The sequence below is a fragment of the Choloepus didactylus genome, chromosome 10 (assembly GCF_015220235.1).
Source record: "Choloepus didactylus isolate mChoDid1 chromosome 10, mChoDid1.pri, whole genome shotgun sequence".
Lineage (NCBI taxonomy): Eukaryota > Metazoa > Chordata > Mammalia > Pilosa > Megalonychidae > Choloepus > Choloepus didactylus.
This window is the reverse complement of record NC_051316.1, coordinates 24,459,885-24,604,063: the sequence shown is the minus strand read 5'-3', so window position 1 is coordinate 24,604,063 and position 144,179 is coordinate 24,459,885.

Below are 144,179 nucleotides of genomic sequence, written 5' to 3'. Positions count from 1 at the left end.
TTGGGTCCTCTATTAGCGATTTCATCTCCTTCTTAAAATTTCTTACTTCTGCACTCGTTAATGGGGCATTTACATACCTGACTTCCTTTGGCCCCATAGGCACCTCCCTCAAGGGATAAAGGGATGTAATGGGGTGATGTTCCCTTACTCTCTTTCCTTCAAGAGTTTTTGGAAATGGAAAATTCTGTACATCCTTTTTGCACTGTGTTAATTCTTTCCTCAACCATTGATGGGTCATATCTGGTGGGGCAGTTGGTGCCGATGGGCCTCCTGATTTCCCTGGAACCTGTGCAGACCTTATTAGGTCCTCAGACTCTAACAATCTCTGCCCTGGGGGAGGAGGGGAATAGTAGGGAGGAGGAAGGCTTAATAAGGGGTCCCAGGGTTTAGATTCTACCAACTCATCTTCCAAGTTTGGGTTTTTATCTTTCACAGGGTAAAGGGGAGTTTTTTTGTTCTTTAGCCAGCACATGGCATAATCAGACTCCTCCTTAGAAAAGGGTTTCTTCTCATTAACATAAATTACAAGGTTGGCACAGAGCCAGTCCTCCTCTGACCCATACTTTGGCCAGAATACGTCTGGCGGTGAAATGCTTTCTTCAGTCCAAATGTAACAACAATATTTAATCATTTTCTTTTTGTCCTTTCCCTTGGTCCGATCGCTATCGGTCCAATATTTTAACATCCTACCTAGTGGGCTATCTGGAGGGATGTCCCCGAGGGACTCTATAGGTGCCCCCTTTTCTTCTTCCCTGGCCAGCCAACTGCCTCTATTTCCCATCCTGAGTCTTGTCTGGGCTTCTTTCTCTCAGTTCCTTTCGCTTCGTCTGTCTCTGGCCCTTTCCCTCACGGGAGAAGGGAACCGCAGATTGAGACTCCACACTCGCTTCGTGCAGTATGTCACACCTCTCAGTCACACACAAGCAGCTCAAGACTCATCAGGAATTCCCGACCACCAAGGCAATATATTACTTTCCTTATCTTGGTCCATGCACGGAGTTGCCTGGTCAAACAGAGGCAAGCCTTTTCCCCCTTTTCTCATCCACAACCGGCAGATCCAAGCGCCTGGTCTCGGGCCCTTTAGCTGCCAGAGATGGGCCCCCAATGGCGGAGTCCGAGACCGCTCAATCAGCGGGGCGCGCCTTCCTTTTGTCCACCTCGTGGGTCCCCCTCCGAAGCTTTGGATCCCGGACGAGCCCCCAAGTTGTCGGAAATAAAGTGGTACCTGTAAGGGAATAAATGCTCTCTCGGTTCTGGAGGAGAAAAGAATTTATTTACGATCTTGCAAGATGGGGCGTCCAGCCAAACACATGGAAGGAAGGCTGGCATGCCAGAGGAAGAGAATGGCGATCTTTAAATCTCCTACTCCTAATTCGCAAGTCCCTCCCCTGTTTCCCCATTGACTGGGTACTACAGAAGTTACAGCCTATCCGAGAACACTAACTAATTCATCTTTTGAGATTTTAATTTGTACAGCCAATCCCAGAGAGCCAACTAGCTCATTATTGAGATTTTGAACTGATTAGCCAATCCCCCCCCAAATTTTTATTTTTTTGCTGTGAGTTCCCGCCTCTGATACTACCTCATATCTCTTTACATCAGGCAGATTCTCTCTTCTCTTTGTCTGGGGCTTGTTTAAACTGGTTTTGCCTCCATTTCCCTTATTCCATGCTGTCTCTATGTGAAAACGAAACTTATTCCTTTCTTACACTCACATACCATGCAGTTATGTGCGTTCATCACCAAAATTAAGTTTTGAACATTTTCATTACAACACACACAAAAATAATAAGAATAAAAATTAAAGTGAAAAAGAACAATTAAAGTAAAAAAGAACACTGGGTGCCCTTTTTTTATTTGCCCCCATTTTTCTACTCATCCATCCATAAACTAGACAAAGGGGAGTGTGATCCAAATGGCTTTCCCAATCCCATTGTCACTCCTCATAAGCTACATTTTTATACAATCATCTTCAAGATTCATGGGTTCTGGGTTGTAGTTTGATAGTTTCAGGTATTTACTGCTAGCTATTCCAATTCATTAGAACCTAAAAAGGGTTGTCTATATAGTGTGTAAGAGTGCCCACCAGAGTGACCTCTCGGCTCCTTTTGGAATCTCTCAGCCACTGAAGCTTTATTTCATTTCATTTCACATCCCCCTTTTGGTCAAGAAGATATTCTCCATCCCACAATGCCTGGTCTACATTCCTCCCCGGGAGTCAAACTCCACGTTGCCAGGGAGATTCACTCCCCTGGGTGTCAGATCCCACGTAGGGGATTTCACCTGCCAAGTTGGCTTAGCTAGAGAGAGAGGGCCACATCTGAAAAACAAAGAGGCATTCAGGGGGAGACTCTTAGGCACAATTATAGGCAGGTTTAGCCTCTCCTTTGCAGCAGCAGTCTTCCCAAGGGCAATTGACTAAACTTTAGAACTTCTCCCTGACCTCAGGCCTTCAACGCAGCCCTTACACTGTCCAGGCACCTTTCAGACCCCTAAACAGAAAGTTCCTCTCTTCCCTCTTTCTCTCTCCCCACCCTTCCAAGCTCCAGGTAGCCTCATCACAGCAAAAGAACACCTTCTGAACCAAATGGCCCTAATGCAAACTCAGAAAATCACTCACCCATCCCAGTGATCAACCCCCTTCCCCTCCTCCAGTATTTTCATTGGCCCACCCCAGCTTTGCTGTACTTTGTCTCAACAGAGTCAAATTCAGACTTGGCTTCTGCTCTCTATCTCCCCCTGCAAAAGCAGCCCTTCAATAAAGTCGTCTTGGCCTTCATAACATTGTTCGGCGCAAATTTTTCTTTAACAGTGGTATGGGGTGGCTGTTCACCTGGTCCTAAGATCTTTTCAGGAGGATGTCGAGATCCTGGATTGACTCCCAGTGTTTCTAGCACCACAGTTCAGTCAGCTTAAATGAGAGGCCCATGTTCCAGCATTGCAAGTGCCTCTGCCATTGACAGATCACGAGGCAGATTTACATTGAAGCTAATGGAGCTTCAGTTTGAGGGCCCACTTGCATCAGTCTGGTACCTAATTCTGTACTGTTGGCCTCACAGAGGGCCCCAAATTTGCTTCCACATCAAGCCCTACAAAACCTACACTTGCCCCTCCCCAAATCCAACCTGCAAAATTCACAGTCTAATTGATCACTCCCTCCATCCATTCCATCCCCCAGAACAAATATTCTACTTCACTACTTTCTTCTTGCCTGTTGTTTTCTTTTCACTTCAGTTCAGTAGAACAGACCAATGTCAACTGTCCCTGTACTCTTAGCTCAGGATCCAAAAGATGTGAAAATGTAGGGTTCTGAACTTTCGGTCACATGTATCCTCACTCTCTCAGCAAAATGTATTTAGCATATCTTGGTATGTGTCAAGCATTAAATATGCTAAGGTAAATTAGATGTGGCCACAGGTAGCAAAGAGATGCACTAGCTGGAAAGAGAAACAAGCATATATGTTCTAGGCTCTTCTAAGTGTTCCTTGGAGATAAAAAATCACCCAAATGAGAACATAGGCTATTTATTCAGAGCTTGCTATATAGCAAGGGAGTTAGCCACGCTTACTTGCATTTGGCAGAGACTCAAAGGCAGTAAGGACAGAGGGAAAGCTTTCTATTAGGGAAAAAGTTAAAAGCAGGGGGAGCTCAGGTTGTTGCCATGGGGAAGCTGAAGGTGGAGACAGATTAACCAGAAGCAGGACATATTTGAATTAAGAGCAAGGAATGGGGTGCAGAGGTTGCAAGCCAGAGTTCTATTGTTCTTTATAGTCTGGCCATTGTCTGTTTATAAATTCAGTATTTCAGCCCTAAGGACAATGATAATAATGAATTTTCATTTCATTAATTAGTTCACTTCAATAATTAAACAATTAATGCTAAGTCTTTAATGTTAAGTTTGTTAATAATGTTAAGCTTCTCTCGTGGATTATCTCATTTAAAGGCACAACAATCCTTTGAGAATGATGATTCTGCAATAATATCCATGTTGAACATAGGGAAGTGGGGGCTTAGAGAGAGTAACCAACCTCACAGGTTCGGAGAATCTGCACAGACAATTTCACCTTCACATTATGTGCCAGAGTTAAAAGGATTTTCAGAGTTTGGCAAAGATATCATATTCCAGGTAACCAGACAGGAGATGGTTCATCATTTTCAGTTCATAGCAAACCAAGAGGGTCATTTAGGATCTATAATGGGAACGGGTCTGTGAGATCTTATATTTCAGTAACGCCAATGGAGAGGTAGTAACTGGTTAAAAGATGCAGTTATAATGCAAGCTGTATGAATCAGCATGACCTAATCAAATCAGAGTGACAGTACTTATTTACGTGCTATCCTCATGCTTCTAAATATGCTTTAGTGTGAACTATTTATCTTTAAAATAGATTATTACTGATGTAAAATATTTTCCTCCTGCAAATTTGATCTCTACTCCACCATTTTTCCTAAGGATAAGGTTTATTATTTTTGACAAGTTCTACTAAACAATAATTTTCTATCAATAATGTAGAATTACTAAAAAAATAGAATTGTTAAAGAAAGATATTAAATTTGTAAAGTTTATTGAATGTATATTCCTTTAAAAGAGCAGTTTATATTTGAATCTCTGAGGGGGCTTTGGAAAACACATTTATTTGAGAGATATTTACCTAGGAATTTGAATCTCCTCTTTAAGTAGCCAAAACATGTAATTTGCTTATACTTACATGGTGATTAATAGTTACAAGAGGAAGGTGTCAGAAAAAATTGTAAATGGCTTCTAGTTGGGCAATAAAGATTACTGGATATATACCAGCACATCCCTTGGGGTTCTCTCCGCCTTTCATTGTTTTTGAGCTATTGTATGCTCTGTAAGTTACAGGCAACTAAGCAATGCAAGTGATTTTTGTCCGTAGACATGCAAATGAATTTTGTTCTGTGAAAGTGCAATTGATTTCCCTCCCTCAAAATTCATTTCAGCCTTCTTAATGGCCCTTATATGTGTCTGCTCTTTGGATTTTATTTTTTTATTTTTTTGTAAACTGGTTGTAACATCTTGCTGACTTTCTCATTAATTAATGAACCAAATAAAATCTCTGCTCTTTGGATTTTATTTTACTTTTTTTTGTAAACTGGTTGTAACATCTTGCTGACTTTCTCATTAATTAATGAACCAAATAAAATCTCTGACAGACGTTCATTTGTACTTATATGAAAGCTATGATTTAACCTTTTGAAAATTATCCTTTAACACAGGCAATATCATAAAAAGGGAGATAAAGTACTTCCTTTCAGATGGAAAGTACTGTAACAGTGACTTTTTAACTATAATCTTAACACTGTAAGCAAGCTGGAAATTGTAGAGTAGCCTTAAATTGTAACTTTCAAAGCTGCAAGCAGGCAATAATGAGAGCTCTTAATCTCACAAAGGAGTAATATGTATGTGTAAAGTCTGCACCCAGACCCGAGTAAGCTTTAATCTATTGCACCAAACCTCCCAGATATGAATAAGTCTTTCATCTATTTCCCTAGACTGGGAGGCACCTTTCCCAGGTGTCACAGGATGTAAATCCTGATGGAAGTAGGGTAAACCACTGAAATTCTCCAGATCTCTGCTACCTGTTAAATAAGATGATTATCTCTCTCTGTCTCTGATGGGTATAAAAGGCAATTGAAAAATCACTTCAGGGGGTGGTGGTGGTGGTAAAGGTAGCATTGATTTGGGAAATCTTGCCCTGTTCTCCTGTTGGTGTAAATAAACCCTCTTTTCCTCCTCAGCCTGTTTGGGTATGACTTTTATTGGCCATACTGAGTGAGGAACCCAGATTTTGGAAGTGCCCCCTCTACAGTACTAAGTAGTTGCATTCTCTTGATGCACACATTGCACCTGAGTCTTCACAGTTGTGGGTGAGTGAGAATGGCTATATTCAGCAATCAGTGAATAAAAACATACCTCTGGAGAACCAGAGACAAGAAGGTAAGGTGTATCCCCCACACATTAAAACTTTCTATGTAGTGCATGAATGGGGCAATGACCCATAGAAATCCTATGCAGATGTGTAAATTCCATTTGGCTTTTGAGACCTGAACAACACTATATGCTTGCTGTGTGTAGCACATCCATCTGATATTGAATAAAGTCCTGATTAAGCTTCAGGAGTTCCTTCAAATTTCTAGTATTACTTTTAGAAGGAAAATACATTCTGTTCTTTTTAATTTGTCACATATACACCTTGAAGGATTTTTATTCTCATATGAAGTGACTTGTTTGAGACAGATGCTAAATGCATCTGACTATGCATTGCTCTATGCAGTCAGTATAAGCACTACATATTCTAAATTATGGAATAATGAAGAAAGATGGCATTTTTAGTATTTTGATCAGGAATTTATTAGCAAGCATGTTGCTATGGATGATATAAAAGAAATGTTTATTTATGGGGGTAAGATCTTTTTCTATGTAGACTATTTCAAGTTAAGTAGACTGTCTGAGAATTTATATATTTTAAAATAACATGACAATCATTGAGCATGAACACATTTAAAAATAAATTTCAAATGAACCTACCTAAATGTAACATAGACTTGAACAGGTTTAAGAATTCAGACTAAACTAGGACTTCATTGTATCCTTAAAGAAAAAAAGAATAAAAAGGAGGTACAAAAAATCGTGAAGCAACACTATTGGGTGATTAGGTGGCTGATATGATAAGAGACAGAATCAATTGTGTCATCATATATTACTGGCAGCTTATACTATTAATGTATCAACCATATTTTACAAATATGTAACCAGTTGGTAGTGAAAATGATAACATTGATCTAGAGTTATATTTTTCACAGAAAGCATTGATTTTGACGTGAGTCATTAATTACTTAGCAATTGTGCGATACTGCACACATTGCCTCAGAGGTGACACAATGATAATCTTTAAGAAAGATATGAGGGATGCACAATATCCATTCAATTATTTTTATATGTTTTTAAACATTTTTCAAGACATTTTCACATGCAGTTTAGTTATATCCCGATACAGATAAACAGCACTTGAAAAATTTTCAAGTTGTATGAAGCATCACTGCAAAGAAAACAAAGAAGAGAATATCAAGCTCAATAATTTAAAAATTATGTCTTTGTCTTTTTATGACTACCTATGGGGTAGAAAAGACTTATCTAACTTTCAACTCAGAAGATCATTTGTATGTAAAATTATGTAACATGATTTAATTATCTCTAATTGACAAATGTTTATAGCTTAGATGTGGAAGGAAATAATATAATTGTGAAATTTAATGATGGAATCACCATGAAGAGCCATAATTCATATTCTGCTTTAAAAATCTTTTCTCCTTTTTAGAAGCTTATATTTTGTCATCCTGTGGCATCAGGCCTGAAGAAATGTCATTCAGTTAACTCATGTGACTGCATTTGTCCAATACTGATCTAGTCATCTTAGCCTCCACCACATAAATTAGGCAGAAAAGTCAGAGATAGTAACTTTGGCCAATCCAATCCAAGTTAGTAAGGAAATGGCCAACTGAAGCAATCTCTGGCTTTTAGGTAGTGAAGGGAGAGCTCAGTTTCAAGGTAGTTTCCTCACCCAGAAACATCATATGGGTGGTTGATGGTATGGGTTTGGGTCTTGCATATGATCAGTATTAGGGTTGCAAATGTAAAAATGGGCTTCAGTGTTGTGATACCCTGGGCAATAATAATCAATGGGTACTTTGCCATTTCCCGTCTGGTCTACCATCCTGGTTTCCTATGTTCAGTTTCTGCTATGGGGTGTCTCTCCCAGCCATGACAGTTCTCATGACAACAGGGCTCACCTGCTCATACCCCTGCCAACAGACAAAGCCAGCTTGCTGAGTGGCCAATTTGCTGAATTATTTATTAGCCAAATGCATTTCTTTAAAGTATTTGAGGTTGGTTCTTTTTTTAAATGTTATCTTCATGAGAGCATGTTGAAGAATGTCTAATTTATCTATACCAGCTCCCTGTTGTTGCAGCTAGATGCCAAAGAGAGAAAGGGGCTAGTGGATGGGGCATAAAATAAATACATTCACATTCATATGACTATTTTCTTGAATAAGATTACTTCTCCTTAATATACACTTCCCATGAACATATTTTTCTCACTGATTAATGCTTGTTGTAACTCTCATCACAAAGAATACATATATTAGGAATATATTCTCAAAGAACAAAAACTATGGTTTGTTAATTTCTAGTGGGAATGGTAGGAACATGTTCACAGAAATGTAGTTATCTTAGGTTATCTGTTTTTCTTATTCCTTTCCTGGGTTATAGTCTGTATATTTTCTTGGGGTAGAGTAGGAAACATGTTGGAAGTAATGTAGTTTTTTAGGTTAGTTTTTTCTTATTCCTTTGTTTTGGTTTTGTTTGAAATTCTTTTTTATCATCATTTTTAAGAATTTTTTGATAAAGTTAATTTAAAAAAAAATGAAAAAAAAAATGCAAAGCCCCCCTGAGGAGTCGGGGGAAAATGCAGAGGTGTTGGGCTTCTTCACCTGGATAAAAAAAAAATAATAAAAAAAGAACATATTCTTTTACATATGTATCTGTTCTCAACTATGAAGAATACCATGTGTGTGAATGTATTCTGATGAATATGAATATATTAAGAAAATATAGGCATAAGCATTCTTTCTAGTCAATAATCTTATAAATACATTTCTGTGCTTTCACTTTCTATTTCTGAATTTCCAGAATTAGTGCTGGGGGTTGGGAGGGGGCAGTAACAAATCAAATGTTCCTTAAAATATGGTTAACAAGGTGTGGTGGATTGAAATGTATACCCCTGTTTGGACATTTTCTTGGTCTTGGTCTGCATTCTGGTGAGTATGGGCCCATTATAAATAAGATCTCTTTGAGATGTTAATTCATTTAAGGTGTGGCCCCACTGAATCCAGGTGGGCTTTCACCTAGATTCCTGGGGGCCTTTATATGCAGAGTGAAACTCAGATGGAAGGAGATGTCATGGGGAACAGCCAGAAGCTGGAAGCGAATGGAACACAGAAGAGAAAAGAGACTATTATGCCACACACATCACCTTGTGATGGAAACACCAAGGAACCCCAAGATTGCTGGCCATCCGGAAGATACCTACCCCATGGGAAGCAAGCCTTCTAGGCTCTGACACTGTGAGCCAACACATTCTCATTGTTTAAACCAACCCATTGCAGGGTATTTGCTTTAGCAGCCAGGAAACAAAAACAGAAGAAAAAAAGAAAATGGGCCAATTAAAACCAAAGAGTTAAAAGAAACTAGAGATGTTGGCACATTGCTTATTTGATAAACTGGTCTATAAGACACTGATCACTCAGCTGAGTTTTCCTGTCACTTGGGAACAAGGAGTCCAAGGAATTCTCACTGGATCCTTTCTTTGTATTCCATATGTCAGGAGCCGAATGTATCCCCAAGCTCTCTCTCTGCATCCTTTTGTGACATACCTGATGTCCTGATTCCAAACAGATTAACTTCCCAACCAAACCAGGGTCAAGTTCACATACTCAAAATGAAAAGTGAAGTAATATTTTTTTAAAAACAGGCACTCAACAAACCTAGGTTTATTATAAGCTTGCATATTTAAGAATTCCCATTCTACACAAAAATGCAAACTAATATGTACTTGATGAGCCTTGACTTGAATGTTTACAATGACATCATTAATTTGATTGATGTTATACATACTACATATGGCTTTCTGAGATAAAACAATCACATCATCCTTTTTCTTATTCTTTGAATTTCCTCATATTTCAGAATGTCTACATTATTATTCATTAACATGACATGTGTTGATGTGTGTCACCAACCAAAACCCCTTTTGAATCACTCAGGAGAAATTCCATCCCAAATAACTGAGACAGTGTACCCCATAAAGCTTCAACTATATTAAAAAAATGATGTGCTCTGAATGTTAACTTGAATATATCCAGTTTTGAAAGAACTTGGGTTCCAGCTCTAGAAATGTAGGAACAACCAGAGAATGTATCAGGGCTGTGGTCAAAGATTATTCCAAGAGGAAACCAAGGGTAAAGATGAAGCAGAAATATCAGGAAGACAGAAAATGTGCTTGTTTGGAGAAGGTGACTAGGAGACTAATGGAGGAGTTTCTCAGGAGACTTGTGAAGGTCTCCTCACTAGTGACCCAGAAATTACCAAGTAATCAGAGATGAACATGCTAATGGAACTAAAGAGGCAGGGTAGAAGCCATAAAACCAATGGCATGATTTACACTGAGAAATCAAACCATGAAGGAGATGGAATACCAATATTCTCTCATCAGCATTTTCTCTCTTTATAAGCAAAGCTACAAAAAAGCCACATCATAATCATAGGAAGCTTAGGGAGTCAGGATAGGTAGTGGGTAATTGTAGAGTCAGGTGTCATCAAGCAGTGGTGGTTGATGCATCCAAGTACTCAAGCCACCTAGGAGGAGCATCTGTCTTCTTCGTTCAGGGTGAACTTGCATTGGCAAATTATTTTATTTATTTTTCCGGGCACACACCTAGAAATTGACAATCTCACAATTCAAACCCAGATCCTTTTTTTGTCTCCAAAATCCTTAATCACTTCTGTCATTTATGTGATTGATTCCAGAAGGTAGGTGTGGTTCACAGTCCTAGAGCTCCACATGACCAATCAGAATGTAACGAAGAAATAACAAATATAATTATAACCCACTAAACTTTACTTAGATGTTTATTAATCTTCTGATATATTGTAATGTAGCCAAAAGGCAAATTCTTGTAACTGTTACATCACTGAACTATAGCCTGGATAGCTTGATGCTTTGCTTTGTAACTGTAACTGAATAACCGCATGATAATCTAGTGAGCCTGTATTTAGCTTGTTTTGTAACTTAAAATTTGTGTGGTTTTGTTAATAAACATTGATGAAGAAACCTGAGGCAACTCACCCCAATTCCCACCTTATCGCCCTAGATAGGGCCAGTTCTAACAAAAATTGGCTGCCCTGACAAGGGCACATAACTTTAACCTGTAGTAGCATATACCTCATTGTAATACTAAAAATCATGCCCATAACCATATTGAGCCAATATTTTCCTTATCTGTGTCCTATGACCAAGTATGTAAGCTGTCTGTGCATGCTCCATAATTAAACTATCTCTAACCTCCTCATCTCAAACCACTTACTCATTATCATAAGGTCACCTATTCCAAGATGCTATAAAACTCTCAGAAGCAATTTGGGGAGACAGGGCTGAGGGCTGCAGGCCCCCTGTTCTCCTTGTATCGTACTTTGTAATAAAGCTTTTTCTTTCTTTGAAACTCTGGTGTCATTGATAAGCTGTTATATGCTTTGGGCAGTGAGCCTGGCCTGGCAACAAGAACAAGGAGGATGAGGTTGGTGGGGGAATGTGTGGGTGAGCCGATCCCTGTGCTAAATGATCATGATCTTCATTATACCAGAAGGGTGCTTGCCTGGGATCTCTGTTCCTTAGAAAGATTGTGCATATGAAGCACAAAGACAGAGTATCAGATTGGAAGCCACTGTGAGCCAGAAGAGACCACTAGGTCACGGAGATAGAAGCAAGCTCATAGTTTGCAACTGACATGCAAAGAAACAAAGAAGGAAGAAGCTGAAGGCAAACCTTGGCCTTGCATTCATTCATTCTTGCTTTAGTTTGCTAAAGCTGACTAAATGCAATATAGCACAAATGCATTGGCTTTTACAATGGGGATTTATCAACTTAACAAGCTTACAGTTCTGAGACTGAGAAAATGTCCAAATCGAGGCATCAACAGGCAATGCTTTCTCCCTGAGACTGGCTACCGGTGATCCTCAAGGCACATGGCAACGTCTGCTGGTCTCTGGCTTCTCTCTGTTGCTTCCAGCTTCTGGCTTCAGTGGCTTCCTGTCAATTCCTGTGGTTTCTCTCTGTTTTCTGTGTTTCCTTCTCTCTCAGCTTCTCTGGTCATTAGCTTCTCCATCTTTTCTCTGTCTTACCTTCTGTGTGTGTTTCCTTTTTAGCTTCTCTGTGGCTTTTTTTCTGTGTCTTCTCCCTGCCTTTTATCCACTAATAAAGAACCCCTGAATGAGGTAGCTCACTTCTCAAGTTAAGATCCTGCTCACCCAAAGGTCCTATTTACAATGGGTCTACACAACAGGAATGGATTAGCTTTAAGAACATGATTTTTTTCTGGGGTGCATAACAGCTCAAAAACACCACAAGTCCTTAAACCAGTATTTATTAAATATTCACCAGGCACCAGGATTGAGTAAGGGGCCAAAAAAAAAAAAGGAGAAATTGTCAGAGAGTAAGCAATGAGATAAATCCCAAGGGCCTTGAGGGCTAAGGTAGGGAGTTTGGATTTTATTGTAACTGCCATGGTTAGCCATTGGAGAGTTTTCATCAGAGGAGTGTAACATGCTGTTTTCAATATCTTAAGACAAAAATTGAGAACATGATTTCTCATACTTGTAAGCTAATAATTATAGCTAATTCTTATATGGAGCTTACTAAGTGCTAGGCACAGTTTTAATATATTTATGTGTATATTAACTTATTTAATCAGCACAACAATCTTATATTATCAATATTCCCATTTTGTAGGAAAGACACAAGAAGAACAGAGAGATCTAGAGATTTCTCCAAGACCACTCAGCTGGTGAGGAGGGGAGCCCAGGTCTGCAGTCAGCCAGACTCCAAGAGTCTGTATTTCATACACTAAACATACCCCCGCCCTAAAGGAATGACCAGGGTACGAAATTAAATGTGAATAAATCCTAAAAGTACAACCTTGAGTGACAATATACAATGAATGAGGTTATAGCACAGTGCTTTTATGAAAACACCTGCAAAACTATATTTTCAAAAATAAACTCACAGTTAATAAGCACATGAGTGGGTTTGTTGTGGGGAGGGGAGTCCACACAGGGATGGGAGAGGAGGAAGAAGAAAACTGTGACATAAATACTCTGTTAAGGGTAGTGTGGTGGACACCGAGTTTGGCCCTGATGCGGGCAGAGGCTCAGGACTGGCCTCATGGGCCTAGGTCCTGCAGCCCCAGGGGCACTACCCTTCGTCCTTGTTGTTGTTCATCCCTTTACCATCCTGGGATGTGACCTTCTCCATTGGGAAGGTCCATGATATTCCATCATGAGCAGATGGTAATGGAAGTCGGGGTGAGCCAGTAATACCCGATGTCCTGGAGGCCAGATTTTGGCCATGACCTTGACTGAGACAGTGGATACACCTGCCCTGGTGCACCCAGCGGGAAGGCAAAGCCTGGGTCTTTGAGCACCAGCCCATGTCAGGACTGGGACTATGGGCTGCTTCCCAGCTGGCCAAACACCTGAGCCATGGGACCCAGGAAGTTTGGGTAGATGGAGGACACCTGCTGTGACTATACACCTGGAGGTGTCTCCAGGAGAGAGACTAGAGGGCAGGAAAACAAGGGAATTAGGTCTACTGGAAGAAGACAATACTAAAGCAGTATGTGTCTCCAAGGAGAAGGCTTTGAGGCACTGTGGAAGCTTCATTAAGCCTCTGAGTCATGCTAAGTAGAGGCTCTGCTCTGGAAAGCTTCTCTGGGGACAAGATATGGCTGCTTGCCTGTTTTGTGTTGTTGCTCTGTTGATAGAAGACTGGACAGACCCTGTGCAGGTTTGGATATATTATGTACCCCCAAAAGCCATGGTTTAATCCAAACTTGTGGGATATATGGATCAGGTTGTTTCCACGGAGATGTGACTCACCCAATTGTAAGCGATACTTTTGATTAGATGATTTCCATGGACGTGCAGCCCCACCCATTCAGCGTGGGTCTTGATTAGTTTACTGGAGTCCTTTAAAAGGAGCTGACCCAGATGCTTGCTGACACTTTAGATGCTAGCCCAGAGTTTGTTCCTGATAAGCTAAGAGAGAACAAAATGACCCAAGAGCAGCTAAGAGAGAGTTTTGGAAAGACTCTTGGGAGCTGACAGAGATGGTCAGAAGGACACTTGGAGATGCTAAGCTAAGAAGAGAAAGCCACTTTGAAACACAGCCCGGGAGCAAAGGACCAGCAGACGCCAGCCACTTGCTTTTCCAGCTGACAGAGGTGTTCTGAACACCATCAATCCTTCCTCAGTGAAGGTATCCTCTTGTTGATGCCTTGGTTTGGACACTTTTATGGCCTTAGGACTATAAATTTATAACTTAATAAATCCCTTTTAAAAAGCCAATCCATTTCTGGTATTTTGCATAATGGCAGCGTTAGCAAACTGGAACAGACCCAAAGCCTACAATATCTTGTCAAACATGTCCATTTGGCCTTGGGCTTTTGGTTTTGTGACTCCAAAGGAAGTGACCATGTACATCCAAAGGAAATTGATCTATCTTTATCTCTCTCTAACTATCCACCATCTATTTATCTATTTATGTATCATCGATCATATATTTAATCAACCTGCAGAAATTTCAATGATTCCATATAAAGTAGCATCATGAGGATCACAAAATAAATGAACATTTCTTCATTCCTTAGTGTTCCTTCCTGATCTCTCTAAATTCAACTAGTCAAAAACCCCAAAACTAATAATACTTAAATCAACTCCTTGGAATATAATGAAATTTATGCTTTTTTTTTCCTTCTTGCCATAGCTCTCAATCTTTCATGTGTTTCCAAAGATATTTGTACTATTTTCAAAGATATCAGCCTTTCAATCTATACAAAAGATTTTCCTTGTTCTCCTACCCAGGACTCTTTCTCATTCATTGGAAATGGGGAAAAAATGACTGCTTTCACGATTGTTTAAAATGTTCTGTGTGTACTAAGAAAGCAAACCATGTTAGATATGCTTCTTCCTCTCTAATGAGAGCCCCCTTCAGAATTGCTACTTTATTTATTTTGCTGGGATAATAACTAAAAAGTAATAATTTTTATTGATAAAAGCATTTTTCCCCAATGGGTTCTGATAATTTATTCTGATTCATTCTGAATATAAATCTATGACTAATAATTGATTACTTCTAATTAAGCTTGCATGTTTTAAAAAAGAATCAAAAGACTTCGATAAATGGGAAATTTAGTGCCAGAAAAATAAAAATCTGAAAAATTCAGAAATATTAAATGCCAACTTAACACACATTTCCTTAAATTTATATTGCTGTACCTGGAAACAGACTTTAAATAAAGTCTATTCTTTGTGCTTGTGTATATGATACATTTAATGTCAGGCCTAGCAATTTAGGAGGGGGTGGTTTGGACACCTGATATTAAACTTAAATTCTCACTTTATTTTTATTCAAGAGCTGTTCGAGGAAAGCACCTAGGCTTTCATAGTGGATAAATAGACAACTATTGTGTTCAATTTTAGTTAAATATCTTTAGCATCCTAGAACACACATTTTCGTAAGGAGTGTTTCACCTTTGTGAAAAACAAATATTCTTAAAAAGCTGTTACCATTATGTGCCCAGCATCCCCTGAGGTTGTGCTCTGTTTTTCTAGCCTGGCAATTGTGTCCAAAGGAATTGCATTAACAGAGACCAGGCTGGTTGTGCAGAAAAAAGGATTTAGACTTCACATGGAAAATGGACTTGGCATGATGGACTTTCTGGCTTGATAGGCAAAGCACTGTGAGTACATCTCTATAATATAAAACAGTGATTTGAAATAAGGCAAACATATCACCCAATTTACCAGTGAAATGGTAACACATGCATTTGTTTAAACAGATATTGGAACACTGGCTTGCTGCCTGGTGTTCAGGATTTAGAATATACATCAATTTCTTTTTTGTGTCTAACAAAGCTCTAGCTTTTCATTGGCTAGCACCATAAATAAGACAGATTTCCCCTTTCAGCATCTCTGATGGCCAATGCCCAGGGGAACTCTTGCCTGTTATGAATATCTATACTTCCTCTAACTCAGGGGTACTTGACATGAGCTATTCTTGGCCTAGGGGACCCCGGTTTCATTGTGCTCTCCAGTTGTAGGGCAAGGTTTTGTGCCTCCCCAGATGTTTTGGTTGTATCCCAGGCTCGTGTGTCCTCTTTCAGTTCTTCTGTTACTCCTTGCTCCCTCTTTCCACAACGACTGGGCTCTGCTGGTTATTCTGTTTAAAATTCTCTGCCCCTCCCTCCAACACCCACCCCACCCCTTTATTCTAATTAAAGCCTCCTTGTCCTTCAGATCTTGGCTCAAGAGTCAAATCTCATCCCTAACCCTTCAATCCCGCTCCTTAATAAAACCAACTTTTCCATTAGAATGAGAGTCTCTATTCCTCGGCATGATAAGGCGACTACAGTTGGCCTATACAAATGAAAATGCATAAACACTGTTCAGACAGATTCTCAAGATTTCTCTCAGCCAATAAGAGAAATGTGAAGGCTGAGAGGCTGAATACCAAAATGGACAATGACCACACCTTATGTGAAAACAGAACTCTGCAACAACCAGTCCAGGATGCCAAACCACAATCCCTGTAGCTATTGGCCCCAAATGGCCAGGACGTGATGCATAGCTGATAGTTTCCCTAATTTTTGTCCTGCTTTCATCTTACCAAGCAGAGAAAGCCAACTATGCTCCCCTAACCTATCACATAGGGTGACTTCTAGTCCACCCACCTCCAGCTTCCACATGTCAACAGCCTTCAGTCAAGGCATATATATGGCTGCCCTTTTCTCCACTATAAAGCTTTCCCACTTCTGTGTCTGTCTGAGTCTCTGCCAAACGCTTGCTGACTCCCCTGCTACAGAAAGCTCTGAATAAAGAACTTTTGCTTTTTCTCATTGGGATCATCTTCATTTATTTCTACAAAACCAAGAAAAAGGATTGTTGTGGGGTAAATATAATGCTAATAATATTTACAAATTCTTATATGATGCTTAAAATACCCCAGGCATTGTTCTAAGTGTATTAAATATATTGATTTCACTTAAACCAAATAACAACTCTATGAGGTGGGCTATCATCATTATTCCCATTTTATAAATGAATAAACTGAGGAACAGAGAGACTAAGTATTAAATGGCAGATCTGGGTGTTGATTCCAGGTGATCTGACTTAAGTCCGTGCTCTTAGCCAACTTGCAAGGTTGCTTGCCTTTGATAATCTTTTCTTGTTTAGGGGGTAATGTCATCAAAGCGATTATTCCATAGAAATAACTCTCAATATGAGTGATTCTTCTCCTTTCCTCAGAGAATGCTCTAATTTATGACAAGCGAGCGCAGGGGAAAAAAAGAGATTTTGTAGGTTTTACTAACAATACAGTTAAATGGAGAAATAGAAGAAATGTGATAAATTTATAAATGCTAAATTCAAATTTATGAGCACATTACACAAAAATTTGTTTTAATTAGTCTGTCTTAGTTGATGTGATCAAAATCTTCACTTGGGAAATGCTTAACAAGTTACTGTAAGGAACTGTGCCTTTCAATGCAGTATTTGATGCGTTTTGTCCTTTGACTCAGACTAAACATAGTGGGTACAGAGAGTAAGATGGGGCAGTGAGCAGCTCCTCCAAGGACATTGGGCTGGTTCCTTCTCTTCTCCTGAAGGAGAGGCTGTAAGGACAGGTCTTTGTAGTGGAATCAAGTGTTGGACACCTGTAGCCAATGGTAGGTGTCTTTGGGGAAATATGGACATGAGCTTTTGAAGAATAAAAACCTAGAGCACAAATTTCATGTTTCCATCTTTGTATTCTTACCTGCATTCTCCTTTTTGATTGGTGCTTGGTTCTTTTTTTTATTTTATTTTATTTTTTAAAAACATCCCTCCTTCCTCCTTCCAATTGCGCTTTCCCTGATAACCTCTAATCTGTTTTCTGTCTCTGTGAATTTGCTATTTTGAGTCATCTATCATAAGTGCTACCATACAATTTTTGTCTTTATGTGTCCTGCTTATTTTATTAGCATAATGTTTTCAATGTTCTGCCATATTACAGCCTGTCTTTGTCACATAGCTTCATTTTTCTTGTAGCTGAATAATATTCCACTGTATGTATGTACCACATATTGATTATCCATTCATTTGTTAATAGACACTTAAGTTTTTTACAACTTTTGGCCATTGTAAATAATGTTGCTATAAACATTGGTGCACAAGTATCTGTTTGTGATCCTGTTTTCCCTCTCTTTGGGTAGATACTGAGAAGAAGCCACTGTGGTGGAGAGAACTAAAACCAAGCCCAGAGGATATGCTGTGCCCGCAGAGATCTGCCATACCAGGAAACACCCACATACACACAGAAGGTGGAAAAATAAAAGCATCCAAAGAAGGTACGCAAGCTTTTTATGTCCAGGTGGGTACTGGGGAGAGGCTGGAAGGGCTGCCTCCCAGGGCCAAAACTGAGGCCAACTTCCACGCTGGTCCCTCAGGAATCCCCCAGATTGACCTTGACCTCAACCCCGACTTTTAGAGAAGGAGGTTTCCTCTCCAGCCCTGGCCTGAGCTGGTTGGCTTGGATGCTGCTTTTCTGCAGCCACAGCCATTCCCACAGTCACTGCCACGGGGCTGAGCAATGGGGGCTGGTCCCTGGTTCATGCTTTCACTTACAAAACCTGAACTCTGCAGCCTGCCACTTCCTCTGACACTCCTGCAGTTGTTTTTAATGCCCGTTCTGGTTCCAGGGTTGCCATCTAGTGAATTCCAGTCTCTTTTCCAGCTCTTTCATTTTTCTAGAGGCGAGAGTGATTTGTAAAACTTCCTGTTCCACCATTTTGCCTGCTTGGTTCTTTTGCTATTAGAGGATTTCTGTGTTTTCTGCTTTGAAGGGTTTAGCTACTGGAGGTGGAGTGAGGGGTTGGATATCATTACGGGAGGTGGAAGTATTGTAGAGACTAATTTGAGATTTCATCCCATGTTTTTTTTCAATGTGAATTAAATAGTTCTGCTAGCTTTAAAAGGCACGGTATAAAAAGATTGTCTTTAAAAAGTAAGCTGGCGGGGAGAAGATGGCGGCATAGAGGGGAGTGGAAGCTAGTTAGTCCTCCTGGAACAACTAATAAGCAACCAGGAACAAATAGCAAATAATCTGGAATAACTGCTGTGGGGGGGGGGGGGCATGACTGTCCACTCATCATACCTGAATTGGGAGGAATGCCTGAGATCACAGCATAAAATCTATAAGTAAAAACTGCAGATCTGAGCCGGGAGTCCTCTCCCCCCATGGCCCGAACCGCAAAGCCTTGCTGTGCTAGAGAGCAGCACTCTCTGAGCAAGCAAATATAGTTCAGCTGAGCTCCAATTAGGGTTTTAATTAGCAAACATGGACTGCTCAATACAAGCTATGAATCCCCAAGCAGACAGAGGCTTTTGGGGATGACTGATCTTAGAGAGCTGGAGGATCTCTCTGGGAGGGAGGGGGAGCCCAGAGAACTGGGTCCTGCCTCTGGCCAATGGGTAAAACTAAGGGGGTCCACTGACTGACCTTGAAGGGGGTCTTTCTGTCCCTTTTTCAGCTCAGCGGAGAAAGCCCCAGTCGTTTTCAATTCCCAGTGCTCAGACACAGACAAGGGTGGAAATAGCAGAGTCACAGACTATTCAAATGCAAATGACCTCTCCCCAAGGGGTATATCTTCCCTAAGAGAAAAGATGTGGTGCCAAGCTCTACTACTCGCCTTCCATTCAGAACCAAACCCCAGAGCCTGCCACCGGCCACACTTCCTTACACCAGTCAGTAGTGACAGGCTGACAGGTGCCACCTGCTGGTCATAAAAGGACAGTGACTTGAGGCCTCAAGGGTATACCAATTTTCTAAGGCACACCCACAGGGAGACCTGAAACTATTGCCTCTTTCCAAGACCTGACCCCATTCTGGTTTAGGAAAACCTGATGAGGGTAACCAAGGGGGCCAGATGCCTAGAAAACAGAAAACTACAACCTACATGAGGAGGGGCGAAGTTATGGCCCATTCAAAGGAACAAACTTATTCTTCAACTGAGATACAGGAATTGAAACAGCTAGTGCTGGATCAATTCAGAAAGTTTAGGGAAGATATGGCAAAAGAGATGAAGCTTATAATGAAAATGCTGGGCATACATAAGGTAGAAATTGAAAGTTCAAAAAAACAACTGACAGAATCTATGAAAATGAAGGGCACAACACATGTGATGAAGGGCAGAATGGAGACATACAACAGCATATCTCAAGAGGCAGAGGAAAATATTCAGGAACTGGAGAACAAGACACCTGAAAGCCTACACACAAAGCAACAGATAGAGAAAAGAATGGAAAAATATGAGCAACGTCTCCAGGAACTTAAGGACAAAATGAAATGCAGGAATGTAAGTGTCATGGGTGTCCCAGAAGGAGAAAAGAAGGGAAAAGGGGCAGAAGCAATAATAGAGGAAACAATCAATGAAAATTTACCATCTCTTATGAAAGACATAAAATTACAAATCCAAGAAGCACAGCATACCTCAAACAGAATAGAACCGAATAGGCCTATGCCAAGACACTTAATAATCAGATAAACAAACATCAAACATAAAAAGAGAATCCTGAAAGCAGCAAGAGAAAAGCAATCCAACACATGCAAAGGAAGCTTGATAAGACTATGTGTGGATTTCTCAATAGAAACCATGGAAATAAGAAGGAAGTGGGGTGATATATTTAAGATACTTGAAGAGAAAAACCAGCAACCAAGAATCCTATATCCAGCAAAACTGTCCTTCAAATATGACAGAGAGCTTAAAATATTCTCTGAAAAACAGACAATGACAGAGTTTGTGAACAAGATACCTGTTCTATAGGAAACACTAAAGGGAGCAATGCAGACAGAAAGGAAAAGACAGAAGTGAGAAGTTTGGAACACAGTTTTGTAAGATAGTAGCCCAGCAATGTAAGTATACTGAACAAAGGTGACTGTGAGTATGGTTGAAAGAGGAAGGTTAGGAGCATGTGGGGCACCAGAAAGAAAGAGGAAAGATAAAGACTGGGACTGTGTAACTCAGTGAAAACTAGGGTGCTCAACGATTGTGATAAAAGGTACAAATATGTTTTTACATGAGGTAGAACAAATGAATGTCAACATTGCAAGGTGTTAAAAATGGGGTGGGATTGGGGGAAAAATAAAATCAATGCAAACTAGAGATCATAATTAACAGAACACTGTATTATGCTTCCTTTAATATAGCATAGGCAATATACCAAACTAAATGCATATGGCGGGGGGAGGACATAGGGGAATGGTATGGGACTCTTGGCATTGATGATGTTGTCTCACTCTTTATCCTACTTTAGTTTAATGCTGTCTTTCCTTTTGTGGCTTCCTAGCTGCCATGTTGTGATTTTTATTTTTTTTCTCTCTCTCTTTCTTTTTTTATTTTTCTCCTGTCTCTCTACCTTCTTTGACTCTTCCTCCTCCTTTGTGGAAGAAATGGAGATATCCTCATACAGATAGTGGTGATGTGGGTGAATACATAAATACATGACTATACAGGGAAACATTGATTGTTTACTTAGGATGGAATGTATGGTGTGTGAACAAAACTGTCTTAAAAAAATGGGTTGATGAAGAAATCTTGCGGGCACTATATTGAGTGAAATAAGACAGACACAGAAGGACAAATATTGCAGGGTCTCACTGATATGAACTAATTATAATATGTAACTCATAGACATGAAATGTAAGTTATCAGGGTATAGAACGGGGCTAAAGAATGGGGAGCGATTGTTTATTAAGAGCAGAATGTTCAACTAGGGTGAACTTAAACGTTTGGAAATGGACAGAGGTGATGGAGCACATTGTGAGAATAATTAACAGTGCTTAATGGTCTGTGAAGGTGGTGGAAAGGGTAAGCTCAAAGTCATGTATGTCACCAGAAGGAAAGTTTTAGGTTAAAAGATGGGAATGTGTAAAACAGTGAATCTTGTGGTGGACAACGTCCGTGGTTAACTATACAAATATTAGAAATCTCTCTCATGAAGTAGAAGAAATGTATGACACTATAACTAGAAGTTAATAATAGAGGGGTGTGCCAGTTTGAATGTATTATGTCCCCAAAATGCCATTATCTTTGATGTAATCTTATGTGGGCAGATGTATCAGTGTTGATTAGATTGAGTGTTTCCATGGAGATGGGACCCACCCAAATATGGGTGATGACTCTGGATAGTTTCCACGGAGGTGTGGCCCTGTCCATTCACCATGGGCCTTGATTAGTTTACTAGAGCATTATATGAGCTCAGACAGAAGGAGTGAGCTTGCTACAGCCAAGAGGGACACTTTGAAGAATGCACAGGAGCTGAGAGAGGAGCTTCCACTTACAGAGACATTTTGGAGATGGCCTTTGAAAGCATTCTTTTGCTCCTGAGAAGCTAAGAGAGAACAAACACCCCAAGAGCAACTGAGAATGACATTTTTGAGGAGCTGAAGCCTAGGGAGGAATGACCTGGGAGAAAGCCATTTTGAAACCAGAACTCTGGAGCAGACGCCAGCCACGTGCCTTCACAGCTAACAGAGGTTTTCTGGATGCCATTGGTCATCCTCCAGTGAAGGTACCTGATTGTTGATTTGTTACCTTGGACACTTTGTGGCCTTAAGACTGTAACTGTGTAACCAAATAAACCCCTTTGTAAAAGCCAGTCCATTTCTGGTGTTTTGCATTCTGGCAGCATTAGCAAACTAGAACAAGGGGCATATAAGAAAAAAATATATATACCTATTGCAAACTATATACTACAGTTAGTAGTATTTTAACATTCTTTCATCAACAGTAACAAATGTACTATACCAATACTACGAATCAATAATGGAGGGGGGGTGGTTAGGGGTATGGAAGGATTTGAATTTCCTTTTCTTGTGTGTCTTTATTTCTTTTCTGGAGTAAATGAAAATGTTCTAAAAATTGAAAAAAAAAGTAACTGTGGTGATTGATGCACAGCTGTGTGATGGTACCATGGGCAATTGATTGTACACTTTGGATCTTTGGATAATTGTATGGTATGTGAGCAATCTCAATTAAAAAAATTAAAAAAAGTAAGCTTTTCTACTTCCTCTTTCATCATACTTCATAGATATGCCATCATAGAATTGTGTGATTTTTTAGTTCATTCCTCTTATTTTTGTGATGAGGAAACCAGAATCCAGAAGGGATGGTGACTTAGTAAAGACACACAATCAAAGAGCCCTGCAGCCTAAGGGACCTTGAGTTTGCTGGTTAACTGTATTACTGGTTAACTATTTGATGGGTTTCTACTATGGTGGAGGTTGAAAATGATGGTGCAAGTGCCAAATTCTGCCTGGGGCCATGTTTGGTTTGGCCCAACTAATTTTTCTTACTGGTTGCTCCTTAAAATACTTGGAAACTTGACCTAAAATTGAGACTTCTGGCCTTTCTTGAATAAGTATTGATCTGGAAACACTGAGTCCGATGTCCTCCTCTTAGTCTATGTCCCTGCCTAAAAGTTATGTTATCATTAAGGAATTCCTTAATTATTTTATGAAAAATTTTAGCCACTCTGCTCCCCAGTCCTCACTTCTCCCTGTGTGTCTCACCCTGTGCATATACAGCAGAGAACAATGGACAGATTGTGTATTTCCTTCTGTACTTTCTCATTGCCTGTCTCCCTCCCTTGGAAGTGTATCTCCAAGAGGGCAAGAGCTTTGCTTTATTTGGTGTTTTCCTATCTTGAAAGTGACTGGCTTATAGTATCCATTCAGTAAATGCTTGTTTGATAAATAAATGAACATTCTTCAGTGAAAACAATTTGCTATTGCTGAGTAGCTGCTTCATCCTCAACATGGAAAACAGACTATCCAATTTGTCACTGTCCCTACCAAGCCCCAGTCTTTCCACCATGGAGACCAAGTAGTAGTCGCCTTTTGTCACCACACTTAAATTATTTTTTCTCTTACAGTAGAATTAAAAAGTATTTCTTTTACCCATATCTTTAATATATGTAGGAAAATCACAGACTGAGAGAGAAGGAGTTTGACGAGTCATAGAAAAGAGAGGCCTGCTTGTGGAGTGCAGAATATCGCTACACTTTCAATATGAAAAGAGTATCAGGCTTTTATTTTTTTTAACTTTAATTGTTGCCTCCTCTTCTCTATAATTTTGACATTTGATTCTGCAATTCCATCTTTTGTCTTGAAATTCATCAATTATCTTTTTTTCCTTCTTGTTAATTTATATAGTATCAAATAGTTGCCATTGTATTGGCATCTGTGAGTAAGCAGTCTTCTAAACAATCATCTTGAAAATTAATAATATTTCTTCATGGTTAGGAAAGACCAAGAAAATGTAAATCTCAGTTGGTATTGATCATCAATTTGAAACAGACATAGGTGCAGGCATCTGATGAGGATACATATTTGTGCTCTGAGCCATAGGGTATTCCCAATTTATAAACAAGCTCCCTAACAAAGCTGCATTCATTTCTCTCTTCTTTGGTGACATTTTAGTGCATGGGGAGAGAGAGATGGCTTGTGCTTGAGTGATTTGAAATCAGTTTTTCACCTCAAAGTTCCTGCCATCCACATGGAGTAGAGCATGCATATAACAGGAGCTGTTTTTTTTAATTTAAATTTTATTTTTTAAATTAAATTCAGTTTTATTGAGATATACCCCCATACCATACAGTCATCCATGGTGTACAATCAACTGTGCACAGTACCATCATATAGTTATGCATTCATCACCCCAATCTATTTTTGAACATTTTCCTTACATCAGAAAGTATCAGAATAAGAATAAAAAATAAAAGTAAAAAAGAACACCCAAATCATCCCCCCCATCCCACCCTATCTTTCATGCAGCTTTTGTCCGCATTTTTCTACCCATCCATACATACACTGGACAAAGGGAGTGCAATCCACAAGGTTTTCACAATCACACTGTCACCCCTTGTAATTGTTATACAACTGTCTTCAAGAGTCAAGGATACTGGGTTGGAGTTTGACAATTTCAGGTATTTACTTCTAGCTATTCCTATACATTAAATCCTAAAAAAGGTTATCTATATAGTGCATAAGAATGTCCACCAGAGTGACCTCTTGACTCCATTTGAAATCTCTCAGCCAGTGAAACTTGATTTTGTTACATTTCACATCCCCCTTTTGGTCAAGAAGATGTTCTCAATCCTACGATGCCAGGGCCAGATTCATCCCTGGGAGTCATATCCTGTGTTGCCAGGGAGATTTACACCCCTGGGAGTCAGGTCTCACGTAGAGAGGAGGGCAGTGAGTTCACCTGCCAAAGTGGCTCAGTTAGAGAGAGAGAGAGGGCCACATCTGAGCAACAAAGAGGTACTCAGCAGGAGACCCTTAGGCACCGTTATAAGCAGGTTTAGCCTCTCCTTTGCAGTAACCAGCTTCATAAGGGCAAGCCCCAAGACAGGGCTCGGGATACTTAACCATTAGTCCTCAGTGTTTGTGAGAACATTAGCAACAATCCAGGTGAGGAAGTCCAACACCTCAGCATTTTCACCCAGATCCTCAGGGGGGCCCTGCATATATATTTTTATTCTCTGCCCAAATTACTTTGGGATGTGAACAGGAGCTGTTTTGAAGTAATAAAACATGATGAGAAAGAGCTAGATTAACAAATACTTTATTTTCTAAGTAACTTTAATAATACATTTATTGGGATTATGCTGCTTTTTAAAAATGACTTCAAGCTGCTTACCTTTTGCTTCTGATTTAAAATTTATTTGCAAAATATGTTATGATCTTATTAAATAATAATAAATTATAAAAATTTTATATATCTTACATTATGTGTGAATCCTAGCCAAAAAAGCAATTAGCACCTCCAAATTGGATATTATTTTACAAATATTAAGAATTATTATTAAATATGTCATAAACATTTAAAGACAAATAATGAAATTATTCTCTAAAGCATTTTCTTAGTCCTAAAAATTAGTGTAAAATTGGATATTATAAGAAAACTTGAAGAAGAACCAAGTGAAGAGGCAAACTATACTCTAAGTGGAATAGTATTGTATAAACACAATTTCATGGTTAATTTTTCACAAATCAATAGTGCACTTGTACTTTATTTGCATCTAATACAGGTTTAAACCACAAAAAGGGTAAGGTACTTTGCAAAGGAGGAAGCATTTGAAGGGCAACCATTAGAAAATGCCAACTTTTATGATCTCAAAATATTCTACCTTCAGCATTCATTTGCCAAGTTACTTCATTCACAATTTTTAAGATGTTCTGAAAACTCCACCAGAAGTCCTGTTGGCAAGTGTGAGAGTCTGGGTAAGTGTGACCATGAATAAGTGTGCCATTATTTACACCCAATTCCAATTATATAACCATATCTCAATGAATGGCAAAGAACTCGCTAAATTCTAGGTGAAGTTTTTAAACTGAAGGCCAGAGATGGCTTCAGCGCGTCTATACCCTGGCACAAATACATCGGCTTTTTTCTGCTCTTTGTAAACTGTCTTTAAACTGATATATAACATATAATCAAGGTTTTGCTTTTCTTCAGACAATGGTAGGGTGTCCACTGGGGTCATTGTACAGTGCCCGGAAAAGACCAGGAAACCTAGAATAGTATTATGTTGTAGGGAGGAGAGCACAAGCATGATGGGAGGGGCCACCTAGGACCCTCGCGCCCGTTTGGGTGGGATCCTGGGAGACCGAGCGACCTCCCGGGCAGACGGTGTGCAGGGCGCATTCACTTGCAAGCGCCAATATCACATAAGACCCTAGTGTCTGACTCTGCTCGTCCTCTCGCCAGCATCTGGGAGAAGAGCGTGGCTGTCCCCATTACAGCAATGCTTGATTTTGCCCAACATTTTCGCTTTTGCCAGTCCAGATGGAGAAAACTGAAATCTCATTATTATGATAATGTATATTTCTCTGATTACTAATAAATCTGAGCATCGTTAGATGGATTTATTGGTAATCCAAGCTGCCTGTTTCATAACTGAAAAATACTGCATTCACCCATTTTTTCTCTTCCCTCTCCTTCTTTTCATTTCCCTCCCCTCTTCTCTCCTTCCCTTTCCCTTTTCTTTCTTTTCTCCTCCTTCCTTGCTCCCTTCCTTCCTTCCTTCCTTCCCTCCCTCGCTCCATTTTCTTTTTCTTTTTCTCTTCTTTGAACTTTATGAGGTCTTTATTTGACATCAAATTTTTCCCTTTATGTTGCAAATGTTTTTTCTTCAATTGCTTTTTATATCACTGTTTATTTTATAATAATTATAGCTTCACAGGAAGTTACCAAATAAATACAAGGAGAGCCCATGAAACCATCACCCAGTTTCTCCCAGTGGTAACATCTTACGTAACCGTAGTGCAGTATCACAGCCGCAGTTTGACATTGGTGCAATCTACAAATCTTATTCTGATTTCACCAGTTTCACTTGCGCTCATTTGTGTGTCTGTGTACATATGTCTATGCAACTTTATAGTCAATTACTAAAATTTTATTCTTAGTTTATGTTGCACAAACTCTTTTCTGAAACAAGTTCATCTTTCTCGTTATGATTTGTGACTTTTTGTGACTCATTTAAAAAATCCTTTTTTAACCCCAAAGTCAAGAGGTTATTGTAATTCTCCCTTTTCCTTAATAGTTTTAAAGCTTTCTTTTTAACATTTATTTATGTTGTCTGCCTGAAATTTATTAATCAAGGATGATGTGAAGTTGCAGTCCAATTTTACTTTCTTGTCATATGGAAAACCAGTTTTCTGGCAATATATTTTGTATAGTCCATTCATCTTTTTTCATCTAATTTTCTATGCAACTTGTTTCATGTACTAATTCTTATACAGAAATGCATCTGATTGTAGGCTATATATTTTTTCCATGGGTATATTTTTCTATTTTTGTTGCAAGGTTACAGTCTCTTAATTCTCAGAGCACTTTAATAAATGAATGATAAAATAAATAAATTTATTTTAAAATAAAATATTTAAAAATAAAAAATAATATTAAAAATAAAAACATTTAAATAATAAAATAAATTTTAGTAAAATAAAGTAATAAAATAAATGAATATAGTTGTGTGTGTGGATATGTTTATATATTTGATAGTCACACTTCTTCTCTTATTCTTCTATCTCAGAATTTTCTTAAGTTTTCCTAATCACTTTGTTAACTAAATATTATCTTGGTATTTTGACTGGAATTATATTAGATCTAAAGGTTAATTGGAGTTATTTTAAGTCCTTATAACTTTGAGTTTCCAATTCATAACATGTTATATCACTCCATTTATTCAGGTTTTGTTCAGATTCTTTGTATTTTTGTTTTATTAAAATCTAGCCATAAATATGTGATTTCTATTTTGTTAAGATCTTTTTTCTCATACAGTTTCTAATTGTTATCACTAATTACAATAATACTGTTGATATGTGTGCATTGCTCTTGTAGCTAACAAACTGGGAAAACTCGTATTAGTCCTAATATCATGATTCTTTTGGATTTTACATATAGGAAAATCATATGGCCTGTAATTTTGACAATTGTGACTCTTAAAACTTTTATCACATTTCTTTTTTATGTCTCGCTGCTAAAACTTTTTGTGCAATGTTGAGGAGGAGTGGTGCCAGGCAGTTTTGTCTTATTCCAAGTTTGAAGTTTATAGTGCATTTTGGTAGATTCTATTTATCAGCATAAATTCCATTTAGCACTTGGTAGGTGGCTTTCATTGTTGCTGCTGTTGATTGTTGTTTTCTGTATGAATTAGTACATATTGTACCAAATGTTTTTATCTATATCAATTTGCATGTCATGTTTTGTTTAATCTGTTAATGTTGTTAGGTTTTCTAATTTGGAAAAATCCCGACATTCTTGGGCTAAAACCTACGTAATGGCAATTTATTCTTCTTTTCATACACTGCTGAATCAGATTTGCCAATGTTTTATTGAAAATTTACATATATATGTCTATAAATGTGAAAAGTCTTTAATTTTATTTTCTTGTACCATCCTTATTTAGTTTTGGTATCAAATAAAGGGAGATAGGCACATATAAATCTAACTGGAAATTTATCCAGTCATCAATATTGAGAAAGTGCTTATTGACTACTAAATTTTCAAAGATTTAGGGCAATTATTTTGAATAAATGGATGTTAGCAGCATATATATTATTTTATAGAAGGATATATATACATATAGTAAAATCGGACATTGAAGCCAGCATCCTATTAAACCTTGATCATTCCAGTACAAGTTTATCAATACAAATGTTCCGGTTTGCTAATGCTGCCATTATGCAAAATACCACAAATGGATTGGCTTTTATGAAGGGGGTTTATTTGACTACAAAGTTACAGTCTTAAGGCCATAAAGTGTTCAAGGTAAGGCATCAACAAGGTACCTTCACTGAGGGATGGACAGTGGTGTCTGAAAACCTCCTTTAGATCAGAAGGCATCTCGCTGGCATCTGCTTGCTCCCAGGTTGCATTTCAAAATGTCAGTGACATCTTCCAAAGGCCCTCTTCAAAATGTGTCTCTCAGCTGCAGCTTCTCTAAAATGTCACTCTTAGTTCCTCTGATTTCCTTCTGTTTGTGCTTTTATATAGGGCTCTAGTAAACTAATCAAGGCCCATGCTGAATGGGTGGGGCCACACCTCCATGGAAATTATCTAATCAGAGTTACTACCTACAGTTGGGTGGGTCACATTTCCGTGGAAACAATCAATCAAAGGATTCCAATCTAATCAACACTAATATGTCTGCCTCCACAAGATTGCCTCAAAGATAATGGCTTTTTGGGGGCCATAATACATCCAAACTGGCACGGTAAGTAACTTTGTTTTGATAAAATGCCCCAACTGAATAATATTTACTAGCTTGATACACCATTAAAAATTGATTTATTTACAATTGATATATTGTCCTATCAGCAAATGGTTAATTCAAATCAGGTCAAATTTGTTGTCATTGAATCACTTAACATTAAACCTATAGCCAACTCTAGTGACATTTAGACCTGGTTTAAGTTTATGACTGCTTATTCAGGGCCATGCATGTTCTTACATATATTCTGATTTTTGCCAAACATAACATGGAGCAAGTTGCTACATGGTACATCATGGGAACACAGACTCAGGCGTGAAAGAAACTTTATGCCAATGACAACTTTACTACCTACACAGCACAAAGGGTCCAGAAGAGCAGGGGAAGAGGTTCCATCATGACTGGTCTCCCAGGGAGGCCAGCTGCTCAGGTCAGGGCTGGCAGCTCTGCATACTCCACTTCCTGTCAGAGAGGAGAGACCTTGAGCTGTTCAAGTGTTAGGTATTTATACACCCCAGGAGGAGGGGGCCCTGCCACTGAGAGCTCCTGCCCTGATAAGCAGCTAGGACTGCTTGCTCCAACGTTCCTGGTTTAAGATATGGTCCACCCTTTACATTAGACAAAACTAACATCCCTGGTCTGTGAAGGGAAACACACTGAAACATCTGTACACGATAGAAAAGGAGGCAAGGGCTGGGAGATGGCCTACGTTAGGGTGTGTTCCTAACTTCCCCGGAACACAAGCTAACAACACATGATATCAGGATGATTTCTAAAGCTAAAAGTTCAATTGATGGGCTGTCGCCAGGTTTCTCTGATAATATACTTTTTCTAGATGTTTTAAATGTTCTAGAATAAGAAACTTATTAAAAATATCTGATTCTTCAAATTCAAATTGTCAAAAAAGTGACATTACACATTAGCCTTTTCCCTGATAACAAAGACCCTCTTTGCTAGTATTTTCTTTTTAAATTATCTCTCAAGCAATTTCCACCTTACCCTTTGCTTTACAGACAATTATGAGGTATATCAAGGGAATTGAGTATTTGAGAGATTAATATTCATTGTGGATTTTTTAAAAGACTGCATTATAATTCTTATCCTTTACATTGATAAAATAACTTTTTAATTTTGCTTTGTGCTGCCCATCACAAACTTCATGAAAAGTATGGAAAAACGTTGAATTTATATAAGGGGAATCTTGAAAATGTGTTTTGGTTGAGTCCCTGTGGTGGAGTTGCTCTGTGCTTGCATATTTCGTATTATTTCAGAACAACATCTTCTATTAGAGTTGCGATACTCTCTAAAATCCCCACCAAACTCACCTTTTAGAGTGCAATGAATGATAGTTGTTACAATGCAGATACTCTAGGAGAGAAGTACTTTAAGCTATTACTAACTACTAAGTCATTAATTCCTTTAATTCAGTTTAGTAACTAGCAAGTTAATTTTCTTTTAAGGATCTGAGAAAATGGGACACAAGTTTGGAGATGAGGGGCAGGAGGGGCTCCTGCATCAGAAAGGACCGGGTGGAGCACTCGGGGTGGGCACAGTGCCTGGGCCCTCCTGTCTTTTAGGGGCCCATCCCCCAATAAAAAGGACTTTTAATGTCTTCTAAGATCAGAAGATTTTATTAGTCTCTGTACCAACAATCTTAAATGTAATTTTTAGTATTTTAGTGTTTTTTGTGGAGAAAAGAGCCTGTGCCAGTTTGAATGTATTATGTCCCCCGAAACACCATTATCTTTGATGTAATCTTGTGTGGGCAGACGTATCAGTGTTGATTAGACTGTAATTCTTTGAGTGTTTCCTTGGAGATGCGACCCACCCAACTATGGGTGGTGACTCTGATTGGATATTTTCCATTCAGAGTAGGTCTAAATTAAATCACTGGAGCCATATAAATGAGCTGACAAACAGAAGGAACTCAGTGCAGCTGAGAGTGACATTTTGAAGAGGAGCTACAGCCAAGAGGGACACTTTGAAGAATGCACTGGAACTGAGAGAGGAGCTTCAGCTTACATTTTGGAGATGGCCTTTGAAAGCAGACTTTTTCTCCAGGGAAGCTAAGAGAGGACAAATGCCCCAAAAGCAGCTGAGAGTGACATTTTTGAGAAGCTGAAGCCTAGAGAGGAACATCCTGGGAGAAAGCCATTTTGAAACCAGAACTTGGAGCAGATGCCAGCCATGTGCCTTCCCAGCTAACAGAGGTTTTCCGGACACCATTGGCCATCCTCCAGTGAAGGTACCTGATTGCTAATGTGTTACCTTGGACACTTTATGGCCTTAAGACTGTAACTGTGTACCCAAATAAACCCCCCCTTTATAAAAGCCAATTCATTTCTGGTGTTTTGCATTCCGGGAGCATTAGCAAACTAGAACAGAGCCCCAAAAGCAAAAGTTCCTAGGCCCCACATGATGCAGCCTTATCCGTATTAAAGATTTACAGGTATAAATCACTATATATCAGAAACTGGTAGATATTTGTGCTAAATATTACACAGGCATTAGTTCATGCTGTTTGTTTTTCACCCTCCTTCCATTATATTTTTGCCTTCTGGCATCTAAGCTTATATAAAGTAGACAGCAGCAAACTATTTACCTTTTTTATACCATATAACTCCAGTACCTGGAAAATCTGAGCCCTGTTGTATTGAAAAAAAATGTTTCCTTTGTCAATCTCTTGAGCAGATGGATCAAGGACTCAAATAAAACTACAATAGCAATCTTAAGACTTTTTTAAATTCTGTGCCCATTTGATGGGGTTGTTTATGTCTCTCTCCGTGCTGCATTCCTATTAGATTTTGTTTTAAAATTTCACTTCATGAGTCATGCACATCTAATAGGAGAAAAGACATCTAATTGGAAGTTAGATCTATTATCTCTGGGGGCACACAAGTCTAATAGGAGTGCAGGCATATATAACTAGAGGGTACATATACCTAATTGGAGGGCATGCATAGTTTAATAGGTGGGGCAAAGATATCTAATGGAGGGCACACATATCTATTTGGAGAGTATGTAATTGGTTGGCATACATATCTAATTGTAGGCCATGATATTTAATTGGATTGCAGATATTTCTAATAGGACATAATGGATTAAAAAAGTAACACCTGAGTTTTGGGTATGGAAGCTTCGATGGAAATGAGGATTTTATGGCTTTTATTATGTGGGATAGGGAGAGAGAAAGATAAAATGACTGTCCTCAAGGAGCTTTCTTTCTCACAAAATAATGTGATAATTAAAGCCAGAAAGATTAGGAAGTCATAAAAACTAACCTCTATATTCATTCAATATATTTACTATTTTATGATGTTACAAAAATGAACATTTTTTAACATTTAGTCCCTTTTCTTGTCTTATAATCCTTTATCTGGTTAATGATTCCATAAGTAAAATTATTTTGACTTTAGTAAATGGATTTATCATCTCATCACTTAATCAATAAAAGCAATAAGCAGCTATAGAATTCTTCATGGTCAAGACATTTGTGATCTATCAGTTACATATGCCTGCATCTATATTCTGAATTGGCCTTTTGCTCATATCTTAAAGTATCTATGTTTGAAAAAAAAAATCCCATAGTATCAAGGAACACTTAAAAATAATTGAACTACCAATATACTTTGGAATATTCTTGGTAGTAACTTGAAAATGCAGATAACAACATTATAAATAAGTTTGAAAACTTTGAAATTCGTTGAAGTCACATGTTCAGACATTGAGAACTTCAACATTACTTTGTTTTTGTTTGTTTACTCCCTTGCTAGCTTTTGGGGGGTTTTCTCTTTTGTTTGGTGTTTGTTTTCCTCATTTAAAATCAGGACAACATTTAACATGATGTTGAATTGCCTTGTATGAATTTTCCCATTTGGGCATGGCCAAGCAGCTCTTCAGAAATACCCTGGAGGACATTGTCCCAAGAGCTGAGACATGTATGTCTAGAAGGCTGAAAAGGTCCACAAACCAAAGGAATCTTATTTTGTCACCTTTGGTCAACACTGGTCATCTGGAATCAAAAATTTTGATTTTTCAGGAAAAGTCATTATCACTTGAAGAACTTTTTGTGCATGGATGTGTTCCAAGCATCTGCAAGATAGTCTGGCACACATAAGGCTTAAATAAATACTTTTGTAGGGAAAGAAGGAAGGGAGGCAGGGAGGGAGGGAGGAAAGAAAGAAGGAAAGATGGAAGAAAGGAAAAAAGGGAATAATTTGAAAATATGATTATATATGTTAAACTATTGACGGAAAATCAAGAAAATTAAACTTCATTTGTTCAGAATTATATCATGGGTGGTAAAGTCACTTCTATCTACACATGCCAACAATACACAGCTGCTAGTGTTTTGTTTGCTTAAAAATATTTTAAATATGTTTTAATAATTTTGTATATTGTAGTTTGCATATTTAAATTTGATAGAACATTTTATTGTATATCATACCCTAGAAAACAACTGGATTACCTATCATCAATAGAAAATAAGAAGAATGTTTGTAACTTGCAAAAGCCAATTTCATCTGTCAAGAACCATAACAAGGTGACTAGCCTGAAAGTCACAGTAGAGAACTTTCTGTGATAAAGGAATCTGCAATGTCCAACAGAGTAACTGCTAACCTCATGTGGCCACCAAGCACTTGAAATGTGGTCTGTGTGACCAAATAAATCAACTTTTAACTTAATTGGGTTTCAATGCACTGAGATTTCAGTTGAAATAATGATGTGCAGCTAGTGGCTATTGCATTGGACAAAAGCTCTAGTTATTAGACAGTGTAGCTCTGGATGGTTGGTATGTCTTAAGGATTATTGTGCTTGCCCTTAGAAAAATCTCACTATAAGTTGTGGCAGATGGACTCTGAATATGACTTCCATGATCCCCACCTCCTCGTTTTTATGCCCTTGTGTAATTCTTTCCCCTCCTAAGTGAGGGCAGGACCCATGACTTCCTTCTAAACTACAGAATACGGTGAAGTAGATGGGAGGTGCATGATTGTGTGTATGTGATTCCGTTACAATATGACTGTACCCATCACGCTAAAAGATTCACACACTCTGGCTTTGAGGTAGCCGGTGGCCATGAACATGTTGAGAAGACCTCATGGCAAGGAAAAGGTGGTGATCTCTAAGAATCAAAGATGGGCTCCAACCAATAGCCTGCAAGGATCTCCTGCTGACAGCCAGCAAGAAAAGCAGGCCCTCGGTCCTGCAACTACAGGGAACTGAATTGTGCCAACAATATGTGTGTGTTTGGGATTGGGTCCTTCCCCAGTCCAGCATCCTGATGGATCACATCTGTGGCTGATGCCTTCACTGCAGCCTTGCAGAGGACCCAGCTAAGCTAGCTTGGACACCTGACACTTGGAAACTGTAAGATAATAAAGTATTTGATGTCAAGCTCACCACAAAGGAGTCAAAGCCTCCCCAGCAAACTGTCTCCAATTTTAGCTTGCAAAAGCTGATGAAATGCAATACACCAGAAATGGGTTGGCTTTTAAATGGGCATTTATTAATTTACAAGCTTACAGTTCCTAAGCTGGGAAAATGTCCAAATCAAGGCATCATCAGGATGATACCCTCTTCCTGAAGAAAGGTTGCTGGCATCCTCAGCTCCTCTGTCACATGAGAAGGCACATGATGGCATCTGCTGGTGCTTTCTTCCTGGGTTGCATTGCCTTCAGCTTCTAGCTTCCCTGTCTCTGCCTTTCTTTCTGAGCTTTTCTGTGTTTCTCCCTTTTAGCTTCTCTGGCTTTTCTCTTTCAGCTTCTCTGTGGCTTTTTTCTGTGTCTTCTCTCTGTCTTTTATCCTCTTATAAAGGACTCCAGTAAGAAAATTAAGTCTCACCCTGAATGAGGTGGGTCATCTCTCAACTGAAGTTAAGATCCTACTCATCCAAAGATCCTACTTACAAGGGGTCCACTCCACAGGAATGGATTGGCTTTAAGAATATGCTTTTCTAGGATACATACAGCTTCAGACTACCACACCCCCTGAGAGTTTTCTACCTATTTATGAAATTTGACAGGCTCAGACATTTCTGGTCCATCAAATTGAAGGGAGCTTATCAGACCTTCACCGAACAATTCAAAACCAACCAGCCCTTTGATCCTTTTATATTTCAGCCATCATCAGTTTTCAGGTTTATTTCCTTTTTTTTTTTTTCCTTTTTGAAAGAAATAAGGAGATAGAGCAGCTACTATGGAAAAGTGATATGACATCAACTCGAAAATCAAGTGAGTGAAGAAGGATATTTTAATCAGGAGCCAGGCAGCTGCAAACAGAGAAAGGTATGAGAAGCCTTCGATGGGTTCCTAAACCAGAGAATCATTTGGAGATTAATATGAAGGAGTAATGTAGATTCAAAATCCCAAACAGTGCAGTTTTAGAAATTCAGTGACACTTAGACATAACTACCTGGTTATGAAGCGCTTTATTGTCTTGCTTAAAAGTTTTCAGTTAATTAAAATCATGTCTTGAAATAATGATCTTTGAAATACTGCTAGTATAGATGGCAGACAGCAACTTGATTAATACAGTTACAAACACTTGTTTTGTAAAATACACATGCATTATATATCTTATATTGACAGAAAATGTGGCAGGATTTCAGACAATTAATCAATGGTGCTTCTGCAAAAATCACCATTCTTCTCAATCAAGATTTGTGCTCCCACTTGCTGGAATCCCACAAGATTCGTCTGACCCAAGCTTTTGCCAGTGAACGCTTTTCTCTGGCTCTTTGCAGGAGTAATGTCTGATAAGACTTCAGAGAGCAGTTCCTTGAGTTTTAAAGTATTTTTCTTTGATAGTGTTTATCATAAATTGCGAGTATATATCTGTTTGTGTAAATTACATTTTAATATCTGCATTATAAGCCCCAGGGGATCAGGGAATGTACGTTTTTTTTTTCACCCCTGTATCCGTAGCCTCTTGCACACAATTGGTGCTTGATGATTATTTGGTAAATTAATAATTGACTTGCTCAACAATCAGGTCAACCAGCAAAAATCAACACGAGCTCTGGCACCTGCAGGGCAACTTTAAAGATGAAGAAATTGAGGGATGCTCAGAATCTGGAGAATGTGTTATTTCTCCTCCTATAATTTAGTATTGATTTTGAAATACCAAATAATTTTAAATACTATATAATTTAAAATGCAAATTAAGTTTAAACACAATCAAAGCATTTCAATTATGTTTATTGATTTAGTATAATATGTTTTCAAATCTTCCTCATTGACTGTTGGGAAGAAAAGAAGTACCCAATGTTTAGAAATGAATCTAGTATGTCCATAGCTTGAAGCATGTGAAGTGTTAATCAAGTCACAAAATGTTATAATTATTCAAATTATATGAACAAAACCATAAACTAGATAGAATTGTTACAGCCTGTCAATGAACTTAAGTTCTAGAGGTGATCTCAGGTGCTTGGTAGTCTTTGCAGGGTTCCCTGTACTCTGCTTTTGGGAATACTTTATGAGAAAGGGACCTTTGGAGGCAGTTACAACAATTGAGAGTTGTACAGTATAGCAGAGATTAGTTTCTGACAGCTTTATAGAAATTTAATTGATGTTAATAGATGGCATACATTTAAAGTGTAACACTTGATAAGTTTTGACATACGTATACACACCTGAAATCATAACCACAATCATGATACATGTTCCATTCATATCGGCAATTCCAAATTCCTCCTAGGTTCTCAAAAAGACATAATTTTATTGCATGGTAGTATGTAGTCCAAATTCCAACGTGATCTGTCCAGCTCCATTTTTATGAAGGAGAAGGGCCTTTCTAATGGTGTCCCGTCACCCCACAGGATGGGCCAATGCAGTCTCTGCTCTCTGATCACACAGGCACCCATCACTATTGCATCCTTGGGAGCAGATAAATGCGCCCCTGGTGAGGGGGCACTGGGCAGCCTCCAGGGTTCCCTGTGTGTCCTTTGCAACTGGATGCTCAATAACTGAAGGACCCACCACCGGCTGCTGGAAAGGCAGAACAAGCTCTGGACACTGACAGCTTCCATCGACTCCGGGACTCTGAGAAGGGCCTTGCCCACAGCTCGGCACCTGCAGCCTGGCTGTGGTCAGACTTTCACTATAGGGTTCTTGTTTTCTCCTTAGCCCTCAGACCATTTCCTGATTGTCCTTTCCCCTCTCCATCCCCTACCCACTTTGAAATTAGAGTCCAGTGGGCCTCTGGCTGTACTTCCATCCATTGCTTTGCATTTCTGTATCTTTTGTCATCCTTGGTGGTATTCACATTTTTTTTAACCCAATTATGTCTTTTTTGTTATCTTTTAAAAATGTTATATTATATAAGTCCCCAACACTAAATGCTATACTCAGCACAGAGCAGGTACCTAATAACTAATTGTTTGATTAAAGAATGAATGAGCTGGAGAGTCTTCAAAATATTCAAACCTCTGAGAATACCATGAATTTTTTTCTTCTAGAACATTTCACAATCAGACTTTTGTTGATGTATTATATATGGTAGTGTGAAAATTCACAACCAGCTGGTACTGATTAACCCTTCCTTTCAGCCCAGCTGGGCCATGAGCACTTGAAGTACATTTCTTCGTTTTTAATTTAATCTTCACAAGCACCCTGTAAGAGATCTGTGCTTTTCTCCATTTCTCCCATTTGCAAGATAGAGCATCAACACTCCAATTCAATTTCAGGGCATTTAGCAGTGAATTCACTGTTGTTGTTGTTCTTTGAACAAACTTATGCTTGAGTGAAAAAATAATTGTGAAAGGTGAGTGTGGTGCTTTGAAGCTCTTTGTGCCCCAGCAATACATGTTCTTAAACTTAAAAAGTTCTTGTGGGTGTGAACCCATAGTAAGGGGGACATTTTGATGAAGTTACTCCAGTTAAGGTGTGTGTGGCCCAGTCCAATCAGGACGGGTCTTAATCCTATTCCTGGAGTCCATTGTAAATGGAATGAAATTCAGACAGACAGAGAGAAAGCCAAAGAGGGAGCAGCTAGCAGCTGAACATCAGTGGAACCTGGAAGAAAAGGGAGAGACCAAGAGACACCGCCATGTGCTATTCACCAAACTAAGGACCAAGGATCTATGCAGCCAGTGCCAGAATCCACAGTCTTCAGGGAGAAAGCATCATCTTGATGATGCCTTGATTTGGCCTTTCTTGTAGTCTCAGAATCATAAGAAAATAAATTTCCATTGTTTAAGCCAAACCATTGTGCATTGGTATTTTCTTGAACAGACCAGGAAACTAAAACAGATGGCCTAGAGGAAGTAAAATCCATCCATTTCTCTGGACCCTCTAAATCTCCTTTTCTATTAAGCCAGATGAGGGGGAACTATAGATATGAACCACCTCATTTTGGTCCCATCAGAGAGCTGCATTTTCTGAAATGCACTTTTGTTTCATTGCCAGTGCCTGATTTTGAAGGATGTTTTAAGAAGCAAACCGAGGCAGCACTTTCATTGTTTAAAACATTGTTCAGTATCAGCCTAGGGTTCCGTTATGAGCACAGACCTAGAGAATTGTGTGACATCTGAGGACCCAGTCACAATTGTCTGTGGTTGTGTGGCTGGGGAATCCCTTTTCACCAAATCTCAGAAAATTAACAGACAATTAATTGGCCACTCTGGCAGCTGCTGATGACCAGGTGTCATCTTCTGTTCTGTTTGTTTGTTTTACCTTTGCCAGATTTTCCTTATGTAGGTGTTTTCTTTTTATTTGTTTTTATTTTAAAATCTAAAGTAGGTATCAATCGTTTAGAAGATGGGCATATATTGTCATATAAAGAGTAGGGAATGTAAATAGATAGGAATAAAGTGGCTACAGAGTCTAAGTTAAGTAGAGAGAGGCTTTTAAGGAGTCAAATTTATAAAATCAAGTATTTTCCATAAAGGAAGCAGAATTTTTTAAAAAAATAGTGAGTATTCAGAGAGTGGGAAGTGAGACAAAAAGTACAATCTCTTTTCTTCTACCTTTCTGATTTATGTGATAAGCCATGAATGTTATTAAAGAGAATTATTGCTTCTTTGGGACATGTATTTTTTTAAGCATCAAGAAGGACTTTTCTATTCAAGCCGGGAGTTTCTGAAAACTCCTCCTGAATATTCCACTGCCAAGTAACCCCTGAGAACAGCAGTCTGAGGATGCAATCAGGGTCATTGGGAATCGAGATACTTGCATGACCCTGATCCTCAAGATGTCAAGATGTTCTCAAGATGTTCTCAAGATCAAGTCCAAGATGTCTCAAGGAAATGACTTCTTTATTGAAAAAAAAAAAAAAAGGAAACCAAAGAAGGCACATATCCCTCACTATATGAAATAGAAGACTCTCTTGAGAAATGACTTATTTCCTCAAGGAAAGAAAACAGTTGGGGCTTTGAAGTCCATCTTTTCTTGGAGAAGTACTGCTCAGGGAAATTACCTTCCATGGAAACAGTGATCTGGGGAAATGCCTGCTTTTCCTATGACTATGATCATTTCCACAAGCTGGGCTTCTGCCTATTTCAGGCCTTGATACTCCCAAAATGCAAATTCTTGAAAGTAAAGTTGCTGTGCTTTCCCTGGGAAATCAAGAGCTACTCTTCCATCTTAAAATGTAAATGTAATTTAATATTCTACGGTGGTACGGTAGAAATAATTCTGAGCTCTTATTCTAATTAGTTTCATAGAAGAGTGTCTGCATTTTGCCTTTACTGAAATTGACAGCATGAAGAGATCAAGTGAATTGAATTATTTTACCCTGGTTAGATGCACAGGGGCATCCTTCACACTTAGTTCTTGGAACATATTTAATATGAAATACAGAAATAAGTATATGCAATTTGTGTAGATTTAATAAAATCTTATAAAATACTTGGCTTTATTTTAGTAAAAGTGTCAGTCATGAAAGATTAAAAAAATCTTATGACCAAGGGGGAAAATTACAATTTATGAAAACTTAGCTGGAGCCATAAACTTGAGTCCGCAAACAGAAAGATCAAGACAGCCGAAACTTAATTAATGTGAGTCAGAAGAAGGAAAAATTGAGAACATGTTTTTAGGTCCACTTCTTGGCTATTTAATACAAATAAAATATATTGCTTACAGCAATTGCTATCCTGGAAGTATAGACCCCTTAATTAAATATTGTTTCATTTGTTTTCTCTTGAATCATAACTTTTACAAATAAAGTATGTGATATTGACATAGCACCCATGTTTGAAATAAAAAATTCACTCGAGATTGAATGACCATTGAAGCAATTTTTAACAAACTGATGTTAACCTGTTGTCAATACAATGGTTTTTAGGCACAGTGAGCCGAATTTTTCATGTCAATCTCTTTATCTCAGTGGATTCAATTTGGTCACATGAGTCTCCTTGTATTCCCTAATGTGTTGTAATGCCAGTGTCAACCCTTTCGAGAGGGGACACAGTATGTCCCACCCACATGTCTAAGATTTTCTAGAAGAACAAATAAAACTCTAAGATCGAGTGAAGCAAAGCTTTCTTGACTCTGCTGTGCTGCTCAGGCTGCTGGGATTGCTGAGTTCAAGGAGAAGTTGTTTCCATACATTCACAAACTCTGCATCAGTTAGCTATTGTTGCACAGGAAACCACCCCCAAACTCAATGGCTTAAACAGCATCCCTTTTGGTTCCCCCGAGGGCCGGGCTTGGTGCGCTCAACCTGTGAGGGGTCAGTGGGGAGAGATCCATGGGCAGAGTAGCCTGTTTCACCCTTGTTCTAGTTTGCTAATGCTGCCAGAATGCTAAACACCAGAAATGGATTGGCTTTTATAAAAGGGGGTTTATTTGGTTGCACAATTAACAGTCTTAAGGCCACAAAGTGTCCATCAACAAAGGGTACCTTCACTGGAGGATGGTCAATGGTGTCTGGAAAACCTCCATTAGCTGGGAAGGCACGTGGCTGGCGCCTGATCCAAGTTCTGGTTTCAAAATGGCTTTCTCCCAGGATGTTCCTCTCTAGGCTTCAGTTCCTCCAAAATGTCACTCTTAGTTGCTCTTGGGGCATCTGTCCTCTCTTAGCTTCTCTGGAGCAAAAGTCTGCTTTCAAAGGCCATCTCCAAAATGTCTCTGTAAGCTGAAGCACCTCTTTCAGTTCCAGTGCGTTCTTCAAAGTGTCCCTCTTGGCTGTACTGGCTTGTTCCTTTTGTCTGATCTTATATAGTACTCCAGTAATTTAATTCAGAACCACCATGAATGGGTGGGCCAACACCTCCATGGAAATTACCCAATCAGAGTCATCACCCACAGTTGGGTGGGGCATCTCCATGGAAATACTCAAAAAATTACAATCTAATTAACACTGATAGGTCTGTCCACACAAGATTATATCAAAGATAACGGTGTTTGGGGGGACACAATACATTCAAACTGGCTCACCTTCTTTTGTCCAGGTCTCGATAAAAAAGCTGAATAGCAAAGTCATTTTTCCCATATAAAATTGAGAGGGATCCAATAAAAGACTTGAGAGGAATATACTCAATATTTCACCTGTCATTTTTCCATTAAAAAAGCAATGGCTTTGGTGACGAATGCACAACTATGTAATGGTACTGTGAACAATCGAATGTACGATTTGTTTTGTATGACTGTGTGGTATGTGAATATATCGCAATAAAATGAATTTAAAAAAAAAAAAAAAAAGCAATGGCTGGCAGATTAGAGACAAAGTCCAGAATTCACTTAGGAAAACGTGGGTTGAAACTTGAGATATGCTTCTTGAGGAGAACGCTGCATTAGATGCTCAGGTGGAGAGACTGATGTAATCGTCTGGTTCTCCTTGGAGGGGAGGGGAAGAACCAGGAGCAGGCTGAGCTCACTGACAATTGAGATGAGGTCCTTGGGTTCTCAGTGTTCTGTCCTCTTCTGGAGGGTGAGGCTTTAGACAGAGGAGGGGGTGATCAGAGGCATGTGCTGAGAGTGTGACTGTGGGCCAGCAAACAATACCATGAAGAAAGCAGAGCTGTTCATAGTATCCAGAAGATGTTTTTGATTGTCAGGTGTAAGCCTCAAAAAGCATCACTAGCTCAGAATTCCTTGTTAAAAAGGCAGAGGACAAAATGGAGATGCAATAAAACGAGATATCTAACCAAATATTCTAGTGGAATCTTTGGAAATCTTAGAAAAAAGCATGGATCCAGATCACATATAACACTCATATATTGAAACATAAGTATTATGAATGTTATTCTCACATAAATATTTTTTCTGGAGAAATTTACAAACTGGTGATACACTGAGTACTTTACAAAATTATACAAGAACAATTTATTCAAATATATGAAATATATGAGGTAAATATAAAGAAATACAATTTGCTTATTGAGGAATTCAGAGAAGAAATGACAAACCACATTGACCCAGACAAAGGGGATGCAATTGAACTTTAGATGAACAAGAGCAAATACTATATATGACTAAGAAACAAGCATAAAGGAAAGATGTGTAGTGTCTACTAGAAAAGCAATGGGAAAAAATAGAAATATCAAATGTCAGAGGGATGCATTGTTATCCTAAGCCCAATTAGTTAATTGTCTTTGTGTTAAAATAGCACCCATTGTCCTCTGATTTTAAAAACATATAAAGTTTAATGACATGGACTAAAATCAAGAAGAGCACTATTTGAGGTTCTCAGCAGGATTCTCAGGGTTGATTCCATATAATGACTTAGTTAAAATTAAACAACCTGAATAAATACAGAAAAGGAGGGTGCCATAAAATCAGTCACTGCAGAAACACAGACGTGCCCTAACTTGTGTTTTGTGCAGGTGGCCATGAGTGCAGATAGGGACATGGCAGGGATGTACTGGACTCTGGTTTGCCCCATATGTGTCCACAGCCATGCTTTGGGACCCAAGACACCAAACCACCAAGAGATAAGATGGTTGGAGACCACCCACGAAGATAAGCCAAACCCACACATGTAAGATGGATGCTCAAATCTGGCTGAATAATGCAAGAAATAAAACAAAATAAAGCCCCTTTCCCCCTGATTTTTACATGATTTCATTCACTTGAAGTTTCACGATTGGCATGTGGGATCATCTATGTTCAGGTTTAGTCAGAACATGCCGGTTAATTATAGTTGAACAGCATCAAAAGCCATGCTCTTTTATACTTTTAATCTCTTCCACATTTTATATAAAATTTAGAAGGATAAAAATTTTATTAGCCTTAGAGCCTAAACTTTGCTTGCTAACTTTAAAACATCTTGTACTCAGAATACACTATGAATTGCTTTAATTATGGCAAATGACCAATGTGTAGGAATCATGTTACTCTACTGGAGATGTCCTGACACTGAAACCTCAAGGACATTTCTTAGCATCATGCTGAAAACCAGCTGCGTGAGAGCCTTGAGCTCCAGTAACTTCCCAGCAACTGAACAGTGCTGAGATGAACCAGCTCTGCTGATTGCAAAACCAAACCACTGGGGGCTTCAAAGCTAGCTCTCCCATCATGTTGGCTGGCATCCCTGAAGGTAGAGCAAGAACACGCCAAACTCCAGTCTCATAATGACAGCTCTGGTCAAACGTTTGTCTTTCTTGAATCACAGAAGAAGAAACTGTCAGCAAGAGGAATGTGAGCAATTGGTGGGCTTTTATTTTGCCCTTGGCTTCATATATATATACATCTATTTATCCATATCCATATCCTTCTATCCATACATCAGTGCACCTTTTTTTTGATGCTTGTCAAAGTAAATTGCAGACTTCCCATAAAAAGACCTTAACATGCATATAATTAACTAGATTTCAATATGGGCTTACAATTTTCATCTTGTTATAACTTTTTATTTTGAAATAACTTTAAACATACGGGACAATTGCAAAAATAATACAAACCCCATACAAAGAACTCCAATATCCCCTCATCCCCCCTAGACAATTTTCTTTTATTGCAGAATTTATATTTTGCATTAAATGTTTGTGTCACTTCAGGTCCTCTGAAAAGCAGATGCCACAATTGGATGAGATGTGTGAGAACTTTAGCAGGAGGATGCCTGTAAAAGATAAAAGGGGAGAAAGCAGAGTAGGTAGGGAGCTCCAGCAGACCACCATGAAGGTCTGACACATGGGAAGGGGAGGAGCAAGGAGGGAGAATTGGATAGTAAGAGTCTTATGGTGCAGTGCGGTCCTAGGAAATTTTCAGCCAGTCCAATGGGGAGCCCTCAAACCACAGCTTCATTAGAGAGGTACCACATTGGGCAGGAATGGGCCTGCAGTAGGGGTACCTCCAGTGTGCTCAGTCGTTAGCCAGGAGAAACCTGGGAAGAGTGGACTTGCCGCCATCTTGGTGGTGGATCCCTAGTGGCAGCAGCTGAACCATTGGTCAACTCTGCTTAGCACAGCAGGAAACCTGAGGGGCCATTGCATCCTTCTCTCCAGAGGCAGCCACTGCTCTGATTTCATTTTCCACCATAGATTTGATTTGCTGGTTCTAGACATTTGTGTAAGTGGAATCATCCAGTGTGCATAAGGTACACACTGTTTTTTACTTGGTACACTGTTTTTGAGATTCATCCATGTTGTTGCGGGTATTAGTTCATTCCTTTTGGTTGATGAATGGTTTTCTGTTATTTGGAGACTACAGTTTATTCATTCTGCTGTTGATTGAGATCTGAAACATTTCCCAGATTTATGAGTAAATCCTCCATGACGTGTCAAGGCCTGGATTCCTATTGCTCCAGCTGGTGCTTAACATAAGTGTTTGTTTCAATTCTTTTTTTTTTTTTTAATTTAAGTTTAATTAGAATAACTTTATCCGGTATGTTAGCTTTCTGGATAAAATAAACACAAAGCTTCACTGATAAGTGGCACCAATGCAAATAGAGTTGCCTGAAAGTATAAGTCTTGTTGGAAAGGTTCTGCCAAATTGTGTGAAGACCTCTTGATGTTATGTTTTGTCTACAGAGAGGAAGCCTGATGTTCTTGAAGAATGCAAAACTCACAGAGAAAGAGCAATCAAAACAATAAGACAAGGAGTTAAGCAATATTTTGGGTCCATATCATGCACATGGCACCCTCAGAAGCAAATAAAAAAAGCAGAAGAGCTATTTTGGATCTTTGCTTTGAATGTGTGAAAATCTGAAACTGTCTACTTCATACTTGTTTTTAGGAAAACCATTCTAGTGCTGCCAAACTTTATAGTCCTGATATTATTCCCTTTCTGTAAGAAAAATGTTTCTGGTCACTGATTGTCTCCTGTGCTCACAGGTTTGTGTCAACGTTCACTTCTATATTTTTATCACACAGTATTATGAATGAAATGGAAAAATGTGTCTAAATATCTGGTAGATTGCATATGGCATTTGAAGTGTTTAATTGTGTCAGTAATGGATATGAATACTGTTTCCAGTTTTCTACTACATGTAAGATCTTTTCTACTTACCTGGGCCAAACCAGGCAAGTGGGAGGGGAAGCGGGGGTAGTGGTGTGTGTGGTTCTTCTGTGGGCAGTGCTGCCACTTTGTGATCCTGTCAACCCATTTCCTTAATATGTTCAGTTCTTCCAACCCTTGAGTTGTATCAGCAAGAACGTCTCAAACAATGTTTTATTGCTATCCAGCTCTTTTCTTCCTAACGCCTTTCACAAGCACAATCTAATAATGATTGAGCACTCATTGGTTTGTGCTTATCTCCATGGCTTTACTATGAGTTCCATGTAAGTGGGTCATTTCTTTCTAGTTTATAATTTCATTCTCCAGGACCAAGCCCAAGGCTTGGTACAATATAGGGAGTCAGTATGTAGTTGTAGGACTAATGAATGAAATTGAGAGTTAATTTCCTAATGAGAAAGCTAAAGAGATCAACAAACCACAGAGTGCAGCCATGCAATGACTTCATCAGTCCATCGGTATTTGGAGAAGTTTCTGGGCTAACTATTAAATTCGTAGAATATGGAGGAACAGTAAATAAATCACCTGTGCTGTAACCCTTAGCCACGTAAAACTTGTGGCTGCTCATGGGGTGAACAGATTATTGAAGGGCATTTGTGTGGGGAGAAGGTCAGCAGCAGGGATTGGGAATCAGACAGATATAGACAAGTCGCTGGCTCATTCCCAACCATGTGAGTGACTCCGGCTGGATTCCTTAAACCCTCTAAGCTTGGGTTTACTCATCTGTGAAGTGGAATTACAACAGTTCCTGCATCATAAGGTCTAGTGAGGGCTGAAAAAAAAAAATGATGGTGGTGGAGTGCATACAAAAGGTTTAGTACCCGTGAACCAGGTTTGTGATTGTTTTTGGAAGACGATTCCAGAGATGTTGGAGAGCTGCTGTATCAGGAAAGGGGTTGGAATACTTCCAGTTGTAGGTATACATCAAAATATAGGACTTGATTCATGAAGATTCAATTCCATCACTTGCCCAGCTCTTTTCTAGACATTTCAAAACAGCTTTAATTTTTTTCTCGCAAAAGCTGGAATTGATGATTTCTCATGAATTCTTCTTTCCAAACTAAATTTTTCAAATCATCCCAGAGGACTAACTGATCCCTCAAAAGAAATTTGAACTTTTCAAGTTTTTGAACACACAAACCACTAGAGTGTCCTGTCTCATACTGAGGTAATAATTTATCAAATCATTCTTGAGTGCATTAAAGAATCTTACAACCTAAGCACTACATATACGTAGTTCATTCTAGTTATTTTTCCTCAAAACATGGACTCGACTCAATTTTATGTGTCATATTGTAAGTGTTCCAAATCTTTTTCAGATGGTAATCATGTTTACTCTCAAAAGACAGGTTATAGAAAATGTTTATATTAAAAGCTTTTGTTGGTGAAAAATGTTTTTAAACTTAAAAAACACTTATTTTTTGAATTTCTTTTAAGAAACACTTTCAAAATTCAGTTAACATTGGTAAGCTGAGGTAAATCTTAGCATATACCTAATTCACTAGATATTTTTTATTGCAATAATTTGACACATATTAAAGAGAGAAAAATTTTTTGTCTCTATTGTAGAAACTATTGAGTAAAATAGATTTAAACAAACTTATGGTTTGGCTTATGTATGTATGTGTTTTAAAGATTAGAAGTGAACAATGCAAAGAAAATGCTTTGGAGTAATTCCCAGACACCTGATTTAAATTAAAATTATGACATGAAGAGGTGTGAAACATTACTCAAACAAACTTCTAGAGAATACAGTCTTAACATCCATATATGTGTTATTCTCCAAATCAACTTTGTTTTACTTTTCTAGTTTATTAACATTTCACCTTTGTCCGTGATAAATTAAAGTTGCAGTGTGGCTTTGAATGACCTCATTGCCATTTTTATAAATAACCATTCATATACTTGCAAACGGTCTTCTGGAATTGGCAACCAAGCAATAATTCTGGATAAGACAACGTTAAGGAGAGAAAAATAAAAATGGAATGGCATCATTTCTAAAATTTCTACTCTATGAACATAAGACTTTGGTGAGAACAGCTCATAGAACAGAATGGAGAGTATATTAGTTAGGGGTCTCTAGGGAAACAGAACCAACAAGAGATATCTATAAATCTAAGGTATTATAAAGGTGTTTCATGCAACTGTGGGGATGCACAAGTCCAATTTCCATAGGGCAGGATGCACAAATCCAAATTCTGTAGGGCAGGCAGTGAACTGGCAACCCCGATGAAGGTGTTCGATGAACTTCTCAGGAAATGCTTTGCTGGCTAGCTAAAGAAGAAGTGAAGGTCCTCCCTCTCTTGTCTTCAACTGATTGTATTAAATCCAGCTGGTTGAATTCTCTCATTGTGGAAGATACACCCTTTGTTGATGTAATCAGTCACAGCTGCAGTCAATTGACTGATGATTTAATAAAGCAGCCTTCTGGTTTATTAACCAGCCACAAATGTCCTTGAAGCAACAGTTAGGCCAGTGCTTGCTTGACCAGAGACCTGGACACCATCACCTGGTCAAGCTGACACATGAACCTAACCATCACAGAGAGCTAGAAGAATCCTGAGGAATTTACTCCTTCCCCTCCCACATGCAGTCCATCAAGAGTAAAAGCATATCTAAAGGAAGGCTGTTTCAACTTTGAAAAAGGGCTCAGCTATTTATGCTGAAAATGTGTGTGACTCAAGGGGCATACGATGTCATCTTTCTCCTATCAATGACGATAAAAATGGCAGCCTCTTTCCAACAATTCAAAATAGCACAAAAGAAAATTGGCTGATTCTGCCCACTGTGGTGCAAAAAGGAATAAACCAGGGAGTCAAGAAGCATCTTCAAGTGTGAAAAATGAAGACTACTCAGCCAACATATAAAAAAAAATTGCATGAGACAGAAAAAAACAAAAGAAAACTAGAGGATAAAAGAGAACAGGACCAATATTTAAACCAATAACAAACTATAACACTCCTTACAGTTATTAATAGACTTGCAGGTTCTTCTGGGATGGCAGGTGCCTCAAAGGAAGAAGCTACTATTTAAAAATAGATATGGCAGTTGCCCAGGTTGGTTGCCTTGATGATGAATTTTATATCATTTCTCTCCTTTTATTAACTCTGTAAGAAAGAACCTTTTACATGGTAACCTCAGGGTAAAACAGAGTATCCATTTTATTTTGTTTTGTTTTTTTTCCTCTATTTAATTTCCAGAATAAAAATGAAATTCAACTGTCTGTCCTAGGCCCATACATTCTAGCTCTATCTTGATTTGTAACCTGTCTATATTTTTTTCCTGTGAGTTCTGTTTCTCATTTGTAAGATTGCCTGACTCAATTTTCTACTGATGCTCATATACTAGTTCAAATTCTCCATCTTTGACTATGTATAAAATTTTAGTCTCCTACAAAGCTACTTAATACTAAATGTAGATTCAACCATGATGAAGTGGCATACTATTTGTAAAGCCCAGAGAAAGACCAAGACAGAACTGGCAATTGAGCTTTAATTTCTGTACTACTTGTTTATTTATTGGTGCATAATAAATTACCCCAAAACTTAGCAGTTTAAAATAACAAATATTTATTATCTCATGGTTTCTGTGGGTCAGGAATCTGGGCATGCCTTAGTTGGGTGCCTCTAGCTCAGTGTCTTTTAAGCTGTGGGACTGCCATCTTCTCCAGGCTCAACAAGGGCTGAAGGATCCCTGACCACTCTTGTGATTCCTGGCGCTCCTCAGAATATCCACTTTCAAGATCAATTAGGTGGCCCTTTCCACTGGGCTGTCTCACCACATGGCAGCTTGCTTACCCCAAGTTGAGCAAGCCCAGGGAGCATGAAAGAACATCCAAGGTGGAGCTACTCTTTCAATAATCCAATATCAGAAGTGACATCCATTGCTTCTGCCATGTTCCATTTTAAAACTGACTCAGTCAGTCCAGTTTACACTCAACAGGAGGGGATTAGATAAAGGCATGAGTACTAGGAGGTTGGGTCACCAGAGGCCATCTTAGAGGGTCTTCCTTTCAGGCTTCTAAAGTTCACACTGCTGTGGGGTCAGCTTGCAAAGGAAGATGGTTCAGATATTGCACAGCACAAGCAGCAAAAAATTCTATCTCCTTATCCCATAGCAAAAGGAGAAAACAGGTAGGAGCATTTTATAATTAAAATCCAATAAGTTGTGAAAAAACTATAACCTAATTAATGGTCTTCATTAATTATAATGACTAAATAGAGGGGCATGGTCAGAATGGAACAAAAGGAAGGAGGCCAAGCAGTAAGAATTCTGCAGTTTGTCCATCTCCATCTAGGGAGGGTTCTTGGGGAGGGTCCCCGAGAGCCTTTAGCCTCTTGGACACCACGTTCCTTTCAAGTAGATGGAGGTGTGTCGAGGCCACTGGCTGAAAAACCACTCGAGCTATCCATTTGTCTGTCTCCATGCCCAGCAAGCAAATTCCTATCCATAATGCAGATCCTAGGTAAGATTTGTGCAAGGGGCGAGAATATGCTGATAAAGTAACTTAAGTGTCTGATGACCTTTGTGTTTTGCTTTTCATTATATGCTGTTGAATGGGATTTCTGAGGGTGAGGTGAGCCTATGAGGCCCCCCTGAATATAGTCAAAACCCCAGTGCAAGTTTTAGAATAATTAGAAATGCTGGGAGTAAATCCAGAGAAGCTAGGATTGTATAAACTTGAGAAAACATAGCAGAGAAGAAATGGAATGTTTCCAAAGTGTCAGAAATTAGCTCGTAATAAAAACTTGGTCTCAGGTTCATGCAAATTCAGTAAATGTTAACTTTTTCAAACTTAAGCATATCCCTCTGGTTCCATTTGCAGTCCTGCCACCCTTCCTGCCCCAACACACTCTCCTCCTCTATTCCATCCTTGACTAGAACATTCCAGACATTAAATCAGAGAGAATGGTTTCACCCTTCTTTCCTGGTCAAGATTTTAGTGAGTACTTTCTGGATTGACCCCAAGTCCTATGAATTCATATTGTTTTCTGTGTTTCCTTTGACTCAAAAAGAATCAGGTCAGTGTCTGCCTCCTCAGATGAACTAATGCCTCCTTGGAGGTGTATATGCAGTTCCTGGTCCATTAATAAAAAGTTCAATGAATTAATGAGCAAGTGGTATATACACCTGCTTGACGAGCCATGGTTGTTTCCTGAACTGGCTTCTCCCAGGAGGATGTGGGAGTCGTTTCTCATGGGTGGCACTCAGCTTTAAGGTAGGGATCAACCTCGGGGGAGACTGAATTTCAGGAGCGACCCCTTCCAGGGCCTGAGCAGATGACTAATCTCGGTGGGTCCATTTCATCATCAATGCTGGGGTCATTCTGGCATTCATGAAGCAACTCAGGAGGATGGCTTTTCCCTAGAAAATCTTTTTAGCCCCTCTTTCTATAAAATATATATATATATATAGTCATCAGGGCCAAGGATTGAAAACCAATCTCCCTTTCCAAATCTCAGATTAATACAGTAACTGTAATAGCAGCTAATCAGATTGTTAGAGAAAAATCTAGACAGATAGTCAGGGCCAGATGGCCAGTGAAGCCAGACTCAATTCTTATCCACCCCGCTTTTGACTAAGGCAGAGAAAATATTAAGGAGTCAGATGTGATGGTGAATCCTTCTACAGGGATCCTTCCAATGTAAAATCTTGGGAATTGCACATGGCCTTGGAACAAGAAATAGAAGACTCTGAGGGAAGGGAATGGTGGGAGGTCAAACAAAATGCTCTTAATAGCCACAAAAGGAGAGGAAGATCTTAAATGCTCACTTAGTTATAATAACACTTGTTATTCTCTGTGAAAGTTATTGCAATCTTTAGGTGAAAATTTAATTAAAGAAATGAAATGCAAGATTTATCTTTGGAGAAAAAAGATGTTTTGCCCAAAGATATATTATTACATTATGATTGCACCAGCAGAGAGGTTAGGAGACGCAACATATTTAAGTTGATCCTTTAGGTTGTCAAACTAAAATTTCACTGCAACTCCTGTCTCTTTAGTATGGCCTTTTCTTAATATGTGTGTATCAGAAAAACTTTTGAACCTCACATTCTTCACTTTCATAAGACAATAGTGTTTGCTCTTAATAATTATTTCTAAAATATCAGTGAATTTGGTTTACATGAACTTTATGAGAAATGCATTATGCATTATAACATAACAAAAAAATTTCCTCATAGAGTTTCTATAAAAAATTTATTGGATATTTTGAAGACTTATTTGCAAAAAATTCAAATAAGATGCCTGATGTGTGGTCATATAAAATTTACTTCAAAATTGTTTTAAAAATGTTAGACACTAACTTGAGTAAAACTATATCAGCTGAAAACTATCTGCATCCATTAGAAGCTTTTAACCGCTTATAAATTCTGAAATAGAAATTATATAACTGATTAAGTCAGCAATTCATTCCCAGATACTATCAGAAAGTGGAATGTAATTTTCATCCTCTTTTAGATATGTCATCTATAATATCCTAAGTGTTTGCTCCTAATCATCATTTGCATAAAATTTTATAACTGCATGGTTATCTAACATGCTCAAAATTGGTACATCAAAAAACTAATTCTATTACTCTGTATACTCCTGAAAAAAATATATATTTGACTATTATAAATTAACATTTTTAAAAAATAGGACAACCACGGAGCTGGATTTTCATGGCAAAATCATAGTCTTACATTATTTGTGCCAATCGAAAACCGATAACTTCTCAGCCCAGGTCAGAATAAAAAGAGATATCTTAAATGAGAGTTGATACAACAACTATTTGCCTTTGCAGTGAAAAGCAGCAGAACTTTGGAAATGGCTTTAAAGACATAACTTTAGAACAATTTGCATTCATATAATAGGCTTACTGATACATGCAACAAATGACATTTTCAAAATAATTTTAGTTTAAGGGTATTTTGCTCAGAAGAAAAAGCTGTGGAAGGAAGGAAGGAAGGAAGGAAACAAGCATGAAAGAGAGATTGGAGAGGGAAGGCGAGGGAGGAAGGAAGAATGAAAACCAGCTTTGTACAAAAAACTCTTTCATTAAAGTGAAAAATTATCTCATTCACTCTACGGTTCTTATTCTCCGTAGATAGAGGTAATTATTCATGTTGCTATTATAAATACTCTGAAATGGGCCAATATCTGTTCCTGTTATGTGTCTGTGAAGCAAGAAGAGTGCACCAGTCTACTTGTCTTTCCTGCAAGTAGACCATGCATTCTTTTGTTTTTTGTCTTTTTCTTTTTTAGAGAAGTTGTGGGTTTACAGAACAATCATGCATCAAATACAGTATTCCCATATACCATCCTATTATTAACACCTTGCATTACTGTGCAACATTTGTTACAATTGATGAAAGCACATTTTTTAAAATTGTACTATTAACTATAGTCCATGGTTTAACTTAGGGTTCACTATTTGTGTACTATAGTTCCATGGATTTTTAAAAAAATTATTCTGTTACTATATATACAATCTAACATTTCTGCTTTAATCACATTCAGATATATATTTCAGTGCTGTTAATTGCACTCACAGCATTGTGCTATGATCACCACTATCCATTACCAAAACATTTCCATCACTCCAAATAGGAACCCTGTACATTTTAAGCCATAACTTCCCATCCCCTACCCCCACCCTGTCCCCGTTAACCTATATTCTATATTCAGACTCTATGAGTTTGCTTATTCTAAGAATTTCAAATCAGTGATCATGCTCTCTTCAACAGCAGGAGGAGACAATGTGTTGACTTCTTTTGCAGGCAATAAATTTTATTGAATGCCATTTTTGGTTTCCAACGTTCACTTTCCATGTCAGATAAAAATGATTAATCCTGAAATCCTTATACTTTTGCCACTTTATATCTGAGACAATTAATATTTATTTGACCTCAAACTAGTGACCCAAAAGGGGACTATCTGGCTTCATACACCTCCTCATAGGACACAACATCTCTTCTTTGTTGCTACTTCCAAAATGCAAAACATGAATCTAATCATGAGGAAACATCAGGTGGACTCCAAGTGGGGGACATTCCACAAAAATGGCTGTCCTGTAATCTTTATAAATGTTAAGGTCTACAAAGACAAATAAAGGCTTAATTAAAAGAGAATTAAAAATATAATGGCAATTTGTGATTCTGGATTGGGTCCTGGAGCAGGAAAATAAATAGCTCTGAAGGACAATATTGGGAGTACTGATGGCACTTGACTAGGGACTGGGAATTAGGTGATAATATTGTATCAATGTTCAATATCCTGATTTCAATCATTGCACTATATCAACTGAGAAATAAGAAACTAAGCTGCACGGCAACAAAGGCGTTTATTTGGATCTTGGAACTGCAATTCAGGGAGCACTGACTCAGGTAACAAATCAAATTGTGTCCCATTTTGGGGATCCAGGTAAGGGTTTTAAAATAAAAAAAAGATTATAGAAGTTGTTCATATTTGGTGGATATTTGCAGCACATATCCTTCAGTTTAGATAGTTTACTGAGTTCTTTATCCTGTGGTTGCTTATGGAGTCCAGATGTCCTCAGGGTTTTGAGAAACATTTGTGGTTGTAGTTGTGCTACTTTGCCAGTTTGTGATATCTAGCTGAGATGTGCATAAGACTAACCTCCAGATTGGCCTCCCAACTCCATTTTAAATCTCTTAGCCATAGTAACTCTATATTGCTTTATTTCTTTTCACAAATGTGGTCAGGAAAAAGAATGCCCATGCTCATTGAAAATACAGAATAAAAAATTTAGGGGAGAAGTGAAACCATGGACAGGCCAAAACTGGTTTGTGGGGCTGTCCTCTGATCCTGTAACCTTTTCTTCTGAGCTTGCTTAACCAGAGGTCATATAACCTGAGCATGCACAGTGAACATTGAATCTTGTCCTTTAGACGACCTTCGAGACAGCAGGAACAGAGGTCACCTCCCTCAGAACCAAGAATACAAGGACAAGGAGACATCAAAAGCAAATCAAATGTGACAGGTCCTTCAATAGGGAAGATCCAGCCTAAAATCCACTCTACCACATATATGGACAGCTCTATAGTTAATGAATCGGACCATGCCAAGTCAAACCTCCCCACTTCTGTTTCCACCTCTCATTCCCACAAAATCTCCCTTAACTCTCAAATTGGAGAGACAGATTTGAGCCTCGTCTCCTGTCTCCTTGCTTGTTGTCCTCACAATAAAACTGATTATTTTCTTAAAATCTCTGTGTGCATTGAGCAGTGAGCCCTTGCTCAGTAACAAAATGGGCAACATACAAATTTAGAATCCAGAAAAAAGGCACAGAATAGCTTTGGGCAGGGGGCAAGGAGAGAAAGAGAGTGAGAAGAGGGGGAGAGAGAAAGATGTCAGTTCTTTGTCCTACTCTTAAAATCTTCCATACCTTTGAAATTAAATTAAAATCAAAGTTAACCAAAATACTGTATTGGTTTCTCTTTTTCCAGTGCTGCCTTTCAGTAACTTTCATTGCATGTGATATCTTGGAAGGCCAAGGACACATCTGTGCCCAGCTAACAGAAGATGTTGGAGAGAAGCTGAAAGAAACAGATACTGAAGCCAGGAGTAGCAAAGCAAGTTACACCATGTGATGGAGAGGAAGAAAAGACATTTCATCCCTTTAATCATTTTAAAGGCTGAGGACTTTGCTGGGAGCCAGCACATTTTAGATGTGACACTAAAGTGGTTTGATAAGTCAGTTGTCACTTCTTAAAAACTAAGTTTATTTGTCCATGTGCCTAACTTAGTTTTACTCTTAGATATTAATTTTTAATGACTAAAACTAGCTTAAAATACCAAATAGAATCAGTTTTTCTGAAAAACTACAGGTTAATAGCTTCTCATAAAAATTTGATTTACATCCAAACCATTGGGCTGTATTATGCAATTTCAATTATCAAAGGTAATGTTTTTAACACTGTTAGTTGTGTTAACGGATATTTCTTTTAAAGGGGAAAATCTCCTCTCTCATATAAACACTAAATAAATATGTCAAAGATTTTACTTACCACAAGGGAACCAGCAAAGTGTTACAAGTAGTTAAAAGAGAATTCAAAAAACACACACATTTATAGGCCATCAGGAATGCTAAAATGAATTTACAAAATAGAAGCAAAGTTGCTCAATATCCACATGATAATATACAACTGCATTTCCAGAGACAATTTGCATTTCTAAGGCAAGAATAATTTGCATTACTATCAACATTAGACAACGTAGAGAGTTGTAAAATAGCTCAAAGAGAGTGAAAGGGGGAGATAAAACACAAAATATCCTAGACAGAGCACCCAGCAATCCTTTTTGCCCATTTCAAAGACTTTTCCAATTTTTTTCCTGATGGTTGCTTTAGGAAACTACCAGCATTCTGCAATAAGTATTACATGAATCATTTATAGATCAGCCTTCTACTTGGCTTTGTCATTTAGGGATCTTTGTCTGAAAGAGGCAAAATATTTTTTCGACTCAAAACACCTTACCCTGGGCATCTGTTACACTCAATGGGCAAAGGTGGATTTTCTATAAAAGATGCTGTGTTATTAAAAATTAACCTTGGAGTAGCTATAAAAATTTTATTTTACTTTGATTCATTAAAGTTAAAGCCGGCGGGGCAAGATGGCGGACTGGTGAGCTGTATGTTTTAGTTACTCCTCCAGGAAAGTAGGTAGAAAGCCAGGAACTGCGTGGACTGGACACCACAGAGCAATCTGACTTTAGGCATACTTTATACAACACTCATGAAAACGTGGAACTGCTGAGATCAGCGAAATCTGTAAGTTTTTGTGGCCAGGGGACCCGCGCCCCTCCCTGCCAGGCTCAGTCCCGTGGGAAGAGGGGCTGTCAGCTCTGGGAAGGAGAAGGGAGAACTGCAGTGGCAGCCCTTATCAGAAACTCATTCTACTGATTCAAACTCCAACCATAGATAGACTGAGACCAGACACCAGAGAATCTGAGAGCAGCCAGCCCAGCAGAGAGGAGACAGGCAAAGAAAAAAACACCACGAAAAACTCCAAAATAAAAGCGGAGGATTTTTGGAGTTCTGGTGAACATAGAAAGGGGAAGGACAGAGCTCAGGCCCTGAGGCTCATATGCAAATCCCAAAGAAAAGCTGATCTCTCTGCCCTGTGGACCTTTCCTTAATGGCCCTAATTGCTTTGTCTCTTAGCATTTCAATAGCCCATTAGATCTCTGAGGAGGGCCCTTTTTTTTAATCCTTTTTTCTTTTTCTAAAACAATTACTCTAAGAAGCCCAATACAGAAAGCTTCAAAGACTTGCAATTTGGGCAGATCAAGACAAGAGCAGAACTAAGAGAGCTCTGAGACAAAAGGCAATAATCCAGTGGCTGAGAAAATTCACTAAACACCACAACTTCCCAAGAAAAGGGGGGTGTCTGCTCACAGCCATCATCCTGGTGGACAGGAAACACTCCTGCCCATTGCCAGCCCCATAGCCCAGAGCTGCCCCACACAACCCAGTGTGACAGAAGCACTTCAAATAACAGGCACACACCACAAAACTGGGCGTGGACATTAGCCTTCCCTGCAACCTCAGCTGATTGTCCCAGAGTTGGCAAAGGTGGAGCAGTGTGAATTAACAAAGCCCCATTCAGTCATAATTTCAGCAGACTGGGAGCCTCCCTACACAGCCCAGCAGGCCAGAACTGCCCTGGGGGTACGGCACTCACCTGTGACATAGCACAGTCATCCCTCAACAGAGGACCAGGGGGTGCACAGCCTGGAAGAGGGGCCCACTTGCAAGTCTCAGGAGCCATACGCCAATACCAAGGACTTGTGGGTCAGTGGCAGAGACAAACTGCAGCAGGACTGAACTGAAGGATTAGACTATTGCAGCAGCTTAAAACTCTAGGATCACCAGGGAGATTTGATTGTTAGAGCCACCCCCCCTCCCTGACTGCCCAGAAACATGCCCCATATACAGGGCGGGCAACACCAACTACACACACAAGCTTGGTACACCAATTGGACCCCACAAGACTCACTCCCCCACTCACCAAAAAGGCTAAGCAGGGGAGAACTGGCTTGTGGAGAACAGGTGGCTCGTGGACGCCACCTGCTGATTAGTTAGAGAAAGTGTACTCCACGAAGCTGTAGATCTGATAAATTAGAGATAAGGACTTCAATTGGTCTACAAATCCTAAAAGAACCCTATCAAGTTCAGCAAATGCCAAGAGGCCAAAAACAACAGAAAATTATAAAGCATATGAAAAAACCAGACGATATGGATAACCCAAGCCCAAGCACCCAAATTGAAAGATCAGAAGAGACACAGCACCTAGAGCAGCTACTCAAAGAACTAAAGATGAACAATGAGACCATAGTATGGGATACAAAGGATATCAAGAAGACCCTAGAAGAGCATAAAGAAGACATTGCAAGACTAAATAAAAAAATGGATGATCTTATGGAAATTAAAGAAACTGTTGACCAAATTAAAAAGATTCTGGACACTCATAGTACAAGACTAGAGGAAGTTGAACAACGAATCAGTGACCTGGAAGATGACAGAATGGAAAATGAAAGCATAAAAGGAAGAATGGGGAAAAAAATTGAAAAAATCGAAATGGACCTCAGGGATATGATAGATAATATGAAACGTCCGAATATAAGACTCATTGGTGTCCCAGAAGAGGAAGAAAAGGGTAAAGGTCTAGGAAGAGTATTCAAAGAAATTGTTGGGGAAAACTTCCCAAATCTTCTAAACAACATAAATACGCAAATCATAAATGCTCAGCGAACTCCAAATAGAATAAATCCAAATAAACCCACTCTGAGACATATTCTGATCACACTGTCAAACACGGAAGAGAAGGAGCAAGTTCTGAAAGCAGCAAGAGAAAAGCAATTCACCACATACAAAGGAAACAACATAAGACTAAGTAGTGACTACTCAGCAGCCACCATGGAGGCGAGAAGGTAGTGGCACGATATATTTAAAATTCTGAGTGAGAAAAATTTCCAGCCAAGAATACTTTATCCAGCAAAGCTCTCCTTCAAATTTGAGGGAGAGCTTAAATTTTTCACAGACAAACAAATGCTGAGAGAATTTGCTAACAAGAGACCTGCCCTACTGGAGATACTAAAGGGAGCCCTACAGACAGAGAAACAAAGAAAGGACAGAGAGACTTGGAGAAAGGTTCAGTACTAAAGAGATTCAGTATGGGTACAATAAAGGATATTAATAGAGAGAGGGGAAAAATATGACAAACATAAACCAAAGGATAATATGGCTGATTCAAGAAATGCCTTCACGGTTATAACGTTGAATGTAAATGGATTAAACTCCCCAAATAAAAGATACAGATTCGCAGAATGGATCAAAAAAAAAATGAACCATCAATATGTTGCATACAAGAGACTCATCTTAGACACAGGGACACAAAGAAACTGAAAGTGAAAGGATGGAAAAACATATTTCATGCAAGCTACAGCCAAAAGAAAGCAGGTGTAGCAATATTAATCTCAGATAAAATAGACTTTAAATGCAGGGATGTTTTGAGAGACAAAGAAGGCCACTACATACTAATAAAAGGGGCAATTCAACAAGAAGAAATAACAATCGTAAATGTCTATGCACCCAATCGAGGTGCCACAAAATACATGAGAGAAACACTGGCAAAACTAAAGGAAGCAATTGATGTTTCCACAATAATTGTGGGAGACTTCAACACATCACTCTCTCCTATAGATAGATCAACCAGACAGAAGACCAATAAGAAAATTGAAAACCTAAACAATCTAATAAATGAATTAGATTTAACAGACATATACAGGACATTACATCCCAAATCACCAGGATACACATACTTTTCAAGTGCTCACGGAACTTTCTCCAGAATAGATCATATGCTGGGACATAAAACAAGCCTCAATAAATTTAAAAAGATTGAAATTATTCAAAGCACATTCTCTGAACACAATGGAATACAATTAGAAGTCATTAACCATCAGAGACTTAGAAAATTCACAAATACCTGGAGGTTAAACAACACACTCCTAAACAATCAGTGGGTTAACAAAGAAATAGCAAGAAAAATTGCTAAATATATAGAGACGAATGAAAATGAGAACACAACATACCAAAACCTATGGGATGCAGCAAAAGCAGTGCTAAGAGGAAATTTATAGCACTAAACACATATATTAGAAAGGAAGAAAGAGCCCAAATCAAAGAACTAATGGATCAACTGAAGAAGCTAGAAAATGAACAGCAAACCAATCCTAAACCAAGTACAAGAAAAGAAATAACAAGGATTAAAGCAGAAATAAATGACATAGAGAACAAAAAAACAATAGAGAGGATAAATATCACCAAAAGTTGGTTCTTTGAGAAGATCAACAAGATTGACAAGCCCCTAGCTAGACTGACAAAATCAAAAAGAGAGAAGACCCATATAAACAAAATAATGAATGAAAAAGGTGACATAACTGCAGATCCTGAAGAAATTAAAAAAATTATAAGAGGATATTATGAACAACTGTATGGCAACAAACTGGATAATGTAGAAGAAATGGACAATTTCCTGGAAACATATGAACAACCTAGACTGACCAGAGAAGAAATAGAAGACCTCAACCAACCCATCACAAGCAAAGAGATCCAATCAGTCATCAAAAATCTTCCCAGAAATAAATGCCCAGGGCCAGATGGCTTCACAGGGGAATTCTACCAAACTTTCCAGAAAGAACTGACACCAATCTTACTCAAACTCTTTCAAAACATTGAAGAAAATGGAACACTACCTATCTCATTTTATGAAGCTAACATCAATCTAATACAAAAACCAGGCAAAGATGCTACAAAAAAGGAAAACTACCAGCCAATCTCCCTAATGAATATAGATGCAAAAATCCTCAACAAAATACTTGCAAATCGAATCCAAAGACACATTAAAAAAATCATACACCATGACCAAGTGGGGTTCATTCCAGGCATGCAAGGATGGTTCAACATAAGAAAATCAATCAATGTATTACAACATATAAACAAGTCAAACGGGAAAAATCAATTGATCATCTCAATAGATGCTGAAAAAGCATTTGACAAAATCCAACATCCCTTTTTGATAAAAACACTTCAAAAGGTAGGAATTGAAGGAAACTTCCTCAACATGATAAAGAGCATATATGAAAAACCCACAGCCAGCATAGTACTCAATGGTGAGAGACTGAAAGCCTTCTCTCTAAGATCAGGAACAAGACAAGGATGCCCGCTGTCACCGCTGTTATTCAACATTGTGCTGGAAGTGCTAGCCAGGGCAAGACAAAGAAATAAAAGGCATCCAAATTGGAAAAGAAGAAGTAAAACTGTCATTGTTTGCAGATGATATGATCTTATATCTAGAAAACCCTGAGAAATCGACGATACAGCTACTAGAGCTGATAAACAAATTTAGCAAAGTAGCGGGATACAAGATTAATGCACATAAGTCAGTAATGTTTCTATATGCTAGAAATGAACAAACTGAAGAGACACTCAAGAAAAAGATACCATTTTCAATAGCAACTAAAAAAATCAAGTACCTAGGGATAAACTTAACCAAAGATGTAAAAGACCTATACAAAGAAAACTACATAACTCTACTAAAAGAAATTGAAGGGGACCTTAAAAGATGGAAAAATATTCCATGTTCATGGATAGGAAGACTAAATGTCACTGAGATGTCAATTCTACCCAAACTCATCTACAGATTCAATGCAATCCCAATCAAAATTCCAACAACCTACTTTGCAGACTTGGAAAAGCTAGTTATCAAATTTATTTGGAAAGGGAAGATACCTCGAATTGCTAAAGACACTGTAAAAAAGAAAAACGAAGTGGGAGGACTTACACTCCCTGACTTTGAAGCTTATTATAAAGCCACAGTTGCCAAAACAGCATGGCAGTGGCACAAAGATGCACATATAGATCAATGGAATCGAATTGAGAATTCAGAGATAGACCCTCAGATCTATGGCCGACTGATCTTTGATAAGGCCCCCAAAGTCACTGAACTGAGTCATAATGGTCTTTTCAACAAATGGGGCTGGGAGAGTTGGATATCCATATCCAAAAGAATGAAAGAGGACCCCTACCTCACCCCCTACACAAAAATTATCTCAAAATGGACCAAAGATCTCAATATAAAAGAAAGTACCATAAAACTCCTAGAAGATAATGTAGGAAAACATCTTCAAGACCTTGTATTAGGCGGCCACTTCCTAGACTTTACACCCAAAGCACAAGCAACAAAAGAAAAAATAGATAAATGGGAACTCCTCAAGCTTAGAAGTTTCTGCACCTCAAAGGAATTTCTCAAAAAGGTAAAGAGGCAGCCAACTCAATGGGAAAAAATTTTTGGAAACCATGTATCTGACAAAAGACTGATATCTTGCATATATAAAGAAATCCTACAACTTAGTGACAATAGTAGAGACAGCCCAATTATAAAATGGGCAAAAGATATGAAAAGACAGTTCTCTGAAGAGGAAATACAAATGGCCAAGAAACACATGAAAAAATGTTCAGCTTCACTAGCTATTAGAGAGATGCAAATTAAGACCACAATGAGATACCATCTAACACCGATTAGAATGGCTGCCATTAAACAAACAGGAAACTACAAATGCTGGAGGGGATGTGGAGAAATTGGAACTCTCATTCATTGTTGGTGGGACTGTATAATGGTTCAGCCACTCTGGAAGTCAGTCTGGCAGTTCCTTAGAAAACTAGATATAGAGTTACCATTCGATCCAGCGATTGCACTTCTCGGTATATACCCGGAAGATCGGAAAGCAGTGACACGAACAGATATCTGCATGCCAATGTTCATAGCAGCATTATTCACAATTGCCAAGAGATGGAAACAACCCAAATGTCCTTCAACAGATGAGTGGATAAATAAAATGTGGTATATACACACGATGGAATACTACGCGGCAGTAAGAAGGAACGATCTCGTGAAACATATGACAACGTGGATGAACCTTGAAGACATAATGCTGAGCGAAATAAGCCAGGCACAAAAAGAGAAATATTATATGCTACCACTAATGTGAACTTTGAAAAATGTAAAACAAATGGTTTATAATGTAGAATGTAGGGGAACTAGCAATAGAGCGCAATTAAGGAAGGGGGAACAATAATCCAAGAAGAACAGATAAGCTATTTGACGTTCTGGGGATGCCCAGGAATGACTATGGTCTGTTAATTTCTGATAGATATAGTAGGAACAAGTTCACAGAAATGTTGCTATATTAGGTAACTTTCTTGGGGTAAAGTAGGAACATGTTGGAAGTTAAGCAGTTATCTTAGGTTAGTTGTCTTTTTCTTACTCCCTTGTTATGGTCTCTTTGAAATGTTCTTTTATTGTATGTTTGTTTTCTTTTTAACTTTTTTTTTCATACAGTTGATTTAAAAAAGAAGGGAAAGTTAAAGAAAAAAAAATAAAGAAAAACAAGGGAAAAAAAAAGATGTAGTGCCCCCTTGAGGAGCCTGTGGAGAATGCAGGGGTATTCGCCTACCCCACCTCCATGGTTGCTAACATGACCACAGACATAGGGGACTGGTGATTTGATGGGTTGAGCCCTCTACCACAGGTTTTACCCTTGGGAAGACGGTTGCTGCAAAGGAGAGGCTAGGCCTCCCTATGGTTGTGCCTAAGAGCCTCCTCCCGAATGCCTCTTTGTTGCTCAGATGTGGCCCTCTCTCTCTGGCTAAGCCAACTTGAAAGGTGAAATCACTGCCCTCCCCCCAACGTGGGATCAGACACCCAGGGGAGTGAATCTCCCTGGCAACGTGGAATATGACTCCCGGGGAGGAATGTAGACCCAGCATCGTGGGACGGAGAACATCTTCTTGACCAAAAGGGGGATGTGAAAGGAAATGAAATAAGCTTCAGAGGCAGAGAGATTCCAAAAGGAGCCGAGAGGTCACTCTGGTGGGCACTCTTACGCACACTTTAGACAACCCTTTTTAGATTCTAAAGAATCGGGGTAGCTGGTGGTGGATACCTGAAACTATCAAACTACAACCCAGAACCCATGAATCTTGAAGACAGTTGTATAAAAATGTAGCTTATGAGGGGTGACAATGGGATTGGGAAAGCCATAAGGACCACACTCCACTTTGTCTAGTTTATGGATGGATGAGTAGAAAAATAGGGGAAGGAAACAAACAGACAAAGGTACCCAGTGTTCTTTTTTACTTCAATTGCTCTTTTTCACTCTAATTATTATTCTTGTTATTTTTGTGTGTGTGCTAATGAAGGTGTCAGGGATTGATTTAGGTGATGAATGTACAGCTATGTAATGGTACTGTGAACAATCGAAAGTACGATTTGTTTTGTATGACTGCGTGGTATGTGAATATATCTCAATAAAATGAAGATAAAAAGAAAAAAGTTAAAGCCATATATGCACCTATGATAAAATTTAGTAAGTGATTTAATTATATCAAATAAAAATGTTGGAATTAAATAATGGAGAAAAGTATTTTGCCAAAATCACCATTATCACTAGTGTGGGTAAGAGCCTTAGTGTTGCAGCCGGACATGTTTCAGCTCTGCTACTTCTAGCTATGTGAGTTTTGTTAAAACTCCTTCCCTTCTCAGGAGCTCAGCTTCCTCATCTATAAATTAGGCATTAGAGTAGGAGCTACTGTAACTGACAAGTTAGGATTTAACAAATGATTTTGTTTACTGAATCATTATATAGACATTTCTTTCTACTTTCTAGTGTATTAGAATAGACAGAGGGAAATATCTGAATTAGTGATCTGTAATCCAGCTGCCTTGATCTCTGATAATGATTGTATAACTATGTTGCCTTTATCTTGTGATTGTAAGAACCTTATGACTGACCCCTACGTGTACCTCCTTATCCTATTTTTCAACTTTAGAGTTTTATGATCGCTAAAGAAAGCTCCTAATGTTTATTAATGAAGGGCCTTGAGTCAGCCCAGGACTAACCCAGCCCAATTCCAAAACTATCTTGCTAGGTGGAGCTGGATCTAACCAAAATTGGCCCTTTTGACATGCACAGTAGCTTAGACTTTAACCTATAAGTCACCTGTACTCGTTATAATACTAAAAACCACACCCATCATCATATTATGGCTGCCAGTTTTTTTTGCATACAGTCTGTGACTAAGCATGTAATCAATCTGTGCATGCTCAATAATTAGATCACCTCTAATTACATCATTTGGAGCCATTGTGCCCATTATCCAAAAACCTGCCCATCTTTCGAGACTATAAAACTATCAGAGTTACTGGAGTTCAGGGAGACAGATACTGACATCTGATCTTCTGCTTCGTGCCTAGCAATAAACTCTTTCCCTCTCTGAAACCCTGGTGTCTCAAGAATTGGTCATTTGAGTGCTTTGGGCAAAGAACCCATATCTTTAATCATTATTATTATCTCATAGAAGTATTAGAAGCATTGAATTAGGTAATATGCACATGTGGTGTAAGGTCTAAAATTAATATTAAGTGCTTCCTGTACATCTGAAACCAGGAGAACCTCAAAAGGCCTCATTACCAGTTCCAACCTCACTCTGCTCCTGAGGATAAGATCCCCTAGCCAGCAACCCTCCTCATCAAATGCACCAAATCTATCCCTGGGTAGTGCAAGGAATTATTCAAAGGACTCAACCACACCCTCCCAGGGGAACCAGTGGCCATTCTCACTCTTTTTGCTACAAAGCCTGCCTCCCACAGCCCCTGCTGGTTCACTCTGCTTGCAAGTGCAGCCCCCACATGGCCCCATGTGGGACAGACAGTGTCCTCTTCCCCCAGGCTGAGTATACACGCGACTGGTTAACTTCTGGCAATCTCCTCTGTCCAGAGTTGTGTTGGCTGTTTTGTGTTGGACTGTCCCATAACCCTAGGGTGGGAATCCCTCCCTCCCAAAGGGGTGAAGAGGAGATGATTAAAACAGCAGGGCACACTATAATTTCTCAGTAAATGATAGTTATTACTCTTATCTTCATCATTCGTGGTGCTGTGCAGTGTAGGTTTTACCAGTAAATAAATTCAGTTTGAAATAACAGTGGAATGTCATTTTAATCTTTTAATCCTAGCTGCAGCTGACTGCTGCAAAATCTTCTGATTTTTTTTCTTTCTTTTTTTTTTTGAGACATGGGAAGTCTGGATTTCAGGTGCATTCTCCTGATATTTAAATTTTGGCAGCAAATTTAAAAATAAATATAATCCCCTTGTTTGGGACAAACAAGAAACACCTGGGGGCTTTACATGGCCTGGAAGCCTCCACTTCTTGCTGAAGTAAATCCTCAGGTGGCAATTTAAATGCTGTAAAGGCAAACATAAATGAAAACAAACAAAATTCTCCCTGGTACTAAAAAGAGAAAGAGAGCCCTCCCCTCTCTTAAAGTATTTACTTCAGAAAACTTGTAAATTCTTTCTGGGCTCCTTTGAGATGTATGCCACTTTTATAAGCCAAGAATGTTTTCCTCAGGAACTGAGGAGCCATTTCTCTGAAACACAATCATCAAAGAAGGTAGCACCCCTACCTCCCAGTCTAGGTGGGAGGGTAGGAGCTTAACTTTGGAGACTAGCTCCAAGTTTTAAAACTCCCTCTTTTCATAAAGATCTGAGAAGTTTAATTTTCCTGTGGTAAAGGCAATTAGTTAATACAGAGAGCCACCCTGATAACCAGGTGAATTTAAGATATGTGACAAATGGTGCTGTAAATTCGTCTTCCTTGGAGACTGGTTATTGTTTATCTTGAAAACATGTATGCAAATGGTTTGTATCTGTCTGGCTAGATAAAAGGGTGAGATTTCTTTCTGTCTTTGAAATCTCTTTAGGTGACTGCCTCTGATGCATTTTGCAGCCTGGTTCAATGCTTATTCAAGAGTGAAACTGTTTACTTTCTCTTTTACTTTTCTGGATAGACTTTCCAGGTTGGCAGGAGACTTTGTTTCTAATCATTTCACTAGCAGTGTGTCCTTCTCGCATGGTTTTCAAATGATCATGGGAAGCAAGACTTTATAAAGTAAAGTCAGCTACCCTCAGTGGTATTTATCACTTAGCACTTACCTTCCTTAACTCTGGCTGTAAAATGAGGTATCTCCCTGAGATGTGTATTCCTGTGCCTGTCACAATGCTTACACACTTTTTGTTTTGCATTTGGTGATTTGTGTGTGTCCCTAAGCCTTTCTGGAGTGTGGACAGACCAGGTGAGGAGGACATAGATTTTAAGTCCAAAGTCCTTTTGCCTTGGAAGTGGTAGTCACACAATTTATCATGGACAGAAAACCCTTCTTAGTAACAGTCTCCTCTATCCCACAGAAATTCTCCTTACCGCTTCCTCTATTCCCCTCCTTCAAATAAGCAAGGGAGACCCCTTTGCACATCACTTCTTTCTAAACATTGACAATTTTATCTTTTTCTCTTCCTTGTTTCAACTGAATTTGCCTTTCATCCCTGATGCTGACTTTTAAGCTCTAAATTACAAAGATCTCTTCTCTCCTAATGACTTTGCTATATTCCAGAAGCTCTAAGAACTCTCCCTTTAAATATGCCAACATCTGTCATAAAATATTTTAAACATGTGAAAGGGGTAACTTTATACAACTGCATGTCCTAACTATATTAGTTGGTTCTTCCGGTGAAGCAATCTGCACCTCACAAATGTAAAATCAAATAGCTTCACAGCATTTTTTGGTATTTTCCCCCATATCTGTTCTTCTGGTTAGAGCTACTAGGCTTCCTTTTTCCCCACTTTCATCCCCCAACTGTCCTTTTCAACTTTAAATTTCACATTCATGGATACTGTATTCTTATTTTCCCCACTCACCCCCAACAATACTGTTTTTTTTTTTTTTTAATTCGGGAAAAGGTGTTAGTTCTCCACATTTTCTAGATTTGAAAATGCCATCTAACATAACTCACAACATAGAATAAATAACTTTTTAGTAAAAAGAAGAAAGTAGGCAATGCTCTGCTAAAATGTATCATCTGAAAGACTAAACACTGAATTATGAATATATATTTTTGTCATCGAGAAAATAAAATATATTCTTTTACCAATACATCAGTAGACGGCAGTCTACAACGTTGAGTGTATTTTCTTTTCAGGACCTATAAAAAGCAAAACAGGCTGTAAAAAGCTTCCTACATTAGGAATCTTAGAAAAAAATATGGTAATTACTTATTCAGAGGGGAAGAAGGAAACCAGGTCTGTGAAGTCCAGTCCTCATGTACCTAATTCATCAGTGTCCCCTGGACTGTGGGTGGTTCAAGGGCAAAAATAACTCCTTATTCTATACTGTACATTCCTATCTCAGATAGTGTCAGAACAATAACTTCAACTCACATGCTTGCTTGCTGCAGAATTAAGAGTGTACCTAGTAAATATTCTTTTGGGGTGGCTGGGATGGACCAGGAGCTGTCTGCTGACATGCAGGGTGGAGAAGGCTTGTGGGAGAGATTGGCCCGAAGACTTGACTTGCCTGGTTTTCTTCTTCCTCCTGAAGATGTGACTATGATCTTTTTCTTTGATTTCAAAGTCAATTAGAAACAGCACAGCTTCAAAATAATGTGCTAAAGAAAACTGAATGATCACAGCATTAGGTTAGCTTGTATCAAAATGGGAGTTCTTAGCACTGGTTCTAGTAAGTTCCATTAAGGGCCTCCATTAATTCATTTTTCACTTTAGGATCCTACCTACCATTTGCCATGACCGACTAACGGGCATGCTAAGGCTGTATCTCAAGCCATCGTTGGACTTTCTGCATTTAAATTATGCAGGTGACCTCTCAAGGTGCTCCAGCTGGGACAGCTAGGACCATGGTGGGGGTGGGTGGGAGGGGTAGTGGATGGGAGAAGTGCTTTGGTCCCTGCCCCCTGGGCAGGTGCTGACCCACTACAGTGCCTTCTCTCTCCTCTTAGCCTTCCACCTCCCCTCACCCTCTTCCTTTCTCCCACCCTGTTGTCTTCCTATTTCTCTTTCATTTTTCCCTTCTCCTCCTTGAAATAGTTCACAGACCCTCAGAAGGAAAGCATCACTCCTTTAACATTAGGTAATTCTGACTCCACTCAAAATTCTTCTGTGAGTATGTGCATCATACCACTGATGAAATAACAACCCCACGGCATCTCTTTCCTTGTTTCTGTTTAAAAATTTTGCCAGCTATATTGAAAGCTATAGTTGGGTTTTTGTTGAATAAGTTCTGCTAGAGAAGCGTGCTCTTCAAAACTAAGCATTATTTGTTTTAGGTTATAGTTAATTGTAATTGGAGAACCCACATCTTAGCACCCATCTTCTAGATTTGTGGGCTCTACAAGAAGGAACTAGAAGAGTCATAGTGAAGAAAGGATGAGTCTTCAGCTCTCACTCTGATGTGAGGTCTAGTCAACTAAGCCACCCCAGGCCAATGAGCTCCATGACTGTGGAATTTGGCCTTTTGCTCAGCTGATCTCAGAACCACTTCAGATATTAGGAGTAGAAGGTCCAGCCCTTATATTTGCACCATTTGTCCTAACTTCAACTCATGCCATGGCCCCAAAGTCTACTAAGCAATGCAGTGAGAACTCTTCCATAATGTAGTTTCTTGACTGTCCAACCATGGTATTAAGTAGTATGTTTTCCTATGCTTGTCTGAGTATCTCTCTCTACTCAAACACATATGTGCACACATGCACACATGCACAATTTTTTCTACAATTTATTGCTAACTAATTTTGAGTGCTGGTTCAATAAGGCACATTTCCATATTTTAAAAAAGTTAACTTCTTAACAATTACCTATCTGAGAACAGACCCATTAACATCTATTTATTGCGAATGATAGAACTCTGAAGTTTGTTGTTGACCCATTTAAGCAAAGCATTTATCTGATGAACACAAAAATGAATATTTATGAAGGTACATTGCTTAAAATATATGAAAGAAGTACACTATTGCAGAAAATAGTGATATGGTTTGAATTCTTATAGGTGAGAAGTAGATTATTTGAAAAGTGTATACATGCAGTCAGAGTTCTGCAATGGCTTTTTAAGATGTGGTCCTCCTGAATTTATAGATTGTACGATACAAAAGACTTTTCATCCATCGTGTTTTTCTTTCCTCACAGAAGATATTGTCTTCTTAAAACAAAACTATAAAATGCTCACTAGATGAAATCGAATTCAGTCAACTAATCAGCTCAGTGCAATGATACTTGCCATTGCAGGAGACTGCCAAGTGAAAATAATTAAACGATGCCAAAGTGACAAGCAAATCTGAGGCCAAGCAGCATTTGTAAAACCTTGAACTTTTATCTGTATCTCTTAAATAGAGCTGTTCAGGAATCTGCAAGTCAATCCATTGATCTGAGAGGAGGAAATCAGTCAGGTGAGTAACTCCTGATACTGCAAGTTTTCGTAACATCTTCATTTTTTGCATGAATGCATTTTTCTATTATTTTCTCCTGTCTCCCTCTCTGACAAGGTTCTGAAAACTACATTTTACATTTTTTTCTTTTCTAAGGCTGATTTCACCTTATTCTTACTAAAGATGTTTTTTGTTTTTTTTTTCCTCACATAGATGCTCCCTTAGGAAGGCGATGCTGATAGAGGTTGGCAGCTTCCCCAATGGTCCTCAGTGGTGCTGCCTCCTGGTGTTCATGCCCTTGGGTGATTTTGTAATATCCCCTCCTTGACAGCAGGCTGGACAAATAGAAACTGGCAAAAGTGATGCCGTGGCAATTCTGAGCTTAGGTAAACCCAAACTCTGTGCTGCAGGACTGATTCACCTGCCTTTGGAGAGACGTTGGTCATCGTCGGTTCCTAATTTCTGGCAAGTTCCAAAATCCGGCATATGTTGGTATGTCTCAGGATTCCCATCTGCCAGAATGGGATTGCTTTTTTGTCTGCTTTCTAACTTCCAGAATTGTGTTTCTGTTCTCTTCTTTATTTTATTATGGTCTTGTGGGTATATGTCTTTCTTAAAATCCATTTACTGTCATTTTAGAAGGATTTGGTGAAGGAGTAGAGGTAAATGCTGTCTTCTATTGAATTGAACTGGAAGCCTTGCTATTTCTACCCTCTCCCCCTCCTTTTCCCTTTTGTGCAGATGGAGGGAATTGCACACACTTCTAATAGAAACACAAGATTCAGGTACAGGTGCACTTCGCGAGGAGTCTACCGGGAAAGCAAAATGTAAAGTTAATATATTTCTAGAGTTTCTCATTAAATTTTTTCACATCCCTTATGTCTAGGTTTCCTGCTGAATTGTACATTCAGAAGATGCCTCTTCTGAACTTTCCCACATTTTTTTGGTGGTTTAGATTATTCTTTATTCAGGAAAGTTCTTCTCAGATGAGGCGATCTCTTGAGTGTGCAGTTTAGATTAAATACAAGTTTTACTTCTATTTCACAAAACTTTGATTTTTGGCATACAGGTCCAATTTAAAGAAGACATTCTGCAAACTTCAGAGTTTATTAAGTAACTGAATAATCAACCAAATAGAACTGTCTTCATTTCTCTTTTAAAATGTGTTTAGCAATCTTGCAAAAATGTACATATTTATGTTCATTGGAAATGCTTGCATAAATTTTATTTTGGCATTAATTCTAGTTTTTTGTGAATATTACCCAAACTTATGAATAAGTGAAAAGCCTAAATGGAATGGTTTCACCCCTCTGTGGGTGTGAAATGTGACAATAAGCATTATTCCATTTATATATCTTACAAATATTTAACTGCTTGCCATTCTTCAGCACATATTACATCATAAAAAGCTATAGAATTGGTAAGTGCATATTATTTCTCACAGTAATTATGGAAAAAAAGATTCACAGCACATATCTTCACACTAAAGATAGGAAATCTTTCTTTAGGCAGATTCTGAAGAAAAAAAATTCTTTATTGAAGGAAGGAAGCTCATTTCCCTGGCCTTCTCTGGCATCTGTTTTCAATATAGTTCTTTTCTCCCCATTTTTATCTCTCACCAGGGAATTTTGATAGCTTGACCTTGATCCCTTGCTGTGGTGTATGTCAAATAAGAGCAAGAGTCATTTGCAATACAATTTTTAGCATTTTTTAAATGTGTTTTTAATTTAAAACCAACTTCTTTCCTCTTTTCACCACATATAGTTATCTTCTCCTGGATTAAAAGATCTAATTTCTTACAGTCAATAGATACATTAGCTTAATTTTGCCCACGTGTTTAGTAATTGCTTATACCTGCCTATTTCCAAAAGAGATCTGTAGTAGTTTTACAACAAGAAGCACAAGTATAACTGGGCTCAATAAAAAAAATGATTAAAGTAACAAAAGTTCATTAGTAATAATAATAATAATAATAATAATAATAATAAAAACAGAGAATGCTGTTTTACCAGAACTTAAATTAGGCTTTAAATGGTACATTAAGAATAAAATTTGGCTCAGAAATTTCTTCTACAATACATTTTAAAAAATTACTGTGGGAAACTATTTCTCTTTGTCTGATATAGAGCTATAAACATTTGAATCTTTTTTGGAAAACTTAAAGCTTTTGATGCTTAATTAACAGCCACGATTATGTTCACACCTCTCAAAATTGTCTAGCTTCCTGTAAATAAGACTGTCATGTTTTCATCATTAATCTTATTTGTTCTTCTGTATCCCATTTTTCAATATGTTATCTCTAGATGAATTTCTGAGGCTGTAAACATTTTATGAAGTAAAATATTTTTAAAAGCACAGTATTTTCTAGCATGATAATTCACCATCCATAAGAAACAGGATTTAGACATAACAATATTCAATGACTACTTTGTGAATTTTTTCTTAAAGTATATGTCACTTATTTCCTAGTTTTGGTAGGTCTTGGGCAAATAACTCACGGCTCCTTCAGCTTGTCAGGTTGAAAATGTTTTTCTATTTTGTTTTTCTTTGAATGACAGTCTGACTTATTTAGCACTCTTCTTCAAACCCACTAAAGTATAAAGCTGTGTTTTCTTTTCTTTGGCTCTTTTCATCTCTCTCCTGAGCATTTCACTTCCTTAAGCTTTTCTTTAACTTCTTTGCTTGAAACATGTGGTTGCAGATGTTGACATTTTCCTTTTCTTCCTTGTCATATCTTGGCGTAGTTTCTGAATATTACAAATGTTATATGCAGTGTATATCAGTTTGATTCCTTTAATAATTAATACACAATCCATTTTGATATTTATCTCTTTGGGTTTAATAGTCTTAAGTTGAGAAATGAAGTCAAATATTTATCTTTGTCTTCTTGATGCCTAATGAATCTTATAGTTCTTTAAATATATTGAGCATGAAAATCAAATGAGGTGTGTGCTTCAAATGTGGATTCTTGGGCCCTATTCAATAGAGATTTTTATTCTGAAGGCTTGAGCTGAGGCCTGGGAATCCTGACTGGAATGGAAGATATGTGAGTTTATTTCACTGCAGATTAGACAGAAGGAAAACTTTGGAGGCACATACAGGTTTGTCATCCTCTTACAGAATGGCCTCATCTTTTCCCTGCTGGCTGAAAGTTGGGGGCAGACAGTCTGATGCATCGACATGCCCTAGATGCTTGTTTGCAATTCAGGCAAGAAGGCTCTGACTCCTAATTCTCCCCCACTTCTTAGATGAGGCCCTAGAGAAGGGATTCAACTCAGAGACGGCCCTGTTTGGCCCTGAACTTTAAGCCATGTCTCATTATGTAGGTTCGACTTCCAAAGACTTTTCCAGCGGCTTCTGCTTGGCTTCTTTAATTCCTGACCAAATAGTTGCTTCTAATTGAATTTTGGCTTAGATTTCTCTAGTTAATTTATTAGCCAAACATTTACTGAGTTCAGCCAGTTTTTAGCCCTTTTATTCATCTTATTTGTAGACTTTTGCTTTTCTCTAATTTTTAAAAACTTACATGAAAATTTTGGCAATATTTTGTCACCTCTGCATAGAGTTATCATTCTACTTGAACCCATGCAAGGTGCTTTCTCTAATAACCATCTGGCTATTTACTGTCAGCACTCACTGTTCACAGCTGCTAAGGAGGAGATTCAGTTTTTCACACGTCATCCCCAAACCCACTGTTCCTGAGGGAGGAGCCATTAGAAATGGGAGGAGTTTGGCTAAGTCAATGAAGGATGGATTCCATTACTCTGCCATCTGTGCCACAGACCTTGCTGACGTTGTTCTGTGCTCATCTATTGATTTATGGATGTTAACATTGTTTGACCACTGCCTAGTGTCTGCAATAAATCATCATCTCATTTTTCAGCTAACCAGGCTTGATTCAACCATGCAAACATATTTGCACATTAATCATGTATTTAAAAGATGGCCACTTTCCCTGAACATCTGGTTGGAAAGCATTGGACAGTATAGAATTCATGGCTGTAAAAATAAAATAACTCTTGTAGCTTTAGCAAACTCTGTCAATGAAGCCACGTTGATGACTTATTCCCAGTGATATGTCCTAGATCCCTGCAGGTGCACAGAGGCGAGAGAAACTGCCAAAGTACAAAGTAAACAAGCTTCCTTATTCCAGGTTATCACAGGCACCTGTTTCAAGCCATGTGATTACCTAAATATTTGCCAGTAAGAGCACACTGTTAGAAAATGACTCACTAAACAGCAGTTTACCAAACTTCTGAAAAGGTAGTTTCCACTGGAGGAATCTATTTTAAAAGCTAGTCTGTGACAGGAGATGGAATATGTTAAACTTTTGATACAGATCCATATAACACAAACCGAGCTTTTCATTTTTCAAGTTTCTTAAGCACCACTTAACTTATCAAAGGATCATCTGATAGTTAACCAGAATTTTACATAAAAATGCCATACTCAACACTTCATGTGACTCTCTTAGTAACCTCTGTCTCAGACTCCATACCATCTTGTTTGGGTGTGCTATTTATTTAATTTATTGTTCTTTGTCCACTTCCAGCATTCCATGGTAAGCTATCACTATTTAACCTCTTATCTAGACTTTTTCTTACCAATCAGATTCCTCCCATCAATTTAACGTCCTCCTTTCTTTTCTCCACACTGAGGCCAGAGTACTCTCAGAAGGTTCATCTTTGATAATTTTATCCCCCTACACATGTACACATACACACATTATTAAAACATATCATTGGCTTCTCACTGATTTTAGGATAAAGACAAATGTCCTTTCACAGTTTTCAAGGCCCCGAATCGCACACAATGACAACACAATATTCTCCCTCCCTCCCTCCCAGAGCAACCCAGCCTTCTCACCAAATTCTCCATGCCTCTGTCACCACAGAGCCTTTCTTTGTGAACAGTGTCCCCTCCCTGCAGGCCATCACCTCCCTCTACATTACACCCCCTGTTAATGTTCATTTATCCTTACTGTCTCAACTCAAGTATCACTTCCTCAGGGAAGCCCTTTATGAACCCTTGTCCAGGTCAAGTTCCTTTGTTAAATGTTCTCAGAGAACTGATTTTCTTTTTCTTAGGCCATCTATCTCAGAATATAGTTGTTCATTTATATTTTGTTTATGAGTTATTTGTCTCCTTCACTATGATTTATATCTGTGCTGGTTTGGATGTATTATGTCCCCTAAAATGCCGTGTTCTTTAATGCAATCTTGTGGGGGCAGACATATTAGTGTTGATTAGGTTGGAATCCTTTGATTGATTGGAGATGTGACTCAATCAACTGCTAGTGAAACATTTGATTGGATAATTTTCATGGAGCTATGGACCCCGCCCATTCAGGGTGGGTCTTGATTTAATCACTGGAGTCCTATAAAAGAGCTCACAAACAGAAGGAGCTCAGAACAACTGCAGCTTAGAGAGACATTTTGGAGAACGCCATTTTGAAACACAACCTAGGAGCAAGCAGACGCCAGCCATGTGCCTTCCCAGCTAACAGAGGTTTTCCAGATGTCTTCCGTGTTCTCCAGTGCAGGTACCCTACTATTAATGCCTTTGTTTGGACATTTGCATGGCCATAAGGCTGTAACTTGTAACCAAATAACCCCCCTTTTTAAAAGCCAATCCATTTCTGGTATTTTGCATAATGGTAGCATTAGCAAACTGGAACAATCTCTACAAAAGAAATTGATATTTTTTTCCCTCCCTAAGATATTGTCAGCTTTTATTACCATATTATTAATACAGCAGGTACTCAAAATATATTTTGAATGAATGAATAAAGGGGCTTTACATGTATTATTATTTCATATTGTTAATAAAATATTGAATTTATAAATAACTTTCATACTTAGTGTGAACATAGAATTGTACACCCAGTCTAACTATCTAATATATAGTGTTGAACATGCAAAAATGTAAGGAATGTTCTTCCTGTGAGTCATCCTTGAGGAAACTCTTGGAGATCAAATTTCTTCATATTAGGGACAGTTGTGAAAACAAAGGCAAAAAGATTGGCAGTGACCTTTATTTATATTAATTTTGAGACCAAAACAAATTTGGGGATTAGGTCTCAGGACAGAATTAAAACATGTCTGACAGCATAGAAGTAATACACCCAATAAAAACTTGAGAGGGAGGTTAAAGAAGATGGAAGGAAAAGCATATCTAGTGATCACAACAGCAGGGAGTCAAAGGATATTATTTAAGGGTGACAAATCTAATAATAGATGTATGAACATATGCAAAAGTCCCTATATAAAAGGGAATATTTAAAAATCAAATCAGGTGCAAGAAGAGTTGAGAGGAGGGGAGAAAGAGCATATATGCTAATTTTATGAGTGTTTATTATAGATATAATTTATTTTTCCATTTATTAATTAAGCATACCATTTATTTAAAACTTTCATTAAAAATTTATGAAGATAGAAAAATTTCCAAACTATAAACCAATCATGCTCACGAATCAAAAGGCACAATTTGAAATGCAATATTAGCATATAGAATCCATGATTGTATAGTTTTGTGCTCTATGCTATTAATATGCTGTATTACATTAGTTGATTTTCAGATTTTAAACAAGTCTTGAATTCCTGGGAAAAATCTCACTTGGTCATGAGGTATAATCTGTTTATATGTTGCTGGATTTGGCTTGCCAATATTTTGTTAGGGTTTATCATGTCTATTTTGATGAGCAATATTGGGCCACAGTATTTTTTCCCTGATGTTTTCATCTGGCCTTGTTATCAGGGTAGAACTGACCTTATGGAATGAATTGGAGTGATTTCCACCCTTTTCAACTTTCAAAAAGAGTTTGTGAAGTATTGACACTACATCTTCTTTAAATATTTTTAAAAATTCACCAATGAAACCATCTGGCTCTGGGACTTTCTTTGTGGAAAGTTTTTTTAAATTTCTAACTCAAGCTCTTTACTTATGGGTCTATTCAAACTTTCTATTTCTTATTCAGTCAGTTTTGGTAGGTTGTGTCTTAGGAATTTGTCCATTTCATCTGGGTTATCTAATTTGTTGGCATATGATTATTCATAATATTCCCTTTTATTCCTTTTTATATCTGTAGGATCAGTAGTGTTGTTCCCTCCCATTCCTGATTTTGTAATTTGCATCTTCTCTCTTTTTTTCTTGGTCAGTATTGCTGACAGGGCGGTGCAAGAATGAGACACAGACACAAAGTTAAGAATTAACGGAGCAGGGGGCCCATGGCATCTCATGCTAAGTGGACGATAATGTACCTTTGCTCCAGTTATTTATTTCAGAAGATCGGGGAGTATATGCTAAATGTCCTCAGGCTCGGGAGAGCCCACCAGATACCTATGTTTACATCCTGTTGCATATCAGAAGGGACAATCTAGGTTTAGGACAATGGTAAATGTTGTCGTCATAGTCACAAGACACATATCTTTACAAGGCGGGCCTGCATGGCTCTAAGCCACCACCCTAGATATGCCTTAGGCAGCATGGAAGACTCAGTTTCCCACAGGTCGGTATAGCTAAAGGTTTGTCAGTTGAACCTCTGTTAGATAGCCTGTAGTTGGCTTTTGCCTTTGTATCCAGTTTGACAACTTCTGCCTTTCTGTGGGATATTTAGATCATTCATAGCTAATACAATTATTGAAATGATTGGATTTTGACATTTTGCTATTGTTTTCTAACTTTTGTTCCCAACTTTTGTTCCTCTACTCTTCCTCGAATACCTTTTTTAGTGATGAATATATTTCAGTGTAGAATTTTAAACCCTCTTTTGGTTTATTTACCTATATATTTTGAGGTCTTTACTTGGTGGTTGCTTAGTGATTACAATATACATCTTACTTTTCACTGTCTACTTCTGATTAACATTCAATTCTGGTTCAATATAGAAACTTTTCTCATATAGATCCATTCACTAACCATCGTTTGAGTTATTACTGTCAATTATATTACACCTATATATGCTATCAACCAAACAAAACAGTGTTATAATTAACACGTGATGTTTTTTAAAGAAGTTAAAAGAGGAAATTAGAAAAAAGATATATTTGTAAAATATTTTATATTAACCCACATATTTACCATTTTCATTACTCTTAATTTATTCCTGTGAATTTCAGTTGCCATTAGATATGATTTTTTTTTTCTGGCTTGAACAACTTCCTTTAGCATTTCCTGTATGTCAGGTCTGCTAGCCATGAATTCACTCTGTCTTCACTTAACTGTGAAAGTCGTTTTTCACTTCATTTATTTTTGCAGGAAAAAATTTTGCAGGAAATAGAATTCTTGATTGACAGTATCCCTAGTACCACCACTTTGAATGTGTCATTCTGGTGTCTTCTGGCTTACTTTAGAAGACTTTAATCATATTGATGCTTTCTTGTATGAGATGAGTCATTTATCTTTTGCTACTTTCAAGATTTTTTCTTTGTCTTTTGCCCTCAGTGGTTTGACTATGATATGTCCAGGTGTGGATGTATCTTTGTATTTATTCTATTTGGGGTTTATTGAGCTATTTAAGAAGATTTTGGCCATTATTTCTTCATATATTTGGTCTACTCTTTTCTCTCTCTCTCCTCTCCTTTTGGGTTTCCTATTACAGATATGTTGTTGCACTCATGGTGTCCCACACATTTATGAGGCTCTGACAAGTTTCATCCTCATATTTTCCTCTGTTCATCAGATTTGATAATTGCTATTTGTGCTATCTTCTAGTTCCCTGTTGTTTTCTTCTGTCATCTTGAAACTGATGTTGAGTTCCTCTAATGAATTTTCAATTTGGTCATTATGCTTTCCAAATTTGATTCTTTTTAAAAAATGTCTCTCTTTATTGAGAATCTCCATTTATTTATTCAAATTGAGATTGTTGTCACACTTTCCCTTAGCTCTTTAAACATAGCTTTCTTTAGTTCTTTAACATATTTATTATAGCTGCTTTGAAGTCTCTGGGAACATTCAGAGATGGTTTCTGCTGACTGATTTTTTGTTTCTTGAGTCTGAGCCGTGCTTTTCTGTTTCTTGTTATGTCTCAATTTTCATTGAAAACTGAATATTTTTTATAATATATTGTAGAAATGCTGGAGTGTAATTTCCTTCTTTGGGGTTATTGTATTGCTGTTATTTTGTATTTGTTTTTTATTATCTTGTCTGGGCTAAATCCATGAATTCTTTCTCACCTGTGGTTGGCAGCTGATGATGTTTCTGCTCTGATTTTTGTTTTCATATTCTTATTTTTATTTTGAATCCTGGCTTCCTAGGTGTCACCCCTGTATCTGTTGGCCAATGTTTGAACACAGGTTGCAATTGAACATCTCAAGCCAGTAAGATACCTGTCCTCTGCTGATGTATCTTTTGAAGGATAGAAAAGTACATTCAAAGTTCAGGCAATTTAACATGTGCCCTGGATTTAACATTCTGTTGGCCCCCTTCTGGTCTCCTTTGTATCTGTACATAGCCTCACCATCAGCCAGTCTGTGTGGCTACCTTGGGCCTTTGCTATTCTCTGCTGTCCCTGCATGTGCAGTATCACTTGGAAATATGTTTGCCCTAATCATGACCACAACCTCAGGATGGGGGAGCTGTTGGCTGTGCTCACTTACCTGCCTCTGAGATTGTCATTTCCACTGACAGCATCCCTGAGCATGGGTGCCTCCCACTGCTCCAAATCAAGTGAGCTGCCCTTGGCCATGGACGAGAAGCCACCATTCCTCATGATCTGCCATGTCAGAATCTCTGCACCAACTGGGCCCCAGGCCAGAACACATATTCCTGCAGTGCTTACCCCATAAAAGACTTTCAGATTGTTGTATGCCTTTGGTTGATTATCAGAAGTGCCATATGTTATTTTTGTGAATTTTGTCCATTCATAACTGCTCTTACTTGGCTATAGCTGCAAGTTCTGACCATAGTTTTTTTTTTTTAACAAATGAAAAACTTGGTTCCAAAATGAAATAATTCCAGAAAAACAATGAAAAATTAAGCTAAGCTTGTATCTTTCCTACAGGAGATCCCATAGCCTTTAATTTATGAACCAGTTTCACAATTAGTTTGAGCATGGATTTGTTCTGTCTCATTACAACTTCTGGTAATATCCTTCTGTGAAACATAGTTTGATCAACACTGTTTCCTGTTAATTTCGGGTGGCAGAAGAAATCCAGAAGGAAGGGCAGAATGGACCTATGGTTTACAAACAGTGAGGACATGCTGAGGAGTTATTATTCCTCAGGTTAATAAGATGAACTGGTGAGGACAGAAGCAGGTAGTGATTTCAAAAATGGTTTAAGAATTGTACTTTGGAATCAGGAAAACAAAATAAAATACTGACCCATATTCACTATTCTTAATTTCTGAAGCTTCAGTAACTTTTAGTGGGTCTATCTCAATTAGCATCCTCAGGATCTCTTAACTTCTCTTACATTTACTTTTCCATTTCATACTGTGCTGTGCTCAGAAGGTAGTCCACAGACATAAGAATAAATCAAATTTCACGTCAGAATAAATTATAAAATTATAAGTTATTGTTATAATTTACAGATTCCACTAATTTTCTGTTCATCTCATAATTTGAGATTTGTTTTTTTTTATTTTAATGACAGTTTACATTTCTAAGAGACCAGTTGGTTATTTTTGTATCTGACCATTATTATTTTATAGCCCATTGCTGATATTTCAGTGTTACTTTTCCTTATTTCCTTCTTACTTATGTATATGTGGTTGTTAAAATAAAGGAAGGACAGTGATTTCATTTTTGACTTGATATGCATGGATCATGAACAGAAAGTGATCTTTGAAAAGAAAAGCAAAAATTCTCATCAGAAAATCCATGCAATTTTAACTCACTTGGGATAATTCATTCATGACATGTTGAGGAGGATCTTGGACTTTCACAGGACATAGAATTGCGTATTTGATTATATTTTACCCAACTCTAAAGGGAAGAGGGAAGCCCACACAACATTTTCATTGCATTGTTTGTATGATAATTTCAGTTATTATTTCAGTTTTTACTTTTCATGTGGACAGATAACAATGAGGAGCCAAATACATCCTACAAATTCACAAAAATGCCAGTCTTGAGGGAACAAAATCTAAGTGCTGAGCCTGAAAATAAAAACCATTGTACTTGTTCTAAACAACCTAAGAGCTACATGTGAGGCTCTTTTTACTCAACCATGACGGTCACAAGGCCTACAAGTGAGAGATGTGTGCATCATCCTCAACAACTTGATTTCTTGTCAGACAATTGAAGCCTCACCCTTGTCAAGTTGCTGCATGTTAAAAGCAAGCAGACTTCAAATCCACACAAGGATTTTTAAGTCCACATTCTGAGCAAGACACACCTCTCAGATGCCAAACATGACACTCTGAGCATATGACTTGTTGCCAGAAACTGACACTTGTCTTAAATTCAATAAAAAAAACCTTTCTAAACCAAACAGTATGTCAGTCTCCTGGAAGAAATTATGATTTATATCAAGGTTGAGAAATGTATACCCCTGAGGGTCCATTGTCAATATCACATATAGAAAAGATTAAAGCCATTCCCAGGAGACTATGCCCCAGGCAGACAGAGTCCCACACAGACCAGTGAAGAAAGAGTTCTGTATTTACATATACATATATATATATACACACACACACACACACACACACACACACACACAGACATATATATATATATATATATATATATATGTATATATATATATATATTTTTTTTTTTTAACTGTGATTAAACGTTCTACTTTTTCAAGTGCAATTAAGGCATTAACTCTTCAAGCTTTGTCCTTGAACAACAATTTTTAATGGAGAAATTTTGAGGCTTATCTGTTGAGCTTCTCATGAACAACTTTTCAAGCAATGGCTTCATCAATTTAATTTAAGCAAGCTTTTGCCAAGAGCAAAGCAGGAAACTGAGGTTCATTTGCTCATGTTTTAGGTTTTAGTTTTATTGAGTGTAGGCACTTAATTAAAAACTTTCCTGGAGAGGTGAAACCTTTTTGAAAAATTTACAGAACATGTGTTACTGTGTTTCTGTCAGAAGCCTGTGTGTCAGGAAAGCCAAACAAACTAATAAAAGTAAAATAGTTTGTGAACAAGAAAGGTGTGATTTTTTTATCTTTCTTTTCCTTTTTTTTGTCTGTCTGTCCTTATTCACTATCAACAATTTCCAGTGTTGCTTCATGTTAAGTTACTCTATGATATTTTTGCTATTGGTCTTGTTAAACTTTCATCCTTGAATAGTCTTTAGTAGCCATGCTGGGGAAGTCAAGTGATGCAGATACATTTTGTCAGATTACCAACAGCTAAATTTTTATTACATTCTCGGCTTAACTTCAACTGAGGTGGAAAGATTCACGCAAACCAGCAGGCTTTGCTCACCTTTTTCCATTATACTAAAAGCTTCAATTCTCCCTGAATTCTCTCCAAGTGGAAACACAGCAAAAACCAAGAAAACATGAGGTGTTAGTTAGCTAGAAACACAGCATTGAGAAAACAGAGTGTCAAGGCAAATGGAGGTGTCTCAATTAATACCTTGGGTTTTAATACACCCACAGGTATTTTCTTTCATGACCTTGACATGCCTAGGTTCAATCTAGTGGGAGAAGATTACCTGATCTGAGGAAGCCAGTAGCTTCCTTGTCTACATGACACTGGGCTCACTATAAGTACTCCTGGTCTATGATGGTTACCTGGGGACTCTTCCTTATGGCTGAAACCTTGGTATAACCCAAGTTCTGCCATTCACTTCTTTCCTTTCTGTTGAGTCTCACATTTTAAGAAACCCATTGGTTTCTTCACAGACCATCCTGGAAGGCCCCTTTATTCAGTCCATATGGTTTTGGCAGAAAATAACAATGTCTAGGAAATTGTGTAAAGAAACAGCTAAAGAGATATTTATAGCTCTCCTCATTCTGGCCTTAATGATAAACTTTCAAGTTACTCAATTTCTACCATGTTTTGTGTGTGTTGCTGTGGTTGAAGAGAATGGCCTGAACAATGTATGTCATAATTTATAAGATGATCCAGGAATTCCAATGAATATTTCCTTTTATCACTTAGATTCATAATTATCACTAAAGTTCAGGATGTTCTGTGTTTGCACAATTTCATCTTGGGTTAATCTTCCGTTCAGGGGGATTTATGCTAGTCTGGCACACTCCCCCATTCAAATGAAACTAGAAAACTTCGCACTGGGTATAGCATTTGATTTCAGTGTCCGTCAAGTCATTTTCAGGAAAGGCTTTGGTCAGCTACACAAAGTCCCAAGTTCAAGACTCTCCTTAGCATTGCCATGTCTGAGAGCCAGACTGGGTGGTCATTTCCTGACAATAACTGGATTTGGGGGTCCCATGAGAAGAAAGGTTATGGAGGAAACATCTCTTTCAGAAATCCATCCAACGAGACTATTCACTCTTAATGTGTTGCATTTCCATTAATGAACTATTTGATTTCATGCATTATTTCCTCAAATAAACTGCCAATTTGTAGATAGGATGATACATTTAACATGGTACAAGCTCAGTGGTAAATGTAATTAACAGCATTGTGATTTCAAAATAATAAATGGGTTGACTTTATGTGATTTGTACTACTATTTATAGAAATAATACGTCACCAGTGACGTGAAATGTCTAGTACCCAGGAACCCATTAGAAAATATTTCTGAACTGGGATTGAGCCCAATGGCATGCTTTTTTTTGGTCCAAAAGTTCAGTTTTCAAAACTGAATTCAATGCAATCTTGCTATTGAGTCAACTATACCTGAGTCACAAAAGTGTCTAAATACAGCTGCAGTGAATCATCTGCCTGCACATCATTTGGTGCAAGAGTAAACAGCCAACACATCTGACTGGTCCAGAGAAATGGTGGCCCACATAAGGCTGCGTGAAAATCTTAAAACTCCGAATACTCAAAGACAATGTAACCCTGGATATGATGCCTCCATGTTCTCCATGAGAAGAGAAAGATAAATATTTTTGACCCACCTAAATATTTAAACTACAAAAAACACAAATGAAGTACATTTCTACCTAGGCTAGTTCATTTATTACTATAGCTTTATGTTAACATTTAAAATCATATAGTATATAAAATCATATGTTAATTTTGAAATATTATTTATTTATAAACTTATATTTCATGAAATAGCTTTCATTCATTTGACATGCACATCTTTACCTGAGGCCTTTATCCTTACCTCGACCATGTTTTGAGTCACCCAAAAGTTCTACAAAGGACTTTATCATCTTTTCCAGCTAAGTGGTTGTTTGTTTTTGTTGCATCTGGGCTAGATTCAACTAGTTGTGTGTGACTCAGCTGATGATGCTGTCACCGGAAATTTTATCCCAGATCACACATTCCCCTTGCAAACAGAGATTTCACCTCTTTGATCATTTTTGCTTTTTCAAGTGATCTAAGAGTAAAAGATTTATTTACAAGAATATCCAATTTGCAAATGAGGGGTCCTACCCCTGTGAATAAACTACAAAATCTGTTTTGAATTTAATTACCTCTGAATCCATTTTACCAATTCTTTTAGGTTATATTTACAAGCAACCAAAACTAGTTCTCAGGGCTCTTTTTTTTTTTTTTTTTTTTTTCTTTTATTCTACAGGCTCACTCATATGTGTTCCTCAGATAATAATAAAATAATTAGGAACTCACTTGCTTCCACATTCATCCTCCTCCCCTGGAATATTTTCTTTTTAAGCAATCATACAAAGCTTATGACATGGCAGGCAGACTAGGAGCCTAATATTATTAAATCATTTACTTTATTAGGATTCTATCTATATAGACTCTACTGAGTGATATTTTCTTCCAAACAAACAAGCAAAAGCTTACATTATACTCCCGCTTCTGAGAATTTGAATTTGAGTATCCAAAAGAGATGGTAGTTTTTATGAACATGTCCAGAAAATCAAGTATGATTTCCAGGAAAACATTCCCGTTGAGACTCAAAAATGGTTGTGGAATAGATTCAGGTCTTGGCATCTCCATCCTTATGTTAAGAAAGAAGTAAGCAGCTAAAATTTACTTCTCTTCCTGTAGGAGCTATAGGGGGACAATTTGTTGAGAGAGTAAATCGTATTTTATTTTCACCGTGTGTCTCCCTCCAGCCTTCCAAAAAAGTTACCAAGCCCTTTGTACTATCTTACTTTTGAAGATGTCCCTGTCCTTATTTGAGGTAGATATGTCCTGAGGAGAACCTTCATAACTGGCTTTTGTTTTCTGAAAGCCTGTGCTGCTTAATGGCGTTACATAAAGGGGCAGGTGAAAATGCCAGTTCCTTTGACAGTAGAGAGGGGAGATGTAGAAGAAGAGGAGGGTGAGTTCCTGGAGGATGAAAGCAGAGCCTGAAGGATCTGGGAGAAAAGGGCTTTCATGCCCAATTCCTGGGAGCACCCGGAGGAGGTGGGAAGATCTAAGAGGGCAGTAGCTGGAAGTTGGGAGAAAATTTGTCAAATATTCCTTCATTCATCCTTGAGTGTCAGTTATCTCCTGCTGTGTAACAAACCACCCCAAAAAGTAGTGACTTGGAACAATCACATGCTTTACTCAGCAACAGACAATGAAACAAGTGGGCTACTTTTTTTAATCAAATTAAATCTAAGAGTGATGACTTGCAATGGGGTGTGGTTTCTTGGGAGTCACAAACGTCACAGTTCATCACCTCTTGGAAAGAAAGTTCCTTATATTCAAGAGACCATGCTGATTTGGACCTGAAAGTATCAGTTCTCATGGGAGCAAGAAGGGCAGCAGAACACAGACCTTCTTTTCCAGGTACCACATGAGCCTCCTGAATTCCTGTGCTGCCTGGGAGAGGAGAGCTCCCTCCCTGGCCCTACCCGGTCACCTCCTGCCCATCAAGAAATAGAAAAGGCTGAGATAGAATTTTCCACAAAGCAGGAAAGTATGGCAGTAGTGTAGCACGATGCTGTCACTGTCATGGCTGAGACTTTAGAGTAGCCTGGGTGGAACCAAAATGGGATGTCCCTCGACATGGTATTGATTTCACATGTGTGTGCTTGTTATTTAATTTCCCTGTTCATCATGGTAATATTGTAGTAATATGTAGCTTCCTCTAATTACTTCTGGAAGCACATAGAGTGACAACCACCAAAATGAGACAGGGGATTTTCTTGAGACAACTGCTCTGCTTTCAGTATTTTGTCCACCCTGACTCATTTAATTCTTGCAGCAGCCTGTGCAAGAGACCTACATAATCTTTGCTTTATCAGAGATGAGCCCAAGGCTTTCAGAGTTTCTCAGCTCCATTCTCTGAGTCTATACCCAGGACCATTACATCTCATGGCCACATAAATGAATCAAAGTAGCACTTTTCATCATGATGATTTCATTTAGAGCAAATGTATTGCATCTGTCAGGAACCTCACTGGAAGACGGAGTCTTGTTCAGAATCAAAATCCCTATGTCATCACAATAAATTAATTTTAAAAAAATTATTATTATTACACTTATTTATGTCACATATTTCTCATTTGGGGCCTTTCTAAGTCCCGGGTAACTAATTAGATAATTAAAACCCAAGCTTATATATGATTTCAGATTTCGCACTTTAATTAACTAGTAGACTTAAGGGTTTTGCTTTTGCTACTGCTGTAATTTTTTCATGTCACTGTTTCACCACATTGTGGCAAGCTGGATATTTAATTACTTTGTGTTAAAAATTACTTTGGCTGTGACTATCTTTTTACAGATGTTTCAACATGCAAAATTTCAAAGAGTGCTTACAGTTTTGCTTCTTATTTGCTGTCTTGAGGCTAAAACTCAAGTCACTGTGTTTCATCTGTGGTAGCTATGAATTTGGACAAACTCCTCTCTCTTGAAGAAACTTCCATCCTTACTCACTGGTGAGGCTAGACCTTGTAGGGCAGGTTCTAAGCCAGGTTTCCCAAGAGGACTTTGTATTTGCTCCATGATGTCAACCATACTTCCTTAAAAGTGCTGGTCATACCTGATTAAAGCAGCGTTATTCTCAAATATGACATTCTAGGCAAGACCTTGGTTGTTTTTCCAACTTTTTCACTTATGCCCTGCTAAAAAGGAGGACAGATTCTTATTGAACCTACACATATAAATATATTGCCATGCAAAGTAAGAAGATTCCGTAAAGGTTTCTGAATTCTGGGATGGGGGTGTGTATGAGAGGGTCAGGAGGAATAATGTATCATTTAAAAATGTTTCATTATAGTTTACAAAAGCAGAATCTACCAAATTGCCAAGTTGCAAACAGAAGAAAGAAAAAGGTCTTCATGATCCAGAAAATAGAGCATTAAAACAGCACCAGAAATATTCCAAACAAAAACTTCAGTCATTTCTCATGAGCTCAGTCAGCCCAGAGTACTCATTCTTATCTCACTGGCTTCTGGGCTAGAAGTTTCATAAATGCAATTGCTTCACGACTGAAAAAGAGTTGTGGAAATCCTGATTCAGCCTACTGGGATGATCTGTGGGTTGACTAAGTGATAGCACAAGACACTTCTAGGCACAGGTCTGTCTTTTGACATGTCAACAGTTGGAAGTATCAAATGCAATCCTTTCTGTGGGGTTCTGAAATAAAGTCCTACTTTGTTGCTAGCAATAACTGATTTGTAGATAATTGCAGAGCCTTCTGGCAAGCATCAGAGTAAAATAAAACTATCTGTCGATGACAGGACTTAAAGTGTCTGTGGTTGATTTATTACTGTCAATTTTCAAATGTGAGAGTTTTGGTGAGAGTTCATAACAAGAAAAATGCAACTGACAAGGAAATCTGGTTGTTTTGGGGCATACAAAACAAAATAATAAAGCCAATCCAAAAATAAAAAGTTTTAGACAAAATATTTATAAGCAAAACAATTAAGACAATTTTCAAAAATGCTGCATCTTACAATAAAAATGGATGAACTTAATTTTTATGAAGGAAAAAATATTGGCATGAAACATGTAATAATCCTGAGATATGATACACATGTGATATACATAAACCATAAATACACAAGAATATCGAATAAAGAATTCAGTAAATTTAGAGTATGCTATAGACCTCTATTTTTTTTTAACTTCATAGTTAAGTCTGATATGCACACCTGACTGAGAACCACCAGCATACAAGATGCTAGATTCTAAATAAAAAAGAAAGATTTTAGCCAAGCATTTAAAAATAATAACTTAAATTTATTTAAAAATATAGCTAATAAGTTATTAACTATAACTATTAGTATTATTATAACTAATAACACTATACTGCTATTGCCTCATATAAGTAGGCAAAGCATAATTAGGACTGAAAAATAAGGAAAACTCAACAGAACTATTTAATACTATTTCAGAGTTTTTTCTGAGGTTGCAACATAGTACGGAGAACAAGAACAAAGACAAATGTCTGGAAATGTTCCACAAAACATATAATTTCTAGAATATTTATGTTAATAACATTGTACCCATACAAATTTAACTCAGGGATGACTGAGCATTTCTTCTGATTTGGTAACTCTTCCCAGGAAACTCATCAATAGTAATATATTTAAAAAAATTATTTCAAGCACTCCTCTTTTTAGAAGGTAAAAGAATAAATCTTTGTGAATTATCATGTTTTCTCTAGGAAATCCCAAAGATAGTTTTAGGTGTAAAATATATTCTAAAACTTTTAATTTAATAAATAAATAAATAAATTTTTATTATATTTATGATCTGATTTTTGGAAAAAAAACAAAAACTTGTCAGAGGAGATTTGGATACTTGTTAAGATAAGATCATGGGTACCTGAGAAACAAAATCTGGTTACATAATTAATCAAAGTAAAAATAAAACACTTTAAAACAAATACAAATGGTAACACAGTAGTAAAAAAAATTTCAGCTCTTTCATAAGTGAGGAACATTTGTTTGTTTTCTTAAATAATAAAGGGCGTAATGAAGTCAACATAAAGCACAGACAAATTATTCCAGTGAATCACAAAATTGTTGCTATTTAGGCAGATTACACAGAAAAAAAGAAGAACCCTTTATGGCAGGTGGAATTCTAAAGTTGCCTGCACAATATTCCTGTCTCCTGGTTATTCAGTCAAACACTAATTGAGGCACTGCTGTGAAAGGGCTTTGCGGATGCAATTAAATTAAGGTTACTGCTCAGATGATACACAGCAAATATAGTATCCAAGCTCACACTCGTGCTCTAGCAGATTGTTTTCAGACCTTGATATGAATTCAAGGCAAATTTCCAAACTTCAAAACCCATTTAACTGTACAGCTGAGTAGCTTTCACCTAACCTTCAGCTGGAAGTGATTGAACTGAAAGTTAATTACTTGCTAAAAGGCAAATATCAAGAGAAGATTCTAATAGAATTCTACAGATGCCTTCTAAGTGATGAATATGCTCAATTAAAGTCATATGCTAATGGATTGATATCAATCTTTTGCAGTATCTATCTATGTGAAAAGTGTTTTCAAAGATGAAAGAATGCAAAATCTCATTACAGATTAGCATTAACAGATGAATATTTCAAATCAATTTGATGGGAGAGAACACCAACTTTGAACTTCAGTTAAGTAAATTGTTATCTCCACCCCCTCAAAAAAAAAAAAAAAAAAAAAAAGAAAAAGAAAAAGAAAATTTCACTCTTGATGTGGATTGAATTGGGGACCCCAGTTTGGAAATGTTATTGTAGATGTGGACTCATTGTAAATAGGACCTTTTCAAGATGTTACCTCAGTTAAGGTGTGGCCCTACTGAATCAGGTTGGGCTTTAATCCAGATGACTGGAGTCCTTTACAAGCAGACTGAAAGTCAAATGGACAGAGAAGCCACAGGGAGCACGTGGAAGCTAGAAGTCAATGGAACCTGGAGGAGAAGGAAGAAGACATCACCGTGTGCATTGCCAAGTGATGGAAAAGCCAAGGACCAAGGATCGCCAGCAGCCAGCCCTAGAATTCCACAGTCTTCTGGGAGAAAGCATTGCCTTGTTGATGCCTCAATTTTGGACTTCTCCTAGCCTCAAAACCTTTCAGCCAATACATTCCTGTTGGTTAAGCCAACCCATTGCATGGTATTTGTTTTAGCAGCCAGAAAGCCATAGTAACTCTGCATGTTATCAAACCTGCATTATAAAAAATTGTATTCAATTATTTTTATACTTTGAATTTCATCAATAAATATTTGGGGAATTTGTTTTCTTTGTTATATAAATATCTATGTCCTATTCTAGATTTTGCCTCTTATCCCACAAAGGCTAAAATGTTTACCTTTCTACCCTTTATAGAAAAAGTTTGCCAGCCCTTGGTATAGCAACTTGAGTGAATTTAGCACAAAGATCAACACTGAGGAACTAAGGAGTAAGAAATCTGACTTGGGTTATATACATGAACACCCTAGTCAGCTACATTTGCTAAATAATTCCCTCCTTAGCTGGATTTTCTGAAGATACACTAGTAATTATCAAGGGATTGAGTAGATAGCATGCTGGCCTGGGGCCTAAAGACAAAAATGGAAATTTACAGCATCTGTGCTGAAGGAAGAGAAGAATTCAATTCATTAACAGAAAAAGAAGTAAACTCAGCTAAAACCTAAACATTGAGACTTTTTTGTAGAAACAAAAGTGCTTCCAATACCCGTCCTGGGATTATTGGTTTTCAGGCTAATTAGATGCCAGTGATGTGAGAGGCTAATGTCTGTCATAGTCTGAAATTTTCTGTAACTTATTCCTTCACAGCATGTTTATCTTAAAAATAAAAAGGTCTTTATGGCGATTGGAGGTTTAATGAGGATTACAACTGTCTCAACAGAGGCTTCCTGCAGACATCTAAGTAGCTGTGAGGTCTACAGTTTATTTCAAGGGTGAATATTTCAGTTTAGGAATAACTAACCTTCGGTACAGCATAATTTTTTTTTTTTTAAGTTAAACACTCATGACTGAATGAGGACAAACTATTTTTTAAACTGTGAAGTTAATTAAACATGGCTAAGTTATTTCTCAAGAGACTGATACCAGGATGCAAATTTGTTGCCTAAACAAGCTTGTTACTTAAACATTACTGCTTATAAAGAAACTTGACCTTGCCACAGTGTAAAGCATTTAGACACATTCCATGGTAGTGTTTTCACATGCATTATTTCATTTAAACATTGGGGCATTCCTATTAAGTAATAATGTTACTCATATTAAAAAAAAACCAAATCTTTGTAATCAAATTCCAGGAATGCATGTATAGAATGCTTGGAATAGTTAAAAGGGAAATCAGAGCATTTTGGGGTCAGAAAGCACAGAATCACTGATCATTACATGGCTAACCCCACTTACATCATCTAGCCTACAACTGCAGACTCCCAGAAGGGAAGAGTAGGCTGGCATTTGGTAGATATGCAATAAATATTTGTTGAATCAAAGTCAAAAGAAACATGACAAGCTGATAGTTTATTACAGTGTTCTATTCTATGTGCAACATCTTTTGCATTTTAGCAAATATGGCTTTATTCAGAATACTCCCTGTTTTTGGAATGACCATGGACTCAAGTGGTAGATGTTATACATATCTCAAAATACAAGAATATGTGTGCCCAGGTCACCAAAAATAAATTAAGTACTTTTAACAGGCCAGATACTGTTCTAAACACTTTATCAGTATGATTTCATTGGATACTCTGAGGCAGGTAAAATTATTGTGTCTATTTTATGGAAAGAGAAACTGAAGCACACAGAAATTAAGAATTTGCTTAAAAAGACACAGTTTGTGACTGGTAGACGCTGGATTTGGACCCACAAATCCTGTGTTGAAAGCCCATAATTTTTGTGACTACACAACCATGGTGTGCACATATTTATAGCATTGTTTACACAAATACAAACTGCAGAAAGTTTCTTAAGATCTATCAGTATGGGGAAAGTCAAATAAATTATGGCATGGCCATACTATGGAGGGCTGTGGGATGTTATGTAGCTATTAAAAAGTTAAAACTGACATGAAAATATATTCAAAATATAGTAAATTTAAAAAATGAAGGCATCCATGCAACAGTAAATAATTTATGTAAGAATAAATACATGTACAGCTGTACACATGGATATGCATGTGTGCATGTGGTATACGGTAAAGGGTTAACTCAGGATGCCTGGATTGTTCAAACCTGGCACATTCCAAAGAAAGATTTGGCCCTTAACTGGCTCCTGGGAGATAATTTCTAAGCCCTTGGACTATCCTGCTTGATAGTGTCTTCCTTTACTTAGGACCTTGGGACCTGCAAGACAGTACTATGCTATCAATGTGATGTGCTAGGGGCTCTAAGCCAGGTCATATCAGTTTGACCCCTAGAAGGATTAGAGACTGAGAAACTAATGCCCGTCTCATGGGCACTCTCTGTCTACACAAACACGCCCCAATAAAATCCCTGGGCACCCAGGGTCGAGTGAGCTTCCCTGGTTGGCAATATCCCATGTGTGTTGTTGACGCTCACTTGTTGGGGGAATTAGTGTCATCGGCACTCTGTGGGGACTGAACTACTTGATGCTATACCTGCTCTCTCCTGGCCTCTGGCCTATGCATATTTGCCGTTGCTGATTTTAATTTGTCCTTTCACTGTAATAAATTATAACTGTGAGCAGAGCAGCTTTTCTTACCTCTGTAAGTCCTTCTAGAAAATTGCTGAACTTGCACACAGGCTTGGGGAACCCCCAACCAAAGTGTGTGCATGTGTATATTTGCAGAGACATATAAAAGCACAGAACTGTGGTTGGAAAGGTGCTTCTGAAGCATAAGACAAGGTTTTTCAATCTTTGGGAAGAGGGGTAGAATTAGATGCAGACGGGAAATCCTTCTTTTGAGCTTCAATATGCTCACTTTTTATTGTTCAAATATTTTATAGTGGTTATAAAAGACAAAATATAAGTTAGAAACAATTCAGCAGAGCTTATTTAAATTGTTTTAAAAGATAGTGAAGGAAAAACAAAGTCCCTAGAAACCACTTCTGAAATCGTTTTAATGACATGAATCTCTGGATCATGAAATACAGGTATTTAATCAGGTAGCATGTCTGTGTTCAGTTCACTGATATTTAGAAATAACAAAAACAAAAATACTGTGTCTTCTGTAGGAGATAATTAGTTGGATCCTTTTTTTCCTGGCAAACATCTTTATTTGTCACAAAATAATGATTTGGGTGAAAGTAAATCATTAAATTGTCCCCCAGTGAGGCTCATCTCAAACTTTCAACAGATAGAAAATACAAAGGATAGTTGGTGATACAGGATGACTTAAACACAGAACCACCTCTGATGAGCTGTTCTTTTACCACTCTCAGAAAAGGAGAGTAAAATGCTAAATAATAGTACATTTGTGAACTCAACATTTTTTCTCTCTTTTCTCATTGGTATGGCAATATGTCATTGGATTTTTTTTTTCAGTTTTATTGAAATATATTCATATACCGTACAATCATCCATGGTGTACAATCAGCTGTTCACAGTACCATCATATAGTAATGCATTCATCACACCAATCTATTTTTGAACATTTTCCTTACATCAGAAAGAATAAGAATAAAAAATAAAAGTAAAAAAGAACACCCAAATCATCCCCCCCATCCCACCCTATTTTTCATTCAGTTTTTGTCCCCATTTTTCTATTCATCCATATGCTGGATAAAGGGAGTGTGACCCACAGGGTTTTCACAATCACACTGTCACCCCTTGTAAACTACATTGTCATACAATCATCTTCAAGAGTTCAGACTACTGGGTTGGAGTTTGGTAGTTTCAGGTATTTACTTCCAGCTATTCCAATACATTAAAACCTAAAAAGGGTTATCTATATAGTGCATAAGAATGTCCACCAGAATGACCTCTTGACTCCATTTGGAATCTCTCAGCCACTGAAACTTTATTTCATTTCATTTCACATCTCCCTTTTGGTCAAAAAGATGTTCTCAATCCCATGATTCTGGGTCCAGATTCATCCCCAGGAGTCATATCCTGCATTGCCTGGAGATTTACACCCCTGGGAGTCAGGTCCCACGTAGCAAGGAGGGCAGTGAGTTCACCAGCCGAGTTGGCTTAGCTAGGGAGAGAGGGCCATGTCTGAGCAACAACAAGGTACTCAGGGGGAGACTCTTAGGCACAATTATAAGCAGGTTTAGCCTCTCCTCTGCAGTAACGAGCTTCATAAGGGCAAGTCCCATGATAGAGGGCTTGGCCACCAAACCACCAGTCCTCAATGTTTGTGAGAACATCAGAAATAGTCCAGGGAGGAAGGCCAACACTTCTGCATTTTCCCCCAGTTCCTCAGGGGCCCTGCATATATATTTTTATACTCTGCTCATATTACCTTGGGATCTGTCACTATTTCCCTTTAAGGTATACAAACCTACCATATCTCACTTCCTATTCAAAGTTCCATGTAATCGTGGTATTTGAACAAACTGACTGTAGAAGTTACACTGTTTAGAAGATAAACATCTCTTCCATTGGTCTCACATGGAAGTTGAAGTTTTAACAAACAGTCAGTTTCAACCTTCACCCTTTGGCCCAATTTTCCCTAGACTTAGCCAGATCTGTTTCATTCATATCTCTAATTGAAGTCTGGGCCCCATTTCAGCTTATTTTTTTTTTTTTTTTTTTAACAGTTGCTGCATGCGCTAATACTGACATTCATATCTGCCGAGTTCTAGCTCTGCGTTTTAGGTGTTACACAGATACTGAGTGTTCCAGAGACCAATCAGGTTATACACAAAGGGCTCAGCATCTCAGAGTTTGGAGCTAACCATTACAATTCAGGAATAGATTTGACTGCTGTAAAAGCTTACAATCTAGGGACCATTACAATAATCATTCCACTGTTAGGATGTGCTCTAAGATTCAATTCTGAGTTTACACATTGTAGTTAGTCAATATTGGTGAGGCATTATAGTGTTTGCCTTTGTTTCTGGCGTACTTCACTCAAAATGCTGTGTACAGGATCCTTTCACCTCATTGCATGTCTCACAGCTTCACTCCTCGTAGTTGCTCAATATTCCATTGCATGCACACACCACAGTTCAACATTCTGTTCTTCAGTCAGTGTACCCTTAGGCCACCTCTGTCCATTGCAAATCATGAATACGGCCTCCAAAAGCATCAGTGTGGAAATGACCATTGATGTCCCTGCTCTCAGATCTTCCAAGTATATGCCCCTTAATGAGGTTGCAGGACATTATGGCCCCCACATACTTAGCTTCTTGTGGAACCACTACAGTGACCTCCAGAAAGGCTACACCATTCTCTGCCTCGTCATCAATAGTAAATAGGTACATCCCTCTCTCCATGTTTTCTCCAGCACTTTTACCCCTATTTATATCTTTTCCTACAATTTTATAGAGATATATTCACATACCATACAATTATCCACAGTGTACAGTCAGTTGTTCATGGTATCATCATACACTTGTACACTTATCACCACAATCAGCACTTGAACATATTGACTAGTACAAAAAAAGTTTTTTAAGCAAGTAATAAAAAAGATAATAAAAAAATAAGACATTATACAATACAGTATAATAGTAAGGACAGAAAACAATACCACTACCAAGAATCCCATATCCCTCCCTTACATCCCCCTCTCATACACATTTAGCTTTGGCATACTGCCTTTGTTACATTTAATGGAAGCATATTACAACGTTACTGTTGACAATAAACTCCAGTTTGCTTTGATTATGTTTTTTCCCAAATACCATCCTTTTTTCAACACTCTGTATGGCTGACATTCATTTGTTCTCCCACATGTGAGAACATTTTTATATTTGTACATTTAGCAAGTCATTGGCCACTCCAGTTTTTGCCAAGTTATACAGTGCCAGTCTTTAACATCTATCTTTTCCTCTTGTGTGATACATTCCTCTATCCCACCTCTTTCAGCTTTACTCACAGACATCTTTGTTCAGTGTACTTACAATATTGTGCTACCATCACACAGAATTATGTTATATCTGGATCTATATAGTTAATTCTGCTGAACATTCTGTAGACCTTCAGCATCAAATGCCCAATCTTTACCTTCTTTCTATCTCCTGGTAGGCTGTGTTATCAGCTTTTAACTCTCAAAGTTTGCTCATTAATGTTAGTTCATATTAGCAAGACCATACAGAATCTGTCCTTTTGTTTCTGGCTAACTTCACTTGATGTAATGTCTTCCAGGTTCATCCACATTATTATACATTCCATGTCTTTGTTCTGTCTTACAGCTGCATAATATTCCATCCTGTGTATATGCCACAGTTTGGTTATCCACTTATCCATTGATGGATATTTGGGCTGTTTCCATCTCTTGGCAATCATGAATAATGCCACAATAAACATCAGTTTAGAAATGTCTGTTTGTGTCTTAACTTTCAGTTCCTCTGAGTATACACCTAGCAATAGAATAGCTGGGTCATATGGAAAATCTATACTTAGCTTCCTGAGGAACCTCCACACTGTCTTCCAGAGTGGTTGCGCCATTCTACATTCCCACCAATAATGAATGTGTTTCTCTTTCTCCACATCCTCTCCAGCACTTGCCATTTTCTGTTTTTTGGATAACGGCCATTCTGGTAGGTGTGATATGGTATCTCATTGTGGTTTTTATTTGCATTTCCCTAGTAGCCAGTGAAGTTGACCATTTTTTCATGTTTTTGAGCCATTTGTATTTCCTCTTCAGAAAAGTGTCTGTCCATGTCTTTTGCCCATTTTTTAATGGATTCTTTGTCTTTCTGTTGTTGAGCTGTAGAATCGCTTTTATATTCAGGATATTAAACCCTTATCTGATATGTGGTTTCCAAATATCATCTCCCATTGTGTAGGTTGCCTTTTTACTTTTCTGACAAAGTCCTTTGATGTACGAAAGGGTTTAATTTTGAGGAGATCCCATTTGTCTATTTGTTCTTTTGTTGCTAGTGCCTTGGGTGTGAGGTCTAGGAAACCATCTACTTTCACAAGATCTTTAAGATATTGCCCTTCATTTTCTTCTAAGAGTCTTATGGTCTTGACACTAATGTTTAGGTCTTTGATCCATCTTGAGTTAATTTTTGTATAAGGTATGAGATAGGAGTCCTCTTTCATTCTTTTGGAAATGGATATCCAGTTCTCCAAACACCATTTATTGAAGAGGCTGCTCTGTCCCAGTTGCTTGGTCTTGACTGCCTTATCAAAGATCAATTGTCTGTATATGTGAGGGTCTGTTTCTGAACAACCTATTCCATTCCATTGATTGGTATATTTGTCCTTATGCCAATACCATGCTGTTTTGACCACTGTAGCTTTGTAATATGTTTCAAAGTCAGGTAATGTGAGACCTCCCACTTCATTCCTCTTTCTCAAGGTATTTTTGGCTATTCGGGGCACATTGCCCTTCCAAATAAATTTGGTTATTGGTTATCTATTTCTGTAAAGTAAGCTGTTGGGATTTTAATTGGTATTGCATTGAATCTATAAATCAGTTTAGGTAAAATTGCCATATTAACTATATTTAATGTTCCAAACCATGAACATGGTATGTTCTTCCATTTTTTAGGTCCTGTTCGATTTCTTTTAGCAGTTCCTTGTAGTTTTCTGTGTAAAGGTCTTTTGTGTCCTTGGTTAAGTTTATTCCTAAATATTGATTCTTTTGTTTGCTATTGTAAATGGAATTTTTTTCTTGATTTCATCATCTTGTTGCATATTACTTGGGTATAGGAACACCACAGATTTTTGTGTGCTGATATTATATCCTGCCACTGCGCTGTATTCATTGAGTAGTTCTAGTAGCTTTGCTATAGATTTTTCTGGATTTTCTATATACAGAATCATGTCATCTGCAAAGAGTGAAAGTTTTACTTCTTCCTCTCCAATTTGGATGCCTTTATTTCTTTTTCTTGCCTAATTGCTCTAGCTAGCACTTCCAGCACAATATGGAATAACAATGATGACAGTGGGCATCCCTGTCTTGTTCTTGATCTTAGAGGGAAAGCTTTGAGTCTCTCCCCATTGGGTATGATGTTAGCCGAGGTTTTTCATATATTGCCTTTATCATATTGAGAAAGTTCCTTTCTATTGCTATCCTTTGAAGTGTTTTCATCAGGAAAGATGTTGAATTTTGTTAAATGCCTTTTCTGCATCAATTGAGATGATCATGTAGTTTTTCTGCTTTGATTTATTGATGTGGTGTATTACATTAATTGATTTTCTTGTGTTGAACCAGCCTTGCATACTTGGAATAAATCTCACCTGGTCATGGTGTATAATTCTTTTAATGTGCTGCTGGATTTGATTTGCAAGTATTTGTTGAGGATTTTTGCATCTTTGTTCATTAAAGAGATTGATCTTTAATTTTCTTTTTTTTGTAGTATCTTTGTCTGATTTTTGGTATTAGGGTGATGGCTTCATAGAATGAGTTGGGTAGCTTTCCCTCCTCTTCAATTTTTTTGAAGAGTTTGAGCAGGGTTGGTATTAATTCTTTCTTGAATGCTTGGTAGAATTCACATGTGAAGCCATCTGGTCTTGGGCTTTTCCTTTTTGGGAGCTTTCTGATGACTGACTCAATCTCTTTACCTGTGATTGTTTTGTTGAGGTCCTCTATTTCTTATTGAGTCAATGTTGGTTGTTTATGCATTTATACTTTGCTGGGAAGGTGCCATTTTGTCTAAGTTGTCTAGTTTATTGGCATATAGTTGCTCATAATATCTTTTCATTGTCTCCTTTATTTCTGCAGGGTCAGTAGTTATGTCTCCTTTCCCATTTCTGTATTTATTTGCATCTGCTCTCTCTCCCTCTCTTTCTCTCTCTTTCTCTCTGTTTGTTAGCCTAGATAGCAGTCCATCAATTTTATTGACTTTCTCAAAAAACCAACTTCTGTTTTTGTTGATTCTATTGTTTTCCTGTTATCAATTTCATTTATTTCTGCTCTAATCTTTGTTATTTCTTCCCTTCTGTTTGCTTGGGGGTTAGTTTGCTGTTCTTTCTCTAATTCCTCCTGGTAAACAGCAAATTCCTCAATTTTTGCTCTCTCTTTTCTTTTGATATAGGCACTTAGGGCAATAAATTTCCCTCTCAGCACTGCCTTTGCTGCATCCCATAAGTTTTCATATGTTGTGTTTTCCTTGTCATTTGTCTTGAGGTATTTACTAATTTCTCTTGTAATTTCTTCCTTTACCCACTGGTTTTCTAAGAGGGTGTTGTTTGACCTCCATGTATTTCTGAATTTTATGACCTTCTGCTTGTTACTTATTTCCAACTTTATTCCATTATGGTCCATGAAAGTGTTCTGTATAATATCAATATTTTTAAATTTGTTGAGACTTGCTTTGTGACCCAACATGTGGTCTGTCCTAAAGAATGTTCCATGAGCACTTGAGAAAAAAATGTATCCTGCTATTGTTGGATGTAGTGTTCTATAAATATCTGTCAAGTCTAGTTCATTTATCATACAATTCAACATCTCTGTTTCTTTATTGATTCTCTATAAATGTTCTTTACTGATTCTCCATAGATGTTCTATCCATTGATGAGAGTGGGGTATTAAAGTCTCCACCTATTATTGTAGAGGTATCTACTTCTATTTTCAGTGTTCTCAGTGTTTGCCTCATGAATTTTGGGGCATTCTGGCTTGGTGCATAAATATTTATGATTTTTATGTTTTCTTGATGAATTGACCCTTTTACTAACATATAGTGCCTTCTTTGTCTCTTTTAATAGTTTTACTTTTGAAGTCTAAATTGTCTGATATTAATATAGCTACTCCTCCTTTTTCTGATTGTTGTTTGCATGAAATATATTTTTCCAACCTTTCATTTTCAGTCTATTTTTGTCCTTGTGTCTAAAGCGAGTTTCTTGTAGATAGCATATAGATGGGTCCTGTTTTCGAATCCATTCTGCCAATCTGTGTCTTTTTATTGGGGAGTTTCATCCACTAACATTTATTGTTATTACTGTAAGCACTGTACTTTCTTCTACCATTTTGTCTTTTGGATTTTATATGTCATTTCTTATTTTTTCCTCTCTCTCCTTTTACCTTTCCTGATAATCTTCATTTCTGCACTCTTCTCCAACTCTCTCTCCTGTCTTTTCCTATCTGCCTGTAGCACTCCCTTTAGTATTTCTTGTAGCTCTGCTCTCTTATTCACAAAATCTCTCAGTGTCTTTTTGTCTGAAAATATTTTAATCTCTCCCTTATTTTTGAAGGACACTTTTGCTGGATATACAATTCTTGGTTGGCAGTTTTTCTCTTTCAGTATCTTAAATATATCATGCCACTGTCTTCTCTCCTCCATGTTTCTGCAGAGAAATCTGTACATATTGTTATCAAGCTTCCCTTTTATGTGATGGTTTGCTTTTCTCTTGCTGTTTTCAGAATTCTCTTTGTCTTTGACATTGGACAATCTGATCAGTAAGTATCTTGGAGTAGTTCATTGAATTGATTTAGCATTAGTTGCCTCAACTCCTGTTTCTCAGTTGAACTATTAGTTTGTTCCTTTTGGCTGATCCATATTTTCATGTTCCTAGTATGGCTCATTATCTTAAGTTTTCTAGGAATCTGATTTTCTTGATTATTTATTCTGGAGCTTGTTTTCACTCTTTTAACTAGGTGTTCCTTGTTGGTTGGTTTTGTTCTCTATGCTTTTGTTCTCTATGCTTTGTTTTTCAGTTCAACTTATTCCAGATTTCTAACTTAGGTTCTATTTAGTTCATCAGAGTTTTTCACCTCTTATTTTTCTGTTTCTTGCTCTGCTTCTATGTAGCCTTTTTGTGAGAGCATCTCTTCAGATATGGTCAACCCCTGTGTGGTTTTCCCAGTCCAGAGAAGCCCAGGTCTCATGGGGAGGATGTGGAGTTACCCTGAGAATGAGACCCTACTGTAAGGCCTCTAGAATTGGTGCTTTTCCTCTCCTGTCTGGCAGGTGGCACTTGCCAGCCTGCAATTCTCCCAGCAGTGTAAGGAGGTATGTAGCCTTTAGTTCTCCCTGAACCTGTTGGGGGCATGGCTGACTGAAGCTGGAATCTGAATTCCAGTCCCTGGGATCTGAGTTCCCAGAAATATGGCTGCCAGTTAAGCTGGACCTCCTCTGCTCTCCCAATCCTAGGAACTCCAGTTGCTTCCCAGGGGCACTATTCCCTTCTCCCCTCTCCTCTTTGGGGCAACTCCAGCTTAGTTCCTTGGTCAGCCTGAGTTGCCAATTAAAGACTGGGGTAGAGACCTTCAGAAATAAATCTGGGATTCAAAGAAGTTCTGGGTACTCTATCTCCCCGCAGTACTAGCCTATACCTTCAGTTTGGGCTGTCTGATAGATAATAACCACATATGTTACTTTAAATTAAAAAGTAGAAAAGAAAAAAGGAAAACAAAAAAGTCCCTTTTAAAAGCCTTTCCCCAGTCTGGACGTTTTCTCAGTGTCAGAAAAGAGCATTTAAAGGTGTACTTTGGGCTATTGTCTGATAATTACTCTCCACCAGCTTCAATTCTGCCCCTGCTGGGGGCTATTGAAGTGCAAAAAGATAAAGAGTCAGTGAGAAAGGAGAAGGGACAAAATGTTTGGAAAAAAATAAGGCTTTTCTAGAGCCAGGAATGTGTGCCTGCTTTTATGTGCCCCACCCCCTCTCAGAACCTAGCACTTCTATAGCACCCCTAGCTCCAAAAATTAATTTGTTAATTAATTCTGCACTTGACGCTGGGTTGAGTCTCCCTTCTTGCCCTCAACAGATTGTTGCTTTTTTTCCCCTTTCGGGGAGCCAGCTGCAAGACAGTCCATGGGGTCTGGGTGGGGGGGGGCTCCAGACCCCTGGTCAGGGCAACTTACAAAATTCACTGTGATCTTAGCTTTTCCTCAGGTTCCAAACTTGTGTACAATGTGTGACTGGTCACTGGAGACCCCCAAAACACTGCTTCATACAGTTCCTGGGTAATTACCAGCTGCTCTAGAGGATAAACTAAATACCACACCTCACCCCTTTGCCATCTTGCCCCATCCCCCTGTCATTGGATTTTATTTTCAGTGATCAAAGTCTGTACACACACATTTCAAACTTGGTCTCCTTGCTGTAATTGTTATTTTATAATATGCAATTAGAATTTATTTTTTTTCCTCTTCGCTTGCATGTGTTTTTTCCCCTTTCCTCTAGGTCACATCTCAGCTTTCTTGTTACTATATTTTTATCTATGCTGAACTTGACCAAAGAAAAGGCACATAATTAAAAGATAATGCAAACAATAGCATTTAAGAAAACCCAACCTAACCTTGCCTCTTAAAGAGAAACATTATTTTCAATATCTACCAAAGAATTGAACATGGGGCACATTCTTGTACCAGAAGTTTCTTCACCACATGTGAGGAAGAAGAGGCATTTGGAGGAAGCTACTTTTTTGGATGTTCACAATAAAACCTTGTTAATGAAGATGGTTAGTGTGTCTGGTGAGTAGGTGATTCTGTTTAATATTTTAATTTCTCTAGAACACTTAAAAATCTGTAAGTGGTAGAAAACTTTCATGATGGCCCCTATTCTGGTTTGCTAAAGCTGCCATTTTGCAAAATACTAGAAATAGATTGGCTTTTATTAAGGGGATTCATTAGGTCACAAATTTACAGTTCTAAGGCCATAAAAGTGTCCAAACTAAAGCATCAACAAGAGGATACCTTCAACTTCTCTGTCAACTGGGAAGGCACATGGTGTCTGCTGGTCCTTTGCTTTGTGTTTCAAAATGGCTTTCTCCAAGGTATCTCTGGCCTTCTGTCTCTTGTAGCTTCTCTCAGCAATCTGCTTGGTTCTCCTGGGATGTTTCTCTCTAGGCATCCGGAAGTCATCCTTAGATTCTCTGGGGCAAACTCTGGGCTTCATCTCTTAGCTTAGCAACTCCAAACCTCCTTCTGTCTGCATCTCCCAGCATCTCCAAGTATTGCCAAGCACCAACATCTGTGTTGGCTCTTGAGCTCTCTTAAATTGTCCAGTGAACTAATCAAGACCCTCCCTGAATGGGTGGGGTCACACCTCCCAGGAAATAATTCAAAGTCTCATCCACAGTTGGGCCAGTCACACCCCCATGGACACACTCAATCAAAAGGTTCCACCCTAGTCAAAAAACTAGTAAGTCTGCCTCCACAAAATTGCATCAAAGAACATAGCTTTTCTGGAGGACACAATATATCTAAATCAGCACAGCCCCCAGTGATGTCTTCCTCCTGATATTCATATCCTTTTATAATCATCTCTGTTGAGTGACAGTTGGACAGTGTTTCATCTCTAGCAAATAGAATAAGGAAGAAGTGTTGGTACATGGCTTGGAGACTAGGTCGTAAAAGGCAATTTGACATTGCTTTCTCTCTCTCACTCTCTCTCTCTTTCTCTCAGGTCACTCATTTGGGAGAAGCAAGCTGCTATGTCACACAGCCCTAAGGAGAGGTAAAGAACTGAAGCCTCCTGCTCAGAGTAAAGGGAGTAAGCTTGGAGAGGATCCTTCAGCCTTGATCAATTTTTCAGATACCTGGAGCTCTGACCAACATCGTCACTGCATCTTCATGAAAGACCCTGGGACAGAACCATCTAGCTAAGCTCCTCCCAGATTCATGACCTTCAGAAACTGTGAGCTATGAAATATTTGTTATTTTAAGCTTCTTTGTTTCAGGGTAATTTGTTATGGAGCAATAGCTAATTCATACACACTTGGGCAACACGGTGACAATAACAACCTATTAAATCACCATGCTTAGCTTAGCTGATGGATAATGGGTAGTCTTAAAATTTAAGTTCCCTACAACACTACAAATCTTTATTTTCATCATTCTCTGTACTTTCCTTGTGCTCTCTAAGATAGAATTCACAGTGCAAGGGCTATTAAACTAAAAATCATTTAAACCAGTTTCTATGATGTACTTCCTTCTTGGAGAAAAAAGTGATTTTTTATGGGGTAGATAAACTATAATTTCTTTTCAGCGAACACAGTCACTGACATGTGCTCCTATCTGAGGATCTGACAAAACAGTTTATCTTTTTTACAGATAGATACCACTACATCTAAAGAAAGTCCAAGTGTACTTTGTTCACTCTTAAAATACTTCAACAAGGGAAGAAAATAAAGCAAATAAAATAAAATCCTTTCCCCCCTTCCCTTTGTTTGCTTTTAATTAGGTTTTGTTTTGCAGTTGCTTTTTACAGTGTTGTAAATGAACAAATGAGGATTTAAAAACAATTAAGTAATTCCATAATCCTGGCCCACTGCACAGGACAAAAAGAGAAGATACGTGTATACGGAAACAATCTACTTATTTTGTTCTGTTCTTTACACCATAAGTACTAACTTAGTAAGAGAGGATTATTTATTTTAAATGAGAATCCACGTGTGTTGGGTCCCTGCAGAATCTTGTCAGTTTTCTTAAAATTTTGCCTTAATTTTTATTTATTTATTTATTTTTTGGGTCCTGACTGTGAAGGAAAACCCTAATTATTTATTTTCAATTTAATTTCAGATGTTTTACAACCAAATGCTGCAGTAATAATGGCTTCTCCTAATTCTTCTATCATTGTATTTAGGGTAGATGTAGAGTCCCACACAATCATGTTGGAAATTTCACTGGAAAAAATAAGATAGTTACTTTATTAAAATTGGCATTATCTATGATCAAAAACTTAAATTCTAAAATCTTTTACTGACATAGAAATATCTTACCATTTTATTTTATAGGAATAAGTTGTAGCAGGGTTTAATCAAAAGAGACCTGTATTAAATAGACAAAGACAAAAACATGAAAACTAAACAAAAACAGCCTCAGTCTCATCCTTTTTCTGTCACTAAATTTATCAGCTTAAATAATGACAGCTTTCTGTACTTCACTTTCTTAATTTTTGAAAGGAACCTCTGATGCCTGTCCGATTTACTTCAGAAAGTTTTATGTGGATCAAGGAAAATAACATAAGCTTTGGAAAGTGTTAAGCAATATTCAAATTCAGAAATTATTCTATAAATTTATTCCAACTGGGTGTATGGGACAATCTCCAGCTTTGAGGAAAGGAACTGTCCATGAAAACTTCATGCAATTATTTTCAAAATGCTCTTAAGAATTTCAGTGTTTTCATATTACTTTTAATTGTTAAATTTCAGTATTACTTTAACTGACTATTTTGTCTTGACTTATCTAAATTTAAGGACATCATAAAGTGTGGGAAAAAATCCAATCACTTTTCGAGAACCTTTCATCTACCCGCCACTGTCTTAAGTATTTTTCCTATGTTATTTCATGTAGTAGTCATTGTCATGTAGAATTGACAGATAAGATGATAGCAAAAACCCATGACAAGTTGCCTCATCTATTCATCTAAAATGCATCACTTGATTCTTCCTTCACTCTGCTTGACTGGTTTCTTCACTGCTCTTTGACTATGTTTATTTCAATTTGAATGTGTTGTGCCCACCCCTTTTAAAAATTCTCTCCTATTCCTTTCATCTATTCAACTTTTATCATTTTTAATGGATGTAAGGCTTTATTTTCTCTGTAGTATCCTCAAATTATTTCCCACAAACATTTTATCAGACAATTCTAATTTGCTATTAGCTTTACAAATGGATGCCTGCGTAGTTTGAATTTATATATTCCCCAAAAACGATCATGGTCAGAAAAGATCAGCTAATCCATTCCTGTGGGTGTAGACCTATTGTGGGTGAGACCTCTTAATTAGGTTATTGCAGTTGAGGTATGTCCTAGGTAGGTCTTAATCCTCTTACTGGAGTCCTTTATAAGAGGACAACCACCGCAGAGAAGCTAAAAGATGAAATCAGAGAAGAATCCAGAGAAGCTAAGCGATGGAGAGGCCAGAAGCTAAAAGCAACCAATCCAGAGAAAGAAGGAACAGCAGATGCTACCATGTGCCTTCCCATGTGATGGAGGAGCCCAAGCCAGTAGCCGGCTTCAGAGTCCAGGTATCATCCTGTTGATGTCTTGATTTGGACATTTTTCATGGACTTAGAACTGTAAACTTATAAGCTAATAAATCCCCATTGTAAAAGCCAATCCATTTCTGGTATATTGCATTCTGGTAGCTTTAGCAAATCAAAGCAATGCCATTCATGAGCAGAGGTTGGGCATCTTTCTCCTGGATAGCAGCCCTACTTCCTGGAAATTATCTTCCAAATTGAAATGCAGTGCCCAACTCCTTTCACTTGATCTTCGTTCCTAACCCATGCTTCTACTCCGCTCAGCAGGTCCTTCAAGATATGACAAGTGTCAGTCTGTGCAATAGGAGACAAGTCATATCATTGGCTTTAGAAATATATAACTAATGTCTGAAAAGAGAATAATGAACTCTGCTCTGAATAAAATCATCTGCTTTCCTCAGCCCCTTCTTCTCTCCCTATCTCTCTTTTGTCTTTGCTTGGTGGTTCCGTCTCCTCATCTCTTGCTTTGTATCTGGGTCTCTCTGTATATCTGTCCATCTCCCCTCAGTTGGTCTATTTCCTCTTTCTACCCTCCACCTTGTCCTGTCCTCTTTCTCTGCTAGCTCTCTCTCCCTCCTCCAATTTCCCTCCTTTTAAATTCAGAGTCTCCAGGTTGCAATTAAAATCCTTGAAGCCAAATAAGGACAGGTGGAGTATGGGCAAAACTCTGGACATGCCAATAATGAATAAATGCAATTCTCTAGAGTCAGCCAGTGCTACTGCCAGCACATTTAAACACTTTTTACAATCTAGAAACTCAGCGGGACCTCAGACACTGATGTCCTGTCCATCTTCTATCTCAGCTTGCAAGCCTGAGTAAGGCTAGTGTGAGGCTTAAAAGGTTACCTCTATTTGTTCATGGTGTCATGGTGTAGCCTTCAGTGTATCCCCACAGGCTGGACCAGCAAGGCAGAAAGGTGAATTGGGACACAATTTAAACTTTTTGTGTCTTTTTGGAACCAAAAGCAGAGTTCCCCTTAAATACCTACTGCCATGGGGAGGAAAGAACTAACTTCTAAGGGACATGCATCTTTTTGAAAATGAGCCTAAGGGGTTGAGACATCAGTAATCATACTCAAATCAAGACATGCAGGAAGAATTAGCAAATTATTCTATAAATCCAAGCAGAAGAGACATGATTGAAACTTTATTTGGCAAGCTTGACTCTCTTTTTCTGAGCTCTTGATGAATACTTGGGAATATATAACCAACACCCATGAGCAAATATCTGTGTCCAAATGTCTGACTCTTTTGCCCTCTGAAAACTCACAGACTTGTTTTACAAATGTTTCTGGACAGTTGAAATCATTGATTTTTGAAAAGTTATAAAAACAAAACATAAACCTATGTGTCAGCCTTTTCCATCTGCCAAAAGTTGGGGAAACAAATCAAAATATACTTATTCAATGAGCTATAAGTGGATTCATTAGTAACTAAGAATTTACTTTTACTTTTTATTGTGTTTTAGTCCTTGCAGTCATCTGTAAAATCAGAAAAACAATATTGACTTCAGGTTAGTTCAGTTAACAAAACAGGGATTTTTGGAGGACAGAATTCAGCACTAAGTGTGGAATAAATGTCACTGCTCTTCCCTCATTTATTACAAACTCTCACCTTCTCCACAACATAGCAGCTTTCTAACAGGGTGAGCTAGTAGCTGTTAGAATCCTTTCTTAGCTGAGATTGTGAATTTTTTTCCTACTTATTTGGATTCTCCTTGGCAGGTTTAGTACTATCTCTGAACTCTCATAGCATTTTGCACAGACTTTTTTCTTAACAGCTTTATTGAGATACAATTAACATATCAAACTTTATGTATTTAAAGAGTGTGATTCAATGGCTTTTAGAATAAAGAGCTATGCAATCATTACCATGATATAATTTTAGAACATTTCATCATTGCCCAAAAGAAACCATATACCCATTAGCAGTCTATCCCATTCCTCTTAAGACTTCCTCTGAGCCATAGGCAACAAAGAACTTATTTGTATCTTTATAGATTTGCCAAATTGCTTATCTGTTCATCACTTGATGGACATTTGGAGCCTTTCCACTTTTTAGTTATTATTAATAATGCTGCCATGAACATTCATGTGTAAGTTTTTGTGTGAATGTATGTTTTTGTTTCTCTTGGATATATGCTGTTTTAGTTTCCTTGGCTGCTCAAGCAAATACCACAAAATGGATTGAGTTAAACAATAGGAATTTATTTGATCACAATTTGAGGCCAGGAAAAAGTCCAAATCAAGGCATAATCAAGACAATGCTTTCTTTGTGAAAACTGGTGTTCTGGGTCTGGCTGCCAATGATCCTTGGTGCTTCGCTTGTCACATGGGAGTGAGCACGGCGGCCTCTCCTGGTCTCTACCTTCTCTTCTGTGTTCCATTGATGTTCAGCTTCTGACTGCTCCCTCTGTGCCTTTCTCTCTTTTTCTGAAGGTCCACATATAAAGGACTCCAGCAGTAGGATTAAGACCCACCCTCATTGGGTTGGGCCAAACCTTAACTGAAGTAGCCTCATCAAAAGGTCCTACTCATGATGGGTTCACACCCACAGGAATGGATTAGATTTAGGAGCATGTTTTTCTGGCTTACATACAGCTTCAAACCACCACATATATCTAGGAGTGGAATTTCAGGGTTATAGGGTAACTCCGTGTTTAACATTTTAAGAAACTGACCAAATGTTTTCATTCCAATCTCTTCACATCCTTGTCAACATTTTTTATTGTCTGACTTTTAGATGGTGGATCAAAAAGTTTAGCAAAGTGGTATCTCCTCGGAGTTTTGATTTGCATTTCCCTAATAACTAATGATGAGCCTCTATTCATGTGTTTATTGGCCAGTTTTATATCTTCTTTGAGAAATGTCTATTTGATCCTTTGTCCAGTTTTTGTTATCTATTTTTTGTTATTTAATTGTGACAGTTCCTTATATATTCTAGATACAAGTCTTTTATATATATGATTTGCAAATATTTTGTCCCATTATTGAGGTTTTAGTTTTACTTTCCGGATGATTTTATTTGAAAGCCAATTTTTTTTTTTTTTTAATTTTGTTGAACTCTAATTTATCTATATTTTCTAGTTTGGTGTAGTAGCCTCTGATGCAGCTCCTCAGAGGGCACAGTGTTTAGCATATACACTCAGTTTCCCTGAGAGTTAGGGTAGTTCTGCCTCTATAAGTATCGTTCTTATTTAATATCTAATTGCTGGTGAATTTTTTGGGAGGTTTATAACCAATCTGGAAGTGGTGAAAGTGTCTCATGTCCTGCTCCTGGTAACACAAACTGGTATAATATGTCTGGAGTAAAATAGTACTGCATTAAAACTTATAAAAATGTCACACTTATTTATCAAAACTTACTCCTAAGAATTTTTCCCAAGCAATAATTTCAAAAGAATAAAATTATTGTGGAAGACAGTAATTATGGAATTATCTATTTGGTTGAAAATATCCTAAATATGTAATAAGAGAATGGAAATAGAAATCAAACTCCAAAACATGAAGCAACAGACTTAGAGAATAATAAAATAAATTAATGTAAATTAAATATGATAACTGAAATGAAAAAAAAAAATCCCTAGAATGGCTCATTAAAAGATTGAGTTGGCAGAAAAAAGAATAAACAAACTTGAGGGTAGATCAATAGAGATTATCCAATATGAAGAATGAAAAGAAAAAAACGAAGATAAATGAATAGGACCTCAGAGAAATATGAGATATCTTCAGTGTACCTATATACATGTAATAGGAGCTCCAAAAGGAGAGGAAAGAGAAAAAGGGGAAGAAAATTATTTGAAGAAATAATGGCTGAAAACATCCCAAATTTGAAGAAAAACGTTAATCTACACATCTAAGAAGCCCAATGAACTCCAAGATTTCCCCAATACGAGCGTAGTCTCAAGCCATCGTAGTCAAACTCTAGAAAGTCAAAGACAAAATCTTGAAAGCAGCAAAAATAGTATGACTCATCACATATAGGAAAACCTCCCTGAGATTAATATTTGACTTTTAATCAGAAACAATGGAGGCCAGAAGGCATTGGGACGACATATCAAAGTGATGAAAGGAAAAAAAAAAAACACTAAAAATCGGTTAACCAACAATCCTGTCTAGCCAGACTTTGAAAAATGAAAAAGAAAAATATATTCCCAGATAATCAAAGAACACTTATGAGGATTCCCAGGTTCTGCCTTCCCACATTGGAGATGCTTGGGCTTAGGTTAACAGATTAGGTCTCAAATGAGGTGTACGGTCACCTCCCTTACACAGAAAGAGCCATTTAAATTACAAATAAACACTATTGTTTTAATTTCCCAGCTGCTAAAACAAATACCATACATGGGGATGGCATAACAACAGGAATTTATTGGTTCATGGTTCAGAGGCTAGAAGGCTTCTTCTTCCCAGAGTCATTATCTTCTGGCTGGCTGGCAATATTTGGGGTTTCTTGGCTTTTCCATAACATGGCAATGCACATAGCGGCTTCTCTTTTCTCTTCAAGTTCCGCTGACGTCCAGCCTCTGGCTGCAACTCTGGGCTGTTCTCTCTGTCTGATTTTCCCTGTGTTTCTAAAGGACTCCAGGAATCCCAATTAAAGCCCAACCTGATTCTGCTGGGCCACACCTTAACTGAAGTAACATTCTCAAGAGAACTTATTTACAATGTGTTCTCATCCATAGGACCAGGGGTAGGGATCTGACATACCTTTTGTGGGGGACATGATTCCATCCCCAGCACCCAACTTACCCTCAGGTGTTTGCATAGTTTTTGTCACCTTTCCCAGGGAAGCGTGCCCAACAGGTCCAGAGATTCCAGGGGGTTTTGTTTGTTTGTTTGTTTGTTTTCCTTTTCTTTTTTTCATTAAATTTTTTTTATTATGAAATATAAGATATAGTTATAGAGCAAATTCTGAATTTCCAAGTATGGTGTGGGTTACAGTTCCACAATTTCAGTTATTTCCTTCTACCTGTTCTAATACACTAGAAACTAAAAAAAAAAAAAAAAAAAAATCTATACAGTGATTCAGTAGTCATAACCCTTTGTTAAATCCTATCTTTCTGTTGCTACTCCTCCCTCTCTGTTTGTTTCCTTAACCAAAAGGAATTTTAAACAACAATGCATGTCATGCTAAGCCTGTGTAATAGAAATGGAATCTACTGTTGTGTTGGTAGCATGCTTATCAATTGAAGTCACCTGCTTCCCCAACAACAAGGGAAATAAATTTTCTTGTAGGCCATCTACTTAACCCTTCCTTTCCAGATTTACTGGAATTTTGATGTCTAATTTTGAAGACATGCTCCTAAAACACTAATCAAATTCCTATGAGCGGCAAATATCCATTCTGCAAATGTGTGGATTAAAAAGTGCAGAGCCATTAGTGCTAGTAATTGTTGGCCATTTAAATTCTTCTCACATCAGCAGAAAAAACAGACTTCTTAGCATTTTCAGAGGATAAGCCTATTACAGATTCATACTGTAAGTGTTTAAATTAAAATGCTTTCTTTTCACAGGAAACTCATACAATGCTAGGCTTTTTCAAAATAAGCAAAACTCAGTTTCTGTTGGTCACTGTAATTATCTTATTCTGGAACACTATGTGTAATTGAGTTTTGAATTGAAGGCAGTGGAGCAAGTTGTCCAAAATCAATTTAATTGATTTCCATCTACGCAAATGCATTATGTTTTACAGTGATTGAAATTCTTTTTGAGTGGATTAGATTCTGGATGCAAGACAATTTTCCATATTTCAAATCCTCCACCCCCTTCTCTCATACTTTCCACAGATGTTTCCAAAATTTGCTGCACAAATAATATGGCAAGCATGCTCATCCTATATCAAGAAATTAGTTCTAAAATAAAAAAATCATGTTACCTCTCTAAAATAGAGCTAATAAAAATTTGACATCCAAATAATTCTAATAGAAAAAGATAAAAATATGGAACATTATAGAATGTAAAATAGGGGATATTTATGTTAAATAGTAAGGATGGTAGCCTGGAGTTTCAAGAGGCCATCCTGAGACCAAATAAAGACAAGCAAAACCAGGAGATCAAAAGAGGGAGAAGTAAACCTGATAACTGAGTTTGAAATCCCGGATTTCAGTGTTCCTGAAGCCAAATCTACCTCCTTTGGACTTTTAAGTTAAGAATATAAATTCCCTTTTTAATATAAGCCAGCCTGAGTTTTGGTCTATCGCTTGTAATAAAGGGAATTAGCAAAAAATGGGCTGATGAAGAAACCTTGAGGGTACTATATTGAGTGAAATAAGACAGACACATAAGGACAAATATTGCAGGGTCTCAATATTATGAACTAATTATATAAACTCATAGACATGAAATGTAAGTTATCAGGATATAGAACAAGGCTAAAGAATGGGGAGTGGTTGCTTATTATGAGCAGAATGTTCAACTAGGGTGAACTTAAATGTTTGGAAATGGACAGAGGTGATGGTAGCACATTGCGAGAATAACTAACAGTGCTGAATGGTGTGTGAAGGTGGTGGAAAGGGTAAGCTCAGAGTCACATACGTCACCAGAAGGAAAGTTGGAGGTTGAAGGATGGGCATGTATAAAACAGTGAATCCTGTGTTGGGCAATGTCCATGATTAACTGTACAAATATTAGAAATCTCTCTCATGAACTAGAGCAAATGTATGACACTATAACTGGAGGTTGATAATAAGGGGATATAGGAAAAAATATATACCTTTTGTAAACTATATACTACAGTTAGTAGTTAACATTCTTTCATCAATAGTAACAAATGTACTATACCAATACTATGAATCAATAATGGAGGGCAGGGGTGGTTAGGGATATGGGAGGATTTGAGTTTCCTTTTTGTGTGTGTCTTTATTTCTTTTATGGAGTAATAAAAATGTTCTAAAAATTGAAAAAAAAATTAATTGTGGTGAAGAATGCACAGTGGGCAATTGATTGTACAGTTTGGATCTTTGGATAATTGTATGGTATATGAAAAATCTCAATTAAAAAAATTTAAAAAAGGGAATTAGCCCATACATAGAATATTTGTGAATTTTATGGCATTTTATATGTTAGGCATATATTTGGGATATTAAAATTATTTATGTCAGTGGAATTTTATATATTGTGATTTACAGAGATGTAGCATGACTTCATAATGTTTATTTATGTTTATGTATACTAATTTATTGAGTATTTCTTTTGTGCAAGGCAACCTTTCTTTTGTTGTAACAGCCCATAAGGAAATCAATTCAGATAAATTAACTCTTTGCAAGAACTGAAGTAATGGCAAAGAAATATGTGTTCAATTTTGCCTATTCTTATAAAATAATCTTTAAAAATGTATAATAGCTGTAAATGACATCTGTCCCCCATAGTTTATTTTAATTACTTCATATTAATATCCCTCATAATCACAGGATTCTGGAAAGGTGAGCTACGTTTTTGTTAAAGGGTTAATAAATCATGACAACATGTTTTAGAGGTAAGATTGATAATCTAATATTTTCAGTTTTTAGCTAATGGATTATCCTCAATTCTATGTTTATTATTTGAATTACTGATATACAAGCAATGACTAATGATTGTATATACTTAGTATTAGATTCAAAGTAATTAAATGATTTAAAATGAGTCATTGAAGATTTATTAGTATAATAATGCAACCAATAGGCCAAAAATATATATATATATAAAACTCAATCTCAAAATAAAACTATATTCAAAAATAATTAGAACATTAAATCCTAAATGATGGTGATTTTCAAAGAGTATTAGATACTTCCAGAAAATGGAAATAGTATAGCTAGGTATCAAAATAGATGATTTACCTGTAAAAGCAGAAGAGATGTACACTACAGTTAGTTTCTGTCTTGTATTTCTTAATTATGCATTCATGAATGGGGAAATAAAAGTGGTGGGATGATTTCATCAGTGTTTTTTAAAGCAATTCTAAAGCTCAAGTGGCTCCACTGGGCTTGGCTAAGACCCGAAAGCATATTGACACATGGCAATTCTCCGCTCGTCTCCGCAGGTGCCCTGAACAGCTTGAATGACTTCCAACCTGGACCAAAAGGTATATTAAAGAAAGGGTCACATCATCTTGCAAATTTTTCTAACAGAAGATAAGAAACTGCAATTGCTATTGTTTGCTCTGGAAAGTCTTACGTACTTTGGATAGAGTGGAATCCATTTACCATTACAAGGTGGCATTGGTTGAAAGTGTTTTCCCTTATTCTTGGAGAGAACCTTTTAGACAGGGAGAAAATTGGACTTAACAGTAATATTGAAAGTTTGCTGCTATTGCTTAAACTGCTCCCCTTTTTATCCAGTAAAGCTATTATTGAATAAACGTTGGGCTGAGTGTGTGTTTGGCAAACTTATTTAATTATTATGTTAAGCTTCTTAAGAGACAATTTTCAAAAATGGTAAAATATATAAAATAAGCGTATTTTTAAAGATTTTATTTTACTCATATTGAAAGAACCAGGCAGATGTTATGACCAGTTAAAAGGAGAAGTCAAAAACATAAATTCATATGGAGTAAAGAAATTTTGAAATGAATATGTAAATGGGGGCAAAACTATTCTTCCACAGTGGTGGAAGAAAGTCAATTGAAGCTGAGAGGACAGAATTTGCATATCTATAGACGGGAATTATTTTGCATCGATATTAGTGATCTGCAATTTATAGAGTTGCAAAATGAATTCTGTGGAATCAAATAATCCAGAGATGTTTTTGAGATTCTAGACAATGCATAATTTTCCACTGAAGCACAAGTTTTTCCTATAACTCTATACTTTGATAAAAACAATAAATCTTTCTTTTACTCCCCTCAAGGAAAATTTGTAAAAAAAAATGAATATGTACTATTTATGTTACACCATATATTCCATATATTTTACCATATATGACATCAACAAAGAAAACGTCAATGTTCCAAAAAGTTGAAACTCTAAGATCCTATTGTTTTACTACAATACTATAAAATATAAAAGTAGGATAAGCCAATCACCTGGAGATTAAAAATATAAGCTGTTAAAAATACTTAAAGAGGAAAACAATAAAAATATGTGGAAAATAGTAATAAAGATACCCTATAAGACAAAACCTAGAGGACATGACTGACTATATATACATGGAGTGGAAAATTCATTTCATTTTACAAATATTTACAAACAGGAAAGCCTTAAAATGAACATATTTATTATTTAATGAAAAACATTGAAAAAGAACATTCAAACACACTTAATATAAACAGGAGTAAAAATGATGAAGCTTTCTTAGGTGTTAAGTAGAATTTAGAAAAAAATAATTGTAGAAATGATCAATAAACCCAAGAGTTAGCCCTTTGGAAATAAAATAACCAAAATTGCCTATTCTCCAGGAAGTCTAGTCAATTAAAAGAGAAGGTAAAACTGGAAAACTGTAAAAGCTAACAGTGCAGATGCGGTACTTCTGCAAAACACTTAGAAAATAAAATTGAGACTTTAGATGCCATGGATGGTTTTCTGGAACAATATAAATTATTCACATCATCCCCTAATTAGACAGAACACATCATTAAATACTCATAGTAATTGGAAAGGTAATAAAATGGACAGATACGTCCCATTTAATTAAGAGCATAGAGCAAAAACACAAATAAACACAAGTAATGAATAAACTACTCTTGTTATTTCTGTCAACATATGGGATATTAAACTGAAACCAAAATGTTACCCACATTTATTTGTCAATGCTTTTGAAAAATGTCTTGATGAAACATATAAGTATATATCTTTCAATGTCAAAATCTCAAGAATTTGGATTGTATATGAATGTGTATACGTTTATATATTTGTACATAAATAAATATATATACTCAAAAGTGTTCCAGGAAGGTATAGAAAATGAATTCTACGGAAATTAACCATGTATCTTTGCCAAAGTCTCTGGATATAGCAATTTTAAAAATAAACTATTTTTTTAATATTCAAAAAGTGGATAATCCTCATTCATATATTCTATTTCTTTTTTGTTGAGATGAAATATATATAGCATAAAATCAATCATTTAAAAGTGAAAAATCCAGTGTTGTTTAGTTTCACAACGATGTGCAGGCACCCTTTCTATCTAGTTCTGAAACATTTTCATCACTCCAAAATAAAACCCTGTAACCATTAAGCAGTTAGTTTCTACTGCTCCCTCTGCTAAGCCCCTGGAAACCACCAATCTGCTTTCTATTTCTATGAATTTATCTGTTTTAGGTATTTAATATAATTGGAATCATACAATAAGTGTCCTTTTGTGTCTGGCTTCTTTCACACAGCATAATGATTTTAAGGTTCATCCATGTTATAGCGTGTATCAGCACTTTGTTCATTTATAATGGCTGTATAATTTCCATTGTGTTTATACCATGATTTTTTTATCCATTCATCCTTTGAAGGAAATTTGTGATGCTTCCACTTCTTGGAGGCTATGAATAGTGACGCTATGAACATTGATGTATAAGGATTTATATGAATACCAGTTTTCAATTCTTTAGGGTATATAACCAGGAGGGGAATTTCCAGGCCATAAGATAATTCTATGCTTAACTTGTAAGGAACCACTAAACTGTTTTCCACAATGGCTAAACCAATCTATATTTTTACCAGCAATGTACAAAGGTTCTAATCTTTCCACCACTGCATTCACACTTGTTACTGTCTGTCTTTTTAATTATAGCCATCCTCATGGACGTGAAGTAGTAGCTGATTGTGGTTTAGACTTGTATTTTCCTAATGAACAATGATGTTGAACATCTTTTCACGTGCTTTTTGGCCATTTGTATATCTTCTTTGGTGCAAACACGTATCTGTTTGTGTCCTTTTCCTGTCTTTTAATCGTTGTTTGCCTTATTGTTGTAGAGTTGTCAGAATTCTTTGTATATCCTGGTCCCTAGACAGGATATATCAGACATATGATTTGCAAATATTTTCTCCCATTCTGTGGATTTTCTTTTCATGTTCTTGATAATACCCTTTGGTAACAAAAAAGTTTTAAATTTTGATTGTCTAATTTATCTATTTTTTCTTTTGTTGCTCAAGTATTTCATGTCATACTAGGAATCCATTGACAAAATCAAAGTCATGAAGATTTACCTCTACATTTTCTTCTGTTTTACAGGTTTAGCTCTTATATTCAGGCAACTGATCCATTTTGAGCTAATTTTTGTACATGGTGTGGGCTTGGGTCCAACATCATTCATTTCATGTGGATATCCAGTACTCCCAGTACCATCTGTTGAAGAGACTATTCTTTCCTCATTTAATGGTCTTGACACCTTTTTGAAGATCAACTGGCCATAGATGGATGGGTTTATTTCTGGACTCTCAAGTCTACTTATTGGTCTATATGTCTATCCTTATGCCAATTTCACACTATTTTGATTAGCATAGCTTTGTAATAGTTTGAAATTAGAAAGTATATATTCTATTTCTGATCATTCAAAAAATGAAATCTTTTTCAACTCTATCTCAAGAATTTAGGTTAATTCTGAAACTAAAATTTGATTAACCACATACATCAACTCTATAAGAAGGTTAAGTTTAAGAAGAAAGGAAGAAGTGCAGGAAGAGAGGGGTGGAGAAAAAGGAGGAGAGTGAAAGAAAGAAAGAAAAAGAAAGAAAGAAAGAAAGAAAGAAAGAAAGAAAGAAAGAAAGAAAGAAAGAAAGAAAGAAAGAAAGAAAGTTAAATTTTAATGCTTAAAATGTTGAATAACACATAAAGGTACCATAAACTTCAGGGCTGCTCTCAAAAGGTGGTCCCATTTCTAATTTGCTGGTAGAGTTTAATTTTTGGCAAAATCACATCAATGGAAAAAGAGCATTAAATAGGGAGAGAGCTAATTACCCTATCCATTATTGAAAGTACAGTGTTGAAGTTTCGAACTATTATTGTCGAATGGCCTATTTCTCCCTTACATTTTGTAAATTTTTGCTCCATGTATTTTGGAGCTCTCTTGTTAGGTGCATATATGCTTATACCTGCTATATCTTCTTGATGGATTGAACTTTTTACATTTATGAAATATCTTTCTTTATCTCTAGTAAATTTTTTTGGAAATTTCTCTTGTCTGATATTAGTATAGCCACTGTTCTTTTGTGGTTGCTTTATGCATGGTAGTTTTTATATTATTTTATTTAAACCTTCTGTTTTACTTTCAAACTGTTTGTATCTAAAAGAGTTTGAATCTAAAATTAGTCTCCTGTAGACCACATGGATTTGGATCTCGTTTATTATCCAATCTGACAATATCTGCCTTTTTACTGGATTGTTTAATTCATTCATATTTAATGTTATCACTGACATGGTTGGATTTATGTCTGCTGCTGTACTTTTTTATTTTATTCTATGTCTTATGACATTTTTGTCCCTCTGCTCCTCCTTTGTTGCTTTCTTTTGCATTTGGTTGATATTTTAATTCCTTTAATGATTTCTAAAAACTGTATAGTTTGTAGTTAATTGCTTTGTTACTGCCTAGGGATTACCATATAGAACTTAATTTATGATAATTCACTTCATATTTATACTAAACTCATTCCAGTGAGATGTATACATTTGATTTCTATATATCTCTATTCCCTGCTCCCCCATTTTATACTAGATTGCTATGTGCATTACGCCTATATATATTACAACCTCAACATAAATTTTTATAATTATTACTTTTTTATTAATTGTTATTTTAGGTCATTTAAAGAAGTATATATTTCTGAGTTTTCTGTATTAATCTTTTTATTTATCCTTTCTGGTTCTCTTCATTTCCCCTTGTGGATTCAAGTTACCATCTGGTGTCATTTCTTTACTCCAATATAGTTTTCTTCTTACCCACCCCCTTTTGGCTCCTATTGTCAAATATGTATTTTATACATATAGGCCCAAAAAATACAGTTATATATACTTACACATTCACATATATGTATAGTTTCATGCAATTGCTTTTCAAATCAGTATAGAGAAGAAATATGAGAATATATTGTCTTTTATAATTACCTACATAATTGCCTTTACTGATGCTCTTTATTTTTTGTATGGATTTACGTTACTATTTGGGGTCTTTTGCTTTCAGCCTAAAGAGCTATATTTTGTGTAAGGTGAGTTGACTAACAACAAAATCTCTCATTTTTTATAAATCTTGGAATGTCTTTATTTTTCCTTTATTTTTTTTTTCAAATTCAGGTTTTTTTTGAGATATATTCACATACCCTACAATCATCCATGGTGAACAATCAACTGTTCACAGTACTATCATATGGTTGTGCATTCATAACCCCAATCTATTTTTGAACATTTTCCCTACACCAGAAAGAATCAGAATCAGAGTAAAAAATAAAAGTAAAAAAGAACACTGTATTTTTCATTTAGTCCCTGTCCCCATTTTTCTACTTATCCATCTATACAGTAGAAGAAGGGAGTGTGATCTGCAAGGTTTTCACAATCACACTGTCACCCCTTGTAAGCTACACTGTTATACAATCATCTTCAAGAGTTCAGACTACTGGGTTGGAGTTCGGTAGTTTCAGGTATTTACTTCCAGCTATTCCAATACATTAAAACCTAAAAAGGGTTATCTACATAGTGCATAAGAATGTCCAACAGAGTGACCTCTTGACTCCATTTGAAATCTCTCAGCCACTGAAACTTTATTTCATTTCATTTTGCATCCCCTTTTGGTCAAGAAGATGTTCTCAATCCCATGATGCTGGGTCCAGATTCATCCCTGGGAGTCATATCCTGTGTTGCCAGGGAAATTTCCACCCTTGGGAGACAGGTCCCACATAGTGGGGAGGACAGTGAGATCACCTGCTAAGGTGGCTTAGTTAGAGAGAGAAGGCTACAACTGAACAACAAAGAGGTACTCAGGGGAAGACTCTTAGGCACAATTATAAGCAGGTTTAACCTCTCCTTTGCTGTAACAAGCTTCATAGGGGCAAGCCCCAAGACAGAGGGCTCAGCATATCAGTCCCCACTGTTTGTGAGAACATCAGCAACAATCCAGGTGAGAATGTCCAACACTTCCACATCCTCACCCAGCTCCTCGGGGGGCCCCTAATATATATATATATTTATTCTCCACCCAAATTACTTAGGGATGTGTTGCTATTTCACTCTAACCTATAAAGACCTACCATATCTCACTTCTTATTCGAAGTTCCATGTAATTGTGGTGTTTGAACAAACTAACTGCAGAAGTTTATATTGTTTAGAAAATATAGATCCTACACCAAATAAACATCTCTTCCCTTGGTCTCACATGGAAGTTGAAGTTTTAACACACAGTTACTTTCGACCTTTACCCTTTGGCCCGATTTGCCCTCATCTTAACCAGATCTGCTTCATTCATATCTCTAATTGAAGTCTGGCTCTCTTTCAGCTTTTTTTTTTTTTTTTTCCCAACAGTTGCTGTATGCATTAATACTGACATTCATGTCTGCTGTATTTTTCCTTTACTTTTGAAAAATAATTTTCCTTGATATAAAATTCTTGGCTGTCAGTTTTTTTTTCCTTTTCACTCTTCAAATACGTCATCCCACTGCCTTGGTCTCTCCATTATTTCTAATGAGAAGTTCTCTTCCATGTGATAAGATGTGTTCCTTTTGCTGCTTTTCAAGATATTCTCACTGCATTTGGCTTTCAATGAGTTGAGTATGATATGTCTGAGTATGGATGTTAGTCTTCCAAGCTATCAGCAAACCTGCATTTGAATACCATCATCATGAGAAATTGTAGGATTCCAGCCAGGACTTCAGTGAGCTGTACTTTCACTCTCTTGATCTTGTTTCTAGTTCAGATTAGTCTGTATTCCCACTAATTCTAATCCTAGGGACTGCATCCATCACACTGAGCAAGTCCCTTAACTTCCTTCACCTGTAAAATGAAGAGCAAGACAATTAAGTACTAGAAAATTCAAATTTCTTCGAGTTTTGCAATTTTAACTGTAATTTAGTTTTCAGAGATATCAATGGACCATAGGTGGTTTATGGAGAGATTTCAGGACACCTTGATATGTTTGTGGGTGGGAGAAACAATATGAAAATGTTTTATAAGTTCTTGTCCCTTGCAGCTCTTGAAATCTGGAAGAATTTTAAATGTAATATATAACTCTGCCACTTGGCTACAGCTAGTTCTAGGGGCATTATCTTAAATGTTAAATTAGAGATTCCAATCTGCCTTCAGTGTAACATGTCGAAACTCCCCCAGTTAAGACAATTTATAACTAATTTTTAAATTCAGGGTTAGATATATGGAAATGTAAGATGATTCCAAGGTATTTTCCTGATAGCTTAAGTGAAGTAATCATATTTTATTTAATGATTTAAGTGGAATAATTTTGCACAGAGACTATTTTTAGCATAAGCTTATCTTCCTGACAAAATAGTCATTTTCTTTCCTTTGGAGAAAATGATTTATCCTTGGCAGCTGCATGTTTTAGCCAATATCATAGAGTCTAGGGTGCCTGTTAATTGTCTAACTGAAAGTATTTTCCCCTTAGGATTCCTGTATTAGAATTTATGCGTTGGTTCTCCAAGGCAAATATTCAAGAAAACTACCAATAGCAATAAAATTTTTAAATATGCAAAAAACCTTTGAAGTGTTACAATGCCAAGTGTAATGGTGTGAGTATAACTCTAATGAAAGGTTAATTATGCCATTTAGCAATAAATTTATAGACAATTATTTAAAGTATTATTGGGCTTTAGCTAATTACAATCATATTGAGGCTATGAATAAAAAAGCCAGCATGTCTGCAAAACAGCTTCATAAAAATCTGGATACATACTTATTTGGATGCAGAACCCCTTAGTCATGTAAATAATAGTGAGTGAGGTAACACCTTGCTCCAATTACTCTGTACTCGGTGGTGCTTAAACATCAGTGTGTCTGCTTATAACAATTTTTAAAGTTATCTAAAATCAATGTAAGGCATTCAAAATATCACTTTCTATTTTTTCTTTCAGTCCATCATGGATAATTTAAAATTGCATGTTAGATATTATTGTTCAATTTAATAGATATAAAATTAATGCACTGGAATAATGTAAATCTAAATAATTACATCTGCATATCTGTTGATTTTTTCCAGAATTTAAAAATGATATCTGACAACTGCTTTCAATTATTTTAATTAATTTTATTTTAATTATTTTAATAATAATAGTTATAATAATAATAAGCTTATATATTGTGCCACATGCCACTTTAAGCAGGTTCCATGTATTAACTTATTTAGTCATCATGTTATTACTCCCAGTATATAATTAAGAAAACTGAGACCCGGAGAGATTAAGCAACTTGTCCAAGGTCACACAGTAGTTCCTGGATGCAAACCAAGGCTGACTGGGCTCCACCCATGGTGCAGTCCCACCCACCCTCAAGTCACATGGACTTGAGTTTGAGTTTGACAACTTGTTCTGCTAATTGCAAGTTCTTTGTACAAGGCAAGTCACTTAGATGCCCCAAGCATCTAAGTTATTACTTAACTTGGTAATAGTAATAATAATAATATCCATCTAATAATTCTGCTGAGAGAATTAAATGAGCTATTGCAGGCAAGATACTGAGCACAATGCCTGGTATATGGTTAGTGATCAGCACAGTGGTCAGTCCATTTATCACTCTCAATTAGTCATAACAATTTCCTTCCCAACCTTCTTGCAGTTCAAACTTTTTCAGTATTCAAAAGCCAGACCTTGGTTCCCCAGGCCTTCAGGTATATTAGAAAGGAACTGGTGATTCCTGGATTTTGAATACATCATTTATGGAAAGAAACACTACCAATGATAGTAGTTGTGGGGAGATAGGGGAGTGAATAAAAATAATCCCTTCAAGTAGACATATGAATATAAAATTCATCTCAATTTCATTGAAGAAATTCATTGATAGATGATTTAATTAATTACATGAATTAATTATGTAAGTTGGAATGTTATATCTTTCTTTCAAGTGGTTACAAACTTTATTAATTATTTCCTGTTTCTTGTCATTGTATTAAACCAGTCTTGAATAATTGTGGTATTGCCAAATGTTCTGGTCTCCCTAATTTTTATGATAATGCATAATGTTGACTATTTTAATATAGCTATTTTTTCACATTATATTAATTTTTTTTTCATTTTTATTGAGATTGTTCAGATACCATACAATTATCCAAAGATACAAAGTGTGCAATCACTTGCCCCTGGGTACCCTCATACAGCTGTGCATCCATCACACTTAATTTTTGTTCAATTTTTAGAAACTTTTCATTACTCCAGACAAGAAATAAAGTGAAAGATGAAAAAAGAAAAAAAGAAAAGGAAACTCTAAACCTCCCCTATCCCTAACCAACCCCCCTCAATTGTTGACTCCTAGTATTGATATAGTATGTTTGTTACTATTTATGAAAAGATGTTGAAATACTACTAACTATAGTATATAGTTTGTAATAGGCATATAGTTCTTCCCTATTTGCCCCTCTATTATTAACTTCTAATTGTATTGTCATACATTTGTTCTGGTTCATGGAAGCAATTTCTAGTATTTGTACAGCTGATCGTGGACATTGCCCACCATAGGATTCAGTTTTATACTTTCCCATCATTTGACCTCCAACTTTCTTTCTGGTAACATGTATGACTCTGAGCTTCCCCTTTCCACCTCATTCACACACCATTCGGCGCTGTTAGTTATTCTCACATCTTGCAACCAACACCCCTGTTCATTTCCAAACATTTAAGTTCATCCTAGTTGAACATTCTGCTCATACTAAGCAACCACTCCCCATTTTTAAACCTCGTCCTATATCTTGGTACTTTATATTTCATGTCTATGAGTTTACATATTATAATTAATTCCTATCAGTGAGACCCTGCCATAATTGTCCTTATGTGTCTGGCTTATTTCACTCAGTATATTGCCCTTGAGGTTTTGTCATAAACCCATTTTTTTTTTTAATATGGTTTTGTTCACTCACCATACATTCCATCCCAAGTAAATAATCGATGGTTCTCTGCATGGTCATACATTTATGTGTTCACCACCTTCACCACTATCTATATAAGGGCATCTACATTTCTTCCACAAGGCAGGAGGGAGAGTCAAAGAAGGTAGAGAGGCAAAAGAAAGAGGAAAAAAAAATGACAGCTAGGAAGCAGCAAAAGGAAAAATAACCTTAAATCAAAGTAGAATAAAGAATCAGACAATACCACCAATGTCAAGTGTCTAACATGCCTCCCCTATCCCCCCCTCTTATCTGCATTCACCTTGGTATATCACCTTTGTTACATTAAAGGAAGCATAATACAATGATTCTATTAGTTACAGTCTCTAGTTTATGCTGATTGCATCCCTCCCCCAATGCCTCCCCATTTTTAACACCTTGCAAGGTTGACATTTGCTTGTTCTCCCTCGTAAAAGAACATATTTGTACATTTTATCACAATTGTTGAATACTCTAGATTTCACCAAGTTACACAGTACCAGCCTTTATCTTTCCTCCTTTCTTGTGGTGTCTCACATGCTCCCCACCTTCCTCTCTCATCCATATTCATAGTTATCTTTGTTTAGTGTACTTACATTGTTGTGCTACCATCTCCCAGAATTGTGTTCCAAACCATGCACTCCCGTCTTCTATCACCCTGTAGTGCTCCCTTTAGTATTTCCTGTAGGGCAGGAGTCTTGTTCACAAAGTCTCTCATTGTCTGTTTGTCAGAAAATATTTTGAGCTCTCCCTCATATTTGAAGGACAGCTTTGCTGGATATAGGATTCTTGGTTGGCGGTTTTTCTCTTTCAGTATTTTAAATATATCACACCACTTCCTTCTTGCCTCCATGGTTTCTGCTGAGAGATCCGCACATAGTCTTATGAAGCTTCCTTTGTATGTAATGGATCGCTTTTCTCTTGCTGCTTTCAGGATTCTTTCTTTGTCTTTGACATTTGATAATCTGATTACTAAGTGTCTTGGCGTAGGCCTATTCGTATCTCTTCTGTTTGGAGTACGCTGCGCTTCTTGGATCTGTAATTTTATGTCTTTCATAAGAGATGGGAAATTTTCATTAATTATTTCCTCTATTATTGTTTCTGCCCCCTTTCCCTTCTCTTCTCCTTCTGGGACACCAATGATACACACATTATTGTACTTTGTTTCATCCTTGAGTTCCCGGAGACATTGCTCATATTTTTTCATTCTTTTCTCCATCTGCTCCTTTGCATGTAGGCTTTCAGGTGTTTTGTTCTCCAGTTCCTGAGTGTTTTCTTCTGCCTCTTGAGATCTGCTGTTGTATGTTTCCATTGTGTCTTTCATCTCTTGTGTTGTGCCTTTCATTTCCATAGATTCTACTAGTTGTTTTTTTGAACTTTTGATTTCTGCCATATATATGCCCAGTGTTTCCTTTACAGCCTCTATCTCTTTTGTAATATCTTCTCCAAACTTTTTGATTTGATTTAACATTAGTTTAAATTCCTGTATCTCAGTTGCAAGTGTACGTTTGTTCCTTTGACTGGGCCATAACTTTGTTTTCCTTAGTGTAGGTTGTAATTTTCTGTTGTCTAGGCATGGTTTCCTTGTTTATCCAAATCAGGTTTTCCCAGACCAGAACAGGCTCAGGTCCCAGAGGGAAGAAATATTTAGTATCTGGTTTCCCTGTGGGTGTGTCTTAGAAAATTGCTCCACCCTTTGATGCCTCGGGTCACTGTGCTTTTCTGCCCAGCAGGTGACGCCTGTTAGCCTATAATTCTTGACTGATGTGAGGAGGTATGGCCGTGTTCCCCCAGGCTCTGGGGTCTGGTTCTGAATGGAAAGGGCCCCACCCATTTCCTCCTAGAGAAGACAGAGCCCCCAGGTAGAGGTCATTAGTATTTCAATGGTCTTGCTCTCTGCTTGTGCTGTCTCCACCCTTCCCCAAGTCACAGCCCTGGAAACTGAATATGACTGGGGCTTTCTCCACTGAGCCAAAAAAGAAACAGATAGTCCCCTTCAGACCCAGTCCAAGGCAACCATCCGGCTCTCCAAGGTCAGTCGTCACACAAAGCCTCTGTCTGTTTTTGGGGGATTCGTACCTGTAGTGAGCAGTTCACACTCGCTACTTAAAACCCCAGTTGGAGCTCAGCTGAGCTATATTCGCTTGCTGGGAGAGAGCTTCTCTCTGGCACCACGAGGCTTTGCAGCTCGGGCTATGGGGGAGGGGGTCTCACGACTTGGATCCGCAGGTTTTACTTACAGATTTTATGCTGTGTTCTCGGGCATTCCTCCCAATTCAGTTGGTGTATGATGAGTGGATGGTCTCGTTTGTCCCCCCGCAGTTATTCTGGATTATTTACTAGTTGTTTCTGTTTTTTTGTAGTTGTTACAGGGGGACTACTTAGCTTCCACTCCTCTCTATGCCACCATCTTGCCCTGCCTCCTCATTATATTAATTTTTAATTTGAAGTTCAAGAGTAATATAGAATAAATGTTGAATTTTTCCAAAAGGGTTTGCAGCATCTAATAGAAATATTATTTTCCAATTGTTCCCCATTAAGATAAATTTGATAACCAATATCTAAGCTTATGGTTTAAATAAGACCATTTGGGAAGGTATACTCAACTCGTTATTGTTTAAAATTCAGACTCACTTGTTAAGGAGTCAAGTCTGACCACAGTGGACAAGGGTTCACATCAGGGACTAGATGTACCCTCCCACCTGAGACAAACAAACCAAACCAAACCAAAAAGCAGATAAATGTATTGAACAGTGATTTTCAAGACACCGGAAATCAGGAAAAGAAGGAGAGTGACGCCTAAGAGATGGGAAACAAATGAGTTGAGCCCCACCATTGCTCTATCTTATTGCTTTGAGAGTTTCCAGGCTCAGCCCAGGAAGGGGGAGCCTGGCAGAACTTGGCAGACTTCTAGAGTGAAAGGAATGGAGCTGAGAGTCCAGGGAACCCAAGGCAGCTAGGTTTGCAGGAGAGAGTCCTGGAGAACAGACACCTGAACAGAGAAACCCAGAGGTCTTCAGAGTGGCCCCTTGAGAATTCAGATCAGCACATGCATGTGAGGAAACTGAGGCTGGGGAAATTACACCAAAAAATGATTGGAGACAGCAGAGCCCAGTGCTTACCCAGGGCTGGGAAGGGTGTCTGTTCCCACCAGCCTAACTGAAATGATTAGCCCTAAGCTGTGCATGATAAGAAACAGGAAACAACTAATAAGGTTTATAACCACTTGAAAGAAACTACTCTGGACCACCTAACAAATCAAAAGCAAGAGTAAAATGATTAAACTCTTTTCAAGTAACTTAACTGCATCCCAGAACAAAGAACAAAGCTCAAGAATAATTGTAGGAATACAAAAATGTCCATGACCTAAGATGTACAATTCATAATTTCTGGGATCCAGTCAAAGATTACCAGAAAAGAAGCAGGGAAAGAAGGTGCATATGGGGAGAATAGAACTAAAAAGTGAATTTATGAAGGATAAACACTTAATATAAATAATCAATAGTATTTTTGTATACTAACATCAAAGATCCAAAGTTTAAATAAAAATGATGTTTTCAATATAAAAAGTGTGACACACTTCAGAATAAATCTGACAAAATATGTGAAAAACCTATACATGGAAAACTGCGAAACACTGCCAAGAGAAATTAAAGGTCTAAATAAAAAGAGACTTATACTATTCTCATGTTACGATGGCAATTATCCACAACTTTAGTATGGATTCAGCAAAATCCCAGCCAACGTCCTACAATCTCTTTTGTAAAAACTGGCAAACTATGCTTAAAACTCATAAAGAAATTGAAAGAACCTAGAATAATTGAAATATTTTTAAAAAGAAGAAAAAATTTAAAAGCTCATACAACCTGATTTCAAGACTTATGAGAGAGCTAAAGTAATCAAGACAGTGTGGTATTGACACAGATATAAAAATATAAATCCACTGATTAGAGAGTCCATAAACAGAGAACACACATATGTGGGCAACTGTTGTTTGACAAAGTTGCAAAGGAAAATCAGCAGAGAAAGGATAGTGTTTTCAACAAATGGTGCTGGAATACTTGTAGTGTAAAATGGTACAGACACTTTGGAAAATAGTTTGGCAGCTTCTTATAAAGTTGACTGCAGTAGAGTATACTTTATGTATAGTAACAAAACACATCAGTTGTTAGCTTAGTGAGAGTGTGATGGGGAAGTGGGCAGAGGAGAGGGTTTACAAGAGAACATGAGGAAAATTAGGGATGACAGATAAGTTCACTATCTTGATTGTCTTGATGGGGACATGGATGTATATATATGTTAAAATGTATCAAATTGTATATTTTAAATAAGTACAGTTTATCATATATCATAACACATTATTAGCTGTTATGAAAAGCCATTTTGCCAAATTGTCTACACAGGTAATATACACATTGAATACATACTATATTTCATGTGCAACATATTATTTGTTGTATTGATCATTAGAAAACCATGTACAATGAAGTTCTACATCTAGATTTTGTTTTGATCATCGTTTTTAGTTTTGATAGAAAATTCATCATGTTTTGGGCTTCTTTTAAAAATAATTGTGACACAAAATGAAAACCAAAGCACTTCAAATTCATTTGTATTTTACTTTCTTTGCCCTATTAAGTCACATGTCACTCATGTAAATTCACATTCCTATGAAAGAAAGAGAAAGACAGGATCTAAAGAGTATTATCAGAAATACAGGTTTGCAGAAGTCAGCTAAAATAATCTACACAGGTCCTATATGAATGTTTGCTGCTCATCCTAATTGAAATTTTCTTGCCTCATAGGTAAGCACAATAAAAATGTTCAGGGTTTCCCACAGCAACTCACCTTCCTAATCTTTAAATTTCTTTCATATGGAAATACAGAACAAGGAGCAGCCCAGGCTTTTGATCTATTTGCATTTGCCTAGACATCCAATGCTCCCTGGAAAAGGACATCTGCTTTACTCTTACCTACATTTTTGTTAAGCACCCGGTAGACTGAAATATCAAATAGAATATCTCATTTAGCTGATATAAAAGTTTTTTTTTTTCCTCGGTGACTTTCTTCCTGGAGCCTATCTATCTATAGGCCACGACTGACCTTTAAAATACCATCTGAAACCAAAAGACATCTCATCCTAGATACAATTGTATTTGTTCCTGAGATGTCCCCTTGAGGGAGAAGTTGCCTTGAACTTCCAAATACATATAACAGTTTGCCTTAAAGGGAAAATGGATCCAATTTGTGGAGCTGCCTTAATCCACTGGGATGTTACCCGGAACCAGTTTTATCTCATCCTGTCCCTACTTCCATTGTGTTCCATCAAGTCCACCCCCCTTCCTATCCCTTAGAACTATTGTAAGCAGAAGATATTTGTCTTTATAAATATTTATCTTAGGTTCTAAAAGTCTAGCGCTGTCCAATTGAAACCTCCAGTTTCATATCTAAATTAAATCCTATCTGCATCCCCCAAGGCGGGCCAGACGTGGGCTCAAGCCTGTTGGATTATGCAGAAGGTAGCCTACCCTCTCCCACATCCTCCCCCTCAAGAATCTTGGAGCATGAGGGTGGGCTAGTTGGGTTTTGACATGCCTCCCTATTCTGATCACCTCCCATTCACGCCTTTGGTGAAGGGGGACCCACACCCTAAATATTGCCAGATGGTCAAACATGACAGCTTATACTGGGCAAGTGAGACCAGCAGTATTTTACCTGTCAAGTACTCACAGCCTGAGGAGGAGGGCATCACTCACTGTGAGGACCACACTGGGGCTGCACTTGGAAGCAGAGTAGATCAGCAGGTGCTTTGGGAGGTGGGCTTTGCCCTGGAGACCAGAGGGTGGTCCTTGTGGGAGGATGTGACTGGTTTGTTTAAATAATTCCATTAGGCTAAGAACTGGTCCAGCTGATAGGGGAGCTGGCTGGGTGAGGAGCCTTTTCTGCTGGCTGGGGATATATCTGATGAGAGCTGGGAAGCTCACAGCTAGGTCTGTCAGGCTCTAAGAAGCCAAGACAACACTTTAATATTGCATCTTGACTTCAGGCCTTACAATACACTCCTTTCTTCCCCTGCCCATTTCCAAGTTTAACTTCTCTGCAGTGGAAGCTGGACAGGGAGAAGAGGAGAACCTGGAGATACTCCTGGCTTGGTTCTGGATTTTTGGTTTCCTCTGTGATGATGCCTTCTGACCATGGAGGTACCTAGTGCATATGATTCCCTCAGTTATTCAGCTTTATTCCTGCCCCTTCTGTCACTGTCATTGCTCTCAGAGAGGAGCAGCTAGTTTCCCATCAGCACCACCAGTACCCCCTTTCCCTCCCTGGGTATGTGGATGCTCCTTCCTCTGGCCAGGATGTAACTTCTGTGGCCGTGTACATGGCTTCATCTCCATCTGGAAACTCCACATTACGTCATGCGGTGCAACAGTAATTCTGAGATCGTCTTCTACACTCTGCAGTAGGGGGATCCCTCCCCTCTCTTCTTCCCAGAAATGAACAAGGCATCATAGTTTCTACTCTCCCTGCTAGTGCAGGATGGTCTAGCAAGTTTCAATCTGGAAATTTCCAGATACAGATAAGTACCAGCCTTTGGAGTTACTCCTCAGACACTCAGAAGCACACACCAAACTCTCCAAAGGACATCTTCCTTACAATCCTCTCTCCTCCAGGGGCAGCCCCGTGGATCCTGGGAAGCTCACATTTCAGCAATTCTCCAGCTGGAGAGGGAGATACCCACCTCTCTTTCTTACAAACATTTCTGTACCTGCAAGTGATTGTTGACTAGCACTTCCCTCCCCATTTGGATTAGACTCCTCTCTAACACTGAACTTCTGATGAATCTCACTCCTGCCCCCCTCCAACAATTAATTGTGGAATCTCAGGGTATAGGCTGGAGAAAGGAGTGTGGTGAGGAGTTTTTGGCTGTGGAGGTGGGGAATCAAGACTCATGACAACATGTTAGTGGCAAGAAAGAGCCCACCACAATGTTGATGGATCTCTTTAGAAAATGGGATGCTTAGAAACTGCTCATTTTAGCCAAGAGGTTCTAGTGGCCATTCAAGCATTTAAAAGAGAAGTTCCACTCAACATCCAGCTACATAAAATTTATCTTATTTGGTTCCAACCATTAAAAATGTGTTTGCAATGTTAAGTCTTAGGTAAAAAAAAAAAAAAAAAAAAAAAGAAAGGTAAATGAAAAAAAAAAAAAGACCAACACCGATCATTTGTGTCACTGCAATCTGTACACAACCACCCTTCACATGTTAGTAAATTTTTTTTTAGTTTCTGACTTCAAAGATTCTGGAACAATTAGTCTTCTGACCCTCTTCTAACAAGCCAATTTGTAATAGAAGAAATGCACCACTTCTTCTTCTGATGAAATTAATTTTTATCAAGTATCCAAAAAAATTTAATGATCAAAATACACTTTTAAAAATTCAACATGTTTTTCTATACCACTGAGTTGAATTTGGCTTGGCTCCTCAAACATGTGCCACCCGCCAGATTCTGGACCTGTGATAAATGCTGGGAAATGCTGAAGTGACTATAATAATGCCCCTTCCTTCAAGGATCTCGCAGTTGAGATGAGGAAACAAAAATATTAATAGATATTCACATTAAAACTCATCTGGAAGATATTAGACTATCCAGTGGTACTGTATAGGCACAGGAGTGTGTGCAAAGAACAATAAATTGATAAGAGCAGGGATTTCTTCACAGAGAATGTGGCATAAAAGCAGAATTTGAATGCCTGATGTGGCATCTTCCAGGTTGACAAGGTGACAGCTGGAGGCAGGAGGAGGTCATTTCAGCAAAGTTTGCAGCTCATGCAAAGGTGCCAGGTGTGCCACGTCCCTAGATCTCTGGCTAGTGTGACATCTCCACAGGGTCAGGTTTGGGTTGAGTAGGAACTGACAGAAAGACACTCTGGGCAACAGCCTGTCATGACACTGTGGAAATCCGATGACACTTTGGTGATGATGGAACATCAATAATATGGTCAGAAGTTGGTTTATGAAACTTGTGGAGAAAGGACTGAGAAGGAGCAAAGCCTAAAGCATCAAGAGCAGCCCAGAGACTAACACAATAGCTGGATTAATGATTATGCAGCCAGTAGTGATTCCGTGGCAGGGTGATGGTGATGGAAACCCAAACTAAACTGTACCAGCTTACACAAGATCTCAGTCTGGGCATCTGCAGGCTAGGGCCAGTGTAGCCATGCCTGGGTATTAAGATCCAGCTTTCTTCTATCATGCTGCTTTACCATCTCCAGGATGTTACTCTCCTCCTCATTGTCAGAAGTTTCTCTGCCATGAACACGAGTTGTCACGAAGAGGAAGCAGCACATGTCTTATGCAAAAACATTACAAAATAAGAATAATACAAGAACATGGAGAGTAAGACTGATGAAGGCTGAAGCACCCACCCAAAAGAGGCAAAATCTATAAAAGAGACTTTTCTCAATGCTCAGGGAAATTAAAGGAAATACGGCCTCTTTGAAATAAAGGCTGAAAGGAAAGATAAAAGGAGTACAGGGAGAGATGAAAAGGATTCAAGAAAGAAGCAGCAGAGCAAAAGGGTGATGACAGAAATGAAAGTCACATAGGTAGAAAAAGGGGACTGGACACTGCTGAAATAGCAGTTAGGGTCCCAGAAGGCAATGGAATAAATGAGAAGGGGATATACATAGACCATTCTCAAGAGTTAATGCAAATGTTTAAGAAAGATGCCACGCATACATAAGCCAGTAGTAATGAAAGGCATGCAAATGGACACAAAAGGAATCTATTTCTTGCCTATCATATTTTAAGATTTGAAATTTATATTGATGCTAGGAAGAGAAAATTTCATATTTTTCTGGTGAGAGCATGCTTTTGGCAACATATCAATGTTTTAAAATTGGTATAGCCTTCGAAAGAGTAATTTAACATAAAAATGAATCTGAATATGAGGGAAACTTACTAAATCAATATTTTCCTTCAGTGATCCTTACATCAATAAAAAATTGGGAGAGACCTAAAGATCCCTAAATGTCCGGGAATATGGAGTTCACCCAGTATTTGTCTGTGAGGTGCATGTTGCCCACTAAGGTGAAGACATATTGTTTTCCAGTCTTGGTGACAATTACTTAGATTGAGTAGGTCCAACTTAAGGGCCCATGAAACGTTTCAATTTCATTGAAAATCGGAAGGAGAAAATTTATATCAATGCAGCCACAAAATTTATATCCAGACTATTTTATGAAGGAAGGGGCCCAGTAAGCAAAAAAATGTCCAGAATTCTTGTGAGTCACCAAACAGAAGTTCTTGACCTTGTCCACCCTGACAGGTCGTTGCTCTTTACTTTTCTTTCTCTTTTTTTTTTCTTCTTTGCCCCTCTTAATTTTTCTTTGTTGCTCTGGGCATATATCAAGTGGGTTACATGTGTCATTGACTCTTTTTTTTATTGAGATTGTTCACATTCCATACAATTATCCAAAGATCCAAAGTGTACAAACAATTGCCCCTGGTACCATCACACAGCTATGCATCCATCACCACAATTAATTTTTTTTTGAATTTTTAGAACATTTTCATTATTCCAGAAAAGAAATAAAGACAAAAAGAAAGGATACTTAAATCTTCCCATGCCCCTAACCACCCCTCCTCCATTATTGACTCTTAGTATTGGTATAGTACATTTGTTACTGTTGATGAAAGAATGTTAAAATACTACTAACTGTAGTATAGAGTTTGCAATAGGTAGATCTTTTTTCTCTATATACCCCTCTATTATTAACTTCTACTTATAGTGTCATACATTTGTTATAGTTCATGAAAGAGATTTCTAATATTTGTACAGTCAATCATGGACACTGTCGACCACAGGATTCACTGATTTATACATTCCCATCTTTTAACCTTCAACTTTCCTACTGGTGACATACGTGACTATGAGCTTCCCCTTTCCACCACATTCACGCACCATTCAGCACTGTTAGTTATTCTCACAAAGTGCTATCATCACCTCTGTCCATTTTCAAACACTTAAGTTCAACTTAGCTGATCATTTGCTCATAATAAGCAACCGCTCCCCATTCTTTAGCCTCATTCTGTATCCTGGTAACTTGTATTTCATGTCTATGAGTTTATGTCAGTGAGACCCTGCAATATTTGTCCTTATGTGTGTGACTTACTTCACTCAATATAGTGTCCTCAAGGTCACTTCAACAAACCATTTTTTAAGATGGTTTTATTCACACAGCATACATTCCATCCTAAGTAAACAATTGATGATTCCCTGTATAGTCACGTATTTATGTATTCACCACCCTCACCACTATCTGTATAAGGACATCTCCATTTCTTCCACGAAGAAGTAGGGAGTCAAAGAAGAAAGAGAGACAAAAGAAAAAGACAAAAGAAAGACAAAAAAGAAAAAAAAATCAAGGCATCTAGGAAGCAAGAAAAGGAAAGATAGCATTAAACTAAAGTAGCATAAAGAGTCAGACACCAATATAACTTTGGTATATTGCCTTTTTTACATTAAAGAAAGCATAATACAATGTTTCTGTTAATTATAGTTTCTAGTTTGCATCTTTTCCCCAATACCACCCTTTTTAATACCTTGCCAGGTTGACATTCATTTGTTCTCCCTCATGTAAAAACATATTTGTACATTTTATCACAATTGTTGAGCACTCTAGGTTTCACTGAGTTATACAGTCTCAGTCTTTATCTTTCCTCTTTCCTTCTGGTGTCCCACATGGTCCTAACCTTCCTCTATCAACCATACTCACAGTCATCTTTGTTCAGTGTACTTACATTGCTGGGCTACTATCACCCAAGATTGTGTTCCAAATTTCTCACTTCTGTCTTTTCCTTTCTGTCTGTAGTGCTCCCTTTAGTATTTCCTGTAGAGCAGGTATCTTGTTCACAGACTCTCTCATTGTCTATTTGTCAGAGAATATTTTAAACTCTCCCTCATATTTGAAGGACAGTTTTGACAGATATAGTATTCTTGGTTGGTGGTTTTTCTCTTTCAGTATTTTAAATATATCACACCACTTCCTTCTTGCCTCCATGGTTTCTACTGAGAAATCTGCACATAGTCTTATCAAACTTCCTTTGTATGTGATGGACTGCTTTTCTCTTTGCTGCTTTCAGGATTCTCTCTTTGCCTTTGATGTGAAATAATCTGATTATTATGTGTTCTGGCATAGGCCTATTCAGATTGATTCTGTTTGGGGTACACTGCGCTTCTCGGATCTGTAATTTTATGTCTTTCATAAGAGATGGGAAATTTTCATTGATTATTTCCTCTATTATTTCTTCTGCCCCCTTTCCCTTCTTTTCTCCTTCTGGGTCACCCATGACATGTACATTCATGCATTTCATGTTGTCATTCAATTCCCTGAGACGTTGCTCATATTTTTCCATTCTTTTTCCTCTCTGTTCTTTTGTGTGTAGGATTTCAGGTGTCTTGTTCTGCAGTTCCTGAGTGTTTTCTTCTGCCTCTTGAGATCTGCTGTTGTATGTCTCCATTGTGTCTTTCATCTCTTGTGTTGTGCCTTTCATTTCCATAGGTTCTGCCAGTTGTTTTTTTGAACTTTCGAATTCTACCTTATATTCGCCCAGTGTATTCATTATACATTTCATCTCTTTTGCCATATCTTCCCTAAACTTTTTGAATTGGTTTAGCATTACTTGTTTCAATTCCTGTATCTCAGTTGAAGTGTAAGTTTGTTCCTTTGGGCCATGGCTTCATTTTTCTTAGTGTAGGTTGTAGTTTTCTGTTCTGTAGGCATCTGCTTTCCTTGGTTATCCCAATCAAGTATTCCCAGACCAGAATGGGCTCAGATCTCAGAAGGGGGCAATATTCTGTATCAGGTCTCCCTAAGGTGTGTCTTAGAAAATTGATATACCCTGTGAAGTCTCAAGCTACTGTGCTTTTCCTAACCTGCCCAGCAGGTGATGCCTGTCAGCTTGTAGCTCCTGACTGGCGTAAGGAGGTTTGGCCCCCTTTGTCCTTAGTTTCTGTTTTGGCTGTTTTCCCCCAGGCTCTGGGGTCTGCTTCTGAATGGGAGGCCAATAGTAGGGCTGGGTACCACCTCCTTTCTCTTAGGGAAGATACATCCCCTAGGGAGTTTTCATTTGCATTTAAATAGGCTCTTTGCCTCTCTGACTCTGCTACCTCCACCCTTGTCTGGGTCAGAGAGCTGCAAATTGAAAATGGCTGTGGCTTTCTCCACTGAGCAGCTCAGGTTGAGAGAGAGAAAAAGGGACAGAAAGCCCCCCTTCAGGGCCAGTCCATGGTCCCCCCAGCTTCACCTGCCAGCCAGAGATAGCATCTGGTCCTCTGGGCTCCCCCTCCCAGCACAGAGAAGTCCACTGGCTCTTTAAGGTCAGTCATCACTAAAAGCCTATGTCTGCTTATTGGGGATTTGTAGCTTGTGTTGAGCAGTCTAGGTTTGTTAATCAAAACCCCAATTGGAGCTAGACTGAGGTATATTCACTTGTTCAGAGACTATTGCTCTCTAGTACCATGAGGCTTTGCAGTTGGGGCTGCTTGGGGTGAGGGGCTCTCGGCTCAGGTCCACAGTCTTATAGATTTTATGCTGTGATCTTGGGGGCATTCCTCCCAATTCAGGTTGGTGTAGGATGTGTGGACAGTCACGTTTGTCCCCCCACAGTTATTCCAGATTATTTACTAGTTGTTCATGGTTGTTTATTAGTTGTTCCAGGGGGATTAGCTAACTTCCACTCCTCACTATGCCGCCATCTTCTTTCTCTTCTCCTTGGCTTTTGGGGTATACACAGAGAGTCTTTAACTTCTTCTGCATTAGTCAAGAAAGCAGTACCTCTGAGTGTGTTTGTTTCTGTTTGGGGAGCTGCTGATCTTTTTCTTTAAGGCCCAAATTCAGTGACTAGTAAATGTATTAAACTTCCAAGTTGGTAAGTTTAATTAGCCTTGAATCTGTTGGCCAAGAGTGACAGAAGTCAGACAGGTTTATGTTGCTGCAGCTGTTGCAGTGACAATCATAGGTCTCCTGGACAACCAAGAATTAAACATCTTCCACATACTCAACCCTGCAAGACAGTGGCCGAGGCTGCCTCCAATATGGCATGAGGGCGCTGCTGTCCCAGACATGGGAGTATCCTCACCAGCCTGGGGGCAGTGGCCCAGAAGCTCAATCCATGGGTTTACTCTGAAGTAGCCATGCTCCAGTGTGGGTAAGGGGGGTGGAGGATGAGCAGGGCGTGTCATTAAAATGACTGATTGTGGAGAAGAGAGAAATGACTGAGCATATTATTCAATGGATCCCCAGGGTCCTTTGATCTGTTACTGCACAGAGGAGATCTGTCTGTGGGTTTCAGGGGCAGCTGGAGGGCTGGGAGGAGAGGAGCCTTGTGGTACTATGGGAGAGGAAGGTGAGAGGCTGGTCCCAAAGGAAGAGAAGGAAAGAGAGCAGGGGCCAGGCTCAGGTCTCTGAGATGCCCTTGAGACAGAGTATGGAAACTCCCAGAGAATTCACCCTCTAGAGTTGCTCCATGAAGTGTTTGGAAGCCATTAAAAGTTAGGCACATTGAGAGTCTACTGGATTTGTTTAAAGTTAAATTTTTTTTAAAAAAGTCTCAAAATTATATTTACATGGAAATATTTCCTTTATATGTTATTGAATATGAAATGCAAGGTGAAGTGTATCCTATACAAGAGGGTCCCATTATGGGTGGTATGCACAGGTGTTTTGTTTGTATACAGGTGGAAAATCATGAGTTACCTCCGAGGTGGGATTGGGCATAGAGAGATGGAACAAGGGAAACTTTCCCTGTAAATTTATCTTATTTTCTACAGTGAATGCATACCCACAATATCCTATTTCATATTTCATTATATTTAATAATAGATAATTATCATATTTTACAATAAAACTAATAAAATCCTGTGAAAACGGCTGCATGAAAGTAAAATGAGGAAATACTTTATTTGCCTTCTCTATTTCTTTATATTGGTAAGATACACTTGAAGAATGTTGTCACTTTCTTTGAAAAAATTTGAAGCTATGAAATATTCAAGATCCTTCCGGTCTCAGTACCAAGCTATGATAGATTTGGACCATTCATAATGCTTTCTAGCTCAAAAAAAGTGATTTCATAAATATGTAAAGCACTCATTATTATTAATGAATGTCGAAGGGGGAAATAAATCACTGTGCCTCTGCTTCATGAATAGTGTGACACAGGTAGGAAGAATAAATGAACCTGAGGGGATCAGGTAAAGTGCAGTGTCATCAGAAGGAGCAGCTCAGGGCTCTGAGAAAGGAGGAACCAGTCCATTGTCTGAGATGGGAGGTGAACTTGGGCAGAAGCTGAGCCAGAGCCTAGAGATTGATGGGGAGGGAGCAAGCACCACCAGACAGAGCCCCTTAACTGGTGTTTGACTATCTGAAGAGACAGTTTAGTTTACTATTGGTAAAATCCCTTGATGTTCTGCACTGTATTGTTAAAAAGGGTCAAGCATTGCTTTCTTTGGGCTTTCACACTCTTGTCTTGGTGGATGCTGACCAAAGCTACAAGTTTAGAAAGTCTGGCCTTGGTGACCAGAAGACTCCGAATGGACTATTTCCTTAAAAATAACCAGCTTCTTCTTTTGAGGAACTTCTTCATTGAACAATTTTGCAAAATTATGTCACATAGCAAGATTGGCTTGTTGCTCAATTTTTCCAGAAGGAGTCATTTGCTCCTAAACTTTGGGGACAGTCATGATTGTTCCACCCATCATTCAACAGATGACTGCCATGTTTGTCGCACATTGCCAGTCAGGGGATTGAGCTCTGAAATGTCCCATTCCATCACAGGTGTCCCTCTTGCTGGGCTCTGAGATCACTGCCTCTGCTCCAACCTGGATTTCAGCTCTGTGTCTCCCACTCACTTGGATAATTTGGGGGATGGGGTTGTGGCGGAGCCTGCACCCCAAGACACTCAAGATTCTTCAGCATATGGGTGTTCCTCAATGCTGAATATTGAACACAAATGCTGTAGGTTGTACAGGACCATTTTAATTTGTTACTTTAAAAATAGAACATTTTGAAAACCAGAACACATTTTCAGAAATCCATCCATAGATTTTTTTTTTGAAATAAATTCAAAGTTACATGAATAGTTGCAAAAACAATACTAGCCCCATACACAGAATTCCATCATACCCTGACCCCCCTCCCCCGATAGCTCAATCCACCAACTTTAACATGCTGTCACATCACTATTTCTTTCCCTCCCTATCTATCATCTACCATATATTTCTCTGTCTTCTGAACATACGAGAGTTAGCTGCACACATCCTTGAACATACACTATAATTCACGTATGTAGTTCCCATGAACAAGAACATTGTGTTATGTAATTCCATTAAGCACAGCTAAGAAGTGTAAGAGATTCAACAATGATACAATGCTTACATTCTATATTTCCTTTTCCTTATGTCTCAACTGTGTCCCTTCGAGCCACCTGTCCTCCACCCTCCAATCCCATCCAAGTTCATCCTTAGCATTCAATTGTCATCTAGTTATACTGTGTTTTTTTTTTTTTCCTTTTTTCAATTGTGGAAACATATATACAGCCTAAATCTTCCCATTCCACCCCCTCCTTAGCCTTCCATTAGTGGGATTAATCACATTTAGAATGATGTTTTGCTCTTTCCCATCATCCATTGCTAGAAATTTCCCTTCACCTCAAACAGCAACCCTACACTCCTTTCTTAACTTCCCATTGCCCTTTCCCCCATTTCTCTTAACCCAAACTCTAATTTCATCTCTATGGTTATATTCTCTGATAATTTCTTTGTGTTTACTGTGGGGCTTAAAATTAACCTCTTAAATCCCTATCAATCTTGTTTTTCTTTGATACCACCTTCACTTCAATAGGGCACATAAACTATGTTCCTATACTCCTTCATTCCCCCACCTTTATATACTTGTCTAAAATTACATATTTTACATTGAGTTCAAAACCACTGAATTGTCCTTAGAGTTTGTGTATTTTTTATCATGTAGGAAGTAAATAGTGGAATTATAGTTCAAAAATTATTGACTTCTATTTGTATTCCATTGTGTTTGGAGAATGTTCTTTGAGTATATTCAATTTTTTTTTTTTTTTAAATTTCTTGAGGCTTGTTTTATGTCCCAGCTTATGGTCCCTTCTGGAGAAAGATCTGTGATCACTAGAGAAAAATGAGTGTCCTGGTGATTTGGGATGTAAGGTACTATATATGTCTGTTAAAATTCTCTATATCTCTTTCTCCTTTCTTTGTCTCTCTGTTGGTAGGGCTTCCTTTAGAATCTGAAGTAGGGCAGGTCTTTCATTGGCAAAGTCTCTCAGCATTTGTTTGTCTGTGAAAAATTTAAGCTCTCCCTCAAATTTGAAGGAGAGTTTTGCTGGATAAAGTATTCTTGGCTGGAAATTTTTCTCTCTCAGAATTTTAAATATGTCATGCCACTGCCTTCTCGGCTCCATGGTGGCCACTGAGTAGTCATTACGTAGTCTTATATTGTTTCCTTTGTATGTGGTGAATTGCTTTTCTCTTGCTGCTTTCAGAACTTGCTCCTTTTCTTCAGTATTTGAGAGTCTGATCAGAATATGTCTTGGGGTGGGTTTATTTGGATTTATTCTATTTGGAGTTCGCTGGGCATTTATGCTTTGTGTGTTTATATTGTGTAGAAGGTTGGAGAAATTTTCCCCAACAATTTCTTTGAATACTCTTTCTAGACCTTTACCCTTCTCTTCCCCTTCTGGGACACCAATGAGTCTTAAGTTTGGACGTTTTATTTTATCTATCGTATCCCTGAGATCCATTGCGATTTTTTCAATTTTTTTCTCCATTCTTTCTTTTGTTCTTTCATTTTCTGTTCTGTGGATTTCTAGGACACTGAGATTTTGCTCAGCTTCCTCTAGTCTTGTATTGTGACTATCCAGAGTGTTTTTAATTTGGCCAACAGTTTCTTTTATTTCTATAAGATCTTGTATTTTTTTATTTACTCTTGCAATGTCTTCTTTATGCTCTTCTAGTATCTTTTTTATGGTGCTTATATCCTGGGCCATGGTCCTCTTGATGTCCTTTAAATCCTTTGCCATGTTTTCATTCTTTGATTGTAGTTCTTTAATTAAATTTGCGAGTTATAACGTTTCTTCCAAAATCTTGATTTGTGTGTTTGGAGCTGGATTCTCCATATCATCTGGTTTTGTCACATGCATTAAGATTTTCTGTTGTTTTTGGCCTCTTGGCATTTGTTTTGCTTGATAGGGTTCTTTCAAGTTGTATAAAAAAAAAGGGATATCGATCTAATTTTTCAGACAGTTTGGTGACATACACTTTCTCTAAGTAACCAGCAGATGGCGTCTGTGAGCCGCCTATATCCCTCCAGTCAGTTCTCGCATAGTGACGGGAAATGATTCTTGTGTGTTCAGTTGGAGAGCTCAGCCTGGGCACGCCGCTGGAGTCGGCCACCCTGAATGTGGGGTGCGCGCACGGGTGGCCAGGGAGGAAGGGCAGCTCTCTCTCGGTGTCCTCTAAACCACCGGACTTGGCGTAGCACCCCTGGGTTCTCCGAGTGGATCCCCCCTCCCCCAGCCGCAATCCTCCCTCAGCCAAGGGGAATGCCGTGCTACGTCATCAGTGTGCGCCATCCCTCTAGGGAAGCCCTGGGCTGCTTGGCTGTGCCGTGGGGCTCTCAGCTCGTTTCAGAATGCAGAATGTGTGAGGCTGTCTTTACTGCAATGCCCTGTGGGCTGAGAGCAGCTGAGGTTTTCTCCACAGAGAGAGAGCGAGAGACAGAATATGTTCCCCAATTCTCCCAAGGTCACTTGTAACCAGAAGCCTCTGTCTGCTTGTTGAGGATTCGCTGTCTGTATTGAACAGTTATTATTAAAAGCTCACTTGGAGCTGGGCTGAGAAAGTGCATGATGTAGCTTCCGTGAGGGAGGGGCTCCTGGCTCTAGGTTCTCGGCTCTCAGCGCGGGTCCGCAATTTTACCTACAGATTTTATGCTGTGATCTCGGGCATTCCTCCCAATTCATGTCAGTGGAAGTTGAGTGTACTGTCATGTTTGTCTCCCTGCTACCATTCCAGGTTATTTACTGTTTTTTTGTTCATTTATGAATTGTTCTGGGGGAGACTAAGTCTTCCACTTCTTTCTATGCCGCCATCTTCCCATCCATAGATTTTTTATATGCAAGTTATATATTTAAAGATATTAAAAACTCAGCTTTGTTGGATACCACCTGGTTCTTATTTGGATTTGGGAATCATCATAATTATGAAACAAATGTGACAACTTTCAGAGAAAGTTCATATTGAAAACATAGGGGGAGTCAGAGAAGGCCTGAACAAACCTTAGTGTATTTCTGAAATACTGTTAATAAATTATACTAACCTGTCCTATATGATTTTATTAGGCTGCTCATATCTATAATATTGATTATAACCTTAACAAAACTACTCATCTTTGGGTTCACACATCCAAACACTTGTCTATTCAACCTTTGGGGTCTTCATATAGAATACTTAATTATTTAAAAATAGGGTCATAATTTACATATTACAAAATGTACAGAACTCAAATGTACAGTTTTGATAAATGCATGCAACACACTCCCCTATCAAGATACAGAACATTTATTCACTCCAGGGAGCTCCAGGGACTGGGAAACCTTCCCAGGCAGTGACAACTCATTCCCCTGCCCTGTAAGATAGCAGTAGCAGCTAATGTGTTTTATGTTGCATGGAGTTACTAGCACAATTCCTGGGTATAGCAATCCCCCAGTTATTTTGGCTTTAGGCAGGAATGGTGATGGTAAGGAACGCACAAGAGTTGGTGAATAGGAATGAAGATACGTTTCACTCTGTAAGGAGAGAGTGAGAGTGTTCAGTAAGTTAAGAAAGTGTCAACATCATTTGTGAAACAGATTAAATGATGCTGATTTCCGTCTCTTTCTAAAGAAAAGACTGGCAGAAGAAATGTTGAATTCTTTTGTTCTCTTAAGATGAACACTTGGGAAATTTGTTATAGCAGGCTATAGAAATACTTTACAAGTAAGTAGTTCTTAACATCTTTTTGACTTTGGAAAGTTTTTATTACGTTGAGACCATCTCTGAAGGAGAGAACCCACGCTGCCAAAATGCAGGAGGAATCCCCTGACATTAGTGAAGTAATAGACAGTGGTTCTCTTCTAAAAATCTTCATGGGAGAATCACCATATATTTCAAGTTTGGGCTTATGGTAGGTGTCACATAGCACCCTTGTAATCTATGGGGCCAAAGACAGAGGAACCAGAAATAGGGAAACTAAGGAATTGCAGGGCCATTGCGGGTGGTGTCCTAAAAGGGACAAGGAAATAAAAAGACACTTACCAAGGTCATCACTGCTAAAGTAAAGTAGGAAACTCTCTCTTTAGAAATTATCCTCAAACCAGGATTAATCATAAATTTTATTTTAATGGGGTTTTTCAATTTTTCACGTTAGTAGAAGAGTTGAAGTCTTCATTGTTAAAAGGAATGTAAGCACCATTGTTAGATATTTGCTGTTTATTGATCATCCACATTCCTGTTTTGAAATGTGTAAGAAGATTTATATGCTAATCCTAAAATCTCCTTTTAATGGCCTTTTATTCCATAGTAAAATCTGAACCGTAAAAGTCTCTAGTCACTGAAAAGAAAGAGAACATGGAGCGGTTCTCCTGGATTTAATATGAAAGTGCAGAAGGAGTATTTCTAAAAACTTTCCATTGACCTAAGACAATTTGAATAATAATGTAATCACAAAATGAAAATGAAAATGAAAAAGAAAATTCAGAATTGCTAACTATAAATGGATATGTTTTAAGGGGAATACCATTCATGAGCTTGCATTCCAGTCAAAACCTTCAC